General features: G+C 43.9%; 12 protein-coding genes across 14 annotated transcripts; 9 read left to right on the forward strand and 3 right to left on the reverse strand.

Annotated features, from left to right (window-relative positions):
- Positions 1-10,886: 10,886 nt before the first annotated feature.
- On the forward strand, positions 10,887-16,666 carry lpar4 (lysophosphatidic acid receptor 4). 2 transcript variants are annotated; one of them, XM_076739553.1, is made up of 3 exons: positions 10,887-11,193; positions 14,685-15,473; positions 15,596-16,666. In XM_076739553.1, exons 2-3 carry the CDS (start codon positions 14,898-14,900, stop codon positions 16,082-16,084), a joined length of 1,065 nt encoding a protein of 354 aa, XP_076595668.1. In that variant the 5' UTR covers positions 10,887-11,193; positions 14,685-14,897; the 3' UTR covers positions 16,085-16,666. The 2 variants fall into 2 exon arrangements, with proteins under 2 accessions (XP_076595668.1, XP_076595669.1); XM_076739554.1 differs by having other exon boundaries at positions 10,894-11,161; positions 15,596-16,665.
- Positions 16,667-18,761: 2,095 nt separating this feature from the next.
- Positions 18,762-22,492, forward strand: p2ry10 (P2Y receptor family member 10). The gene is made up of 4 exons (XM_076739551.1): positions 18,762-19,047; positions 20,170-20,381; positions 20,766-20,946; positions 21,158-22,492. The coding sequence occupies exons 2-4, from the start codon at positions 20,197-20,199 to the stop codon at positions 22,070-22,072; spliced, it is 1,281 nt and encodes a 426-aa protein (XP_076595666.1). The 5' UTR covers positions 18,762-19,047; positions 20,170-20,196; the 3' UTR covers positions 22,073-22,492.
- Positions 22,493-26,288: 3,796 nt separating this feature from the next.
- On the forward strand, positions 26,289-28,336 carry gpr174 (G protein-coupled receptor 174). The gene is given in 3 exon segments (XM_076739552.1): positions 26,289-26,510; positions 26,513-26,734; positions 27,377-28,336. Coding segments are annotated over 3 exon segments (1,158 nt in total). The 5' UTR covers positions 26,289-26,420; the 3' UTR covers positions 28,223-28,336.
- A 304-nt stretch (positions 28,337-28,640) lies between these two features.
- LOC143325682 (integral membrane protein 2A-like) lies at positions 28,641-36,216 on the reverse strand. The gene is made up of 6 exons (XM_076738938.1): positions 35,814-36,216; positions 35,275-35,412; positions 32,470-32,655; positions 32,242-32,352; positions 30,915-31,059; positions 28,641-30,131 (listed from the first exon to the last, which is right to left on the reverse strand). Exons 1-6 carry the CDS (start codon positions 35,883-35,885, stop codon positions 30,037-30,039), a joined length of 747 nt encoding a protein of 248 aa, XP_076595053.1. The 5' UTR covers positions 35,886-36,216; the 3' UTR covers positions 28,641-30,036.
- Positions 36,217-51,136: 14,920 nt separating this feature from the next.
- Positions 51,137-57,538, forward strand: tbx22 (T-box transcription factor 22). The gene is made up of 8 exons (XM_076739763.1): positions 51,137-51,362; positions 51,796-52,045; positions 53,480-53,581; positions 53,661-53,835; positions 55,647-55,811; positions 56,536-56,600; positions 56,842-56,927; positions 57,012-57,538. The coding sequence occupies exons 1-8, from the start codon at positions 51,137-51,139 to the stop codon at positions 57,536-57,538; spliced, it is 1,596 nt and encodes a 531-aa protein (XP_076595878.1).
- An 8,654-nt stretch (positions 57,539-66,192) lies between these two features.
- Positions 66,193-70,881, reverse strand: LOC143325856 (charged multivesicular body protein 1B2-like). The gene is made up of 8 exons (XM_076739215.1): positions 70,527-70,881; positions 70,082-70,179; positions 69,843-69,989; positions 68,519-68,587; positions 68,330-68,437; positions 68,154-68,197; positions 67,685-67,757; positions 66,193-66,905 (listed from the first exon to the last, which is right to left on the reverse strand). The coding sequence occupies exons 1-8, from the start codon at positions 70,540-70,542 to the stop codon at positions 66,858-66,860; spliced, it is 603 nt and encodes a 200-aa protein (XP_076595330.1). The 5' UTR covers positions 70,543-70,881; the 3' UTR covers positions 66,193-66,857.
- Positions 70,882-72,237: 1,356 nt separating this feature from the next.
- Positions 72,238-79,885, forward strand: LOC143325857 (uncharacterized). The gene is made up of 3 exons (XM_076739216.1): positions 72,238-72,561; positions 75,049-75,363; positions 75,726-79,885. Exons 1-3 carry the CDS (start codon positions 72,547-72,549, stop codon positions 79,140-79,142), a joined length of 3,747 nt encoding a protein of 1,248 aa, XP_076595331.1. The 5' UTR covers positions 72,238-72,546; the 3' UTR covers positions 79,143-79,885.
- A 7,869-nt stretch (positions 79,886-87,754) lies between these two features.
- On the reverse strand, positions 87,755-91,032 carry hmgn7 (high mobility group nucleosomal binding domain 7). 2 transcript variants are annotated; one of them, XM_076739546.1, is made up of 6 exons: positions 90,894-91,032; positions 89,904-89,936; positions 89,712-89,741; positions 88,990-89,037; positions 88,770-88,889; positions 87,755-88,674 (listed from the first exon to the last, which is right to left on the reverse strand). In XM_076739546.1, the coding sequence occupies exons 1-6, from the start codon at positions 90,906-90,908 to the stop codon at positions 88,627-88,629; spliced, it is 294 nt and encodes a 97-aa protein (XP_076595661.1). In that variant the 5' UTR covers positions 90,909-91,032; the 3' UTR covers positions 87,755-88,626. The 2 variants fall into 2 exon arrangements, with proteins under 2 accessions (XP_076595661.1, XP_076595660.1); XM_076739545.1 differs by having other exon boundaries at positions 88,990-89,052.
- Positions 91,033-91,801: 769 nt separating this feature from the next.
- Positions 91,802-102,362, forward strand: sh3bgrl (SH3 domain binding glutamate-rich protein like). Its single transcript, XM_076739676.1, has 4 exons — positions 91,802-92,201; positions 99,016-99,201; positions 100,821-100,901; positions 101,300-102,362. Exons 1-4 carry the CDS (start codon positions 92,157-92,159, stop codon positions 101,333-101,335), a joined length of 348 nt encoding a protein of 115 aa, XP_076595791.1. The 5' UTR covers positions 91,802-92,156; the 3' UTR covers positions 101,336-102,362.
- A 1,181-nt stretch (positions 102,363-103,543) lies between these two features.
- On the forward strand, positions 103,544-105,322 carry LOC143326057 (uncharacterized). The gene is made up of 2 exons (XM_076739527.1): positions 103,544-103,797; positions 104,033-105,322. Exons 1-2 carry the CDS (start codon positions 103,629-103,631, stop codon positions 104,725-104,727), a joined length of 864 nt encoding a protein of 287 aa, XP_076595642.1. The 5' UTR covers positions 103,544-103,628; the 3' UTR covers positions 104,728-105,322.
- Positions 105,323-109,811: 4,489 nt separating this feature from the next.
- LOC143326187 (sodium/hydrogen exchanger 2-like) lies at positions 109,812-116,139 on the forward strand. Its single transcript, XM_076739719.1, has 13 exons — positions 109,812-110,064; positions 110,525-110,747; positions 112,728-112,968; positions 113,061-113,311; positions 113,415-113,632; positions 113,761-113,957; positions 114,073-114,162; positions 114,391-114,461; positions 114,639-114,773; positions 115,053-115,149; positions 115,266-115,394; positions 115,634-115,697; positions 115,958-116,139. Exons 1-13 carry the CDS (start codon positions 109,812-109,814, stop codon positions 116,137-116,139), a joined length of 2,151 nt encoding a protein of 716 aa, XP_076595834.1.
- A 771-nt stretch (positions 116,140-116,910) lies between these two features.
- Positions 116,911-121,504, forward strand: LOC143325344 (transmembrane protein 182-like). Its single transcript, XM_076738328.1, has 5 exons — positions 116,911-117,084; positions 118,830-118,953; positions 119,283-119,381; positions 120,719-120,856; positions 121,179-121,504. The coding sequence occupies exons 1-5, from the start codon at positions 116,911-116,913 to the stop codon at positions 121,397-121,399; spliced, it is 756 nt and encodes a 251-aa protein (XP_076594443.1). The 3' UTR covers positions 121,400-121,504.
- The last annotated feature ends 19,849 nt before the right edge of the window (positions 121,505-141,353 follow it).

The following is a 141,353-nucleotide window of genomic DNA, read 5'->3' on the forward strand; positions in this document are numbered from 1 at the left end:
GACTAGAAATGTGATTTCTCTGAAGCAGCGTTGAAATTGTTCTGTGACAGGAGAAAAAAAACCATCTCAGAAAGACTTTGACCAGAACACATTTGCCTGTTCATCTCTGTTGCCGTCAGTGTTTCGGTGAACTGAAACACGCTGAACGCTCAGTTCAGTTCAGGATAGTCATTGGTGAAGGAGAAGCCAGTGAGGTGAGAATTTAGTCAGACTAAATGTAGATTATGTACAGCACACACAGCTGTATGTAATATTTAATTTGCTCCAAAAGCAAGTCAATCCCCATAGATCCCCACGTTAAAATATCCAGCTTTTCAGCAGATATAAACATGTTTACAGCCCGGTACAAAGAACAGTTTGTCTCGACAGCTAATTTTGTGGTGAGTGGGGTTTGGACCCATGTACAGAACCGCCATCTTTAATCTCAGACTTGGCAGGTCCAGATAATCAGCAACTATACAGAACCTCCATTTACACAGAGTGCATAAAACACCAAGCAGGCAAAGATTCAGGATGTGCTGAATACCAAGTCTTTCAGTCTCTTTTCGTGTTTGGTGCAGCAAACACCAAACAGTCTCAGGCAAATCAAAATCTAAGAAGAGTAAGACGAGACTTGTGGTCAGGGACAAAAGGCTGAAACATTTACTGGGGAACAGAACAGGCGCAGTCAGAAACAGGCAGCCGGAGAGTCTTGCATGAGAACAACGACAGTCTGGCAAAGACTGCGTGTGGCAGAGCAGCTTAAATACTGCACTGATTGCTATGAGCTCCAGGTGTGTGATCAGGTGAGCAGGCAGGTAGGCGTGGCTGAGTGGGTAAAAGTACTGATGGCACAGGTGAGCAGATGAGGAGACAATGGCAACAGGTAAGAGAACCGAATATACTGTGACAAATGTCTCTGTTTATGACAACTGTGCAGGCAGGAGTTTTTATCCAACTCACTTGTTTGAATCATTTTAAGATTTAAAGTTATGCATAATTCTGGGCACGGCTGCTTTGAGTGACAGCTAGCTGATAGGTTTCATTAACCACACATCATTAGGCCCATCTCAGCTCCACCCACGCTCCACCTCTTTGCCCAGTTTTGGATTAGCTGGGAGGTAGGTGGAGTCAGACACTGGAAAGATGATGACAGCCAAAGCCAATGTCAGTGAGCTTCACAGGTGATGTCACAGACACTGCGCCCATGTTTTATACGCTCTATGGTCTCTGTTGTTTCATATTGCCACATCTTCAGTGAATGATACAACAGCACTAACAGAGTCTACCACCACGCCAGAGGCTCGTGTTGAGCTGTGGCACAGTGGTGGTTTGAGCTAAATACTCATCAGCATGCCAATGGCAATCATTGTCAGCACTAGCAGGGTAGTGTTTAGCAGGTTATGTATAATGTTTACCATCTTCAGTATCTTAGTTTGGAGTTTGAGCATGTGAGCATTTGCAGGTCTTTAGTCATAAACCAAAGTTTTGGACAAATCAAAATTTGTGCTGATGGCACTAGAGAGAAAGGTCAATGATTATATAACCAAAGTTGTTCCATGCTGAGGGACATTGACATGACATGAGGGTCATTTATCCAAGAGCTGTCAGACACTTCACTAAAAACCAGTAATGTCAACTTCAGTCGAGGAGAAGTTTCCACTAAACACAAGAAAGAAGCAGAAAATGTTACGGTATGCTGCCAAATGTCATTTCCTGTTTATGTTGAAATTCTTGATATTTGTGAGAAGACGAATGAAGGCAGCAAGCCTTTATTTCCTACTTTGGTTTGGATGTAAATTATATAAAAACAACGTACCAAACAGTTTATCAAATGCACTGTATTAACACACATGCACACCACATGCACGCATATGCATGCAAGCACGTACACACACACACACACACACACACACACACACACACACACACACACACACACACACACACACACACACCCCCTACCTTCATTCACTCTAAACGTATTTCAACACTTCTCATGCTAATTTTGGCGAAGATGTTCATTCCACAGCTCGTACACAAACACTCACATGTAGTGTGACACACTAACACACACCTGGTCTGTTAAGCGCTATCGCGTGCGTTGTGAGCACCAAACTAAAACTACAGCCACCTGTTGCCAGTCAACCATCAGAGAGGTGCAGCAACCGATGAATTAAGCAATGCAAATCATTACGCCAGAGTGACTCGAGTGATTAGTCAGTTTAGAGGAGAGTCACATTGTGTGGCAGCAATAACAAGAGCCAGTGTAATGGTGATCACACCCTCGTTGCTATGGATGCAGTTATGTGTTTCACCCCGCCTGCTCTAAAACAACATCCAACACACTGACACCTACGCTGAAACAACAGCGTACAGTAAATCCTTCAAGCCAGAAACATTTCTTACATTATTTCCTTTTCTTTGGCATCTATAATTGTACTATAGTTTTGCATGAAAGGTTCTTCACCAGTGGTTCCTCGATCCTTTCCTGAATGCATGCAAGGCGTCTTGGCAGCTCACTCCCTGGCACCATCTCCACATACAAAGCCTTTTTTGGCTCTGTGTTGCATGGAAAAACACACAGACATACAGGTTGACACTGATGTCAATGATGCAGGGAACCCCCTCGGGCTCAGATTGTGCACCAACATGAGTCAGACTCAGTCTGGCTCTCCTCCAGACGAGACACAATGACACTTACAGACTGAGACCCAGTTGAGTTGAGGCAACCAGCGTTGATAAAGAGGGTAGAGAGAGAACTCCTCACACACTCTCACTCGGCCTCTTTGAGAAGAGGGCCTGAGAATGAAGAACGAAGCCGTCAGCCCACATCCAGAGTAAACACGACAATGAGTTTCAGTCGCAACTTCCTGCCAATACACAGGTGAGTCCAACACAAACAGCATTCAGTTCTTTGCGTACAGGTAATTACATCTGTTGGCTTGTCAGCTGAATCAGCTGTTGAACATTGGAAGTTTCGGACATGAAGAGCACCTTTAAATATTAACACAGAGGTCAACAGGAGGAGCTGAGGAGGCGCATGCTTGAATTCGAAAGACGTTATAACAGACCGAGTTAAATGTATCAAATTCAGTGAAATATCGGCAGCTTTTTAGACAGCGTTCAGACAGACGGCCTGCTGTGGTTAAAGCACTGCAGTCGGTAAATGTTACACGACGTGTTCGCTGATACAAAATGCACTTTTCTGATTGTTTCTGTTCTGGTTTGTTGCCACCTTACTTTGTTTAATGACTTGAGTGTCACAGTGTACCATATGCCTCTTTTCTCTTCAATGGGAATGCATACCACACAGATGCTGTGTTAGTGGAGTTTGGAGTGGATACAGCCAGGTGAGGTTTGGCCTCAGACATGTCAGATGATATCTGTAAACCTGAATGATTTATTAATGGCTTGTTTGCTTGTCTGGGCCTCTGCCTACTTACACAACACTATGGCATAGTCATAAAAAAGGAGAAAGGTGTAGAGAGAATTATACGGGAAAGATTAATCACCCGTGTGTGTGTGTGTGTGTGTGTGTGTGTGTGTGTGTGTGTGTGTGTGTTTGCACCTATGAATGGGTGAAGCAGAGAGACATGCATGAATGTTAACACTGAAGCGAGACGCTTCCACTGAGCCTCATGTGTTGACCTCTCTGCAGACCACATCGGGTTTTAAAGTCAGTGCGGCGGATGAGCTCCTGGTGCTGGCCCAGCTCAGTGACAGAGGGAGGGCTCTCGGCCTCTAGAGGGTGGCTGCGTCGGTTCTTGCTGCTGAAGCTGGTGACAGTGCTGCTGTTCCCCCACAGTGCTGTCCTCCCCCTGCTGGTGAGCTGTACCTACAGCCTGCGGGTCTTGTTGCTGCTCCGCTCCCCTAACATCTCCACCAAGCCCTCCACTGTGCTGCTGGGCCAGCTGGCTCTCACAGACAGTCTTGTGCTGCTGCACTGGATGCCTGAGCTGGGATCGACTCTTGCCCGGTGCTTGGAAATGGTGGGCTGTGAGATTAAGATGGGCCCCATGAAGGTGGGGGAATCAGTCTGGTGGAAGGAGGCTGTGAACCCACTCTGTCAGCAGCTGCTTGATGCTCACCACCTGGCCTCTCTGCTCCTGCTGGGGCTGCTGGGACTGGAGGCCACGCTGGTGTCACGCTGGCCTCAGCAGACCCGAAGATTCAGGACTTCTCGCTGGGCTCAGCTCAGCTGCAGCCTGGTCTGGATGCTTGTGCTGTTAGAACTGTTGTTCTCGCTCCATGCGCCTCTTATTCCTTATTCTTCAACACTACAAAACTCCCAGCCTTCCTCTCTGGGCCTGGTGCCTCCTCCCTCCCTTCCAGCTTTCTCCTCTTGCTTGAGGAGGACATTGTGGCTGGTGAATTTATGGCTGCATTATGCTGTCCTCTATAGCAAACCACAGAAGAGAAAGAGCTTCTTTCATTAAAAGCTTTGGCTGTAAATTAGCATGAATTCAATCCAAATTACTTGCCAATATATTTAATTCTATTTATATAAAGAATTAATGTTTAATATGTGTAGAAGATATTCTGAGTGACGTGTCTTTATATGGGTCTTAAAGTGAGACTATGAATCTTTATAAGTTATATTTATAAGTTAGCTAACATTAGTCACCATAAGCTACTGGTCATACCAGACCAGCCAAGGCTGGAGTAACAAAAAGCCCTGAGTCTATCAAAAACATAAAGGGTGCATTTCATTACTTTTGCACTTGACTTTTTTGTAAAAGGAAGATTGTGTTGTTTCTCCTTTCAAAAGTTACACCGGCTCCACTTCAAAGAAGAGACAATTCCAGGAAATGAATCATCGGTGTGACAAAAAAACATGAACAACAAGTATGTATTAAAAGCATGTAGTTTGATGAATCTGTGACAGTTGACGTGGAGATGCTGTGATATGTGGCTTTATGTGGTTTCCTCAGGTTACACTGATGAGGTAAGCTGATTTCACGTTTTAGCAGTGAGAGATTATGGCCTGGTTCATGTTGTAAACATGCTCTCACCCTGCAGCCTCTCAGCTGTTCGCTCTGGCAGACAGCCCAGGAAAAGATGTTAAAATAAAATACAGCACAAATATGTTTGCGGCATGTCAACACACACTGATGTCTTAAGTGGAATTTTATTTCATGTTGCTTTTTAATTGCGTTTCTAAAGGTGTGTTCTGTGTATGCATCATGTATTTCCTGCAGACCACAAGCTCACAAATGTTTGCAGTCTGTCATCTGTACATCAAAATGAATTCCTAGCACTAAACACACACTGGGATGGTACAGCAGATTCGTTTCTTCTAACGCTGCTCCAGCATAACTTGCTCAGTGTCTCCCAGTTACTCTGCCAGCTACTGTGCAGATAATACTAACATGTTCTCATTAGCTCATCAAATATGGAGGCTTGCTCAGCGACCCAACACTTCAATCTATGACACTCTGTGTACACACAGTACAGAAGTATGTTCTATGTATATCAGTCAATCGTTGGTCGAGCTGATAAGAGGAGCGCCACAGAGATGGTTTAAGGCTTGAAAAGCAGAACCCAGGGGCACTGTGGCTTGGATATCAGCCATTGCAATCGTGCTTTACACAAATTTGTCTCTGAGGATGTGAAAGATCAAAGACATACATCCTGTGAGCATTTGTGGTGTTTGAAGGGTAACTGTGACTGCATTACATACCACAGTCACTTCTGCGAAACATCTGCTCTGAATCTAATGCAAAAGACAAGACCAAGCAGGAGAAAACCTGCTAATATAGAGTTATCACAGACACACTGTATGGTTTAAGGTGCAGGTGAGTGAAAATGAACAGCTTCATCTCAGTAAGAAGCCATTCAGAGGTTTATTGTTGTAGTGTGGGCTTCGTCCAGCAGAGGGAAGCACAGAGCAGCTGAGACGGCTTTTGAGATGTTCTGTTGACAAAGTGCAAAAGGCTGAAGAGGACGAAGCTTCTACACTAAGCTAATTAACATGGCGCTTCAGTGCATGTTGGTGTGTGTGTGTGTGTGTGTGTGTGTGTGTGTGTGTGTGTGTGTGTGTGTGTGTGTGGCTGCAACTTCTGTGTTCCTGGAACGAATCAATTGAGGCTGAAAACTGAGGAACAACAGGGTGAAGAGGACTGAGGAGCACTGGTGGCAGCTTCCTTCCCATGATGCTCTCTGCTTGGCAGTGGTAGGCCCACACAGTGTACTTTGGCACTGGGGCTGTCAGTCACAAGTAAACAATGTGGGAGGTCAGACATTTGAAATAACAATAGATCCTGTTTGTCCTCTCCACCAAGTCAAGGTTCATTTGTACACTTCAGACTTTCAAAGAGCAGATGAGAGCAGCATGTGTCATGATAATTAGTTAGAGATATACAGGAAGTATTCCTTTATCATGAAATCTGTGTTAAGAAACATGTATGGATTCAGAAATATGTGAGGGGATAGCACAGAACTGTTAAATTCATCACAAACACGTTGTTCCCCATGAATGAAACTCTCCCGCCCATCATTTGGCCAGTCATGAACGTACAGCACTGCATGTTCTCTTGCTTTGACGTGCAGCTCTAGCACCTCCTTGTGGATTGTAGCTGTGTCAGTGTTGGTGAGCAGAAGTGAGATTTTACCTCGTCATTTTCAAAATCACTGTCTCTAGGTGATGGTGAAGGAAAAAAAACGCTTCCTACTGTGTTTACTTCTAATATAGATTCATACCAGATAAACTTTTTTTTTTCCACATTTTTGAGACTTCATAGTCAGAAAAGCACAGTTGTTACTAATAACATGAACAGTGGCTCTACTCTGTCCAGGTGTCCCAGTAAGTCATGGCAGAGTGACAGTGAGCCAGCATGAACAGTACCAGGTCCCTGATGGGATTCATCCATCAGCCATGTCATTATTTAGACAGAAACATTGAATTTATACAAGCTATCACTATCCACAGCACTTGCTGTCATTACGTCTACCACTCAATAATTTCACTGGCATTGTTTCTTTAATAAAAGCAAACAAGAGCAAAATTATGAAATAAGTTTGTCAAATTATCAGAAATACACCCACATCCATCCCAGTGTCCTTTATCGTGATACAGTTCAACGTAGTGAAAAGTGTGCATTATACAAAAAATGTTAATATATTTGTTGTTCTTCTTTGTGACAAGAATTGCCTCTGGTTACTTTTAGGTCGACAAAATAAATTAATAACCAAAAAAAAACAAAAAAAAAAAAAACACCCACAAACAGATTATTGAGTATCTCTGTCTCTCTCAGAACTTTAAGAGGGCCCTTCAGTAAAGTTACTTGGAAATTATTATTCAGTATGGTATTAAGAATATGGAAACAAATCACCTTTCTTTCAGCTTTCTTTAATGTTGTATAAATTAAAAATATTGGGGGGGTAGGGCAGATTTCTATGGTTCATATGCGTCTTGGCGGGGACGTGACCCACCTCATGCACATGCTGTAGTCATGAACTCAGACCTCTTAAACTAATGTGATACCTCCTCCAACTCTCAGCTCTTTTTAATCAAGACTTAGGACTTTTCTGTTTGTCACTGCCTTCATTTATTCATATCTTGCATTGCATTGTAATTTTAAGGTTCATTTTTTTGTCTGCTTTATTAGATTTTAGCTTATTTTTGTTTTACCCTTGTAAGTCCTATTTAAATGTGACTTTTAATCTCCTCATCTTGTGTACAGTGCTTTGAATTGCCTGATTGTTGAAATGTGCTATAAAAATAAAGTTGCCTTGCAAAGAAGACCGTGTTTGGAAATTATCTGATCAAATCTTTAACTGCTGCCTCTATACTGTATGTACCCTGAGGTACATCAGCCCATTGTATCTCTTAGACATAACAGCAGGCTCTGTCTGCACCGGCCGGGGTCAGTCTGCTCAGCCTGTGCCTCGTCTCTCAGTCTGGATAAGGAGTGCTCACCCATGGCTGCTCTTGCTGCACCTATCAGTGCTGTGGGATAAACATTCGCTCGATCCCTGGAGCTGCAGAGTTTCTGTGGTCTCCCTCTGTGGTCTTGGTCGCAGCCGGCAGCATTGATCCGGGCTCCGCTCTGCTGTGGATGAGCTGGCCTCCGATCAGGTCAGAGCTGAGCGCTGGCTCACAGGGGCAAAGGTCAATTGTAGACATATACGCATACACACTTGAGACGCCCCGCTGCAGTCATGTTAATATCAATCCATAAAGCCTATAAAGCTCAAGACTCCTGTGTTGTACTGCCTCGCTGCCTTTGTCCAGCTCTGTTGTCAGGGCAGAGGTATGTATGGCACGACGGGGCTGCCCCTAAACCCTCCTGGAGCCAATGAATGAGAGGATGGACGGAGGCAAGGGGAGGAAAGCAAAGGAAATACACTCATCATCGCATTAAAGGAGAGCGGGGCAGAGGGGTCGAAGAGGAGAGGAGATGGAGGGAAGGAGGGAGGGGGGGTGGAGAGGGGTGCAGTAATGGGGTCTTTGTTCTGGTTGGTGTGACTCACAAAGCCTTCGCCAGGGCAGCACAGCTTAGTTACCGTTACCAAACACAGAGAATAAGGAGGGAGGAGTGTGTGTGTGTAAAGACTGAGGGAAGTTTCTGCAACCCAATCAAACCTCACATGTCCTCTGGTTCATCCAATCATGACTCTGTGCTTTGGCTTTTATGAGTTTGGTTCCTTGGCCCCAGTTTGCTGCCTTGATAGGACATCACAGGCAACCAGCAATACGCCACAGTCATAGGCTACAGTCACCCTGTCAGACTGTGAAAGTTAGCCACACTGACACCATTCTTTTCAACTTTGATTACAATGGAGTCTATTGGCAGAAGTCATCTAAAGAGACAAAACTCATTGGAAAGAGGCAGCCCACAGTGCTTTTTGTGCAAAAACATATCAGTCTGCTCAAAGGAAATGAAAACCTGCGAATCACATGGTTGGAGGGGGTGATGAAGCTGTCTGGCCTAACCAAATTATGTGAACTTGCTCTTCACTAATGAAGCAGTACCATGTTAAAGCAGACATGACGGCCAATATTTGAGTCATGTTACGAAACCTCATAAAGGAAAACATGTTTTTGTCTCAGCGTGTGACTCATACGCGCACACTTTAACGATAACAATAAAGAGGTCAGACTTAGAGACATGATATGTAATGTATTGTGTGTGTGCATGTTAAACGTGTGTGTGTGTGTGTGTGTGTGTGTGTGTGTGTGTGTGTGTGTGTGTGTGTGTGTGTGTGTTCAGCTTATGCAGTAAGCAGGATGTCCTGTCCTCCCTGCTGCTATTGTGGAGTGGTCAGGCTGCCAGATGTAACCCTCAAAGACCACTTCCCCTCTGTCAAGTGCCTCTATCTCTGTTGTTCACACACACACACGCACGCACACACACACACACACACACACACACACACACACACACACACACAGACAGCCCCATGCCAGCCTGAACACAATGGGAACCTGTCCAACACCGCCCTGTCACCTGGCTAAAAATACCTCTTTTAGTGGCCCCAGACATGAAGATTGTATTGGAACAACAATGTGGCAGGACATTGACCAGCCAAAATAGCATTGTGCTGTTATTCTGAGGTATCAAACATCACAGTGTGTTTGGCTGGTGTGAATTTAGCAAAGACTCTGGAGATTCACCCCATTTTGAATTATAGTCCTGTTCTTAAATTGCTCTGCAGGAAGATTGTAGTTTGTTGGTCTCAGTACAGTCTCTCATTGTGGGACGTTCAGTTATTACACAAGCACTTAGATCTCACTTTAAACAATTCAATTTGTCCAGTAGGATTATGAAGAATTCAAGGCTGATACAAGTGTCTTAAAGGTATCTCATGTAAAATAGAAACTGCAGTACAATGTTTCTTTTACAGAACAGACAAACAAAATGAAATCTATTATGAACATATCATATAATGCTGACCTTATGTTTTAAGAAGCTATAAAGTCTAAAGCCAACAGTAAACCAATATATAGTAAACATAAAAGGATTCAAACTGCTTTATAGTTTATTAGACTTCATTACAAAATCTGAAATTGATATTTGAAGATGTGGGTCTTATATACATGTACATGTTTCCATATACATTTCTTTGATTGCTTCACACCCTTTCATTTAAAAAAAAAAAAAAGTGGTCATATCACAATGTAACGCTCTGCTACAAGTCTGCTATTTAATATTACTTCAATAAAAGGGCATATCCTCTTATTAACCTTATTGTATTATTACTGTTAGCCTACAGATGAATTCATGTGTAAGCAGAATTTTAATGTATCTGTTTGAAGTGGAGCTACCACTTTGTACACTGCTTTGTAAATCAATCTATAATAATATCCCATATTTCATTTGTTGATCATTTGATTCTTATTGCCTGCAACTGCAAACTAGTAACCAGTAACTAAAGCTGACAAACAAATGCAGTGGAGTGAAAAGTAGTGGAAGTAGAAATATAACAACAGATTGGAAATGTAGAAGTATACAAGAGGCCCACTTGAGATTTGTACTTTAACACTTGAATACAGTAACTTTCGTCCACTGGTCACTGACTCAGCAGAAAATCTGCTGACAGGTGAATATTATGTCACAGTGAGGTTCATGAAAGCAGCTAATAAAGTGATGTGCCATCCAGGTCATGGTTATCCAGGGACCGTTGAATCAAGGGCCTCTAGACTTGGTTGTACAAGCTTGAAACTTGTTGAAACTTTCAGCCAGGTCCAACATCTCTTGTCCTGTCCCTGTCCTCTGTCCTCCTTGGACAGTTGATAAAGTGTGTTTCTGGCCTTAAAACGCTGTGAGCTCTCCAGCTGATGACACCAGGCCTCCACAATCCTCTATTCACCCCCCTCCTCCTCCTCCTCGCTGCCCAGCCGAGGTGCTATTGTCCCGCTTCCTGTGTCCGCGCGAGCAGCTCTCCGCATCCCCGCGCGCTCATGCACGCGCGCGCTCAAACATCTCGGGGTGGATGTGACGCGGTCCCATTTCAAGCGGACGGACGAAGTGAGTCTGAGACTAACCGAAGAAGTTACACCCGCAGGACTGGTCGTCGCAAACTATCTTCAAAGCGGCTCCATTACTTCTTCGTGATATATAGGTGCAGTTTGAGCTGGAGACTCCAAGCAGGCTGAGCAGCACCGACAGAGAGACGATGGAGTTTTTCCTCTGACAGCTGCGCTGCTGCCGCACTGACAAACCTCAGTGACCAGGAGGTGAGCTGTCACCATCCATTCAGCAGCTGCCAGTAAGCTTTCTCTGCTTTGTCCTCACACAGTAACATGTTTGTGGTTGGCAATAACAAGTTTTGACTGAAGTTGGGGGAAACTTTTGAGTTGCTGCTCTCCGCTTGAGAGAACATGGACTGGTTTAGCCCCAGCATTTGTACTTTTGTACCGTTTGTATTGAGCTGACAGAATGCACCCATAGGCTGAACAGAGCTGAGATTTACTGTGTTTGAGGAGGCCTTGAACTGCTGTGGCCTAGAAATAACACCATTCACTACAGCCTAATGCACTTTGCCACACAAATGGTGTGTTCATTGAATAATTAAGTGTAGTTAGCACCTGCACAACCCCTGCAAAAACTGAACTCATCTTTATAGGAATTGAACATTATATGGGATATTACAGATTTCATGTTCATCACAAAGTTTAACTGATGTGTTTGGGGTCACAAAACAACACATTTCACCAGCAAATTAATGTATTTCACTATAACATCACTACAAACTGCAGTATGGCCTCGAGAATTATGTGTGGATTGAATCTCAGTCCTGCCAGCACTTTTTTCTGTCACAGTCTCAAAAATTGAGCATTTTTGTTTATAAAATTCAAGGCTGCGTGATTATTTCATGATTTTATCTATTTTGTTAGTTTTGTCTGTAAAATGTCAAAAAAGGAGAATAATGTTCATCACATTTTCCCAAGGCTTTTTTTTTTTGTTTGTTTGACCAACAGTCCATCAACAATCCAGTGAATTAAAATGACCTACATGAGTAATCAAGAAGTCAGTTAATCAACTGTTTCAGCCCATTATTACTGAACAGTGTGGAGCTCTTTAAATTAAAAGCATACTCTGTCTTAAATACCCCCGTCCGCTCTCCTAGCTGTAAGCAGTGAAGATGTCCACTGTAAGCCTGGCTGTCCTCCACCTTCAGCTCTCCCTGTCTTCTCCCTCCTTGCGTGTGAGAGAAAGGAACAGCTGGATGTGAGCTGAGCCTGAACTCGATCCGTTCAGACCAGCGGGTCCCAGAGGCCTGTTTCTGTCACTGCCACGGCTGACTGTGGGGGGAAACCCTTTAACTGTGCAGCTGTCCAGGACATGCACATGAAATCCACACACACACACCCACACACACATACTCAGGTTTGAAAACCCTCAGCAGGACTCCTAGAAATCCACAATATGCTTAAATGTGTCTCTGCTACAGGTCTGGAGTAAAGGTGGTTCTTGTTTATTTGAACATAAACTCTATAGTGACCAAATTCAGTGTTCTATAGAGTGGCCTCCCTGCAGAAACAACATCAGCTGAATATGAAGCCGGCACAGTCAGAGGTCCTGGGACAGAGCCACAGTACACAGAATCCCACAGTGTGTGTGTGTGTCAGAGGACTGGCACATTGAAGTATTTGCCTGCTTGTGTATGCACGTGTGGAGACTTGTGCATATGTAAGTGTGTGTTTGGTGCAGGCGGGTACAGTGAGGGCATTGTGAAGGCCGATGGAGACTTTGTGGGAGGCGTGTGAAAACGCAGTAAAGATGTCACTCTGCAGCTGGCACAGGACAGGGCTGATGGACTGCATGCACTCACAGCATTGCCTTTGTGTCTGTGTGTCTGTGTGTGTGTGTGTGTGTGTGTGTGTGTGTGTGTGTGTGTGTGTGTGTGGTGAAAAGACATATATAGAGTGAATCTTATGCAGAGGCACTCAGGATTTTTACAGGCGATGCCAACGGTCGACTTCCTCACTGCTGCTTTAGCTTTGTTTCATAACACAAGATAAGGCCAGTGTAGCTTGTTAAACTGGGGGCTGGAGTGATTTAGAATTGCTCTCCCTTGAAGTTGGAGGACTTGGGAGGGACATTTTAGTAAAGACAGATAAAAGAATGGTCATAATCAATACAGCAGAGACCAAGATGTCCTGAATGTTTTAGTCCATAATACAGGTCAAGTTCCAAAAACTGTGGATCCCACATCCTCTTTCCCCAATAAACAGCCTTCTCTACACTTCAGTTTTTGGAATTTTTTTGAGATTGTGTAGCCTCCAGTCTCCAATCCCAAGGTGAGATAACTCTGATAACATCGCTAAGGTTGTTTCTTTAGAGAGCTCACAGCCACACGACACGTACAGCTGCTTCCACATGCTGTGTAGTACTCCTCATGACTAGCTGACTGAAATTGATGTGTTAAATTGGTGGGAAAATGACCTCTGCTTCTGTTTTGTTATTTAAAATTTTAGTCCAACACTGGGCCATTTGTTTGGCACGTGCATTTGTGGTTTAGAGTTTGTCTAGTATTTGTTTTCCAGGAAAAACCGCAGTGTACTGTGAGCTACAGTGTGTCAGTGTCATAGTTGTTGATGTTTACCTGCACAGAGGGTGCAATGAGGTGATGTGTGGTTTCTACACTGAAACGGAAGTTTGTTGTGCTGCTGAGCGCACCAGTTTGAATACCAAACAAAAAACAAACATCTGTTGCCCTCCGGAAATGGATTTCTGCGAACACTCTTTCTTCTTTCTCCTGGAGTCTGAATCCAAACACGTTTCTGTGAGCAGCAAGTCATTAAATTAGAAAAGTAGTGTACAGATGTGATTATGTGGATCATGAAAAACTGGCTCATCACACATAACATTTTCATGATGGGAGCAAAAACTCTTTGGCAAAACAAATGCAGAATGTGTAGAATATGAAGTGTGCTCATATAACACAGCATACTGTGAGATCACTCAGCACATTCCCAACGATCTCCTCCCCTGACGTCACACTATAGCACAAATATTGCAGTAAATGAAGTCAATGCATTGTCTTTCACAGTGTCACATCATTTTGATTGTTGGTGTTTGACAACAAAACTATTGTGCTGGTTGACCTCGCTGCTCTGCGGTGGTGGGAGCAGCTCTGAGCTGCTTTTGTACCGAGCCAAAATGTTGATGTATTTACTTCCTGCAGTTGCAGCTCAGCCTTGGATGCTTTCTGTACTCTACACTGGTTCATGAATGAATGTAGCTGAAGCGTGTTTTAGCTCCTCATGCTACTCTCACAGTCCTGAAGACAGCCTGAGTGCCTCATGTGAATAAAACTCTGTGCACATTTGAGACTGGCGTCGTACAGACTTTGCTTTACTGTGAAGACACATTGATTAACCTTAATCTTAAAGACTGGTGTACCTTTGTCAACTGGCTGTAATGGATGCAACCTGTGTTGATGTTGGTCCAAATCCAGAGAATAGCGTCAAATGGATGAATGAAATCTAATTTACCTGCAAAAAAAAAAAAAAAAAAAAATCTAACGGGGGTTTGCATGTTGGACACTCAAAATTGACGTTTGTGTGACATAGTGTGAATATCTCTCCATGCACTTAAACACATAAACAAAGTAACTACATTTGTGCTTGGTATATTGGCTAAAGGCGTGCAGGTATGCCACATGCTTCGTCTTACGCACAGAGTTGTTTGCTTCTTGGTCTGTAACTTTTATAGTGAGGAAGTGACCGCATGCTTTTCCTTTTCTCTCCACAGGATGACTGACCAGCCCTGCAGGCGTGTATCCTGACTGTCTCTGCCTCCATTTGTGTCTGAATGTCCACGATGACTAGGACGGGACTTGACTGGTGGATCGCCTGCTGAGACGTCCGATCCCCAGATATCCGCCGTGACTCCCCCCTTTCCTGAGGGCTTTGGTGTACCCGTGTTCTGTGGAGCCCCCCCCCCCTCCTTGTGTAAGCTGTCACCATGGCCAGCCTGGTGCTCAACGAGACTGGAATGGAGGACTGCGGCATTGACGACTCCTTCAAGTACAACTTGTACTCAGTGGTTTACAGTGTGGTCTTTGTCTTGGGCCTGATCACCAACTGTGCTGCCCTCTTTGTATTCTGCTTCCGGATGAAGATGCGCAATGAGACCACAATGTTTATGACTAATTTAGCGTTATCCGATTTAGTATTTGTTTTTACGCTGCCATTCAAGGTCTTCTACAATGTTAACCGCCATTGGCCATTTGGAGATGGCCTGTGTAAGGTATCAGGAACAGCCTTCATCACCAACATCTACGGCAGCATGCTCTTCCTCACCTGCATCAGCGTAGACCGCTTCCTGGCGATAGTCTACCCTTTCCGCTCCCGCTCCATCCGGACGCGCAGGAACGCGGCGCTGGTGTGTGCCGCCGTGTGGCTGACTATCGTGGGCGGAGGAATATCAGTGACCTTTTTCTCCACCATTAACAGCACAAACAGAGCCACCACATGCTTTGAGGGCTTCTCCAAGAGCACCTGGAGGACATACCTGTCCAAAATCACCATCTTCATCGAGGTGAGTGCAGAGAGTCAAACACAGTGCACCCTGTTTATACACATTTTTATGACGCTAACGAGGGACACGGTGATGATGCTCCATTATATGAACTTTAGTTATGTTTCTTCTTCATTTCCCAGATTGTGGGCTTCCTTCTCCCCCTCCTGGCCAACTTGGTATGTTCCTCACTTGTTCTGCGGACGCTGCGGCGTCCAGTGACTGTTGGTCATGGCTGTGACAGCAAGAGACGTGTCCTACGGATGATTTTGGTCCATCTGGGCATCTTCATCATTTGCTTTGTCCCATATAATTCTATCCTCTTTCTGTACGCCCTGGTGCGAACCCAGGCCCTGGCTAACTGTGCTGTGGAGCGCTTTGCCCGAACTCTTTATCCCATCACTCTGTGCCTGGCCAGCCTCAACTGCTGCCTGGACCCCGTGGTCTACTACTTCACTTCAGAGAGCTTTCAGAAAAGCTTGACCATGGGAGGTAAAGGGTCCAGCTCCCGGCCCGAGAGCATCCCTCGCAGCGACACAGAGACCCAGGACACAGCGAACAGTCTTCCCAGAGACACACACACTCTGGCTAGCAATGGAAAAGACTCAAAGATGTCTGAGAGTCAGTTCTGACTCTGCAGGAAGAAGGAAGGTAAAGAAGGACACGGTGGGTTCGACAGGAGCCCTGAATTTGAAAAATTAAGCAATCAGCTGTTTGGTCCTGGAAGTGACCAACGCATAACTCAGCAGATTAGTTCAGTCCTGAGGTAAGTCCTGAGGTATGGCCTGGGCTTTGCGGATTAATCCACCACTGGAGAGCAGAGGAATGTATCTGTGTGTGTTTATTATGAGACACTGCAGGGACCAGAGAGCCAGCCACACTGGGACTAATGTCCGGAGACTCCAACACATCATCACTCAGGCTTAACACACACAAACACTCACAAATGCACTGGATTGTGGTTAAGATGGAGATTTCCGTCCACATTGTTGAAATATGCTGTTTAGTACTTTTGTAACACACCGAGCCCTTAAATTTTATTGTTATAAGGTTCAAGCTTTCACAGTACATTATATCATTGTAGACATTAATGTTATGAAAGTCTTTAGTGTGGTGGGACCTATTGTTATTATAACACAGCAGCGCGCTGACATGCTGAGTCAAACGTGTCTCATGTTGAAGTTTGAGGCCATTAAATGTATGTTTTGAATTGCTGTCGTGGCTGCATTTATTATTTCTGTCCCCCGCCTCGTGCCTGTTGGTTCGGTCAAACATATTCTGAACTGGCCTTTGTCAGCATGACTGTAGGTTTGAACTCACGGAGGAGTTTTTCAACCCTCTCCTCGTTTTCATCAAGCAGCCAGAGCGATCTTGTTCTGGGAGCAGAGGGCAGTTCTGATCCAGTCGAGGACCTTGGCCTGTGTGCTGTGTCACAGGCCAAATGCTTATTACGACTAGAGCAATGGTCCATTGTTTGCTTCTGAATGAGGTCTCTCTGTCTTAATCTGGCCTTAGCCTGCAGATCTGCTCAAAGTCTCTTACACACAGCAATGTGCACACACTCCAAAGTACGAGTGAACACTGTTAACTAAATACCCCAAATCATCGCGTTACACTGCACAAACCGCAAAACAGCAGTGTCAGCAGATACAGGAGTTTTTGCTGAATTTGGGGGCCGTTTGGTGCGTCTCTTATCCAAAAGGCCTCGATTGTACCATCAGGACATGAATTTTTATCATGCATGACCCCAGTGGGACTTAAGGCCCAGTCAAACGGGCATTTCAATAGAGCTTTTATTCCATCTTCAGCTTTTTTACTGAATGAAATTGCTCGTGTGTTAGCCTTCAACAGTGACAGTGCATTGAGATACGATAAGGACCAGCAGCAGGGTTGTCTACATGTTTCTGTGTGGACACTACAGGCTGCTGCTGGAGAGGGGAACCAGTCATGGACAGTGGGTGTGGGACATTATACAAGTTGTTTATCCATTCTTTCATAGAGCCATGCACAGTTAGAGATTAATTTGAGTGATGTGAGCATGCGCATCCAGCAGCAGAGACAATGAAACAGTAGATGGAATCAGGGATTTGGGGTCAAGGGAAGCAGAGGGCAGGACTAATGTACTGGAGAGAAGTGTACAGCAAGAAATGAGAAGAGTGGGAGTGTGGAAAAATATGTAAAAACCAGCATTGATCCCTTGAGTGGTTCATGTAAAGAATGTGCCAAAATTTTGCAACAGATAACACTCAATCCTTCAAATGTCTCCTTTAAAGCAGCCCGTCTCACTGCAGAGGTAAAACAGGGTGCTGTAGCTCAGCAAACTGTGAGCATTGGCCTGTTCTGACCTCTAGTGGCTGTAAATTAGAACAAACATTTTAGTAAAAATAGCAGAAAAGACCACACTGACCATTAACTGTCATGCGTTTTATGTTTGCTGATCGTCAGTCTGTGCTTCAGCTGCATGTGTTGAGGCGAAACTGGGGTGTAGCAGCACAGGAAGCGTCACATGGGCCTGGCACACCCTGGGAACATGTCAGTGAGTCCTTTCTCTGGGTTTGACTTCATAAGCACTCAGAGGTGTGAAGCTGATAGGGTGGATAAAACTGCTGCCCTGTTGCTGAACTGTGGCTTTGCATTAGAGGCACGTGAAAAGTTTTTTTTTGCTTCAAAACTGAAACTCTAACCAAGTTGCAAAACTGAAAAAAAAAGAAAGAAAACCGCCATCAGTAACCACAGACAAAATAGCATCCAACCATAAGAGGCCACAGGACTTCAGTTTCAGAGGACGAGAGGACATTTGAAAAGTCGACATACATCGACGCACAGATGTCCAATACAAAATGAATGCTTTGATTTACAACAGCTTTAAAAAGGGAAGTGTAACATCTGATAAGGGAAGTGGATGGGTGCTTGCATTTTTGTCAGGACTCCAAACATTGCAGGATTACAAATTAAAAATTGAGACATTTACTGTACAGCACTGTGTCGTGTGGATATGTAACTGCATGAAAAGCAGCAGGTGGTCAAAGACTGAGTTGTGTCCACAGACCAGATCACCTGCTTTCAACATGTTCAAACTTTCAACCAACATCTTTTAGATGGATCTTTGCCTCTAAGTGCCTCATTTTGGTTTCTTAACCACACACTCACCCTCTCTGTGTACCCATTACCGTGTGTGTCTTAAAGTTTGTCTGTGTGGTTAGGGACTCTGACGTAGCAAACGGTAAAAAAAAAAAAAAAAAACACTCACATGCATGAGGGCAGCTTCCCCTTCCCCTCATCAAAACACCGAGTGTTAGACCAGCCCACGGCAGACGCCATCACCTCATGTAACTTCACATTCAAACAGAAACCATGTCATTGGCGGGTTAAAGCTGGCTTGTCCGCATGCACGCGAGGACGAGTTTTTCTGTCTGCGGCTGAAGTGCGCCGAGACGGTTTGCTGTTGATCTCATCTGCTTCTGTGCAGCTCAGGGAGGAGAGTGTTTGTGCGGTTTACGGAGGAGTGTGAAGCTGCTGGAGCATGTGGTCGCTGGTGGTCACTCCCGGCTCTGACCTCTCCCCTCCGTGCTGATCATATAGGAAGAAACACAAGGTAATCCGACAGCTTTCATTTGGAGAAATAATGTCTGCGACGCGGTCACACTGCTGCGCTGTGTCTGAACATTTGTGGTCAAAGTCATGCTTTGCATTTTGCTGATGGTAGAGGCTTTGTTATTAAATCCTCTTTCACTTAACATTTCATGTCACATCGAAATGTGTCAGTTGGAGGCATTATTGATGTCCGAATAGGTATGAAATGCTTTTTTTTTGTTTTTTGTTGTTGTTGTGCAGGTTAAATGATTTCTCTGCAGCACTATTTGGGCAGCTGTTTTGAAATGTCATCGACGATTCGATTCTAAACCCGAAACATAAGCCATGGAGTTAGAGAAATTGTTCAAATGTGTTTTCTGTATGTTTTTTAAACAATTCTGAGAAAATGCAAGTCGCCACTTTACTCTCATAACTCCCCCACAAAAGTTGACTGTATGACTTCCTTTAAGTCAAGTCTTGAGACATACTGTTGCGCGACTCTTAACTGTACAGGTACCATGAGGGGATCCGTTGGCTGACTAATATCCCCAACAGCCAATAGGAGTAAGAGACAAAACTGGTCAAAATTACATTAAAGCAGCAAAAAACTGTCGCTGGTTCTCTGCTGCCTCTCCGGGGCTGCCAGAGGAAGGGCGTGGTCTCGTCTTGATGGCAAAAGGAAGGGTGATGCTTCGGTGATAAGCAGAATTAATGGTCTCTCTTTCTCCAGCACATTCCCTGCTGCAATCAAAGGTCACACAGAATCATCTCTGATTTGTGACACTTTTTATTCTGTACTTTTCTCAAACATTTTGAACTAGCATGCGGCAAAGCTATGACTTTGCGGGATGATGCAAATAAGAACTGGGGGAGATATTTTTGTGGCAGGTTGCTGCACATTTCCTGTTGCGCTCATGAATTACAAGTATTTGATATTTCATGTAATATTTGAGCACCGCTTTCTAATCAGGCAAAATGTTGCAAATTAATAATTTTATTGATATTAAGAATAGCTCTGTTTAAAGGCTGCTGTATTATATCAACAGTGGTAACAAAAATGGTAACAAATAAATGATTTTAGAAATGTGTCACACATTGTTCGGAGTGTTAGCTCCATAGTGTTCAACTCTTCTTTGTCTCTCAGGTGTTATGGATGTCTGAGTAAATCCAAATGACTCTGAATACGTCTGGAAGGTGGGAGGAGTCCTTGGTCAACTCCTCCTTACAATGTGGCCACAATATGACCAGCTGGGAACAACGCATGGAGAAGATGTACACCTACTTCTACCTGCTGCTCTTCATCCCCGGGCTGCTGCTCAATACCACTGCTCTCTGGGTCCTCTGCAGACATATTAGGTGCACATTCAAACACACAGACACACATTGTGTTTTTATCACTTGTGGGAACATTACATAGACTTACATTCATTTCCTGGAGCCTTACCCTAACCCTAACCTAACCACTGTTTGCCTATACCTAACCTAACCTTACCTAACCCATGACCCTATCCTCAGTCTTCCTAAAATTTAATTATTTACATTAAGGGGACCTGCATTTTGTCCCCATAAGGCAGGTGAGTCCCCACAATGTGACTGTGTAAACAGATTTTTGTCCCCAATAACGTGATAAATACCTGGTCACACACACGCACGCACGCACGCACGCACGCAGGCACGCACGCACGCAGAGCCTCAGACACACTCTGGACGTTGCTAACTCTTCTGTGTGTTGCTCCACAGTAAGAAGACCAAGGCGGTGATCTTCATGATAAACTTGTCATTAGCAGACCTGGCCCACATCCTGTCTCTGCCCCTCAGGATTTACTATTACTTCACACATGCTTGGCCCTTTGGACGAGGCGTCTGCTTGTTCTGCTTCTACCTCAAATACCTCAACATGTACGCGGCTATCGTGTTCCTGGTAAGCAGGCCGTACACTGGAATACTGTGGAGGAACAGCTCAAACGACAGTTCAGCATTCATTTGTTTAAAACAAGTCACAGCATAACTTTGGAAAGAACAGGAAGCAGTTCTGGTCTAAGCCAGTGACTCCCCTCTCCTCAGTGCTTGGAACAAACACACTTCCAGTGGCTCTAAATCTGGTCGATAACTTTCACCTCACTGTTTTCCAGGTGTGCATCAGCGTGCAGAGGTGTGTCTTCCTGCTCGACCCTTTCGCCGCCCGCCGGTGGAGGCGGCGCTACGACCTGTTGATCAGTATCATAGTGTGGGTGGTGGTTGGCCTGGCCTGCTCACCTTTCATTCTCATGCGGAGCAGCAGCAGCAACCCCGGTATCGGTACGCAGACAGTCTATAACGTATCCCACTCTCTGGATTTGACGTCTACCCAGCATCCCTTAGGTTACAGCAGGCTTTATGCAACAAGCCCCAGTGCAGTCAGCTCAGCCTCCAGTCCCACTCCTCTAAAAGGCAGCTGTTTTAAGGACTTGCCCATGCGTCGTCTGCCCGTCTCTCTGGCAGTCACCATGATGGCTCTCGCTGAGCTGTTTGGTTTCTTGATTCCTTTGGCCTGCATCAGTTACAGCTCCATCCGCATCGCCCGGTCCCTCAACCAAAGACAGACCCAGGACCAACAAAACCCTACTGGGCTCAACTCCTCGGCACGCAGCCGTCTCCAGTCCGTCACCTCCAACTGTCAGACTGATCAAGAAAATCAGACAAACAGTGACAAGCGTCGCGCTCTGCGGATGGTGCTGAGCTGCTCTGCCCTCTTCATGTTCTGCTTTGCCCCCTACCACCTCAATTTCCTGCTCTACCTGATGGTGTCGCAAGGCATAGTGTCCCACTGTGCGACAAAGCTGGCTGTGCGTCAGTTCCACCCTGTGTCTCTGTGTCTGGCGAGCCTGAGCTGCTGCCTCAACCCTCTGCTGTACTACTTTCTGACAGCCGAGTTCAGATTGCATCTCACCAGGCGCACCTCCTCCTTCACCTCCTCGCTCCTCTCCTCCCCGATCAGCTCCCCGACCCAGCGTCCTGCACAGCACAGACTGATGAGCATGGAGAGTAGCTGCTCAGACAGGGACTAGCATTATTGTGTTTTTTTCGTCAGGGAATGACATGAACACGACAAGCAGATGTGTCTCTTGAAAACAGACGAACAAGATCCAAGTTGGACAACGATGCGCATCCAGCATTTCGATTTCGATTTCACGTCACAGCTGTCTTAATACAAACTGACCCGAAGAGCTTTGAACTCAATGTGAAGAACATCCCAGTTGACATCACATGAGAACAAACAAATCTTCAATCCACAGCTGAAAAGATTCCTGTGTTTCATAATGAGGTAGCACACAAGATCAATGTGAATATCATCATAGTTGTACCAAACTTACAGCCTGTTAACTTCAGTGAAAATGCATCAATCTTAAATAAGCTACATTATAAATGTCATGGCTGTACACACATGCATGTGAATGTACTGTAAATAAAGCCTGCGCTTTTTCTCCTACCTGGTGGCATGATGTTTATACTTTCTATCTAACGTGTGTTCATAATGAGGTTTCCTCTGGGTGATAGAAAACGAAAACAGGTGCCAACTCATTTTTGCTGTACTTCCTCTCACAATGCAAAGTGGTGAAGGCAGTTGGGAGCAGTTGCAGCAGCTCTGAAAACCAATAACTGCCATGCTCTGAGGTCGACTTCTAAAATGACAGCCAGCCCACCGCCCACCTCCTCTTGCATCTGCTAAACCCAAGTCTGACTTCCACCCCCAGGCAGATGCAGCCCACCTTAGGAAAAACTGTGATTCACCCACTGAAATGCACCCACTTATTATCTTATTGCTGTCATGCAGCATCAAATTTTATCTGCTGTTTAGTAACTGAAACCATCATGTAGTGAGATGTGAGAGAAAAAACAAAACAAAAACAAAAGCAGTTAAGAAGGCCCCAAAAACTTTTCTGTCTCTGCTTTTAGTATAGATTCCATGAAATTCCTGTGTTTTTATCTGCCCTCGAGAGTCCACACATGTCAGATAGACACTGTCCAGGAGGAAAAAAGTAGCCACAATAGCAGAAGTCATGGTGTCAAAAATTCTTGTAAACCACACCCCCACACTCACAGGAAGCCCTATGTGTGCTAAAACCCCCGGCACAGCAGAAACACAGCGAGAAAAGACCAGAGACATATAGAGACAAGATGTTGAGAAATCAAAACAGGAAATCGAGCAGCGCTTGATAAGAGAAGAAAGAAACGGCAGGAATTGGATACAAACAACGGACAGAAAGAGAGAAGCGAGTGAGAGAGACGGCGGGACAGAGAAAGTGAATAGTATCAGAGGGGGAGGAGGGAGGGGATGGCATGTGTGCTGGCTGATGCTTCACCGTTCTGCTTTTTGATGTGACGCAGCTTCAAGCTTGAAGACAGAGGTGAGCTACTGACCGCCAATCTTACTGATTCTTCTAAAAAACAGCGAGCTCTGTGTGAGAGGCTCTAACAGCTGGATGCTTTCAGTGTGGAGTCATGTCTCATGGGGGATCTCGCATGTTTCTCCTCTGTGAGGAATGTCTGTTATGTTGAGGGTGTGAATGTGTGTCTGTAGGCCAGTGGCAGAGCGTACGCTCCTTTATCCGTCAGTGAGCAGTGGACAGTGTGTATCTGTGGATGGGGATCATGGTGTGTTTTGTGTGTTGGAGCAGCACACGTGGAGGGACCTGGGCGCTCCATACCAACACTTTGGGTGCTGATACACGAGGCCAGATGTCGTGTTTGAGTGGAAACGCTGTAACGCACCAACAACCCACAGAAAGATGAATCACACTGGATGAAATAATGTGTTTCCATTGGCAAGACTGGGGCAATAAAACTGATGAATCTTAAGGTAGGGGTGCAGCTCTTTTTGAGTTCCAGCTCTTTATATTTAACTTGCCCAGTTTTCCTGAGTGGACCCGAAAATCAACAAGATTCAAAGACACACAGGGATGTTTCTGTCACCTTAAGATGACATGTAGCTGCTGTACACCATGTGGGCTGTCTTTGGTAGATCATCACCGTATATATGATGCAACCGCCATAAGCCACAAGGAGGAAAATTGATTGGTCATCACGAAAGTCCTTTGAGATCATATAAACAGTCTCTCACAGAGGTATACTGTACTGTATGTGCGACAGCCATGAGAGATGAATCACACTAAAACAGTCTCACATACAAAGGTCAAAGGTTAGTGAAGCTAAAAGGAAGACTGGGGACGGAGCGTCCACTGGGAGATGTTTCTGAGTGCTGTGAAGTGGGATAAAGGGCAGTCAGAGAGCAGAGGCCAGAGTGCTGTGGAGGAGTTTGTCTCCATTAAGTCCCTGTTTCACTCGTCCGAGAGTCCTTTGCTCGTTAACGTCCTCCCTGGGAGAGGAGAGGACAGAGCTCTACTGTCCTTAGGTACAATCATGAGGAAGTTGAGTATTTGCACTTTATGCTACTTTAGGCTTCGACTCCACAATATTTTAGAGGTAAATATTGTACTTTTCACTCCACTACATGTATTTAACAGATAAAGAGTTGACATTAAAAACATATGATGAGCTTATAAAAAACACTATGTTGTGTCCACGAGTGTCTCCATGGGGCTCCCTGTCATGCCAAAAGTTCAAAAAATGAATATAAATTTGTGGAGCAGAGCTTTTTCTGTCCTGTCCCATTAGTCATCTCCTGGCCCTTCAGATTTGTCTTGTGACCCTATGGAGCGGCCCCTGACCAACAGGTCATGAATCAATCGACTTATGTACCTCAGTGAGGCGGTTAGGTCAGAGCTACAGGAGTTCAGTGCTACTTACATATTGAGGAATCAGTATGAACAGTCTAATAATGTTATATATGATACTGCACCACTGAAGGAAGATATTGAAAGCAGGACTTTTACTTGTAACAGAGTATTTTTACATGGTTGTGTTGATACTTTCCCTGAGGTGAAGGATATGCACACTAATTGCTGCACTGCTGAGAAGTACTCACAATCATCAGGCAGTTTTTATGTTTCATTTCATTGGTTTTTTTGTTGTTCACTATCCTAATATGACCTTGATAAGATCTTCTTCCTGACATTTTATTATTCTGTGTAGTTTAATGCTTGAAACTGGAATTCCCAGAATTATAGTAGTACAAAACTAGTACAAAAGTAAAAAATTGCTTTGTCAAAGTCAGAATTTATCCCCGAACACAAATGCTTTTAGTCTTAGTATCTACTTTTAAGATAACTGTGGGTCTTTCAGACTGGATGTTTACTTGATGTAATAATGTTGTTAAGTGAAATCTTCCTACTCTGTTGGCAGAAAATTTTGCTTGTTTTAAGTAGCATTTACCCCAATTTATTGCTTTATTTCTTGTCTTTGAGAGCTGAGTTTTTGGAGTGCAAGTCATAAGCACGAAGACCGACTTTCCAGTTTAAACACATCATCGATGAAATCATGAATTCAGATGTCTCGTGTAAAAATACTGCATGTGTGAAAATTAAAAAAAAAAACTTCTCCTTTTCTGTTCCATAATTAACTAGGATCAGTTCAGTCCAGGTCAGATCAGAAAATGAAAGAGACAGAGCAGCATGAATCTTCATAGCTCACACTGTGTATTCTTAAACAGTTTACATGGGTTAAAGCAAACAGCAAGGCGACCCCTGCTGAGCCAGCAGACACCTACTGATGTTTACAGCACTGAATGGATCACACCTATGAGCTGAAGTTCAGTTCCTGACATTACTGTGCATTTCCGTTTATTACATTGAAATCGACATCTTGGGGTTTAAAGTTACCTAAAAGTTTCGAAAATCTTCCGCAGTGACTTTCGTTGTGCGCTGCTGGAAATGTGAAACATCATAATGTGTTTTAAATGGGTGCATTCAACAGAGGAACAAATGTTTCTCACCTGGGTGTTCAGACAAGGCTGTTAACCGCACGCTGGTCTCACTGATGCCTAGCTGCGAGGCGTTTCGCACAGGCCTGTTGTAGGCTTAAAGTGCAGCGGAGACGCTCAGTGCTGAGCACCCTGTGGGAGACTGTAGCTTCAACTTCTCTGTGGGTTTGCATATTTACTGTAAACGGCACTGCAAAAGCTGTGATCATGCAGAATAAGCTGAAGCCACGGTTGACGACTGTGAACGTCTTTGCATATTGTGTGTGTGTGTGTGTGATTGAGAACTACAATGTGATATGTGTCTGATCGAGAACATGCAAAACATGCTGCCATCAGAGGTGAATTAACTGTGACACAAATATCCTCCTGTTTTCTACAGACACCTGCTTTCACCATACCCCAGCATGCGCAGGGCAAGAGTTTGGGGACTGGGATTGAGTGTGGCCTGACCAATCAAGAGCTTATCAGCACTGGACACACTCTTCACCTTCACTGAAGGGAGCATGAACTCCTCCTCGCTATAACGGACAGCATGGATGCTCAAACACATCCATCACCAGACTACAAGCAGATTCCCTGATAAAAGCCTCCTGGTGGTTCACAAGGCACCTTGTGTTAACAGTAAACGGACAACAGCTCCTGGCTTAAGATGAGCTACAACCACAGCTGTAAAAGCAGCGAAGACCTCCGCACGTACCAGCACTATGTGTATGCAGTGGTGTACAGTGTGATCCTCGCACCAGGCCTGCTGGGTAATGTGCTGGCGATCTGGGTGTTCAGGGTTTACGTAAGAGAAACCAAGAAGGCTGTGGTGTTCATGATGAACCTGGCTGTGGCCGACCTGCTCCAGGTAAGAGTCCCTCCATGTCTCTCTATTAGGTTTTCATTCATGGAATTCCTCATATATGTATGCCTGTTTATGGATGTATGTAAGTAAATGTAATGACATTTAATGATGGATGAACAAACACACGTGAACAAACTGTGTAGTAAGACATCTATCGGTTGTTCATACACTTGTACAAACCAAGAAATGTTGTGCTTGAACGTTCATTCTTGACCTCACTTTGACAAACAAGGTCTTGACTCGAGGTCCACACGCAGGATTTCTGGCAGTGCTTTCAGTCACGTCTCATGGCCTTCATTAGAGAGTGCAATTTGTTCAGTTGTAATAGAGAGAAAAAAGAGCAACTTATGAACAAATCAATGCTGGATTAATAAATCCATCTAATTATAATAAAGAGTTATACTCACATACATATCAGAGGAGGAATTATAGGTGCTGAAAAACACATGAATAAACACGTGTCCTTAAAATGTTCTTACAAGAGTGTACAACTACAATAAAGTGTGTTAGACTGGAAACAATGTGAACCAATCCTCAGTCAAACTTGTGGTTGATACTTTTTTTGAGGGGTTTGCTTGTTTCTTGGCCACTGTTTGCTTGTAGTTCTTCCTCTACATCTTGACTAAATCTCTTTACCCTCCCCAGGTGCTCTCTCTGCCTCTGCGGATCTACTATTACCTGTACAACAGCTGGCCCTTTGGCCATTCGCTCTGCATGATCTGCTTCTATCTCAAGTATGTCAACATGTACGCGTCCATCTACTTCCTGGTGTGTGTCAGCATGCGTCGCTGTGAGCTCATCATGCATCCGCTGAGGTACAGCTCATCCAGGCGAAAACGAGACCTGTTAATCTGTGCCCTGGGCTGGCTCTTGGTCTTCCTGGGCTGTCTGCCCTTCCCTCTGCTGAGGAACCCCAGCAGTGATCTAAACTCTACCTCCAGTGACAGACGTGTCGGCTCAGAGGCCAGCGCCCACCTCACTGCGCCTGACTCAGTGTGTTTCTCAGAGCTGCCCATGAGGACTGTCAGTATTCCAGCAGCCGGGGTGCTCCTGATCATAGCCGAACTGTTGGGCTTCATCATCCCCCTCATCCTGGTGTTAGCCTGCACCTGTCTGACTGCTGGGAGCCTTCGGCAAAAGACAGCAGGCGCAATTCCTGACCGAGGGGAGAAGAGGAGGGCGTTGAGGATGGTGCTAAGCTGTGCTGTGGTCTTCCTGGTGTGCTTTGTTCCTTACCATGTCACTATGCCCCTGGACTTCCTGGTTAAAGCGAACGTCCTGAGCAGCTGCGCCCTCAGGGACCTGATTCTGCGATGTCACCCCGTCACGCTCTGCCTGGCCAGTCTGAACTGCAGCCTGGACCCACTCATGTACTATTTCACAACTGACGAATTCTGGAGGCGACTGAGCAAGCCGGAGATACCGGAGAGCATAACTTTCAGCAGGCGCCTGTCCTGCATAGCTGGAGGGGAGGATGTCGAGGATGATTAGACTACAGTGAGTCTCTCTAAGGAGCAACAGTTCAACCACTAAACCACACGATAAAGTCTATACTAGACATTCCTAAAGACTAAGGAAATGTGATTTGCATGCAAACCGTATGTGAAAACGTGAGCAAGTTTCAAAATGTTATCTTTTTTCTATTTATATTTAAATAAAAGATGTGTCTGCCCTTTCTAAATTTGCATGGTGAAGAGTGAGCTGTTCCTGTCATAACAGATGCTATCAGCGCCATCATCTCTCACACACGTCAGGAAACACAGAGTACACGCAAGGCCATAGACCCACTATGTGTCTTCTAGATTAAACTTCATGGTGAGCGAACAGCTTGCAAAGGATCATGAAGGGGTTCGTGCTGGCTTTCCAAAGCTTTCATCAGCGCTATAATAATAAGCCACGAGCCAAACTATTCAGTAGGTAAAGAAATGCAACTTTATTCAGCCACAAAGTGAAGTTCATTTCAGTAGCTGCACACAACATTGGTTTTGATCTAATCTAGTATTGTTAAAAAGCTGAGACAGAAACACAGTTTTACAAGCAAATTTCCTGTCTGATTGTCTTTCTGTGCAGGCATTGAGTGGGAAACCACTGAAAACGACTTGAAGTTATTTGGCAAAAGGCCATTTTTTTCATACTGTCAAGCTTTCCCTTGAGGGCTTTCAAAACGCAAGACAAGTGTTTTATGCAGATTCACTGAAAGATTCTTACAAACATATCGTTCCTATGACAAATTTAAACATGTAGTGCTCTGCAAAATGTGTAGCCACTTACAGTAAGCTATTTATCTCAGTCAAAGTCATCTCATGTCAGGGGACGACAAATTCATAAATAAGAATTCAAAAAGTGACAAAGTGTTTTCAAATTTGGTGAAATTTCCCTTTAGCTTATTCATTCCTTTAGCTCATCAACTGTCCCTCAAGTTTATTGTCACAGATGAGGTTTCTACACAAACACAAACACTGGTCATATAGGGTGCTGGACTGCTCGCCATCAGGTTTGACACCACCAATTACACAAAGTCATCACACAGGAGGACAGCAGAGGGCTCCGGGAGCAGCAGGGCACTCTGGGAAATATCTACAAAAATGGTGACAGAGCTCTGGGCTTGTGCCATCTGTGAAAGACACTGACAACCACGTTACATGTGTACTGTAACTGTACTGTACCAAACATCTGCATGGTGACTTGTGCTATATCACACTAAAACACATGGTAGATTTTGTCAAGGCTGCTCTAGTGGGAACAGTAAGCTGACACTCACTCACACTCACTCTCTCACACACACACACACACACACACACACACACACACACACACACACAGGTCTGATATGAATGACTTCTCAGTATCGCTAGGAAATTCAATAGAACGACTAAAAACTCTGGTCTGGAGGTGACTGGCTGTTGTAATACAGTAACAACAATAATCTGCAGGAAGCTACAGCAACAGAACAAAAAACAAGATAACAAATGGAAATGTAATATAAATCCTTAGTAAGCAGGCTGACGCTGGTAATCAGTACAAGACTAACTAGTGAATATTTGAGCAAGAGAGCTATGACTTACACAGGTTCAGGGGAATACAGCAGAGGAGGGGGTTAGGTTTTATAACACCGTAACTTAAATTCACTTATCACTGGGGTTAAAGCAGGGGAGGCAAAAACTGGAGTTAGAGTTTTATACAAAAGTAACGTTCTGCTAGAAGTTGTTCCCTCCTTCGCCTACTCCCTCCTACTCTCTCTCTCTCTCTGGCTCTCTATATCACTCTCTCTCACTCACTTTCTGACCTATGCTCATGCTTTCCCATCAAGCCTTGCAAATCGTGGTCTCCGTCACAAACTTGTTCTCAAAGTGGCGGATGGTGAAACATTCGTCTGCAGAGCGCTTCTGGATGCCTCGACCTGAGGGGCACAAAGACACACACAAACCACGACTGCAGTTAAAATCCATTTGCTTAGTGTTTGCTTTGACTTGTGTACTTTTGAGTCAAAACTGGACCGTAATTAAAAAAGTTTTGTTTCTTGCTAAGCTGTTGATACAAGTAATTTAATGAGTGAGTAACTTGTGACTGAATAACAGGCTGATGTGCAGAGTGCTGAGGTCTGCTCCTTGCTGTGAGTTCTGACCTTCTGGTCACTTACCCTCACCAGAACTGAGTGCATGCATGACTAACTAGCCCTCCCTCCTTTCTGTAATGTGGGACAAACCCAACACTGAGAGTGCAGGAGCGGCCAATGACCCAGCAAGTGCTGAAAAAACATGAGTCTGCTAACTGAAGGAAGCTGAGCAAAGTAACTTGTACTTTCAAAGGAAACTACAAAATGAACAGCACAGTGGGTCCTCTTTAATGTTGAATGTCAGAAAGGGACAGACATATTTAATGATATACCAAATGCTACTGGGAGTGTTCACGGTGTGGTGTTACATAGTAGGAGCAGTGTTCTAACATGTGAAAGCATGTCAGTATTTAGCTTATTTCAAATTGGCTAAATTGAGGGTAGTTGAGTTAATGATGTATTTTATTTAGATGTAACACAAATGTCCAAAAATGGTCTTAAAGAGTGAGGAGAAGTCCCACATTTGAAAAACGCATCAGCCAGTAGAAAATGATGAAAGGCTACAATGGAAATGCATGCTGGTACTTTCAAAACGTGAACAGTGGCAGCTGGACAGTGAATGCACACCTGGCAGGCTGGAGCGGCGCTGCATTCTGTATGTTTCCTTTCCATCACACAGCCGGCGGATGTAGAAGCCCAGAGGCTTGATATCATCGATGCGCTCCGTCACCACCAGGTCCTCATGCACCAAGTAGCTGCGGTAAGAGCCAGACTGGGACAAAAAGGAGGAACATGGAGGAATCATAATACATTTTAAACCACTTCAAAACATCGTCCTAAAAAGAAAAGCAGCTCAGTGAACACGACTGAAGCTGAGTGTGAAAACAAAGAAGAAAGTTGTCTAATTAATGAATCATCTCTGAACTTCTGCAGTTTGTGAAACACCTTCAGAACAGATAATGAAATTCACTGACTGCACCACCATCACCCTCCACCCACCAAACACCAAATGCTGTACAAACTGTCATGGAGGAGAACTCAGCGAAGCCAAATCAACTCTGGGTGCCTACATACAGGAGGACTGACTGTTCTCAGACCGGGTCTCGCTGACCACGTTCCACTCTCACTAAAATCTAGTTTTTTTTTAACAGGATCCTACTTTCAGATATTTTATCATCAAAACAACACCAGTTGCATTTTGAATGAAATAACTCTCATCAAACGTGATCATCTGTAGCCACACTAACATCAAGGCACCAAGAACAGCAATGACTGATCCTTCAACTTCACATCTGGCGCCATCATCAGGTCAAAATTTTCATTTGCACACAAATACTTAGATTAATGACTAAAAAGCTGCCAAACTAATCACACTCCCATTGGCCTCAGCTGTGTTTAGTGCTAATGAGCAAATGTCATTGTAAGCATGTTAGCATACTGGTGTTAGCATTTAGCTCAAAGCACAGCTGTGGACTGCCTTTGCCTTGTTCACTTAAAGATTGAGAGGCGAAAACTTTGTGCACGTAACACATTTAAAGCTTTCCACTATGGCGTTCATGCTGTTCCACTGACACCTTTCATCAGCCCACAAATCTGGAGACACTGAGAGAGGAAAAAACACACAAGCTCTAAATTCTGGTGAAGATTACTCAGCCTGATTCATGCAGAGTTACTAATATCCCAGACTGCCTGGACTAGAGGAAGGTGAATTGTGCTGGAAATTATTGCTCTACAAATGACACAAATGTCAGATTTGGACAGGATTAAAGCACAGACAATGTCTGGAATTATTTTAAATCCCTGGATTTCCCCAGGTAATATTTAGTCCGTAATATTAGGGCTTATGTGGGAGCTTGAGTGAGAGTGCTGTGTCAGTACATTGTGTTTCCTCTAGGCCTCGTCTACTGGCAGCTGCATCCTGCGATGCCGAGGACACACACTGATGACCACTCACCATCAGCTGTGAGAAGAGGTCGATGAGGTCCTGAGGGGGGAGCACCACCGAGGTGTTCAGAGGAATCACAAAGCAGGTCCTCAGAGTCAGGTCCAGATATGCTGTCAGCTTCTACTCACACATACACATACACACACACGTGCACACAAACACAAAGTAATCAGAGTGTAATTTAATCCACATTAACAGGAGCATGAGTATGTGGGCTATTCAGTATGTTCACATTACCCTGTTGAAGTCATGGAGGATGTAGGCAGGGTCTCCAGGTCTGAAGCGGGGTGGTGGGACGCTGATGACGGCCATGCTGTCAGAGATCTCCATCTCCTCCTCCACCTGCGGCAGGTAGTATGGCTGGCTCTCTCCTCCAGGTCCGGCTGACACATCACTGAACTGCATTGCTCCATGATACAGCCTCTGGGGGCCGGAGTAAGAGACAAATAAAGAGACAAAAAAATGCATTTGGTGCCCAAATATAGTCGTTTCTAGACACCAGGAGTTTGTGCTTAACAAATGCATCCTGTTCACTTGTGATGAAATACTATAACTGACTTCTTTAAAGCTGCAGTAGGTAAGATGGAGAAGAGAGCAGACTTAGCCTGAAAATTTGAACCAACACAAGTTCCACGTCACTCCCCCTCCCTCTCCGCTGCACTCATGCCCTGTCTCCAAGCCCCTCCTCCCTGCGGCGTCTGCACAGCTGCCGTGACAACCAGTAACGTTAGCCTTAGCATAAGAAACAAGCTAACTCTGCCCAGCCGCTACATCAGTCGCTAACATACCGTACGCGCTGCAGAGTGATACTGTAACAATCACCACATTAGCTTTCTGGTTATTTGTTATCTAGGTTATTTTAGTTGTATATGCTGTTGTTGGCAGCGGCGGTATGGGCAGTTTCTCCTTTGCGGGTGGCTGTTGCTCCGCCATAGCTTTCACTAGCCTCCTGATGCCGCTCACAGAGTTGTTTGACTGAGCGGCAGCCGTAGCATGAGGGGAGGGAGGGGGCGGTTCGCAGCGTGTGTGAGTAGTGATTGACAGATGTCAGACACTCCCTCAGACACTCCTCTGGCTCTGATTGGTTGTTTTGTGTCGGGCGCGGTGGATTTTTGCAAATCGCAAAGGAGGAGTAGGTGGGACCAATGGAGCCGGTATTTTTCACAGATTACATGTTTCATGTACTGCTGTCTGGGCATAGGGACAGTTTTAGCAAATATGACAAAAAATTACTTTTATACAAGTTACCTACTGCAGCTTTAATGTACTTGTATTTCAAATTTCAGACAATCAGCATGAACCAGCTACACTGAATATTTCAGAGTCACACTGCAACATTTGGTCATTTAAAACACGCATCCCTTGTATATTGCTATTTTTAACAAGTGATGAATTGCCTCTGCAACCCCAAGTCCCTCAACCGGTGTTAGATCTCTGCAGCCAGTGTCTACCTGTTTACTCTGCTCTCAGGTTGGGTACACTACAGTACAGTTGGCTCATGAGTGGGAACAGCTCAGTGTATCTTTAAGAGTCATTAAAACATCACACAGACAGGATTTGGTCCGAAAAGAAGGGAGGATGAAGCTTAAAGCTGCAGTAAATGATTTTCAACCACTAGAGGGCAGGATACTCAATACTCCACTGACTTTTGTACTCTTTTTTCGGATATCTGTAGTTTTATTATTGTGTATCTGTTTGCAAGTATATGCGGTTCTCTGAAAAAAAAAAAAAAGAAAAAAAAAAAGTGTAACTCAGGTATCCTGTTGTTCTGATCTTTCTCACTACCTGCCAGGATGTATTCCACAAAGCCCTGAGAAAAACACCGTTGAGCCACGTCAGAGAAACATGTGGATCAATCTAGCTCGCTAGATGTTCAATTCAACCAGCCACTCGTTCACATTGTCTCTCTGCCACTTGGGTCTGTCGAGTGTTATCCGCCAGTGTGAGCTTGTGAGGCAAACAAAAGCAAAATAATGAGCTGAGAGCGACTGGAAGGTGCATAAAGCAGTGGGCTGGAGTGTTTTTTCTCAGCACAATGTGTGGAATCTGTATCAAATTAGAGGAATAAACCAGAATACAATTTTTGAGTCTTTCATATTGCAGTTGGTAAGTGGGATGAGTCTCCTGAACAAAGCTGGATTTCATACGAACTAAGAAGTGTTTACAGATGGTGTTGAGAGTTTTAACGAGACTTTTAGTCTTTGCTTCATTTGCATAACAGAAGAACTCCTGCAGGCACAGAGACGCTTTATTAAGTGTGAGACTCTCCCACTGACAATGCAGCAAAATTCAAAAACATCAAAGTCTGCACTTTCTCTGAGGGCGGAAGTGAGCGAGAGTCAGCGTTCTAGTTCCCTACCAAGGAAAGAGTGTCCCATCAGCAGCCAAGAGCGGGGTTAATAATTCTTCCTGAACTCAAATAACACTCCCCTTATCTCCCCTTGTCTCCCCTGCACATCTCTGGTCACAGAGACAAAGAATTAAAAGATCTGACACTGTTTCACTCCGGCCATGAAAAACACACTTACTACACACAGATCCTGTAGATATAAAAGTCTTCAGTGGCCACAAATTGGTACAGCACTTCTTACACTGTACACTTCTTCATATTTCATAAATTCCCGATGTTATAACTCTCACATTTTATGTAATGCACTATATGTTTGCACCTTGTTCTGTTTGCATGTCTCGTCTGAATGTTTGCTTCACTTCCACTGAATGTTGCATCAGTCCTTCTTTTTGTTTTGCAGCAGGCACCACGAGAAACACAAAGTCTCTCTTATTTCTGATCTTGTAAGAAAAAGCTAGTTGTGGAAGCGTTAATTATTATTACTATTTTATAATTACTACCTAAAATACAATTTTGGGTATTTTGCCTTTATTAGCCAGATACAGGCATGAATCCTCATCACTACAACACCCAATGCATAAACAGTACAATTCTAACAATAAAACACGGATAAAAACATGAAAAAACTCTAATAACTACGGTTATATTAACGATATGCAGAACCACACACGGGCACAGACACACACATTTACCTTTGGGGTGAAATATCGATAGAGACACGCTCCCCCCACGATGAGCCCACTGAGGATGAAGGCGATGCCCAGCAGGGTGAGCAAACAGCGACCTGTGGAGCCCTCATTGCCCGCTGGAGCAGAGGCCAGCTCAGGATCCTAAACACACACACACACACACACACACACACACGTAAGCAATACTGTACACTGCATGCAATTCCACAGTGAATCATAATATTGTACATAGTGAATATCCACATTCACTGCACACAGCTTCGTCTCGGCCATCTATGACCACTGACTGTTTGGCCTCTGCAGAACAGCTGTTTAGAAGATGGGCGGTCCCACTGTGTGCAGCACAGGTGCAATATGCCTCTCTGAGCATTTTGCAGAAACCACTGCAAACCTCTTAATATTGCAAAATGCAGGGTAATACACGAGATTACATATGTACAGATGCAGTCCACGGTCACAGCTGACTGGCTGCGGCCGGCGCAGGCCTGCCACCAGACCGAAAACAGACACCGGGCTCAGACACCGAAGCCCCGTTCGCTCACCATCACTGCAGCTGGCACCTCTTTGCCCAGCGCCTTTTGCGCCAGGGCCGAGTTAAAAGCGATCTTCACCATGCTGGAGAGGAAACGTCGGCTCGAGTTTCTTGTGCAAACAGAAGAGGGAAGACTGTGCTGGACTGCAGGCTCCGTTTACTCTCAGCAGCTCCGCGCTGTGACGCACTTTGCAACCTCGGCTTTATCTAGCGCTTCCGGTGGCTGGAGGGGATTAAGATGAGATCCGAAACGGAAGCTAGAGAAACGCCTTTAAATTCAAGCCACAGAACATATGTAAACACCTGACGCCTGGGATCATTTAGACAATTGTTACTGCTGGTTTGACAGTGACTACAGAAAGCGTATTGTCTCTTTTATTGCCACCGGTATCCTTTCTGGAGAGTTCATTTGTGTCGCTTTGGCACCACCTAGTGGCTGCAGGTGGAAACTGTCCCATTTTCACTCCAATGAAAATGCTCCCCACCAGTGAAAGTCAGCTTCCATTCATTAGACTGAACCTAAAAGCACAAGACTTGAACTATTTACACTTTCAGTTAAACTAGTCTCCCGTTACCTGCTACATTTTGTACAGTACATGACACAAAAATGACTCCATTTTGTAATGTAATGAAAGTCATATTCTGAGTGCATGAAGTAGCCTATTCATCTCTGTGAATATTCCACTCTGTAAACTGACTCTGTAAATATATTCCCTCCTACAGACTGGGCACTACCTGCCAGCGTGTCTGCCCACTCACACTGACACGCTCAGTACACAGCCTTCACTGCACTGTGTGGAAACACAGGCCAGTGCCAAGGCTATACTGTACGTCTGACACATATCCCCAGTCCTCTGGTCTGTGGTGGTCCTGTGCTTCCTCTGCTTTCACTCTCCTGACTCAGTTAAGGTTGACCGTATGAGTAAATAAACACTTACTGCTGCACCAGCGCTCTAATTCCACGCAACTCCGTGCCATCTCTCCAGCCCTCTGCACTGCAACTGTACCATATGCATCTCCCAGTCTCACAAACACACACATAAGCACACACGCACTCTGCGAGGCTATGATACTTCCTCTGTTAAACAGACAGATTGGACCGGTAATCACCACTGAAAGGTACATAAACAGAGCAGCTGATTTCTGTACCTAACTCTCCCTCCACGTAACCCCCTAAACTGACTCTCCCTAAAAATCCTAAGTGGTCCTGAAGGCTTGTTTATGGGCTCGTCTTACGCTGTGTTTGATCTGAGAGCTTGCCCACACATGCATGCGTGGACACACACACACACACATACACAGCAAGAAAGAGGGAGAGCCAGCATTAGCAGTAATAGCAGAGATGATAAACAAAAGACTTAGATTTAATCCTGAGGGCTTCTCAGCATCACACACAACAGAGGAAGGGAAAAAAGCAGAGGAGGGAGCGAGGAGGCGACCGCGCTCTCCTTCCAGACGAGGGATGATTTGGAGGGAGAAGCGTGGGGGCAGATGGGGGTGAAGTGGAGTGATTCCGGGGGAGAGGAAAGTGATGACTGGGAAAAACACAGAGAGGGAGTTACAGGGAGAGGCAGAGCAATCTGCAGTGTCTGATGCTTGAGTGAGTTTTCCGAGGAGCTGATTAACGGCAGATTAAACTTGCCGTCCATGTAGTTTACATCTCAAACTTTCTAACACGCCTGTTAGGTACAATTTCTGTGCCTCTCAGATTGAAAAGAGCAAAACGTACACAAATGGACACCCATGTTTTTGTGCACAGGCACACAGAGGCAGCGGGCGTCATAATGGGGGATGGCAGGCATGTATGATGGAGTTTGAATGCCAGTGTTTCCCTGTGGTCTGCAGCAGACGTCCAATAAAAGCAATAAAAAGCGTACACTATACGCATGCACATGTATACACAAACACACAACTCCTTGCCTACAATGTCAGCAAACTGTGAAAGTCTGCAGGGGCATAGCTGGCTTCATAAAGTGTGAGAAAAAGAAGCTCTCATGCATGACATCACCCACATGCAAGCCAACAAATATGAACTCACACACACACACACAGACAGACACGCACACCTCGTAGATTTGTCATCAATTTCAATACCAGACATGCAAAGCCGCAAGTGACAAATGACTTTGTCCCTCTCGCTGCTCCCAAGCCATACATCCAACGCGCGCGCGCGCGCGCGCACACACACACACACACACACACACACACACACACACACACAAACTCCAAAACAGCTGGCCACAGAGTTGCCTTGAACCAAAAAGTTAGACAGTGCTCAGTGCCTCATAACGTCACTGACATGTGTTCATGTGGACCCACCATAATCACCATGTGCCTCAAGTGGGAGAACATTTAGTGGTCAAACAGACAGAAAGAGAGAGAGAGAGAGAGAGAGAGAGAGAGAGAGAGAGAGAGAGAGAGAGAGAGAAGAGCAGATCTCATGGGTAGACATGTGGTGAAGAGCGGTGATGCTGCTTCAAAGCGCCCCTCAGATTCCCCCCTCCCCAAAATCAGCGTGCATCACAGTCTCATGATCCTTGGACCACCACACACACACTTTTGGCAATCACATGTGGCTTTGAGACAAGGGTGACAAATGAGTCTTTCCTGTGAGTATCAGCTTCTAAAGCTACCTTCTCTCTCCCATAGCACTGCCTGTCTTCATCCTCTCAGCTTGGCTCACCTCAGGGAAATGTAATAATTTCATGCTGAGGGAGCTCTGGTGGTGGTGGTGGTGGTGGTTGGGAGGGGGTGGGGGCTGGACTGCAAAATAAAGATCAGGACCAGCTATTTGTGTTTTTTTTCTTTTTGTCTGAAGCCTTACCTAAGTTCATAGTTATCACTTGGCTAGTTTTTAGCTAGCTACTGTGTGCCGCACCATTAAAACCCATGGAAAGTCATAGCAATGAATGACTTCTTTAGCTAAGAAACATTCGTAGTGCAGTCCAAAAAAAGCAGTCAATGATGTAAACAGAAAGTCACTTTAGTGTTAGTAGGCTTTCACAACATGACAGTGTAAAGACATATTAAACTCAAAAGTCTGTAGAAAGACGTGTGTTGCTGTTTAATGTGTGTTAGCAATTATGCTAACCTAGCTAACATTAGTTGGTCACTTAGCAAAATGTTACTGGCATGGCTTTTTGCAATTTCAGGTATGTTGTGTTATTTTTGTGAATGGTAATTTCAAATCTTACAGTTTACAATATCTTTAAACCTTATTTTATGAAGTGTTGGTTCCCATTCATCAACCACGGTATTTCATATCAGTTCATCAACTAAAAGGGTCATAGATCAGCAAGCTAACGTTAGCTTTATCCTTTAGCTTCAATTATCCACCTAGATAACAGTTACTTATGGCTCTTTAATAATTATTAATCTCTACAGAATAAATTTGTGTGGTGCAAACTGATTTAATTTTGTGATAACCGTGATAAGTTAGAATTTATGAAAAGCTGGTGCAACCAGTCAACAATGAACAATGAAGTAAATCTTGATGAAAATTACTCTTTGGTACTCATCACTGTTCATCACACCAACACGTTGAATTTGAATACATGTTTGTTAGAGCTGTTGGAGTCATTTATTGAGGCTAAAATAATATATGATGTAACATGGACTACAAGCTTTAAATTATGGTTTTCAGGAGGAATGGGTGTTTTTCTGTAAACATGTGACCTAATGTTGCTGTCCGTCTGTTTGGTGACAAAAAAGAAGAAAGAATGAAAGGATTTATACAGCAGAGGAGTGAAAGAAAGGAAAGAAAACGTCTGACTGTAAGAAGGGAAGAGTGTAGGTCACACATGTATGTGATGAAATACAACTCAAGGTAAGAAACTGGCACAGGTAGAAAGGGAAAAGTGGAGGAATTAAAGAGGATGAAAAAGAATGAAATGTCCGAGAAGAGTGGAGCGATGGAAATGGACACATGTCTGTTATGTTCCCGAGGGTTAAACTCTGGGGAAATTACCTCATCATCATGAGACTGCTCCAGAGCGCTACATGCACACTTCAGCCATGTTGACTTTGTGGAGCACACACACACACACACACACACACACACACACACACACACACCACTTCTGGGGACATTACATAGACTTAAATTCATTTTATGGAGACTTACCCTAACCATAGACATAACCACTACCTGCCTAACTCTAACCCTTAACCTAACCTGAGCCTTAACCTTAACCTTAACTTAAACCTAACCTTAACTTCACCCTAAAATTTAATGATTTACATTATGGAGACTTGCGTTTTGTCCCCATAAGAAAGGCGAATCCCCATAATGTGACTGTGTACACAGATTTATGTCCCCACAACATGAGTAATACATATCCATACACACACACACACACACACACACACACACACACACACACACACCCTCTTCTGAATCATGGCCAATAGCATCATACTCTGGTCGAATCACTTCCAGATTCAGTGACGTCACCTCTGTCAGGTTCACAGGAGGAGCAGCAAGCACACACACACACACATACACACACACACACACACACACACACACACACACACACACACACACACACTCACGCACATTGCGCACACACACAAGCAACACCTTTCCACAGGAGGACGATACTCTCATCAGTATTTTTCTCCAGTTATGACACTGAGGTCGTTTCAAAACTTTTTCTCCAGCTTCTTCACTGAACTGGAGAGAAACTCTCCTCACATCATACTGTGGGTACAGCAGAGAACTGACAAACTGAAACGCTTATGGCTGAAGGCCATGATGCTACAGTCCCACCTGGACTCTGAAAAGCCCATAATAAGGTTTTAGTAGATGGCAGAGATTAGGGAAGAGGCCTTTGTGAGGCTGTTGGGTCAAATCCCAGGCTGAGATAATACAGGAGAACTGACACTCTTTCTTTCATCAGATACTGCTGACATAACGATGAGCAACACACTTTACCATCAACTACTCCAAGAGACCAAGAAGACTGAGAGTGTAGTGGACAGCTCCCAGGTGAGAACGTGGGTGAAGCAGTGAAATACGGCAAGAACACTGAGTCAGTGGCTTAAAGTGAAAAGTCTATAAGGAAAGCAGAGAGGCAACATCTGTTAATGCAGAACAAATTTTCATTCCTCACTTCAACTTGATTGCTCTACCAAAATTTGACAAAAACACTTAAAGGATCCATTGGTTTTATTCATGGTTAATAAGTCATTTATCAAGGCTTTAGTAATTAACCATTAAAAACTTGCAAATAATGATTGATGAGAACATACACCAGCCAAAGGGAATTTTTCATCAAACCTGTGCTCAACTTGAAATTATTAAATCTAAAAAAACAACAATAAATGATTTATCAACCATTATCAGAGATATTAGTTCCAATTTTAACTCTGTGCAAAGGATGCCCTATTAGAAAATTGTAGCTCTACAACTATATATTTTATCTACAGTGTAATAACATTTTTTCCTTTTTTGTGACTTGATCTTGTGTGGTCCTTTATGGGGCTGGGTGATTTCATATGACCCATACTATCTAAAAGCATCATTGTGTAATGGTATGTGCGTGCACATCTCTCTCTCTCTCTCTCTCTCTCTCTCTCTCTCTCTCTCTCTGTGTGTGTGTGTGTGTGTGTGTGAGCTTGTCAGAGGGGGAGGGTTGGAGGACATAAGAGTAAGCTGCTAAAATTGATGACATCCCCAACACCACCCCCGTTTCTCACCATGTCAAAGTTCACCATGCTAGAAAGAAGGCAAATGTGATGTGATATACTGTGGACGAAAGTGATAGCGTGTGTGTGTGTGTGTGTGTGTGTGTGTGTGTGCGTGTGTGTGTGTGTGTGTCTGATTGTCTGGAAGGATTTTTCTGCGCTTCAAAAGTCTAAGCCCTGGTCAGGATGTAGTTATGGAGCGCTAATTTGAGAGTCGTCTGATTGCGGGCTTTCTGTGGGCCCCTACCAAACACACACACACAGACACACACACACACACACACACACACACACACACACACACGCTCTTTATCAGTCATTAATCTATCAGGTGTCATTAACGGGGGAGGATGGGTTGATTGGAACCAGAGGCAGACAGAATGATGTCACACAAACACACTTCACTGCCAGAGTGCTCATGTGTCTCCATGTCTCCGTTTCATCCTCATCACACACACACTCATAATGTGAGTGACATATAGACAGATAAAAGTGCAAAAGCCTACAAGGGAAACACTTATTCGTGCTGCCTCGCTCTCCTCCAACATCTGAGCCGCAGCAAACGAGCAATGATTACTGCCAACGCCGGCTTCTATAAAAACAGACCGGTGCAGAGCCTGAAGACGACTGACTGAAAAGCTTCGACTTGGACTGTTTGAATACTTAACAGGAAAGTTATTTTGTGTGAGGACAAATGTGTGTCTTTAATGAATGGACCTGTGTTAAGAAGGCCGCGGGATTGATTCTCCTGCTGCAGCCGGTCGCTATTTTAACCTCCCTCCCACAGCACACATGAATATACTTTTACACGCTGCTCAGCGTACACGCTGCAGGCTATCTTTGGAGGAGCAGCTATTGTTTAGCACTGACAGAAATCTCTTAAGGAGGTGCTGTGTTTCCAGGCTGAGAATGGATCTCTTTATTAACACTGACGGAGCTGCATTATCTATAAATACAGGCGGGAGCCACTAATAAATCATTTCTCATGGCCCTGATAGAGCGCTGACCACAAGGCATTAAGGCATCGTGAATGCAAACCACACGCTGGCAGGCGAGCTCTCTGCGCGCGCGTGTTTGTGTGTGTGAGTTACACCACGCTTTGGCAGACAGGATGATGGGGCTCGAGCTGGGCTTTTGATTGAAATAGCATGTTGTCTTTTGAGTTCCCATTTCGGCAGCCTTTAAATTATAGTGTCTCTACGGGGCTGCAGAAAATCTCTAGGGGTGGGAATGAAGTCAGAGAAGAGAAAAGGCTTTTCTATAGGCTGCATGAGACGACAATCTGAGTATGGCTAAAGAGATGTGGAATGACTTGGATTTTTCTTCTGACATCAGTGGTGCGGTAGCAGGATTAATTAGTTTCTCCTGTTTCATTGTCAAAATCATTAACCTGTATGTGGATTTTGTCCACAGGTGTTGTGTCACAGTGGATCAGTGGTGACGGCGTTCAGGGGAATTGCAAGGGGCCCAGTGTGTAAACTTCTTCTTAGTAACTGTTAGCCTGCTAGCTAGTTTCTAACAAGAGTTTTACTAAAGAGATCTGCACCACTAAAACTGGTTAAGACTTCAGTAGCAACATCAGGCTTCCAAAATTATAGTTTCAAGCAGAAAACGATGCATCAAACCTTACTGCCAATCCTTTAATAATGTAGGTCTGTTACTATGACTTATTTCTGAATGGACAGATGGAGAAATATATGTGATTCAGAGTTTATAGTATTCAAGCTTATTCACAAGTTTAGAATATTGTGGAAAATATCTGATTATGCTCATCTAGTTGGCATTATTAGCCATGTCTTTCAGTAAAACGTGGCATATGAAGGAGCTGGGGTGGATGCATGGGTCAAACAAACACAACACTTTAAATGCCGACTTATTTTAACTCAAAACTTTTCCTAAACCTAACCAAGTGCTTTTGTGGCCTAAACCTCACCAAACTGTGGCTGTCTCACAACGTTAACCACGTGACGACAAAGGTCCGGTTTGTCGCTGCTACTTTCCAACGGTCACATTTGTTGTTCTGGCAGTCACTGGCAATCATGTTCAGTCATTAAGGTACAATGACGTGATGACAAGTAAAGATGGTGATTCCTCACCACCAGAGCACCGATGGCCTGATTTTTACACTTTCAAATGTGTGCTCTGTTTACTGTGCACAAACTTAATCACAGCCTGAAATTCATCCTCCAGCTGGAGAAAGAATGTCGAGAAATATAAGTGTAAAGATTTTAAATGAAATTGTCTGTGCATGTAGGTGCAGTTTCATGCTATAGTTGGTCTTATCAAATGACTTCTTGTGGGTTTTTATGGATTTGTCTGGTGGTACTGGGTCCTGTGTGAATCTTCTACAGACATTCTAATCCTTAACTAGTGAAAATGCCAAGTTAATGTGACTGAATAAAGTCTAATCACAAATACCTGCTTTAATCTTGTCAAATAACACAGTGCTATTAGCAGGGATGGGTACTGAAACCTGCTATTAAACAGTTAAATTGTTAAAGTATTGATAAACTCAGATGTAAGAACTGGTTGTATGGGTATGTGTAACCAGTTATGGTTGTACTCTGCAATTAAAAGCATCCAGTAAAAAAACACAAAGTCGTTGTATTGTCACAAGCTGTAACATAACTTCTAAATGTAGACATTTAGGGGGTCAAACAATATTTGAAACTTCTCTGATAATCCTTTGTGGTAAATGTAGGTGGTACTTCAACACTTTGTATTGTCTTTGTCTTTTCTTCTTTATAAATGCACAAATAGAATTCAGAATAATTAAATCCTTTAATACTACACTGATAATCTAGAAAACATTTCTGGCATAACTTCTTGTAATTTTGGGTATGTTGTGTTATTGTGTGAATATATGCTCAGAGGTGTTAGCCTTAAGCTACATGACCACTTTCACTCCTCACACCAAACAGGTCAGTCCAATCTGGAATAGGTCTAATGCAAAATCCACAGTTCTTATTCAAACCACAGCATTTCCAGTGAATACACAGTCTTTGTCTGAAAACTCATTGCCCAATCTACGCACATACAGTATTACCAACTGTTTCTCAGCCTAAATGACACGTTTGGCTTAAAAATGCAGACTTCGTTTGATTAACACTGTTTCCTCCATTCTCATTCCTCACTCGGTTCATCCTGGCTAACTCGAGCCAGGACAGACTGGCTAAAATCTGACAGTTTAACCCTCCTCAGGGGTCACTCCTGTTCTTACAGCAGCCAGTCCAGCACAGCCTCCTGCTTCAGTTCAGCACAGCCCTGTATAACCAGTCATACCGCTATCCAGGCCCATTTTGCAGAGATGAGGGATGAAAGGTCCGATTAGGCCCTGCTGGAAGTATTCAGCGTGTAGCCCCCACCCCGCCCGGCCCATCACCCCAGTCGGCGGCCCCTTCTAACCAGCCCCTCTCCCCTCAGCCCTGCACTGCTCTGTGCTGTGATTGACATGTGAATTACAGTGTGTGGTGATGATAATAAGACGCTACCCAGGCCAGGCCTGCGCCTTCCAGCCAGCAGCCAATCCCAGCTGGCACTGCCTGAAAGACAACCGCTGCCACCATCTGAAGAGGCAAATAAAAATGACAAGCTAACTGTTAAAGAACTGCAGATTTTTTCGCATGTTGTTTTAAAAGCTTTTGTGACTCTGCCAGATTTTTTTCAACTCCCTTTTCTCCGACATTTTCACTCCTACCCCCCCCCCCCCCACACACACACACGACCACATCCAGATATATGAAACCCCTCATTTATCAGGGCAATCTAAAAATAATTCCCCTCCACTGCGGCGAGGCTTTGATAAAAAATATTTGTGTTCAGAATGATTGCGCTCAGTGGGATAAAAACAGATAAAGACATGTGTGACTGTGGGGTCCCTCAACAACCTCCCACCATATTCACGCAAAAAGCGATGGTTATCCCCTGAATAATTACTACTTCCCCTCACCCTGCATGTTAACAACACCAAGAGGAGCCCTCAACCGACTTCAAACTCTCGCTTAAGTCAGCTAACAGTCTGAAAGTGTGTTTTTGTTTGAGTGCTGGCATCGCTCAGGTTTATGCATTATTTTATCCATACCGTCCAACATAATGTGCTAGTTACACATTATGGTATTAGGAAATAATACTCTAACACCCTGTGGATTAGTTTTCCATCCCTTGACATCCTTCTGGGAAGAGTCCTGCTTGGCACAGCTGCCCGTCTGAGCCGTCACTCCGAGGAGCTGATGAGATGGAGAGGAGAGAAAAGGCGCTCGACTGAGATCCTCACATGCAGAGTCTGACTCTCATTACCAATTACGCCTGTTTTTGTTTCTTTTTACCGCAGCCATTAACCACACAGTTACTGGCAGTCAAGGAGAGAGAGAATGGAAGAGAGAGAGAGGAGAAAAGGCCATTTTCATCAAAAAGAATTAGCTATCCAAACAAGTGAGATGAATGTGCCATGGAGCCAGACTCACAGCAGGCCTCATGAAAGCGTTGTGGACAGATGAAGATCTATATGTGTTTAATAGGAAGAGGGTGAGTAGCTAGGGATAACTAAAGGCTTAAGGAGAGAAAGGGAGAAAGAAGGGGGGGAGAGAGAGAAGATAATTCACAACACACTTGTGGTGAGAGGAGGAGGCTGCGTCTTGGCAGAGATGTCTCCCCTCCTCTTTTCCTCTTGCCCTCATCCCTCGTTACCCACCCGGCCTGGCTGAGGCTGAGGGAGCCAGTAAAGGCTGGATGCCGTGGCACATGAGCCATTAAATCTTCCTACACTGTGGGCAGGAGGAAGGCGGTAGTACCAGGCCTCATGCCCAGGCTGCTCACATGCTGCCAGGCCAGAGAGCAGAGTGCATAGGTGCCGCACGGGAGGAAAGGAAAGGCGCTGGACAGCAATGAAGAAAAACATTTTTATCTGTCAACCTTGCCTACTGTAATGTTCATCAAGTTAGCCACTGCCTGCAAATAATCAGAAATGTGCTGGCTATAGGACCGGAGGGAGATCACACGCTACACTAATTCACACAGGAACAGCCTGCCTGAGGATCTGAGAGCAGCTGAGTGTTGATATCTTTAAAGGGTAACAGTGGTAGTATTATTCGAGTCGAGTCCTTCTATGTCTCTCGCTGTCTGTGCAACTCCAAACCCAACGGCTCCTACAGAAGATGCAAAATGCAGTTTTTTAAGCCAGTATGACTCAAAAGTGGTTTTGTTGGGGCTGATTTTCAGCCGCTGGTTTGCTGCTCTGTTCTGGCAGCAGGACAGCGTGTGTGGGATTGAATCAAAAAGAACAACAATGACCATGTGAGGAATATGTCAGCCAGTGTGACTCACTGATAGATTTTTACAAGTTGTTGGACAGTACAGAGGAATAGATCACATGCAGGCACACAATAAGCCTGTGAGTGGCATCAATGTAATGTTGGCTTTAGGTGTGTAAAAACTATCTTGGCTCTTTTTTTTTTTTTTTTTTTTTTTTTTTAGAATAGTTTAATTTTTGCATTTTTAAAACTATTTTATTTTTGTTGTTAAAATGTGTTCTTACTCATATGTTGATCTCATACCTATCTATTCTTATTGTTTTAGTGGTGGTGGGTGGTGATAAAGCACAATATATTGGTGAAACTGATCATTGCATAAGAACACCGCAGCAGCCAGCTGAACCACTTGTCTCTCATGTTGTTCACAAACTGAGATTTTGTCATCAGGAGCTGAACCAGATTAAACATACATTTCTCTCAGTAAAAGTTGACTGGATGAGAGAATTCGGATACTTTTAAATAGCAAATCAATGAGCAAGATGAAAGTGTGTTGGCAGACACAAACAGTTAGCAGATCGACGTCACTGACTCTTCCACAGAAGCCATGAGGAGACTCTGTGCACAGAGAGGATCCCTGCAGGGACCCGACAGTCTGAGAGACACTCTGGACCTCAGACGACTTTACCCCCCAAGTAAGGAACAAGAAAGAGGTTATGAGTAGCAGATGTGACACTACACAAACACACATATCCACACACATACACACCATGGAGCTGATGACATGTCAGGGTCGAAAGAATTTGTCACTCTGTAATCGTTCATGTTGTAAAGCTTTGACTGGATGCCTTCGTTCTGTTCCTGCTCTCGTCTTCATTTTGTTCTTCGTCTCTCTTTCACAGCAGCTCGGGAGGTTTTGGCACTGTCTATTTCAAGTAGAAATGGCAGAAGCAGCCAGTAATAACTTGTGTAAATAACAAACAGCCCATATGCTACTTGAAATCCTCACTGAAGATGAGGTTTTCAACATCAACTTTATGTAACCGGTGTTGGAAACAATTAGCACATCATTGTCTCCGCGGAGAGTGTGTTTTCCAGGTGAGCCTTCACTCGTGGCTGAGAGCTCACATCCCATTAGTGCCACAACACACTAAGTGTGTACAGCATTCTATATTCAAACACTCCACGTATGTCACAGAGAACGAGTGGTGGAAGTTTGACATTTGGCAGTGTGTGGGCATCCGCTCCAGCAGCCCATGCTCAGAATAACCCTCACACACACACACACACACACACACACACACACACACACACACACACAGAGTCATGTTTCCATCATTTTTGGGGACATTACATCGACTTACATTCATTCATCTTATCATTCAACTTATCACCCTAAAATTTAATGACTTACCTTATGGGGAATTTTGTCCCCATGAAGTAGATGAGTCCCCACAATGTGACTGTAAACAGATTTATGTCCATACAACATGAGTAATACAAGTACACACACATGCACACGCACACACACACACACACACACACACACACACACACACACACACACACTCACTCACTAACTGCTCAGCATCAGGATCCAACTTAAAACAAACCATCAGGGGGCCCTGTCACATCCACTCAGCACTGAGCAACAGACAGACAGGCCTGTTTATAAACACACACACACACACACACACACACACACACACACACACACACACGCATTGAGCATGTGCACATATACAGTTCAGACAGATGCCTACCATGAGTGTAAGGCTGGTCATGATTACTCTTTGGGCAACAGCCCCTCAGCTACAGCACATGCATGAGCGTGCGCACACACACACACACACACACACACACACACACACACAAAAATGTACACATATACAGTACAGACAGATGCCTACCGTGAGTCGAAGGCTGGTCATGATTACTCTTTGGGCACCAGGCCCTCAGCTACAGCACACACGACTTCACACACACACTTCAGCCTACGTGTCAGTCATCAGGTCATGGTGAAAACATGACACGGTGAATGTCATGAAACAAAGCATTTGTACCGAAATAGAGAAAAAACAATTCAGTAAAGTCAGATTTTATAAACAGCAAAATTTTCCCTTAAGTCAGTGATTAATGTGTTGCACGAGAGCCGGTGAGGCCTGCCACAAGTTTCAATTGCAAACCAATTACTCACCAATGAGTATTAATTAAGCCGTGGACACGCAAATCAACAGCATGCGAGCGGGCCTGAAGGCGCAAAATGATCGGAAAGCCTAATTGCAGTTGGTCATCAAACTTCCGCATTAATGGAAACCCGAGGCCCACGCTAAATTGGATTTGAGTCTCTTGTTTCCGCCAAGCGTGCGTATTGTGCTTAATAAGAGGAAACACGTGTGCCAAACATCCCTGAATGGCGCAAACGCAGATTTGCACTGGATTAAGAATCATAAAACATCGAGAAGCAGCTTCCTGTTGTGCTCTGCAGAGCCAGGCATCACTTGCCTGCACGCCCCGTCATCACTCGGCTGACATCCCATAATCCCATGACGAAGATTTATGAGCTGACTTCTGAAGACAACATGGAAAAATAATCTCTCAGACTTGAGTGGAAGGAAACTGCACAGGCTATTTCTATCGCTTCCCTGCGTCTTTCATTTCAGTGAGCGGCAGCAGCAGCAGACCTGTGCGCGCAGGAACAGACAGCCGGCGGTTATTTGTGCTGCACGTCCTCCTCCAGGCCGCCTGCTTGGGATGTACTTTTGATACAGTATTGAAAGAAAACGACAAGTTGGGAAAGAATAAACATAAATCCAGGCCGCAGTCCTGAAAAAGGTTACGATGACAGAGAGCATGTGATTCCGGTTGGTCATAGTTCTCCATTTCCCGGCTGTTGTCAGAGATTTCCATCACCAACCAAACCAACCGTGCCGTAAACACAGCCCTCATTTGTTTTCTCCTCACAGCAATTATATCATGTGATTAAAAAACATTTTAAATAGAGCCTCGGTTGACTTTTATTTGTGTAAAGCGGATCTATTTCATGTCGAGCAGTAATGTAATAATCCCGAGCTGTCATTACGGCCCAGTTTTCCCCAGTGCGCCGAACTCAATCTGATCTCCGCACTTATGAGAACCAGACTGACGCACACCCTCACCGGGCACCGCAAAGACGGGAGAAGAAAAAAAAAAAAAACCCACTTCTACACCGGAGGGACGGGAGACAAGAGCCCGCTTTAAGGAGAGCCTTCAAATTAATATGGGAAATGTTAGCTTCAACAGAAATGCCGCGAGTTTCATGGAGATATTTTACCTTCCAGATGGTCTGAATTAAAAAACTTAAATATTTGTGCCTGGACTCCCCCTCCAGTGCTCTAAAATGTTCATTCTATTTATCCATCGGATGTCTAAATGGGGGAAGCAACATGGAAAACACGCTGGTCAATCAAAAAGCTTGATTGTGCGCAAAAAAAGGAGAAAATGTGTTTCGCAAATTTGAAGTTAATCACATTGGAGACTTGAATACCTTCATTACTTTATCAGCTTTACGTTGCATCGATTAGTGGACCTTTACATTTCATTTTTGAATCCAATGAACCTGCATCATATTACAGAATACCACAAACCTGAAATAAGAAATAAATAAATATGTCCACTTTTTTACCGTTCAGCCTAAACGGTTATCATCATGCTTGCAACACGCGCAAAGATGCTGCTGCTGCTTGTCCTGGAGGCTCAAAGGCCACTGAGATCAAGCGAACACTGTAAAAAAAATGTTACTGACGGAGTTTAATTAGTTCCCTTCAACTAGTGGAAAAATGGCAATTGATCGAATAATTAAACCAATTTCCTTACAATTAAACTGAACTCAAGATCTGTCTTGAATGTAATCACACCTGTAGATACTGAGAAAGGAATCTGCCTCATTGTGCATCGTTTCAAAGTCCTGAGACTCCCAAAAGGAAATAAAGTAATTGCTTTCGACAGAAAAGTTTTGCAGTAACATATTTCTCATTTGTGTCAGGAAGTTAAGGTTTAAGGCCAGGATAAGTATTAGTGTGGATATTTTTTGCAGCGCAGGGCCATGTGGAGGAATGCACGCTGCGCTCTTCCCTCCCTCTCTGTGACGCGCAGAGGGTAACCAGAGGTACAAGCCTTCTGCGGGACAGAAAGGGAAGGGGAGACGCTGAAACGGATAAAGGGGGAGAGGGGAATTATTGTAGTGGGGAGGAGAGGCGTGCCAATAATCAAGGATTTTGGATGAGGGCGCGCGTGTCGGAGAGCACATGGGAACGCACTGGATCAATTACGCAGCGTCACGGAGCCGCCGTGAGAGAAGAGGGGCTCCCTGAGGTGCTGCTGCTGCTGCTGCTGCCTGTTTTGCGCCGTCCTGTCCTGAATGAGCTCGGACACTGAACCTTGTGCGGGACAAAGTCAAAGTTCAGACGGATATACGAGTCGCAGGAGGACGGGATCTTTCGCTAAGATGCAGGGTCTGAGTTCTCGGGCTCACGCGTTTTCGGTGGAAGCGCTGGTCGGGAAACCATGTAAGAGAATGAAAGTGTCGGAGGGACACGAGTCAAGTTCAGCTGCAGACACCGGCAGCGATACGAGCATCTTCACCGGTGAGGCAGAAGGATCGATGGATTTTCGAGAACAGCTCATTGTTTATACATGCGTTTTACGCACAAGATGGAACAGCAAAACCCGTTACCCAAGTGGCAGTTTGCAAGTTATTTTGCTACATCAGACCTGTATTTCATCTATTTATGACATTTTCACAATTTAACTTGCCTTTATATTACAGCACTTAACAAACAAATCGATAACATAAAACTAATCTCCAGGGGAAAAAGTTTTGCAAATATTCTCCATGTCAGTTGGCAAACTGGAGCAACTTTCTGAGTGTTCCTTTTTGTAAAATTATACACTGATAGCATCCAGCTTCTTTAAGCCAAAAAGTTACATTTGCATCTAACTTGTTAATGATTTTGGAAAACAAAATGTTGCACATATTACTGGGCTTCTTTTCTCATCCCCGTCTTTGCCCCTCTATAGGCCTGAACGAATATCCAGTCAGCCAGATGAAGAAAGCAGGTTCAACACCTCGGAGGACAGAGGACACTTCCTGTGACCCGGAGAGTGTCAGAGCGAGCGCGGAGGAGGCTGACCCCAGCGGAGAGGAGAGCAAGCCGAAGGAGAGCAGCTGCCGTCCGGACAGAGAGGTCCGAGTAGAGCTGCAGGGCTCGGAGCTGTGGAGGAGATTCTACGAGATCGGCACCGAGATGATCATCACTAAAGCTGGCAGGTACAAAATGAGGATGGACCGAGTTTACAGTGATTTGTAGTAAATATAAAAAGGGCTTACACCGCTGCAAAGCCAGGCCTTTAGGTGCCTTGTTTGTGGTTTGTCTCTATCCTGCAAAACTTTGAAACTCCTTTGGACTATACCCTGTGATAAGAGGAGCAATACGCACTTGACAGACAGTAACTAGATTTATTCAGAAAAATATTCATTAATTGGTCTGTATGCGCTTAATTATTAAGTGTTAAACCAGACACATCAGCTGAAACGAAATAAGAGTCCTGTAGAAATTCGTGAGATTTAGGACTGGACCCTGCCTTTACTCTTTTTAAAAACCCCGATACTCTCTCTCAATATGAGGGACTAAATAAAAACTTCACACTAGTCATTTTAATCCCACAGAAATAAGAGCAGGCCTCACACTCTGCAGCCCGGCCTGCAGAGTGTGAGGAGTGTATGAGCCTTTTCATTCAAATTAGGAGTCCAAGCAGTCTTTGGTTTTCAGTCCATTACAGTTACATGTTAGTTTCCGCGTTAGAGTGTCTGTTCTACATAAAAATGCAAGCCGCAGTGGTCATTATCAAAGATGTGATGCATGACATGCTGTATTTACATAAACCGTTGCACGGTCACAGGTGCGCGTTTATCAGGTGTAAACCGGCTCTGCGCGCGCTGCAGCTGAGCATACGTCAGCAGCAGAACTCAGTTTTACCCTTTTCTAAACAAATGAGATGAACTCGGGAGTTAATAGTTAATATACAAACTATTCACTGAAACTATTCGTTTTTAGCGTTATTTACTCATGCTTATATTTATGGTTAACATGTAGAAATGTAATTTGAATTTCAGATTTTTGTAACGTGTGAGGCAGATTTATAGGTTTTGTTTAAATTCAGTGAAGTTTAGGAAAATATCAAATTCTGTCAAGCTGAATTTAATTTTTTTTTTTTTTTAAATATAATCCAGGACTATCAATAAGATAATGGCATACAGTAAAATGAAATATAGATATTCTTTGTCGATTAAATTCAAACTTTATTTTTCAGTTTCAAAGAAATCAGGTTATGGCAGCCATGTGTGTCTTCTTCCTCTTCCTCTTCTTCTTCTTCTTTATCTTTTTTTTTTTTCTTTCCAAAAATGAGTTATTGGGACATAACTACTTGTTGAAATCTAAGTTCCGTTCACTCAATTACGGAGAAGACACGCTATAAATCTCTGTAGTGAAGATGCCCTCGTGGCCCCCCGCGGCTCCTGAACTTTCCTCTGAACTTGGCCGTTGCAGGCAGTAAAGTTTCTGCCTCAAGTTGTTGTTCCTGATATCTTTCTGCCAAACACACTTTCACTTGTTTTAGAGAGGTTTAAACTATGTCAGAATGAAAAGGGATAAAACTCATGTCCTATTGAATGTGCTGCGCCTCTTCTCTCTCCCCTCGTTAGGAGGATGTTTCCTTCCGTGCGCGTCAAAGTGCGCAACCTGGACCCGTGCCAGCAGTATTACATCGCAATGGACGTCATGCCCGTGGACTCAAAACGCTACAGGTGTGTGCGCGCGCGTGTTAAATTGATGAACCTCAATACACATATTGGTTTATTTACTTCCGTGCGCACACCCCCGCAGGTACGTGTACCACAGCTCGCAGTGGATGGTGGCTGGGAACACGGACCACTCCTGCATCTCCCCGCGGCTCTACGTGCACCCGGACTCGCCGAGCGCAGGAGAGACGTGGATGCGTCAGGTCATCAGCTTTGATCGGGTCAAACTCACCAACAACGAGATGGACGATAAGGGACATGTAGGTAACCCATCTGTTGCCTGCTGTTGCTTCTTACTCACATTCATTATTTTGATGTATACTGAATGTCTCAGAAAGAAACCTCATTGTTTCCATATATGTGTTATTGTGACTGCAATTTGAGAGGCTCACATCAGCCTTTAGAGGAGCAGCAGAGTCAGCCTTTAACTGCTTTGGCAGCTTCAGTCTTGGACTGCTGTCACACACACACACACACACACACACACACACACACACACACACACACACACACACACACACATATTGAACCATATCTGCTGGGAGGAAAGTCTGTTTGACTTTTCGGGATAGAGGAAGAGGAAATCCTTCTCAGCTCCAGAGCTTCCTTTAAAAAGGTTCAGTGATGTACAGATGTGACAGATGTGGTGACTATAGAGGCTACAGGAGGCTTTTCACTTGATCCTTGTGTTTAGCAAAGCACTGCAGAGTTTGTGTGTTTGGAGGATTCATTATGTGTGCTGAAGGAATGTAGAGACTGTGTTTGCTCTGTGAAGCAGCCTGATAAGCCCTGATGTTGCTGTGGTCAGTTTATCACTTTAAATGGCCTCTCTGCAGCTCTGCTGCAGTGCCAATGAGGAAGTGTTGTTGTCTTATCTTTTTGAAGCTGAGATCTAAAATTAGCATATTTAACGCCATATTTGGCGTTAAATATGGCAGTCAAGATGCTTTGTGTAGTTTCGAAAAATATTTGCTTTCTACTGTGAATTCTTCTAGATATTTTCATTTGGCTTCTGCCTTAACGGCAAAAAACATCAAACTGTTTATTTTAATATTCTATGTTACTTTTGATGTTTATCTGTATAATAATAACACAAAAGTTACACCATAAACTTTTGGGATATCAGTTGCCCTCTTTTAGCAGTGTTAAGCCCCCTCAAGCAAACATAACTGCACTTGAAACACAATTGTTTATTTTATTTTTTTTTTAGAGATATCAAATTCAAATCATGTCAAGTTCTATGATAGTTAATTCAAATTTCACTCCGATTGAATGATTTTTGAGGTCTTGTTAGTTTTATCAGCTGAAAAGCATATTGGATCTAAATCTGTATTAGTTTTAATGTTAGTAACTGTTAGTAATTAGTTTTAATGTGAAAGCAATACTATTTTATAATGTGTTCTTGTGTTTTCTTAGATTATGAAGCCTCTGCCTGTGACATTGTTATAAAATTATATTTTGCTCTTTTAGTGGATGATGTTCAATTATCACCAAATATCATTTAATTTGTGTGGCTGGAATAATTTGCCTTCAGAACATGTTTTTAAATATTCATATCTTTAAAACGATTTGAAGCTTTCAGTTTCAGCAACAGCCGCAAACTGTGGACTGAAGAAGTGAAACAACTAGCCGATGAATCAGTTAGTTAGCCGACAAAAAAAAATTAACTGCAGCCGTTAGGTCATTTCCTTTTTATAGAGTTTATGAGTTATAAATATGGCTTAATTTTTCAAGCAGAAATGCACAACACTGTCTGATTCCAGCTGTGAGGGTTTGTTTCTTCTCTTTGTCTTGTGTGGCAGTAAATTTGGTATCTTTGTGTTTTGGACAAAATAAGCAATTTGATGACACCTTGAGCTTTAGGAAAAATATTGGATATTTTTCAGAACTTGTCTGCCATTTCATATACGAAACAATTTATCAATTAATGGAAAAAATGACCTTCGGATTAATGGATAATGTTAATAATGTTGCAGCCCCATGTTTGTCTCTGCAGTTCAGTTCATAGATAATGATATAAGTGAGGTTCAGCTCAGAAAATTTAAAAGATCCTCTTCATCTCTTCATCCAGATTATCCTTCAGTCCATGCATAAATACAAGCCTCGTGTGCACATCATCCGGCACGACCCTCGGATGGACTTGTCACAGATCCAGTCTCTGCCTGCTGAAGGAGTGCACAGCTTCTCCTTCTCAGAGACGGAGTTCACCACCGTCACAGCCTATCAGAACCAGCAGGTAAAAACCTTTAACTGATCCTACAGAACAGGAAAATACTCTGGAAAATAAACACCAAAGTGGGTTTTATTATTTTGCTTTAAACAATTGAATGTGTGCTTCTGTTCAAAATGCTGTGTATTTATGTTATAGATCCTTTATGTACCATAAATAGCCTTTTCAATGGTTGTGCACAAGTAATAATATTCTTCAATGCTCTAATCAACAGCTCAAATCTGCTTGACTATACAATAATTCTTTAATCTGAACGTCATGAATGTGACGACGCACACTTCCCCGTAGTCTCGGTAAAGTCATGCAGCGTCCTGATTTTCTGCCGGGCCACTTGCTCAGAGATGGTGTGTGTGTTCCCGTGCAGGGGAGCTGACCCCGCTGCTGGCTACCATTCATCCAGTAACAGAGCCGTCCACGGGGGCTGCCAGCTCTTTTCATCAGGGCTCATTTTACGATCAGCCAACGTATTATTACAGAAACTCAATAACGAGCTGTGACTGGGCCCACTGCTGGAGTCCACAGCCCATTAATGCACCAAATAAAACTATACAACCTCCAAGAACCCTGTTTGACATGGCTGATCGCCCTGGGTGCTGCTGGGAGATGCAGTCCCTGAGGGAGGGCTGTGCCCCTCTCTGCGCTGTTGTAAAGCTGAGCTCATTGTTAGCTTAACACATCAGCGGTTGACACGTCCACTCTAACCCATGTCTATTCCTCTCTCCTGGGCAAGATCACAAAACTAAAGATCGACAGGAACCCGTTCGCCAAGGGCTTCAGAGATCCAGGACGGAATAGGTACAGAAAACCTCCCCAAACATCGACACTTGTTTTAGCTCGGAGAGAAATCCGCGAAAGGACCCAAGAGGGATTTAAGCTTCAGCCACTCACATTTGACACCACATAAAACCTTCACATGAAGTTGAACTGCGTAGTGCAGAATTTCACACCTCTCAGAAACAATATTCAAATACCCAGAATAACACTTTTCAGTGCTCTCACAGCGCGTGTGTGTGTGTGCATGTGTGTGTGTTTGTAGGGGAGTGTTGGATGGCTTGTTGGAGTCGTATCCCTGGAGAGGCCCTCTCAGCTTAGACTTCAAGCCTTTCGCCATACAGCTCCAAGGTACTGTGCCGCGGCTCTTATTACCTCTCTGCTCCGTGCCGTCTTTGTCTTTGTGATTCAAGTTTCTTGCGTCCTTTTTGACAGGGGGCTCAGGGTCTCCGACCGGCAGTGTGAAGAGTCTCCTCCCTCTCTCCTCATCTTCATCCCTTCACCCGCTGTCCATCTCCTCCTGCCAGGACGCCGCTCTCCACACCCTTGCTCTTCCTCTCTATGGCAAGGCCTCCAACCCCTCGCTCAGCTCCCCGCTGCCCAGCAGAGCCTTCTCCTCCCTGGGAGCAGACAGACTGGGAGGCCTGTCCCCACTGACAGACCTCCCGCTCCTCTCAGCACTACAGGCAAAGAAACCTCCCCACTCTAGGGACCCATGTCTTCACGGGTCTCCGGGGAGCTCCCCCTGCCTCTTCCCCTTCCACAGCCCCCTCAGCCCTCAGGGGCCCTCTCTCCTCCCTCATCTCTCTGACACTGCGGGCCCCTACTGTCTTTACCGCTACAGCTTCCCCCTGAACCCCCAACTCACAGCTATTTCCCGGCATGCCAAACTAGCCGAAGACACCACAGACTGTCTGCTGCGCCAGTCTCCGTGGCACCCGACCACCAACCACTGCCTCTGACAGCTGGACCGCACTTTTAAGCTCCGGCCCATTGAGTGTAACAAGCCAAAGCTTATTGCAACAAAACAGAGAGGGTTGATTCTCTGTTTGAGCAAGACTCAAAGGGGCAATAAAAACAGAACTGTGGCTGTGGGGACTTTTTTTTTGTATTTAAAAACTCTTTTGTACGCTGTGTTGGACTTCCCAGCGAAAAAACTGATCCTGAAGCAGATCACGAGCTGCTGCTCCTTCTTACTGTGCATGCTCAACAAGAGCCAAAAAGCCCAACATTGGAGTGAAAAGAAACGTAGACAGAAAGTTAGAGTTTTATTTGGGACAGAAAGTGCAGTTTCTTTACCGCAGGGCAGAACATGTTTTCCCCCTTAAATACTTCACACGCTGTAACAGTGTTACCAAAGAGCGTCAGCAATACGACCTGAGGTATGTAATATAAATATTAATGGACATGAGAATGACTGTTAAACTGACCATAAGTGCCCATTAAAATATTTTTCATATTTTTTGTTCAGATCATACACCAGCATTCAAAATGTACACATGCACAGTGTGTATAAATGAAGAGTTTTGCAGTGTATCCCATGAATATACAGTGTATTTCACAGGAAAACGTATACGAGCTGTTGTGCAACTGGAAGTTGTTTTGAATAAGAAATTCTGCAAAAATTTCCTTTGAGCTATACTTCAGTGTTTCTTGCAATGGGGCAGACGTTATGTTGTACTTATATGACACTGAACAAAAGGTTGTTTTGTGTTTTTCGATCTTTAAACTCAGCTGAATCTTAGTGTCAAGCTTGGCCACCCCTGACTAATAACATGAGCTCATCAGGTCTTTCTGTGATTTTAGAGGAAGAACAACAGCTGCCAGGATTCAGGCGGCCAGTTTCCATTCCTGTACTTTATTACCAATAACAGGACTAATCAGAGCCGCATGGGGGTGAAAGGGTTATTCTATAGAGGCCTTTATGTGCCCGGTCTATAACAAGATTGGAAATAAGGCTTGTTGCCCTCTGAAATGTGCTAAAGCAGCCCTGTCATCATTCTCGTAGTCCGTCATTGTTCCAGGACCAACAGTAAATCAATACTGCTGTGTTAAGACTTGCTTTCGGAAACTTGCAGAAGGTTCGCAAAAGTGAATTTTAGTGTGCTGAATGAAAACCTCTCACTACTGTGGGCCAACATAATGCTGTGTTTTTTTGTCCCTACCAAAGGGGGCACGCCCGTTCAGCCGCTGATGTGATAATTCCTGCTTTCAGCTCAGACTCAAAGCCCCGCACCATCCCTCCCTCCCTCCCTCTCAGCAGAGCTAGGAACAGCGGTTTAGGCAAAGCGGGGGAAATGGCCTGTTTCCCGACAAACGGTCATAACCAAACAGCAATTTTCTTGTCACGGCCAAGCATGGCAGTGAGCTAATGCGCGCTGGACGTGGAAATAGCAGGAAGGAGTTAATTGAGGAACTCGGGCAGGGGATGGCCCGTGTTTCAGCGTGCGCTGCTATCAAACAGCCTGCCCTTTGTCTGCAGACAGACATAATCTGTGCCGGTTATTTGATACTGTCTGTCATTTCCATGTTTGGCTATGTAGGACAATCATTTCAAACTCCCAACTAATTCCTGATCTTTCAATTAGACAAATTGCTTTCATACCAGGAGAGCTGAACTCTGCACCTGCTGCTCTCTGATAGAGTAAGGCAAAAACACACATTACATAGAAGAAGACGCGAGCACCTGTCAGTTATTAGTGTCATCAAACTACTATGCTATTGCAAGCAGAAAATAAAATAAAGTTTGGATAATTAGCTTTTGATTAGGGTGTCTGTGCATATGCATACACTTTATAACAGTAAAAATGGTGTTTGATGAAAGTAACATTCAATTTACAGCAGCCTTTGTGGTAAAAGAAATACTTTGATGTTATGGGAAATACTTTTTCATTTCTGTGTTAAATGAGAAGATTGACAGCACTCACATGTCTGTATGCTAAATGTTAGCATAATTAAAGCTAGCCCACGGCCATCAGCCAGTTAGCAGTTAGCAGCCGTGACCTTAACTTAGCATAAAGACTGGAAACAGGGCTCCATGCACTATAGCTCATGTTTAATTAATCTAAAACGAAACTTAAAAAAGGCATCTTACATTGCTTTTGAATGGACGCGATATAACGTGAATTAGTGGGCTTTATAGGTCGCCTACTGTTGGGCACCTTGTGGGTTTGTTGGACAAAGTTAGGCCAGTTTTTCACATTTTTATGCTAGGCTAAGCTAACCGGCTAATGGTTGTAGATTCATATTTCAATATCAATCTTCTCATCTAACTCTCTCCAAGTATGCGAATAAGCATATTTCCCAAACTATGCCTTTAAACGAGTTTTACTTTGTGAATTCAGAAAAATTCGGTTTGAGAAATTTATCTATGAGCTTACATTTACTCTACCTATTAACCTATATTACAAGCTTCTATATTCTTCACACTGGTCTTTCTTGTTTTTATCGAACCTCAGTCTTGTTTAGGAACTTGTCAGACCTAGAGTTGGTTGAAAATCACTGTTGAGTTCACCTTTTCTCAGCCTGTCGATGATTAACCACCCTGTCCATCCCTCACTTTGTTAATTTGCTTGATAATGCGTCAACATAATCCTCTTGAAGCTGGTGGCTGAAATAACATGGAAACTGTGCTGATTCGACATTGTAACAACACAACGGGGGAAGTTTCTGGGCCGTTCCAGAGTGATTGACAGGCAGTAAAGGCAGAGAAATTTGACCCTGAAGTCATTTGTTTCCAATCATGTGAAATGGCATCCTGAAACAGGAGAGACGCTCGGCAGAGAGTCTGGATGTGAAAATATACTCTGCCTTCATTAGATTAAAACACACACGGCACACACACCACACATACACACATGCATCAGTTATCTCCTAATAATAGCTGCCATACACTCAGATGTGCGCACACCCACACATACACTCAGTCCTTTGCCCAGTCAGCTTCGTGCCCTCCAGCCTTCACTCGTGTTTGGCTCTGTGGGTCTCCTGTGAAGGTTTATACTGGACGCTATTTTCTCTGCAAACTCAATAAAAGCTGGTTATTTATCAGGTCAGATTATGGGACGTGACTGAACTCAGCTGTAAAGTTGAAAGTGAAACCAGCTGTGGCTGAAATTGAATTACACTGAGTGAGTAATGTGAAAAGCAAGGGCAGTTTAACAGTTATTAAGCGCTCTTCTACTGCCCCATGAAGCAGGAATACACTGCTCAAACTATATTTGCCTCGAGGATAGAGAAGTTGCTCTGCTCTGCTCTCTTCTCCTGTCATCCCGTCACTGTCTCCTGTGCATCCTCTGTTGCTGGAAACATCGACAAGTTCATTTCAAACTCTGAGGTCTCACAGCTTTAGATCACAGGAGCTGACAGAACCTGCAGTCTCTAAGGGTTTGCCTGTTGCTTTGTATGTGTGTATTCTGTGTGCATACTGCTTGCAAGTGTGTAGACACGTGTGTGTGTGTAGACACGGGTCACTGGGGCATTGCATAGGCATGCTTCCCTGAAAGGCCTCAGGAGCAGAGGTTAGCTGAGTGGAGGACAAACTACTTTAACATGTGGCCTGGCACCTGGCCTGCATGTTCGTGTGTGTGTGTGTTTTGGGGTTTCCTCTGGGCCTCACACTCATGCCATTATCATGGAAAGTGTTAATGACCCAAACAGCTCTTGCACTTTCCCTCACACCTCCCTTGTTCTTCTTCACCTTCCCTCCCTCATTTTTGTGAACACTCCGTTAGGCTGCGTGTTCATTAATTACAGACATGTGACTGATTTGTTGAAAGGATTCACAACAAAACGCTGCTGTACTACACTAACTGTGTATATTTACTCAATTAGGGTACTGTCTACCTTCTGCATCACTACATGTCAGAGGGAAACAGCTTAAGTTACTAGTTGCTTTTCAGATGAAGATTTTACATATAAAACATATGATTGGTTTATAATGCACTCATTTAAGATTAAACTATCCAAATTATAGAGATCAGTTACAGTATTGCTTATGTGTTAAAGCACATTGACAGGGGGCCCTCTGCAGAATGGGTACTTCTTTTTTGTCAGTGTCCTGTGAAACACCCTTGTTTTCATTTGTGTGACATTTGTTGATTATCCAATGGGTTTTTTAATTGTTTTATTTATCAAGAAGTAGGCGAAGGTTCTAAATCCACAAAGGGACATTTAATCATTCAGTTGCCTGAAAAATACTAGATCACCAAATTCCTTTTAGCAGCAACATTTTGATCATTGAAGTACACTTTGTTCCGTCTATCCATGTACTTTTACTTCAGTTACACTTAGTGCAGGACTTTTACTTGTGGTGGAGTATTTCTTGTGGTATTGTAGTATAAAAATCTGCTGCATTGTTAAACAGTAAATAAACCTACCCAGCATTATAGAAAATGAGCTCCACTTCCACCAGCTACAGCATTAAAATACTATTTACATGTCACTATAGCTGCAGTAATAATCTGATCCTATAATACACAAAGCAATGACTGAGGCCATTGTGCCTGCATAGTTTTACTTTTGATGAGTACACTTTTGCTGATAATACTTACATACTGTCTCATATTTTACACAGTGTTGTTGCTACTTCTACCTGATTAAAGGATCTGATTACTTCCTCCATCACCACCACACTAACTAGAGCGTTTAGTGCTGCATGTGTGTTCCTGTATAAGCTGTAAGTTTAACTTATGAATAATTACATTTTACCATGGACTCTTATTATGTTCACTTTCTTGTTCAGCTTTCGTCATCAATGGAGCTGTGTGTTTTAGAGCAGGGTGGCTGGAAGAGGCCTGTCAGCACTCAGCTCATGACCAACAAACAGAACGCACACTCTGACCCTGGCTGTCCATCATGCAGGGCCACCCCTCCCCCTAAAAGAGAGCGTGTGTGCTAATTCCTTCCTCTGTCTGATGGACCTAAGGGGGATTCTACAGGTGCATGTGTGTGTGTGTGTGTGTGTGTGTGTGTGTGTGTGTGTGAGAGAGAGAGAGAGAGAGAGAGAGAGAGAGAGAGAGAGAGAGAGAGGCACTCTTTGGCATTGGTTTTATTTAAAACAGACCTATAAATCAACCCTTTTGGAACAAGAGATGTGAGATATTCTTTTTCTCTTTGCCCCGATCTCTGACAGAGGGATAGATCGTTCTTACCTCTTTTCGCTTCCTGTGTATGACAGGTTATCACTCCTGAGACAGATACAGCTAAGAGAGGGGGAAATAAGGAAAGAGACGGAGAGTGATTGAGTGAGAATGATGCTCCGTGGCTGACGTATCGGATGGCAGATGAGGGGCTGGGGTGAGGGTATGGGGTGGGGAGAAAAGAGTGATTTAAGGCTGGCCTGTACTCTCCTCTCCTCTTATCCCTGCCCTGCTTCTTTCATGTCTCAACTCAGGGTCGACCCGCCTGCTGCCCCAGATGGTGCTGTCTGTCTGCGTTGCCCTCTACAGGATGTGCCCCCCTCAAACCCCCGACGACAAACCTATACTCGCTTAATTGATTTCAGGGAGGGAAGGCCCTCTTTCTCTTCTGTTTCACACACACACACACACACACACACACACACACACAAAGACAGCTTGCCAACAGCTAGTGCCCCCAGTGCACACACACATACACGCGGCTGGCGCTGTGCGCTGTCAACGCTAATTCAATTTGAGACGCGGGAGTGTGACTAACAGCAGACCTGCAGAGTGTTTTACCATATGCACCACACACACACACACACACACACACACACACACACACACACACACACACACACACTCACATCCACTGGTATAATAATAATGTAATTCCAGAGGTACAAATCCTATTAATAGATTTCTTCTCTTCCTGTTTCTCTTAATATTATCAAGAGACAGTCATGTTGTCAGCAACTACAGAGCAACACCTTATTAACTCCTTCAACTTCACTGCTAATCCACAGCCAAGTGAGACACACAGTTACAGTCGTAGTTAGCATGCTAAATCTGAAACAAGCAGGTAAAAGTTTGCAGGTTAGAAGAGCAAACACAACCACAAGTGATTTACTGTGATTACTGCTCATTTAAAATGCATTTGAACATACTGTGTACTCTTTACAAGAAAAATAAATGAAGATGTCACATGTTAAAGATTCAATTTATCAAATATTTCATAATTTTGAAGTAGAAAAGTCCACAGCCAAGCTAACAGTTCTGGGAGACTCTACTTAGACACAGCAGTGCTTTGTAGTGCATGCTAACGTCAGCATGCTACCATGCACACAACAACACTGGCAGCATTCTGACGTCGACCCTGTGTGTTTACCATGTTCACCATTTAATTTCATCTGAGGCCACAGTTGCTGATGTGCGGTGATGAACTATAATGTAATAATGCAACGTGGCACATACTCCATAATACATTCATGTGTAGACACAAAGACCGGCAGACAGCCTCAATAAAGAGTAAAAGACAAGGCTACATGTGCATGTTCACGGGTTGTTTGGCTGTAAGAGATATCGGGTGGGTGATGGGGTGAGGTGAAATCTTAATGAAGCGTGCTCTGCAGAGCAGGGATGGATAGGGCCAGCTGTATCAACGCGTGTGTGTATGTGTGTGCACGAGACAGTAAAACTGATTAAAAGCAGCGTTAACACATCTGACAGGAAGCAATGGTCAAGAGGTGAGTGGAAACTGTGGAGAGCCTTGGGCTGGAACGATTAGACACACACTTATCAGCAGCAGCAGCAGATGGAGGCTGGGGAGAGCCCTGGGCAGCAGTGATTGGTCACACATGCCCATCGATATCCGAGTAGAACCAATCAGCTCAGCTTCCTGTGTTTGACCTGACCCTTCACGCATAGTAATAGAATATTTCAAATAGGAGTCTAAGGAGGAGGAGGAAGACAAGGAGAGGAAAAGAGGAAAAGAGCCTGTGCTGCCTCATCCTATGAAACGTTTCCATCTCAAAGTCCACCTTAAATAGATGTTGAGTCTCTTTACTGTCTACACTCACTCAACTGACGAAACACTGGATGAAACACTGTAACAAACAGGGTTGAACTGGAACCATAAAACAAGTTTAAACAGTGTCACAAAGAATATAAACAACAATAAGAGCTATATACACACATTGTGATTCAAGTTCATATAAGTACATCTTCTAATGCTATATTTTGGTATGAGTAATTTTCTAAAAATATCTTCATAATTTTAGTAAATTTACTGGGAAGAACTATGTAATTTGGTACTAATTTTAGGGAAAATGGGAATTTTCATATCAAATTGTTTTAATAATCGATTAATCCTTTAGCCTATGAATGTCAAGAAATAATTTTAAAAAAATGTCCATCAGAACCTGACAGCTTAATTTGTCTGACCAGAAGTCAAACAAAATTCCATCTAGAATCACATATAACAAATAAAGGCAAATCATTGTTGTTACATTAAATTTCATTCTTGTGATGAAACACTGGACCGCAGCAGCATGAACGTTTTCCTGCTGAATCCCAGCTTGTGACGAACTGTCTGGACGGTTTCACATCCTGTGTGTGAATCATGTAAAAGTCTAACCAATCTCTCTTTTTGTAATTAGAGCTATTTCATCGAGCCAGTGTGTGTGTGTGTGTGTATGTGTGTGTGTGTGTGTGTGTGTGTGTGTGTGGCTCTGAGCAGCTCCCCCCTCCTCAGAGCAGAGGCAGACAAGTCGGCCATGGGGACAGGACCACCGGCCTACCGGATCCCTGCCTGTCAGCAAGTAACACTCCTGTGGAAGAACGCCACTAGGTATCAACACCTGACTCCCCCACACACACACACATACATATATATATATATATATACAAACACAGGTTTCTGCCACAGGGCAATGCTCACACAGGAGCTGTCTCCAGCACATCTGGAAGAAGCATCCTTGCACATGTTGAGATGCAGAAAGCGGAGAGAAAAACCGGCCATGAAAGACTCCCCTGACTTTAATCATACTTAAAGAGATGGCCGCTGAAGGTTAAAAATAGATTTAAAACAAAACTTACCAAATAGATTTTGTGGCTCTGACAGCAGAGAGACATGGAATTTTAATTCCAGGTGATCTAACTCCTGGCAGAAATGACTGACAGCTGCTGGATCACTGGGGTCAGTGTATTTTGGTCCACTATAACGTCTGAGGACTTGAAAAACCATGTACGTAATAGGCAAAATAGAGACTTGTGTCAGTCTGGGGCCACTGATGATGATTGTGAATGTAGTTAAGTGTGTGCTGATGATGATTAGGAAGGACGCAAAAAGGGTCAGAGGTGGCTGAGTGTCACTCTGGAAGACTCCCATCAGCTACAGGGCTGTGCTCATGTATAGATATTTGTGTGTGCTTGGACAGCACCTGTAATGGCTCCCAGCTGAGTCTCGCCTCCCCCATGGGATATGGTGAATTTTGTGTGTGTGTGTGTGTGTGTGTGTGTAATGAGGTACTGGCATGCGAGCGGCAGAGGGCCGCTTCCTTTACAGGTGACACCTTTGACCTCTCATCTGTTCTCCGTTGGGGGAGCGGGAGAGGAGGGGTGAGATGGAAAAAGGAGGGACAGAGAGGTATGCAGGAATGCATTCTTTGCCCAAAATACAGCACTAAACTGACCGAAGAAATGTGACAAGTGAAAATGTGTTAAAAACTCTTTTAATGACTCTTTCTTTGCATATAAGTGCACGGTGAGCCGCTGGAGCGGTCACTGCTACATGCAGAAAATCAAAAATATTCCAGCAAACATTTACAATTTGCCCTCTTTTTTGGTTAAATATAAAAAAGTAAAATAAGTTTAAGTTTCAGCACAAAACAGCCAAAACAGAAGTGGACAAGGCGACGACACCAGAGGTCCACACATCCTCAGCCATGCGTAACAGCTACAACACAAGCATGCTCTTAACAACACCCCATCAGTCAGTGAGTAAATAAATACATCCACAATAAATAAATATATTGCTCTTTGCATTTTATACATAGTATATATTGAAATGAGGTATCAGCTTTTAAACAACATACAATTGTTTTTTTTTTCCAAGGTGTTCCACCTGAAAATAAACATACCAGCACAGTGGTGTCCTATCTCTCAGCCAATAAATAATCAGAACATGTTAAATATGAGGGTGCAAATGAACATTAATAGGAATATATGTTTTCCTCTCCTTCACTTCTCAGAAAAGAACAAACCTGGAGCACAGGGGAGGGCGCAGAGCTTGCAGGCACATGGCACCTTATTTGTTTACTTTGCACTTTTCTCTCCCTGTTTCGTCTCCCTCCTCCTGACTGCGTCATTGACTGCATCATTATGACACCTGGCCTCGCAGCCTGGACAGCCTCTGGGAGAGCTCATCCTGGTAACAACACAGAACGGGTATGACGTTAAAAGGAAGCTCCAGCCAAAGATGAACTTTTACTGCTCTTACAAATGCTAGCCGTCCAATGTGTTAAGACAAATATTCTACTCAAAGTGAGTCAGTTTTACATCCCAAAACATCAAAACATAGAAGCCTCTTTTCGGTTTAGATGGTGCCTCAAGTCAGAAAAAAGGCGGCGAAGCTTGAGAAATTGGACTATCATTCAACCCTTGTAGGCTTGAGAGGCCATAAAGTTTGTATTTATTTCCTTCACAAATAGCAGCTGTGGCCCGCTTGAATTATGCTTGTAACAATGGATTCCACTGGTGAGTGGATGGAAAATGTATTAAACATTTTCAGGAACGACTCAAACATTTCCCGCCACAGAATCCGCCTTTCCGCTGTCGATGTGTATGATCACGATGTTCCACGCAGTCATTGTTTAGGTGAAAGAGGCGAAATATACTGCGTCGATGTCACGCTATCACCCTCCATTATGTTCCTAAACTCCACCAAAGGCTGCGTACATGGTGAGAATACAGATTGGCAGAGGAAAAATATATTGAGCTGCAAATTTTCTCAAGTTTCTGTGGATATTTTAATTTTTTTTTTTTCATGCTGAAGAGCCACCTGTCACTTGTACGGGAGGTGAATATGTCAGAGGAGTTTCCACTTGGGTGACACTCGCTCATGAGACTGCCGAAGATAATGTGTGAGTTGTTTCTGGTACGTAAAAACATCAAAAATAACGACAGAATTATGAGTGGACGTGTTACCTGCTCTGTTGACGCTACAGATGCTGCCAGTGAGGAAGTGTGGCCTGGAGGCAGCTCCAAGTTAAGATCCAACCTAAAAAAAAAACAAAAAGGTAAAAATAACAGAAAACATTTTGCCATGCTTTCTGCTCGGCTGCTTCGCTCTTAAAGAAAATCAAGGAAATGGGGGATAATTAAGTCTCTCTGAATTCACAACACAGCTTCTTTAAAACTGTTCCATTAATCTTAACAGGCTTTTTGTATAACAAGGAAGCCTTGTAAACAGTGAAAGAGGTTTGTTTTGAAAGTGACAGTCAATTAAATAAAGCTTTTAGCAGAATTTATTTAGTGAGTCTTGTTTTTTTTTTTAAGGTTAGTCTATTTATTAAAATATACACCTTTTTTTTAAATTCCCTGCATTTATTATTATCCTTTATCAGAGCTTCATCATTACTATTTTTGATGGTTTGATGATAGGGGCCATACTCACCCTGCTTCATCGGCCATCTCATGCAACAGCATATCCACTTCATTCTAGAGACCAATCAAATACACGAGCATTTTTCAAAAATTCACTGTTTGAAGTAGGACCGGGGTTAAGACCGCCTTCAGAAGCCGCCACAGGAGCGTCGCCTCCCCTGGTTGTTGGAGGACAGTGCTTATTACCTGAGGTGTTGTCAGAGTGGTGGTGTTGCCCATTGCATCTTCCATCTGAGCTGTCTGCACGTCAAGAGTTTCAAATTGGCTTTCAAACTTGTCCATTAACGCTGAGATCTGTAGAGACACAGGAAACAACATTATGGAAAACTTTACTGATAGATTTTGTTTCGATTTGTTTGTGTCTGTCTACGCTACCTTTTCCAAGTTCATGCTTTTGAGTGTAGCATCCATAGACTTGACCACTCCTGACATGGATTTAGACACCTGGACAAAAAAACACATAAAGTAAAGCGTTGACGTCTCTGCAGTCCTCTCACTTTTTACTGGTCTAACTTGTTGTGACTGAAAACAGGATGAGGGCATTGCAAGTCAGACAGGGAGATGGCGAGGCTGAAAGTGCTGTATCCCTATATCTCCACTAGGTGTCACTTTTACCTTTTTAACCAGATACTTTGCCATGACTACCTCTCATCCGAAAAGCATCCCTAATATTTCAAGGATGCCACTGATTGAGGACGAAGCTCATCAAAAACAACCACATAACAGTTGACCAAATTCGCATAAAGGTGTTTATTATGAATGTAATATTGATTTAATGTTTCATGAGGCAGGCAGCAGTGTTGCCACAAAATACAGAGGCTCTGAGGTGTTTCTCAGCAACATCATCTCACACCGCGCTTCCATTTCTGTACACATTATTAAGTCTATTCTATGAAATAATTCCTGTCCTACAGCAAACCTGAATTAAAGCAATTTAAAGAGGCTGCTGCTCTCACAAGAGCAAGAAGCTGAAAGCCTAAAGTCTGAAGCACATCTAATGACATTGCATAATTAACGGCTTTTAGTTTGCATGTGTGCTGGCCTTTTTTGCTCACCCTCACTCCCTGTGTCTCCTTTATGTACGACTCTTGACTAAGTGAATCTTAAGGAAAGACTGCTTTGGACTTCTTAGCCTAAAATAGTTACACTCTGCAGCTCTTCGCCTTCCAAAATAAGATGTTTTCAAAGTGTTCAAAACATACACTTTGAAAAATACTTTCACAGTGTAAATATCCGGTAAACTACTGACTACTGGGTCTGCTGTGTCTCAGGAAGTTACAAGGCTGGGTTGCCCTATGGCTTCGGGGGTAAGATGCTGTCCATTGACCACAACGTCCCTGATTCAAAGCCAGCTGATGGCAGAAAATGCTCCAATAATAATAATAATAATAATAATAATAATAATAATAATAATAACAACACTAAGAACAGAAGTTGCAGTGCTGAGCAAACATGCTGTGTGACACAACGGACTTATCGTTTGTAGTGGAGTTGATTTTTAACTATCGCAGACACCTCTGCACATTTTCTCTAATTGAATGATTGGGTAATTCTCTGAATGAGAGGTTATCTTGAAAAATGGACTTGTGCCTGCAGTACGTACGTTAGGTACGTTTATCACAGGCTGTCATTTACCTGCTATGCAAAGCATCAGAAAGCAAGGCAAGTCTTCTACAAACCATCGACCTGCAGCCCTGACCTGGTTCATTGTGACAGCAGTCTGGACCCGAGAAGCCACAGCATCCACGCGTGCGCTCATCCTCAAGAAGTTTATGGACTGATGCTTCTGACGGATGGCATTCTCTGCATGGATCCTCGCCGCCTCCATGTTGCCCTTCTGGATAGCCTGAGAAACAACGGAAAGAGGAGTACATACACAAACATTACCCAGTCCAGACTTTCTTTGGATCCTGGCCTCTGGTAAATTCACAAGCCCACCTGCTTCACTTTTGCCTTTTCTGCCTTTTCCTCTTTGTCACATTTCTTGGAGTTTCGCTGTAGATCCTTGGCAGCAAACTTGAGGTTGAACAAGTATTCTGTATGGCTAGTCAGGGGATGGTTTATTTTAGTGATGGTAATACATTGGAATTGTAAAATATATACTGGATGTAAACTGGGACACCAAAGGCATTATGCTAACTCAATCCAGCTGGGTGTAAGCAAGACAAATTGTTTTTCCTTAACAAGTGAATGTTGAACCAAAGCATGACCAAATTAGCTAGGCGAGCTAGCAAGGGGATCATTCCTTTCCTTCATTATTGAATGACTGTGCAGAAGTTACAAGCTAGTGCACACCATGATTAGCTACTAAACCCACGTTACATTTCATCAGCTGCTGCTACAATCTACCGTTATGTCTGCTAGACTACACAGGAAAGGATACTCTCCATATTCGACATGGTGGTCTCTTTCTGAGGTAACTACTCAGTCTGGTGATGCACAGCTACAGAGTAGCATCCAGCCACTCACAATTGTTTGTTTTGATTTTTTCAAGCTAGCGCACATTCGTCACTGCAGCGAGGCGAGAGGCTTCACGTCTATTTACTTCCGCATTTGTTTAACGCCAGTTAAGAAGAAGAGCAGTTCGCATTTGCTTTGAGGTCAAATCGACAGTCTCGTAATTGTTGAATGTTTTTTCCCTTAGGAAGAGTTTCTGTAATATTCGGGTGATAAAAACGTTGTAAACCGCTTCTAAAACGCTGAATTTAGGTGCTCAAGTGACGCATGCGCAGCACAGTGACGTTAAGCAGTACAAACCACGATTTTTCCTTCATATTTTTTGCTGTTCTCTATGAAAATAAATATAAATAGCCTAATATTAGACGGGTGGATCCATGTACGATATGGTTTGTCGTCCCTTCTGGACAAATACATAAATTCGCTTGAACCATTGCAGGACTCACAAATACGTGTCTAGACTATGACAAGTGAACTATCTTGACTTATCTTTATCTTTGAACACAACAGCCCCTTCAGTCTACCTTTCACCGTCGTCACACGGTCACGATTTTGCATGACGTGCTCGCGCCTCCTACGTCACAGCTGCTGGAGAAGTGGACGGGCGCGCGTGTCCAAAGCAGACAAGTTCCATCCAGGCTAAAAATAGTTTGTACCCGGTATCGGTAGGTTGTGGTACACGTCTAGTGACGTCATTTGTGCTTTTTTAGTGAAGGAGTAAATTGACCTTTTCTACTGAGCCGCTCACTGCTTGGCTTAACGCTCTCAGTCATTTATTTCACTTGATTTCTGATGCATCAACGAGAATATAACATCTGTACCCGTGTTTTGTAGGGTTGTGCATGGAGAGACTGGAAGGGTGTGTAACCTGACGGGAACATACGGGGATTTAGGCTAGTTGGTGATGAAGAGATGGAACATAGGGCTTGAAAATGCAGCACGAGGAATAACAGGGTCATCGTTTGTTCCGAGAGAAAAAAGATTTCCGGTGTGTGCGTGCACCGGCCAGCCGAAGGGGGGCTGGGGTTGTGGGGATTAACGGCTGGGTCAGGGGGAGGGAGCAGCACGGATGACTCATGCTGTATCTGCTGATAGTCTGTATGGACACAGCACCAAATGTAATGATGGGTGCCTGAGACGAAAGAATGAGAAGTGTTTAAAAATGTTCCCCAAAATTAGCCCACAGTTAAACACTCGAGGTTGTCTGCCTGAGGTTTGAGAGTCCTGGCCTCAACACCAGCACAGCCATGGGGTAACATTTCGGGATGTTTGCCCATTTTATTTGCCATTTATACGACAAACACACCAGAGCAGGCTCACTATAAAGTGTGTCCTCATCCAGCATGCTTAATAACCCTATGAGTTTGTACAGTCATTCATTCAGGCAGTACCATGTACAGACTTTAATTAAGGGTTCCTCCTCAAAATGTCGCTCGTGAACTTCTATTTTTAAACAGGCACATATTAGAACTATATTACACCTGTTAACGCCCCCCGTGCCACTACCACCACCACCACCACCACCACCACAACACACTACTCCACCATCATTGTTGTGACCGTACACTGCTGTACACACACACACACACACACACACACACACACACACACTCCCCAGTCATAACTGAATGACGGCAGGTCGCTATGGAAACTGCGTTACGCTCCGGGCGGCCGGAGGAGAAAACAAGAGCGCGAGGACTCATTTCAGTCCTCATTTCAGCACCACGCGAGCTCCTGGACAGCGCCCGAATGAACTCGCGCACACATTCTAGCCGCGTATGCCTTGTGAGGGACAGAGCAGCATCAGCACCGAGCATCACGGGAGTAGGCAGGGACTTTAAAAGAAAAACAAACCCACGGACAAGAGACACGAGACTCTCCGGACCCGAAGCTCGGTGGACACTCAAGGTTTAATTCTGCTGTCAAGGAGCCAGTCGCTCCCTCAAATGCCACAGCAACAGGTAAGAACCCTCAGCTCTGTCACTTTTTATGTGACTGCATGGCGCGCGCACACCGCTGTCTAATGTGTTTTTAATCCTGGCACAGAGAAGTGCATCTGCCCTTTATCCTGCCAGGCACTTAATTGCGGCTAATTACCCACACCTGGTATCTCAGGAGTAAGTAAGTGCGTGATTAGGTGATTAGAGTGAAGACCAGCAGGGCAGAGTGGGATTGGACAGGGCTCTGGATCAGTTCCAGGGAATCTGAAGTAGTGATGGGCAGTGAGACAGTGCAGAAGGTAAACTATCACCTTTAGTTGGTGGTTATTTTATGAGGAAATAGTATGAAAAGTAGTGTCAGGGCAACTTTTAGATATTCTATATAGAATATCTGGTCAGTAGACACTGAAAATACATTTTGTAGGGTCATTTAACAAACACTGAGTTTAACCATAATTTGCAGAATCATGATTGTTTAAGTGAATGGAAAATAAAGAGGATATTTAGATTTATAAATACCAGACCTCTGCAGAATTAGATTCAATTCCTGGACATATCATGCTGCGGCTGCTTTTATCAGGACTTTTCTACCCACAGGACAGAATTCATTTTCTCTTTTATGTGTTTTACTGGAGTGGAAACCTAAGTTTGCAGAGCATTCTTGTTTGTGTTTGGTTTAGATTTTGTCCGGTGTATATGAGACCCTGTGGTTTGTTGGGTTTTCAATGGCCATAGATTATGTGTGAGCTGAGCCGATACGCCTGGATGAGTCACTCAGGCTGCAAGTTTGCAGAAGAGCGCGAAAAGGGAGGGGAGGGGGGGATACAGGGGCTCACTGGAAAACAGTCCCGCAGTGCTGCTCTGCCTCCTCAACACAGTGTTTCATTGTCTATATGATCTGTATCCACATCTGGAACTGTATTTACCGCCTCTGGATCTATGATTGCTATTTTTTTGGCAACTTGAAGTTCACCTTGTTCAGGTGGGCTCAGACAGATGTCTCATTCAGAGCAGTTTTTTCTGAGCATTGTGTTCTCAGACTCAACTTGTTTGTCTTCTGGTAAGCAAACTCAGTTCTTTTTGAATGAGCAACGAGGTTATCTTTTGTAGCTTTACAGACGCTATGGAGTGAAGCACTGCTCTTTAGATTTCGTTGAAATGTGTGCAACTTGAATTAGAAGATTTCTAAACACCCCCTATAATAGATTGTTTGTGGTTGTTGCAAACTATAGCCCTCTGATGTCTGACAAACTGCTCACAGAAAGCATCCCATTACTGCTCATTAGTATCCCAATGTTTACCCTGCTAGTATTGACAAATCATAGCAATCAGCAGCATTCAGCTGTAGCACTGAGTGACATCTATTGATTAAAGCAAACAATGGTTCATAATGGGCTGCTATGAACCACAGCTACACACTCAAACATGAGCACTCACTCCCTGAAACACTTTTATATGCACCCACAATCACACACTCAATCACATAACAGAGACTCTTCTGACAGACTTGGTTAGGCAAATGCTGTTTGGTTTATTGAAAAATATGTCTAGTTTGTAGACATTGATTGATGGAATCTGGATGCAGAGGCTGCGTGCGTAGCTGCCAAGAGGATAACACATGTGAAAGCCAAACAAAAATAATTGGCTGATATTAAATCCCACTTTGTTCCAATTTGTGTTACAGTTTGCAAAAGTGTTATATAAAAGCATGCGTATACTCACATGAACGTGTCCGGGAGTCATTGTTTGTAATGTACACACATCATGCGCTGCACACACGGACACAAAAACAGATGTGTGTCTTTAATTAGTGACGTTGGTGTGATTAATGCAGTCTGCTGGTGATGACTCATTCAGCTTAACCCTTGCTCCTCTGGTGGAAACAATCAATAAACAAAGATTAAGTCTGCCTTTACATGTTATTATTATAGTTATTATAATTGCTAATATTAATATTATTGTTATTATTATTAAGATGATTGTTGTTGTTGATATTATTAATATAGAAATGACACATCATATGTTTACACAATAATTGAGTACAAGTATTTTTTGTTTGTTTTTAAAAGACCTGAACCAGATATTGTGTCTCACTGAGGTTGGAGTATGAATAAAGGGACTAATTGATGTCCTAAAAGTTTGGGTAGTGAATGTGATTCAGATTTTGTGATTCCAGTCAAACACATCCTCTTAATTTGTTGTGATCTGGTTGAGCAGTGGAAGAATATTTATGCAAAGCACATCTATGTGGATCGCTCCATGTGTCAGCTTGTCAACACAGCAGTTACATTAGCATTGTGGAAAATCTGTCAGCCAAGCTGTGACTTGCAGACAGCAGACCGGCAGGGAGTGTGCATATGAGTGTGAGTGAGTGCTAAGTGGGTGTGTGTGTGTGTGTGTGAGAGAGAGAGAGAGAGAGAGAGAGAGAGAGAGAGAGTGAACCACATAGCACATATTGTTCGGAAGATTTAATGAACTCTCGCTGTTGTCCTCCATCCCTCCCTTCAGGGCAGCAGCATGACTGAAACCAAATCTAGTCAGCGGTTCCACAGCCTGAACACTGAGCAGGTGGAGGTTCTCCATCAGGTTTTGTCAGAGGTGGTTCCAATCCACGGCCGTGGGAACTTTCCCACGCTGGAGCTGCGTCCTCGAGACATCATCATAGCTGTGCGGGCCAGGCTGCAGAAGCAGGGGATCACAGTAAGAGATGTTCGCCTGAACGGTTCCACAGCCAGCCACGTCCTCGTCCGAGACAACGGAACAAGCTACAAGGACCTGGACATCATCTTTGGAGTGGAGTTGCCCAGCCAGGAGGAGTTTCAGGTATGATTACTGTACTGTCTTGGTTAGGAAAAGGAAGCAGATCTGAAAGAAGGTTTCAGTCCTCTCTGTGTCTTATCGTTGACTGTGACACTAAATCTCCACTATCTCTAGGCTGTTGTAGTATTTTTTTTGAGACGCTATATTAATTATAATGTTATTGTAACTCTACCCATAATTTAATTTCAGAACATTTTACCATCAGGCGTAATCAATAGTACTGGTTTTAATGTTTTAAATTGCATTAGAGTGAAAACTAAACCACAAGAGCATCGCAATATTCGGTTCAAAGATACAAGCAAAATTGCACTGAGATTCCAGTCATTAGTTGTAGCTGTCATGTTGTTGACCTCTTCTCCTCCCAGGTGATCAAGGAGTCAGTGCTGGGCTGCTTGCTGGACTGCCTGCCTGCTGGGGTCAACAGGGAGCGGATCAGCAGTGCTACAATGAAGGAGGCCTACGTCCAGAAAATGGTCAAGGTGTTTAATGAGCATGACCGCTGGAGCCTCATCTCACTCTCAAACAACAGTGGCAAAAACCTGGAGCTCAAATTTGTGAGTGTACTAAGGCGGCAGTTTGAGTTCAGCGTCGACTCCTTCCAGATCATTTTGGATCGTCTCTTGGAGTCCTACATGCAGCAGGAATCACAGCACAAAAATAAGACTGTTGATCTTAAGGACCAGGCTGCAGAGAATCAGAATAAAGACCCTCCCTCTCTGCTCAAACAGGCCAATGCCACAGAAACTGAGGAGAGTGCTGCTAGAGATTTATCCAGCGAAGAGGGGGCCCAGATCAGCCAGACACAACAGAGAGATGAGGTGCATGGGAAGGAGTCCCAGACAGAACTCTCACAGCAAACTGAACATTCAAACCAGACAAAACAATCCAAGGTTGAGAAAGACGACAAAGAGAAAACACCTGCAGAGTTGAAAGAAGTGTCAGAACACAGAGAAAACTTCAATGAGACACGCTTGTCTGACCAGGCGCCTCTAAACCTCTTGTCAGAAAAGAAACAAACCTCTGAGGAAGCCAAACCACCAACTCAGATTGAACTCAGACATGAGCCAGAGCTCTTGGACGAAACCAACTGCTCAACGAAGGTAGAACAGTCAGAGCAAACCCAGCCCTGTGATAGCCAACAACCAGTACATCCAAATCACAAGGAATCCTCTCCCCAGAGAGAACAATCTGACCACACTAACCCCCCCGATGAACAGAACGAACTCACAGAGCAGATGGGACAGTCCGAGCCGCCAAAAACCTCAAACAAAACCCAGACAGAGTCTCTAAACCTGGCAGAAGAACGGCAAAGTACACACATTTCTAAGTGTTTCAGTGAGGATCAGAGAAGCGATGAGGAGGATAAAACACAACATGTGTCTGCTCCAGACTCCAGCACATCTTCACATGCACAGATAGAGACACAGTTAGCAAGTGAAAGAGAAGTAGAAAAAGAGACAGGGGAGCAAGCAGGGAGGGAAAATGACACGGAAATAAGTGAAGTAACAGAAGAGATTTTAGCATCAGAAGCAAAAAACATAGACGACACACAGGGTATTGATTGTTCCTGCTCCAACTCTTCCATATCTCTTACACTTCACAACACACAGCCTGCTGGCACACAGGATACACCGGAGATTCACAGCACACTACACAAAGATAACTCAGATAAAACACTGAACACACTTGATACCATCAGCCCTCCGGATTCTCAGGATATTTTACCTGCACCACCCAGCCTTGTTTCTGACAAAAAGACCTCTTCTCCCTCTTGTAAGGTCTCAGATAGACTATCTCACATGGTGGTGCTCAAACACTCCTCCCCCAAACCCCCCCGGAGGATGTGTAAGAAGGTTACCCCCAATCATTACCCCAGTCCAGTCTCTGAAAGCGAAGGTGTCGTAGCACCCTGTCTAGATCCAAACCCCTGCCTCAGCAATGAACATGAGACAGCCTTTGACCCAAAGCCAACAGTTCCCAGTTCAGACCCTAGCACTACCCCAACAAGCAGTGTCCTTACTAAAACAAACCCTGGGCCTGAACCCAACCCTTTCAGTGACCTAGCTTCAAACCTAGACCTTACCTCAGCTCCTGATCTAGCCCCTGATATAATCTCCACCTCTGCTGCAGATTCCGTGTCTGTTATACCTCAAGAGCCATCATCCCTTCAGCTCGCCACAGAGAATTCATGTGAGACAAGCATTCAGACCCTAAGAGAGACACCATCTACACCTGTGGCTATTGATGAGCAAAGCCAGTCCTCCACCAGAGAAACTGTCCCCGCACCCAAACAATCAGAGCATCTTGACTCAGTGGATGTGTTAGTTTCACTCACTGATGTGTCCAGCTCACACATCCAAGAACCTGTACATACCTCAAAAGTTGAGCTCAGTGATGAAGATGAAAACAGAGAACTGGGAACCAAAAAGACAGATCTGAATCAGCCAAACAGCAGCCCACAAGAGACCACACTTTGTTCACCCTCCCCTTCCCATTGTGTCACCCCTCCTGTTTCCTGTCTCACCCCTCCCGTACTCAGTCTTTCCCCTCCCTGCTTCACTCCCTCGCCACCCAGCTTCAGTCCTCCCCCGTGTCTGACCCCTCCGTCTCACTGCCTCCCATCTCCAATGCTCAGCACCGTCAGCCCTACCACCAGCTTTAGCTCTCCACCCCTGAGTTTCAGCCCTACCTCATCTTACCTCAGCTCATCTCCTTACCTGACGCCTCCTATGCTTAGCCTCAGCCCTCCTCCGCTCTGTCTTACCCCCCCTTCCCCCTGCCTCAGCCCTCCCCTCCTCTGCCTCACTCCGCCGGTGGAGTCAGAGGACCTTGTACCTCAGGTATCTTCAGACATGGAGCCTTTGATACTGAACACAGACAGCGAGGAACAGATTAAAGAGTCCTCCCCTCAGCCAGGAATTCCTCTCCTACAGTTGGAGGATAAAAAAGAACAAGATTATATCTCATCGTTGCCTCGGGTTGCAGAGTCTGTTTCTTTTCCAATCACAATCCCAAGCTCCACCTCCCATGTGCTGCCTCCATCTCAGTCTGCAGGCCCAGGAGATTCTGCCCCTCCAAAAGCCGATGAGGCATCCAGTTCTGTGCCTGAGAACAAAGAGGTCCCCAAGGCAAACACAGACATGCCTGAAAAGACCAGCGGTCCTATGGCATGTGGCTCAGTCCCTGCTGTCGAGGTCCTGGCAGAGAGCATGTATGGCGACTTTGAGGCAGCCATGGACCACCTGCGCTACCGCCTAATTGCTACCAGGAACCCTGAGGAGATTCGAGGTGGTGGCTTGTTGAAATACAGCAATCTGTTGGTCAGGGACTACCGACCGGCCAGCGAGACTCAGATAAAGACACTAGAGCGCTACATGTGCTCGCGCTTTTTCATCGATTTTCCTGACGTGCAGGAGCAGCAGAGGAAGATCCTGTCCTACTTGAAGAACCACTTTATCGGCGAGGAGAGAAGCAAGTACCAGTACCTGATGACGCTGCGTCGTGTGGTAGACGACAGCACGGTGTGTCTGATGGGACATGAGAGGCGTCAGACACTGAACATGATCACAGTGCTGGCACTGAAGGTTCTAGGAGAGCAGAACATTATCCCCAACACAGACCATGTGACCTGCTTCTACCAGCCTGCCCCATACCTTGCTGAGCACAGTGCCCCCTATTTAGCAGAACCCAGCTACTGCAGCTACTACATACCCCAAGGGGGATCAACTCTGCTGTACCAACCGTACCCCTTACACCTCCACACACAGACCGGACTAGTCTAGAACACACACAAACACGTATGTAATTACACAAAACACACAGTTGAGCAAGGGTGAGGTGCTTGCCATGAAGAAAGAGCTGGAGAATGGAAATATAATCCAGGGATAAACTGTTTGGTCTATAATAGACCTATGGGGGTGGGATTGAGTGGGTTTTTACAGTAAACTCCCAGAGTACTCTGTAATGTTCCAACATGATTATATTTAATTATCTGGGCTTTGTGGAGAAAATAATAATTCTTCCGATATTGTTAAAATTCCAGAAAATGCTGTATGCACTGCATGAGTCATAGCCCTTTGGTCTCCCTAGGAAACCAACTGTGCTGTTGACATTCACACACACACACACACACACACACACACACACACACACACACACACACACACAAAACACTTCCAGGTTCTTGAATTCTTGTACACTCTTTTCATGTTCTTACTGTGTTGTTCTTAATGGGTTTGTTCAGAACGTGGACCTTGCCTGTGGTTGATATTGTGCATGGATAAATTAGGACTGTTCTCTCACTGCCAAATACTGTGTGACTACTATGCTTCTTAAACAGTTAAATGTAACTCTGTTAATCAGTTGCTGAAGGGGTGTTTTCTTAAAAAATGGACACAAGTCTACAGAGGGACAAGTCTACCAGTGAGTACAGTGCATTCATCAGAACACACACATGCATGCACAACAGATACTCACAAATACACACACACACACACACACACACACACACACACAAAAACAAACATACAGTATGCTGTATGCACACAAAGTTAGACATGCATGAGTATCTTAATATACAGTATATCACATTCTGAAGTTAAAGCAAAGGCTTTTAATTTAATAAAAATTGATCTATTTTTGCAAGACTTTCCAAGATAATACTCAGTGGTAAACAGACTGGTTAGTTCTTACAGAAAAATGCCAACAACAATGCCTTTGCAATAGACTGTACAGCGTATTGATTACAGTATATCGTGTGCAGATACACTGCATTGTTTTCAGGTAAATTGTGTTAAAATGTAGTGCTTGATTCCTTTCCCTTGTGGAGTCCTTTCTGTAATCATGTGAAGTACTGTACCATCTAGTGTTGATTTATTTACTGCTAAAGTTTACTCTATGGAGGTGGCCAGGTTATAACCATCTTTGGATCATCTCTGAACATGGCAGGCGCAGATCTGTCGAAACAGAAGGAATTACATAGAAACCCGTGTGATTCCTCTCAGCATGAATCAGCATCCTCTAATTCATGCAGTCCAAATCAACATGAAACAATTTCAAAACCACCTCAAACCTGTTTGAATCTAAGTTCAAAGCTGTGCAACAGCAACTATGACCAAAGATGGTTCGGTAGGGAAAATCAAGTGCCTAAATGTGAGACATCATTGGCATGTCTTTATCTCACTGCACTGGGGGTGTTAACGGGGTGGGCCTGGGGCTGGGTTGGGTGTGTGTTCAGTTGTTGACCCCCGTTATTGCTGCCCATTTTGATGTCTTCTTTAATGTAGTCCTTTGTTGTAGTTTATTCATGTACATTTTGATAAAAAAAATAAAGGGGGAAAAAAGAGAAAATGAATTCCAACATCACTTTTCTTGTCTTTTTGCTCCACTCTCATTCACACCCCTTCCACTTTTCCCCAAAAGGACATGCTGCACAGCTTACGTATCCTCCCCATGATTGCGCTCTGCGATGATCCACTTAAGCGCGACCGTCAAATCACGATGGTGCCCAGGAGAGCGACCCAAAGCTGTGAAATTCTGTCTGTGTAAGGCCTCTTATCACAAATCACCTGTCCTTCAGATGTGTTTGGACCCGAATGACGCACGGTCTACGCAACACAGCAGGCTCAACAATGTGTAAATGTGAGGAGAATATGGTTCGTGAGGTGTGAGACTGAAAGGGGAGGCAGGAGAGGAGGGGGCGAGAGAGGAGTGTGTGTGTACATGTGTGTGGGTGTTCAGATGGGAATATACTATGTACAGAGGCAGCATCAGGTGGTCCCCTTCTCCAGCCAGTAATTGAAGAGACCTACAGTATAATGAAACAAAAGGGCGGCCTCCTTACTCCCTCATTGCCTCCAGTCTTTCCTCCCACTTCACACCACTCATAAGTTGTGGGCACAGGGGGAGATGGGGCATCTCTTTCCACTGGGGGAGGGGTTCATGTGTGATGGCAGGTAGTGACACTGTCACACACACCTATTTACACACAGCGTAGGCCTGCGCTTGTGTGCACACGGTTACAAGCATGTGGCTCTCTGGGAGAGAGAGCGAGTGTGCAATCTAATATGGTCTGTATCAGCGTCTCACAGACCTCTGAGCCACTCATGTCCACTCGGGGTTTCCATAGAGACAGAGACAGGCAGCACGGTGGGCGCAGAGAGCATGACGAAAGACAGGGAAGACCCACACACCAAACGAGGGGGCGAGTGATGAAAACAAGCAAAAAGAAGAAAGGAGGTGGGTGAAGGGAAAGAGAAAGATAGTGGACAGAGAGATGGATGGATGAGAAAATAGAGTTGAGGGGGAGACAGAGAGCAAAGGACGGCGAGAGAGGGGAGGGGGCTGAGGTTATAGATAAAGCGAGGCAAGAGGAGCAGGAGCAAGGGAGTTTATGGGGACAGCGTGGGAGGTTGTCAGGCCTTTCAGTCACAGGGGAGTCACTGTGAGGTGGCTGTGGTGACGACAGCAGTGATGTTAGAGCGGGAGCGTACACACACACATGCAGGAGCGCGCACACACATGCACACAGCTGCGCGCACATCAATTCTCCTAATGGCCTGCCCACCCGTCCACCTTCAACAAGCAGATCCAAACTCACTGAGACAAAAGGAGAGCATCACCCACACATCTGTCTCTCTGTGGCTAATACATTCGATTTGACTGTCTCCTCGCTATCATTTCTTTAATCACTTATACAGCTTTGACAGCTTGAACAAACAAGTAAAAGGCTTTTTATTTGCTCTGATTTCCAAATCTTTTCATACCTCAGAGTTAAAATAGGAATGCTTTGTGGGCTCTGCACTACACATGAAAACAAAAGCATCAACTTGGGGCTAGCAGAGGCTCAAGGCATGAAACACGTTGCTCTGTCTAAAGTGTGAATCGAGATAATTATGGCTGCCGGCCAACTGATTCAAATCTCCCATCATCTTGTAGGCCAAATGAATTCCTCTGTAACTGTCTGTTGATTGCCAGCCCCTTTAAAGTCTCATGTGAGAACAGTGTTTATTGAATGCCACCATAGTCACCAGTGAACCTGCTATTATAAAACACTTAGTGGAACACAGCTGATGGAAACCATAATCATTTGTCAGGGTTTTATGCAGCTTCGCAGACTGAATTGCTGTTGCTGTGACTGATGAACACCAGGTAATAAAATGAATCCATAGTATTCACCATTCATAATTCTGTTTCATTCACTACAACCTCCCCCTCGGCTCCCCTTAGCCCGTACCACCCACGTCCTCCATCTCCCTCCTCGCCCCCCCTCCCTACCCACTGTGTGCCTCCCACCCACCTGCTTCCTTGACTGCTATGACTCAGTCCTCTTCCAGCTGAGGGTACAAGAGGATAAAAACCTTGATGAAAAACAGCCAAGAAAACCATTTTACTCGAAGAAATAGAGCAACTGGCAAAGCAAGTGGCTGCTGCATCTTTAGTTCTAATGCCACACACACAAGCACACACCTTCAACCCCCTCCCTCCATCAGAAATGCACACACACATACTAACTGCCCCCACAATGAAATTGATGCACTCTCACTTTATCCGCTAATTCATCCTTAACAGCAAAAATGGGAGGGCACTGAGGAGTGTTTCAAAAATAGTTTTTCATTTCTCTAGATAGAAGTCTGTGTCATCACGACTCTGTGACATGGATGGATGATTTCTTAAAGGCGAACTTGCCAAATACATGCTATACACAGAGCCTGAATCAGAAAACCTTGAGGAATTGAACCTGTCGATCATATTACTTTGTTATTCCACTTGCAGCTTCAACCCATCTGTGCTATTTTCTGGCTCAAATTGTACCGTCATTACTTTAACTCCTCTTCCATCCATCCAAATTGTGCAGTGATGCAGAATATAGTGGGAGACGATTATGTTTCCTGAATGGTGTCTGTGCCTCCTGTCTGCTTGTCTCTTATGTATCAGATCCATTCAGAAACCTGTGGGTCACTGAGACCTTACTTTATTAATTATGCAAACTAAATGCACTATGATGAATCACAATGTTAGCCATGTGACAAAGAGGTCTGCTTGCATAACATGTGATCAACCAGGTGGACAGAAAGGCAGATTTTCAGCACAGTGAGGGGTGCAATTTACTGAGAAAGGCAGCACAGCTGTACATTTATCCATTATTTTACCTGCCACAGCAGCCCATGTGACACTGTGTAATATATATTCTGTATTCTACAGACATAAATCGTATGTAGCTTTAAATTTACCTGACTGTCTTAAATGGGCATTCCACTCATTTTGCATGATGAGAAATGTAGGCTCCAGTGTTACAGGTGTTTGAGCCATACTAGACCCTATAAAAGTCATTTTTTCTTTAAAATCTGCCTTTCTGGGGTTAACAGCAGTGGAAAGTAACTACATACATTCACCGCAAGCAAAGACAATTTTGAGGCACTTCATTTCAGCCATTTTCATGCAGCTGTATACTTTTAAGAGGAAAATGTACTATTTACTCCTCTGCATTTATCACTTTTATCTAAATCATCATTTATCAGTTACTTTTAAAATTAAGCCTTGACATGAAAAACACGATAAGATTATAAAATTCCTCTTTCCCCTCCTATTAGTCTCAGAACTCCCCAAATTTATGCTGACAAAAGATTTTGATCCATCTTTAACAACTGGAGGTTATAGATTCCTCTATTCTATTCTATTCTATTCTATTCTATTCTATTCTATGTTAGCCTTTTTGTGAAAACTTTTAAGTTCTGTCATCCGTCATTCTGTTCCCTGATTACTTCCACTATTTCTTCTGCCTATGAATTGGTTTTCTATATTGTCTTTTGGTCCCCCTTTTTTTATGTATGAATGACAGAAATGAGAGCTTGACATCATCCACAGGTCAGAGATGAGACTCAGATCTGCGTGTCTCTGTGTGTTCCTGTGCTCGTGTTTGTTTTTGGTTGGGGTGGGGGCTGTTTGTGTGTGCTGATGTTTATGCCTGTGATCCGTGGCACTGCTGCTGTTTGCAGTGAGGCATATATTAGCATGGGACTGGAAGAGGAGGGGAGTGTCTCACTGTGTGTGTGTTCGCGTGTATGTGTGTGTGTCTACACTGATTGACGTCACAGACGCCCACTCATTTCCATCTTGTCTGCGTGCGCGCGGAGAGAATAGATCCACATCTGCATCCAGCCCTTCTCCCCCTGCACGTCTCCTCCCCCCTCTCCTCACCTCCCGGTACTTTCTCTTCCTCACCCTGCCTCTTTTCATTCACTCGCTCTTGCACATCCCACCCCCGTCGAGTGCAGCCAGCCCCGCAGATTGCGACACATGACAGCCGAGCACACACACACACACACACACACACACACACACACACACACACACACACACACCAGACAGCACCATCCTCTCAGAGCAGCATATCAGAGAACCTTGCCTTGTCACTAAACATCTGTTCATTTCAAGCATCACTAAGGTCCGGTCTGCAGGGAGGACACTGACTCTTTTTCACACAAAATGCCAATGTGTAGGCTACCTGTTGAGAACTTGTCCTCTATGTGTGTGTTCGTGCGCGCGTCTCTGTGTGTAAGCAAGTGCAAAAGCGTGACGTTCTTTCCACAACAAATGCTCATCCACATCCACTCACTGGTATCCCTAGTGACGACAGGACATCATTTAAATCACTTCCTCGTAAAAGGTCATCCTCATCCTTTACGCAGAGAATTTCCTCCCACTCCCCCCCTTCTTTATAGGCTACTACACACGCCAACGCAGACGGGGGCGCGCGCGCGCACACACACAACCACACACACACACACACACACACACACACACACCCTGTGCGAGACCTTGACCAGAGTGATGTGGACAGCGGCTGTGAATGGATGAGTGTGTGGAGGAGACAGCGGCGGGGAACGCGTGGGATGACAGAATAGGAAATGCACATGTTTAAAAATGGAAATTGGGCTATTTTAGCCAACATATCATAACCCATCAGAGAGTTAGAGAGGACGTTATGGGAGTGCGCACTGGGCAGGAGGCTGGGGGCACTTTGTGGTTACTAGACAGTGAGAAGAGACAGAAGAGGATGAAGTGCAGACAAGCAGGCAGACTGGCAGATGGTCAGACAGACAGTTAAGCAGGCAGACAAACATTGGGCTCATGCAGGCCAGGCAGCGAGGATGCACAGACGAAAGCTAAAATAATATTGGAGTAATTAGCTCTTTGATGTCAGAACGCCTCAGGAGAGGGTGCGTGTGTTTGTTTGTGCGCATCTTAGTATCAAAGCCGTTAACAAGTCAGAGGGCTGATCACAGGAGACAGGATGAATAGACGGATCAATGGAGGTGTGGAAGCCGAGGAATATCACAAGGACTGCACAGATGAAAGAAGGTGGCGCGACAAAGAGACCACCGTGACTGAGATCAGAAACTTTCTGTCTGATCAATGTGTGTGTATAATGTATCTCCTTTAGTTTTCCCCTCACATCACTGCACTCCATCAGCAGATCTCATGCGGAGGATGCTGAAACCACAAGTCGGGTTTGAGGATTCGCTCTTAACTGAATCGTGCGGTTGAAAACAGGTTAAACAGAAAAGCCAACGTATCAAACAGATAATGCTGACAGAGGATTAAAAGGATGGATGATGGGAGTGAAAGGGGAAATGGGAGATCTTTTTGAAAGCCTGGGGGGGATCAGGTTTGAAAGTGTTTTGAAGTGCTCTGTCTCCTTTTATTAAATGATTTCTCGAAATATACCCGAGGAAGAAATAATAACGCTTTAAACGCAGCAGTTAATAAATTGTAGGGTTCATCAGGGCTCGCCAGGATGTCGCGAGCAAAGCGCCTGTGTGTTTGCAGGAATATAGATAATGCAAGGCTGTCATCTAGTGGTGGTGTGGTGCAACAACGCTGTGCACGCAACAAAAAAATCGACAAAATGGAGCCCGGTGCTCGGCCATGACAATGCAGGTCAGAGGGGCTGCAAGTGCTGCACAACACAGCGGAGGGAACACAACACGGCGCCGCATTCTGCGGGAGGTGCAGGCAGGGAGTCATGGTGAAATGAACACTCACGAGCGCTGTGTTGTTTGGGAAGGAAGGCCCGCTGCAGCCAGTCAAATCTCATTTAAGCTCCTTTTATGGAGGGCATTGCAAATCCATGCAGCCAGTCATCAAACAGCGTTCTCTGGCGTATTCTTACCGCACGTATGAGCTTGAATGAACGCGGCAAACATGTATGCACACACACATTAAAGCACTGTCAGTGCTGGAGGCCAGTGCGCACACAGACACACGGAAAGCTCAGGGAAAAGTAGCCTATTCATACTGAATCCGCTTAATGGCCTAAATGCATTTTGTCATCCCTGCTGCTGCCAGGCTTCTACCATGAAGCAAGGCCCGTATGCATAATCTAAACATGGAGCTCTCCTTATATGATGCTGCTAAATAAATCGGTGATATTTTGTTTGGGGGGTTGGTGGGTGAATGTGGGTCACAGTCACTCATGCTTGAGTTCACGGAGAGTTAAAACTGACTGTGAAGCCTGAAGGGGAAAAAAGATACAGGGGTGGATAGACACTGTCTGCTCCCTAAGTGGATCAGGCCTCTGTAGGCCAACACACACACACACACACACACACACACACCCCACTAACTTCCTCTACCTGCTGATGGCTACAGGACAGGGTACTAGCCTCAGTCGAGGCCTTTAGTCAGTGCAATGTCCTTTAATATTTTAGCGCTTTACAACAAGGGTGAATCATTCTGTGAGTATGAGGAACGAAGGAGCAGATGTCTCCCTATCAGAGAATCCTAGAATAGTGTCCCAACCATGTCTGACCTTTTGCTGACCTGAGCTCCCTGTGGATCCTCAGCAACAGATCTGCAGGATGAACCATGCTCAACTAAGTACCAACCTACAGCAAGCTTGGAGAGTCGACAAAACTTCCACAGCTTCATCAGACGGAGGATGAACTGCCTCTGTTCAGGGTCTGTATCCTGCAGCAGCAGACTAAGAAGAAATGTTGCATTTGTCTGCACTGAAATTACATTACAGGCACCATTTCCTTTAGTCTGAGGTTGTGTCAGACCCCTGACCCCTGCTTCACATCCTGCATCTGGTGCATTAAAGGTCTGGTTTTATACTCCCCATACAGACGAACACAGAAAAGCTCTCATATCTAAAGACTGGAGAGTTTATTAGAGCTAGAATAGAGCTATAAACTATCATTTCCATCACATTGTTGCATTCACTTACAAAATTAAACTGGGATTTAAGGGTGTGCATTCAACCGGTTAGTAAAGTTGACTCCAGATGTAGATGCATGCTAATAGGGTTCACAGAAAAGCTTTCATGGACTCTCATGGCGTTAATACAGAAGCTCCAACTTCATCTCTGCAAGAAACAAACACGAGACACTGATTCGAGGAAAATTCCCAGGACTTCTTTTTATTAAGAGAATTTCAGAACATAAGAGAGGGACCAGACACCTGCATTTGTCAGAGAAGTTTTCCAAATTCAATTGTTTTAAAAAAACCAGAGTGTTTAGAAAAGCCGACATGACAGCGTGGATGGAGCAGGAGCTGTTGTACACGCAGGGTCGTCGAGGAGACAGGTCGGAGGCAATCGCTGTTCCCGGAATGTTTCACATGTTCATCTTCCTCTTTCTTATGTGGACAACACACTTCAACACGCTTTTTTTTTTTTTAAAACACGATTTCAATGGAAAAAAAAAAAAAAAAAACAAGAGACAGAAGCAAAGGGAACTCACTGCACATTTAGAGGTCTAAAAGAATCACCCACATTAACATGGCTGAACCGTTAATAAAACATGGATAAAGGTTGAACTGTAGGGGGGAGGAAGGTCTAATCTGTGGAGGAAGAAGAGGGGAGGAGGAGGGAGAAGAGCAGGGAAGGAGGGAAAAACACAGGAGTACACAACTCACAACATAGCCAATCCGGCAGGGACGCACTTTCTACACCACACAAGCCTTCAACAATCATGAAATGCCATTTAAAAAAGATTTTAGTGTGTTCATCTTGCTTGCAGACACTTGATATGACCACTGCAAATCTGCAAGGCGCTCCATAATCAGCTTTGCTTTTTGTGCTAAAAATCTGTACGGATACTTATAAAATCATTGATAAAAATATTCCTCTGTTAACAATACGCCTTGGAGGGAAACCATGTGAGAGACTTGGGGGGGCTGGCTGGCTGGCTGGGGGTTCGGGGGGGGTGGGGGGGGGGGGTTGGGAGAGGGATTGTAGAGGAGGAGGAAGCTTGGGCAGTGGTGCTACTCGGACTTGGCCTCCTCCTTGGCCTCCTCGGGGGCTGCCTCCACCTGCGGGACAAAGCAGACAGGCCAAGGTCAAGACCCCTGAGCCATTTTCAAGCTGATACATGAAGGCTAAAGTGCTGCTTTTCCAGTCCACCCACCTCGTTGGTCTTGGCCTCTCCGTTCTCAGAGTGGTTTTCCTCATTTGCCTCTGCCTCTGCGTTCTCCTTCGCCTTCTTGGTCTTCTTGTCCTCCTTCTTGTCATTCACAGCCTTTTCTTTCTGCGGGGGCCACAAAACAGGTGGTCAGCAAGCTGAATGTTCGCTCCCGGCCTGCGCCTCCTGCTTTGTGATGCAAGCTCATGGAGAGCCGGTGTCTTACCTTTGCTGCCTTCTTGACCTTTGGTTCCGGCTTGGGCTGGGCCGGTTTCTGCGAAAGGAAAGACTGCCACATTTGAATATAACATGACTTTTTTGCGAACATGTCACCTTTCTTGTTTTTCTGGATGCACTGGAAGACTTTGGCTCCTATAAGACGCATTTTAATGGACAACCAAGAGTCACAGTCTAAAATGTCCCCTGGGAAGGCTCTTTTAATGCAGACATCGCCTGAGGGTGCATAACATTAACATGTCTGCCCCTAACTAGCTTATTTTAAGAGTATTAAGATAGTACAGTACATTAACCACTCTGAGAGCCTCTATAAAGCCTGCTATTGATATTTAGCGTGTATTGTACCAGCACTGCTCTTTCTACTCTCTGAATGATGCTTTAGTAATGTCAGAAGACATTATGTCAGCTTTAAGCCATTTTCTGTCAACTCCATTACTACCTTATTCACTACTTGAATGATCTTAACTCATTCTTAAGCTGAATAATGTAAAAATGACTGAAAATGAATGAATTTTGAAGTTAACTATCACCAGGAATCAAACTTAAGTACTTTATAAAAACTAAAACTACTTCTCTGCCTGTTTTTGCTCGTGTTTGTGGTTTGTTGCATGTGTGGGACTACTTCTAAGCAATCTGTCAAGCTTTACGTGTGTTTTATCTAAATCAGTTGATGTGAATGAATTGCATGACTTCGTATGTGTGTCTTCTTACCGCTGATAACCGGGCCGATCTCCTCTGAGGCTGAAACAGAACAAAGACCGTTATCACGGGGCTTTCAGTTTTTCCAAAAACACACCTTTGAATTCAACACTTTAAGCACTTTCCTCCCCACATATCCCACTCCTGATTAAAACGTCATTTTAACCCCATGGATGAGGCGTCACTTCCCGCGCCCCCTCTTACCTCCTCCTTTTCTCCTCCTTCTGTTCCTTGAGACTGAAAAACACAAATACAACAAGTTAAAACAGGGGAAAAAATAACTACAACACCACTAAAAGTTTAGATAGTGTTTATATTAACAGGAAACAGTGGCTAAATGCTTCAGGGCCATATTACAAATAATTACACACCTGCTGAAAAAACTTTTCAGTTTCGTGTGGAAACAAAATTTCATTTCAAATACAGGCCATTTTAAAGGACTACAGGCCAGAAATGTGGGGGTAATGCATGGTTTCCGTAATAGGCTGTGAGAGCTCAGCCATGTGGGCCTCTGGAGCCATGTTTTGAGGGCCCGGGCCCTGCTTTTCCCTTTCACTCCCCCATCTCTTTCTCTCATTCAGTGCATGAAGCTGAGATTTGAAAGCTGGCGCGGGAGTCTTTGAGAAGGGGGAGGGACCTGCCGCGGCTCGCGCGCGCCACCGAGCGGCACAGCCACGCCATCGCAGCCATTTGGGACTATGAACAAAGAGAGAAAATATACATTTTTATCGAAACGCCACTGCGAATGTCCGCTTTTGCGGCCAAAATGCAAAGTAAAGGCACTAAAGCATTTTCTAGTGGCGTTTTCGGCCGGTTTGGCGGCGAAATGGCGATAAGTGAAGCGTTTGTTCTCGGTAGGTCGGCGACGAAGGTGGACAAGAGCTGCAAAGCATGGCTGCTGCTTGTGCTTTAACTGCATGGAGACCGAAAGAGACTTCTGACTGTCCAAAGGACAGCGGCTCTCGGAAGAAAACGCATTTTAAAGGCCATGTCCGAGCCGGAAAATATTCATTCTAACACATAAAAAATGTACATTATATCTAGAAAATAGGCAAAAATTACCAGCGATGAATAACGGTCATACATAGCGTTATAATTAAGTAATGTCTCAGAGGGATGTCTTCACAATCGTTTGCATTGCATTAATAGCTGATATCCCCTTCAAACTATTTTTGTTTTGTCCAGAATACGTACCTTTCTCTTGGGCATGTTGAGCTCTTGGAGGTTTTCTTACAAATACAACTAAAAACTGTTTTTCTTAGTGGGTTCAGTGCATGTGAAGACGAGTGTCTCCCTTATGCTCGGCAGTGTAGTAAACACACTGGAACAGAGAGGCGAGTGGTTGAATGGGGGGAGGGGTGCGGCTAAAGGCATGATTGATAGGCCCTCGGCCAATCAGGTGACGCCATTCGGGGCTGCAGAACACTTGGAATTTTGGAGCCGGTGATGATCTGGGGTCTGCGCGAATGGCTTCTTGTCGGGAGATGGGAGGAAGCCTGCAAGAATGGAAGGGTTGCATTCGAGGACGTGTTGCCCTGATACAAGTGTGTTTAATTACAGTGAGCCAGAGGCCGCACGGCCACCCTGAACGCACCAACGTGCGGGCCCCGGCGGCAGGGAACATGCTCCCGTGTAAAGCCGTGCATCCTCGCTGGCTCGTCTAGAACCCAGCGCTCACATCTGCAGCGGGCAGCAAGGAGAGATTTCACCATAAATTCACTTCGTCTTTGAGTCCAATATGGCGCCCACTCCTCTCCGACACATTTTTTTTTTTTGTTTGTCAGTCGGCTTTCCTAAATTCGTTTCAGGGGAAAATGCCTTGCGTCGTCTGCCCCAGACGCCTGCAGGGGGCCCACGATGCCCGTGTAATGTTCAGGCTGCACAAGACGGCGCTTCTCTGCCTGTGCTGTTGCACAAAAGCGCCAAAGTGTTCAAAATCACAGCAGATTTTATTTATTTTTTATTCCACCCCCCTCAACCACTCGCTTACCATACCCGCATGTACTGACACACCAGCAGCGGTGCACATCAGCAGTGTTAAAGAACAGCAGCTCATGTCTGGCTTGCAGACAATGGGGTCGATGCTGAAATATTCAGACAGTATAACCCTGTTGTCTTGCCGTCCTGATAGGCCTGTAGCCTCTCTGTGCGTGCGTGTACGTGTCTGCGAGCGAGAGCTCCCTCTCTACAGGGAGAGAGAGGGGGGGGGGAGGGGGGGCGAGGAGAAAGACGAGGAGGGGCGGGGAGGCGGAGGAGGAATGCAAAGCTCCATCCAGTGCTGAGAACAAGAGCATTTGCGCAGATAGCCTGCGCTGCCTCCACCAGACACGCAGCGTTTCAGCCGGGGAACTTTGTTGCAGTTGTGTTTTGTCTCGCAGTCCGCCTGCAAAGTGTCTGCGAGGAGCAGGGCGACCGACCGCTGCTTACCGGACCCGAGTCAGCGTCAGGGATTTCATCATGGTGATCAAAGTGTACATAGCATCGTCCTCTGGATCCACTTCGGTAAGAGATAAAAGAACGACATGGCTTTTGTGTGTGAGGTTTGAGCTGGATTCATTTGCAGCATCCGACGCTTGTCAGGCAACAGAAAGGCGGCTGAACTTTTATTGAACTCTCAAAGTGATGTCCAGTCATCCTCTCAGTCTGGAGTGGTCTGACTCATCATCAGCATGCTGCTCTGGCCTCCTCGAGACTTTGGACCCAGATGGGGACCCTCGGCGTCTCGTCCTCTTTCTCTTTGTCGTCTTTAACTGCGTGAGAAAGGAGGAGACGGAGAGGAAGTTTGAGGCCGGTAACTGAGCAGGGCACACTTCTCTATCAGCTGTGGTTTGTCACAGTGTTTCCTGATGTGACACTTCAGTGTCTTTGCAGCTTAACAACCAGAAAGGCATGCAGCAGCAATCCATAAATGCTCTGAAAACGCTCAGTTCTGTCACCTGACACCAGCACAGGGTGGTTCACAGTCTGTGTGTGTGATAGGGGGACAGATCTGACTAGCTCTGTCAACAAAGTAGAGTCTTGAGTGTTGCCTTCACTGCCCTGCAGCCAAGAGGACCTTCAGCTTTCCTCTTGCCAGTTTCTTCCAGAATGGAGAGGAATGATGGTGATGCAATTCTCCAGGGCCCCTTTTTAGACCTGCAGCTGCAGCCCAGGAACACTTAAACTCTGTTCAGGGCTTGTTGAAGGTCTAGATTTGCAGGCCCTAAAGCTTGAATTTAGGCTATAATGCACTATTCTTACAATCAAATCTATTTAGCTTTCAAACACTGCAAGACTTTCAGCGAGATCAGTGATGTGAAATAGTGGGCATGGTCCAGATTGTTACTCAAATGTTCAAAGTGGCGCAGAAACAGCACTGTAGAAATTAAAGGGCCGCGTCATTCTGTGACATTTAGAAGGCCTCGAGGTTGATTTACCCTCATCGAGCAGCTTGTTATCACAGGTTACACACAAAGGAAGTGATCGCATCCATAGTCCCTTTCCAGTGCCCAGTGACTTTATTGCCCTGACAGTAAATGACATTTGCAAAAGCTCGGCAGCAGTCTTACAGGATGGGAGCTTCCTGCTCAGTCAGAGCGGCCGTAGTTCAGAGCCAGTGATGCCATCGCTGTGCTGGGAAAAGGCATTACTTCTCATTGATCTGTCTTCAGTAGAGTCTGCTACAAATGGACATGCTTATGTCCTCTTAAACGTTGCATAGACACACTTATGCTCACATTATCATCTCCATTGTGCATCTGCATTAGAGTTGGAAGAAAAGCAGCAGTGTTACTGAGTAAAGAGCCATAAACACATTATTTCTGCTTTATCTGGATTTATTCTGCTATGGTAACTGATTTCATCGGATTGATTAAAATATAGAATATGCAGTCACACTACAGCGTTTATAGGACTTACTCCATGTCTGATTGATACAGTAGTTATGTTAGAATCTCTCTTTATGTCATGTCTGCCTTTAATGTAATATCAGTGAATCAGACCATCAGTGAAATGCTGCCAACTGGCAATTTGTGGTCAAAACCCTCTGCCCTCACCAGGCTTGCAGTTCGATTGCATCAGTGACTACAAAACAATGCGATTGCATTCCACTCTCCAGCAGTGTCTGCTGCTCCATTAATCACTCCAATCGAGTTCAGCATGTGAATGGAGCAACAGCCAAAACAGGGAGACAAGTAGGAGTATTTCGAAAACAATGTTTGAAAGCGTTTGCTCCATAGAACAAAAAAAATTGCAGGTCAATGAGAGAGACAGTGTAAAATTAGCCAGAGGGATGTATCGCGTTCAGCACTTGACAAGCTACAATAGTCAGCGTTATTCAGGCGGATGTATTTTCTAAAGACACAAAGATCCGTTCTCATGTCAGAGCACATTTTTAGCCTTTAATGCCCGCTGGTTTTGTGCAGAATCTGATCTGAACGGTATCAGAAATGGTTCCATGTAGGACCAAGGCTGGTAAACATCTCAACAAGCATATGGTTTAATGGACCGAACTGTTCGTTTTCTAACATAAGACAACCACAGCAGATGGACAAACAATGTGTAACAGTGCAGAAAGAAGAGTTATATTGAAGTGACAGATAATGAAGAAGTGAGGTGAGTTTTGTCAGCGTGATTGTTCCCCTCTGCATGAATGGTGAATGGATTAGGTTGGGTGTGTGTGTGCCCACTGGCTCTTCCTCTATATGTACAAGTGTATATTCATTGATGATACTGTAGTATTAAGAGCATATTATTGTGTGGAATCAACAACTTTAAGTTTGAAAAAAAGGCTTATTTCAGGTCTGCTTCCTGTCACAGTTAGTGTGGCTTAGGGTTCCTGAGCAGTGCACTGATTGCCAGCTGAGCTCCCCCCCGTGACCCCCGACCTGTGCTCGTCCTGACTGAGAGCTGACATCATCATATTACCATGCAGTAATGAGAAGCAGAGTGTTTGAGTCACCTGAAGTACTGCTGTTGTGACTGGCTGTGAATGCTCCAGAGAGACTTCTAGAGTCAACGTCAATAGCTTTGCAAAGATTAGGTCATGCTACAAAACCATGTCCTTGTATTAATCCGAACAGGAGCAACAACAACAAAAAAAATAGAGTAAATACATTGTGATGCTTGCAAATACAGTGTTTTTAAAAGAACAGGACCACCTGCTCTTGATTTACCTGGTTCTCAGGTTACACAAAGGCCAAAATTTGAATACCAAGCTAGGATTTTCCTTTTTAGATGAACACATGCAAATGCAAACGCACACCTGTAGCAATGTACGTAGACTGTGCAGCACCAAGCCAGCTGAAGTCTGTGGAAAGAGCCAGACACATTGGCCAGCACCACAGCACTTTTACTGCCTCATTTCCCTTTATGCGCTGCAGCCACACTATTGTACAACTTCCTCACTGCCACAATAAATGTACTGAGAGTCTTAATATTCTGGGAGTGTTTTTCGGTGTGTGCAGAATATTGCAGAGTGTACGTGCAAATCTTCTGCTATCTGCATCAGATTGACTGCAGGTTTGACTCTAGGGTCTGTAGGTCAGGTTTGAGTTGGATGGCTGTTACAGTGAGTCAGTGAGATTGTACAACAGGTCTTCTTTTTTTGCCCATTTGCTGTTGTTTCACCTTCAGACACCAGTGAGGGCACACTGCCAGAGCAGCAGCGTAAGGCTCTTTTGTAACAATGTTGTAATGCTGACTGAGCTCAGGATTGGGTGGAGGCTACTGTTGCTGCTAAAATGCCAGTGAGCGTCTGTTTTCAGCACAAATCAGACCTGACCTATTCAAGACAAAACCCTTATCCCTTACAAACACGCAGTGCTGGGGCTGATTCATGCTTCCTCCTGTCCAGGCTCGAGTTTCCCACATTCAAACGTAGGACCCCTGAGTCATCACAGAGGTCATTTAGTCTTATCTATGAAGATCTTTGGACAAATTCACTTTAAATGTCTTTTCCTCTTCATCCGAGTGAATTGAACATGAGTTGACCTCAACCCCGAGTTGACACAACTGATTGAATCAGCCTCCGCCATATTGATCCAAGCCTGTGCTGTGGATACAGTTCACCCAATCAATGCCTGCCATTGTCTGGCAGCTATTGCCAGACTTCTGCCCTTTCCCAGGGATTGATCAGGTCTGGATCTGACCTCATTGCCCTGCCACAGCTCTCACATAATGATGATGACGATAATGATGGTGTTTAATTGAAACCGAAGAGCATCAAAAGAAGAATCCATACAGCATTAGATGTGTTTCACTTCATTGTGCTGTATAAACCTCAGATCTCTTCCTTTATTGCCTCTTACTGTCTATAGTGAATATGCTGGAAATGAAAGGTTCAAAATTGAATCTAAAAATAAATTAGATGAAGTTTTTAGTGAGATGATGACCTCTCATATTGTCATTTCAGACTCGCGTTTGTGCTCACACTGAATCGTCTTATGATTGCTGTAGTTCCTGTGTACATGCAGTGTCTTGGGAATATGCTGACACATAAGTAGAGTACCAGGTCAGTCTGATAACATTGGTGTCAGTGTGCAGTAAAAAAAAAACAGACTAGTGTCAAATAGTGCCTGTAGGTGTTTGTTTCGTGCTGTTATCAGTGTACTAAAATCAGAAGCAAACATTTGAAATCAGTTGAGTAAACTTTCATACGAGTAGCAATTTATGTGGCAACATTTTTATGGTCCTTGTTCATTACTTGAGACTGAGTATACATCCATGCTAGCAGTTCTGCCAGGGCCGTGCAGTGGTGCTTTGAGCTAAGAGCTAACATGTTCACAGTGGCAATGCTAACATGTTGGTATTTAGCAGGTATAAAGTATACCATGTTAACCATCTTAGTTTTGCACTTTAGTGTGCTAGAACTTGCTTACTGGTCATACACCAAACTTGACCGGATGACGGCGCTAGACAAGTTAGTCTGAGGATCACCAAATTTATTACATTTCACTCTGAGGGAGACATGAACATTTGTCCCAAATGTAATGTCAATCCATCATGTCAGCCTCATGGTGGTGCTACAGGAAAGGTCACTAAATTCATCAGGGTACATCTTCTGAGAACCATGAATGTCTGCACTACGTTTGGTGCCATTCCATCCAGTAGAGCTTGAGATATTTCACAGGATAAGTCAAAACTTTGATGTACTGGTGGCACCATAGAAAAAGTCAGGGCAGCCATGTTGATAGCATGGATAAAACCACCTGTGAGTCACTGCCTGATCCATGTCTAGATAAAAAACAAACTGACAGTGACCCTCCTGCTTTTGCATGTAGTTAAAGTCAGTGTTAGTCTATATTTGCATACCACAGCAAGTTATTAAGGTGTTGTAAAAGAAATTAAAAGTGGAGGCCTGCAGGCCGGACACTGGCCTCACTCTCTTGTCTTTCTGCAAAGGACCGAGGAGTAATTTTCCAGCATTCCAGAGACATAGATAAGGAGTGAATAATACAAGGCATCAGGAGAAGAGTAGTTGTTTGTTACCACACCCAAAACCAGGGTCAGCCTGTTTTCCTCCATATTAAAATGACCAGGAGCTCCACTCCAGACACCAGGGAGCAATGCAAAGGGCTAAAAGAGGAAAAGCTGGGAACTGTCACTGTGCAATTAGAGTTAGGGGCAGATGGCATGTGACCAGTGTGCCCTACAAATTAATTGTGCTTGGCAGCAGTACAATGCAGCCTTGAATGGCCAGAGTGCACCAAAAGAAAGAGAAAAGAAGGAAGTGGATCATTGTGTTTCACTTGCCATTTTGGCAGTTTAGAATAAAGTTAGTTTATTGTAGTTTTGGGAGGGAGTACCAGCTTAATGTGCGCTATGCTAATGTCAGTCAGACAGGAGAGCGAGTGGGCAGACAGAGGACTGTCTGTGTTTGGAGACAGAGTGAGTTTAAGTGAGTCTGAGCTCATGGTGTTCCACTCCGTTGCTTCGTCCTGCGCTGGTTTCCAGAGCAGGTGGGGTTTGAGGACTTTGGCCTCAGGCGTGCAACTGCCATTAAATGATTCAAACTGTACCACAGCTAATCTGCCAGCTTTGTTAGCTCCCTCATCTCCATGCCTCAGTGTTGTTCCAGCAGATGGCTGTTAAATAATCCACCTGTCCCATCGGCACATGGTAAAGCTGGGAGGAGCCCTCGCACAGAGGTGTCCGCACTGACAGGGAGACAGTAAATTGATAATCATCCGTAGAACCATGTAGTGGTTTTACCATGAAGTTGGCTCAGTTTGATTTTAGGTGTGTGAATGTGTGTGTGTGTGCAGTTGACGCTGGATGTGTGTGTGTGTGTGTCTCCTTGCTGCAGGCCTTATTTGGCTCGTGTTTGACCAGTTACCTCCTCTCGAGTCCCAGAGGAGCTTTTGTTTCCGTCTGGCCTTATAGGGCCATCCTCCCTCTTACACACACCCACTGAGACCTCATTGGACCACAGTTTCGTGCACTTAATCACATACACACACACATCCTTCTAGATAGAGGCAGAAACAGGAAGAACAGATCCAGACTAGCACACATTTCTGTCCTTTCTGTAGCTTTATCATTCTCTTGCTGTGTGCGACTGTAGACAGAACAATGTAAGGACACTCCTGATGGTTCGCTCCTATAGGATGTCGCCGCGTCATTCTTCATACACCTTTTCTCCCTGCTGAGTTGCGCACTTGGTTTTTGCCTCGTCTTGGATGAAAAGCTTGTGGTTGTGAATCAAGCATGGTGGAAAAGTGTCACAAACGAGACAAGTGTTAAATATGGTTTTGTGCCAATGCAACAGAACGGCCTTTTGTGGGAACAGGGCGCCGCTCAAAATTAATCACATCTGCATGAAATTCCCAGATAGCGAGAAAGACAGCAACTCTCACGTGGGCATTGCCAACACTGTCCTTCTTTGCTCATATTCTTGTCTAATTTGACAGTTTGTCAAATTAACAGTGTGCAACACCTCACAAATACCTTTGAAATGGTCCCATTTTACACATAGTGAATTGTCCTGTTGAAATGTTAGGACGCTGAGAGTCCAGTCTTGGGAGTCCTCTTCACTATCTGGCATCTTTCAAGCTGATAACACAAAATCCGTCCCTGCAGCCTTGCCCAAGTTCACCCTCTTCAGCTCTCTTGTATCACTTCATTCACTTGTCAGCAAACGAGTGGTAACTTAGTAACAGAGCAGCCAGAGATCTCTGTGGTGTAATTTCTCACAGCAGAGAAAGAGTGTCCTTATTCTTGGAGCAGACTGATGACAGTATGGTGAACCGAGGCCCTTATGCTTCCTCATAAGGCTGAAGTTAACACGTCTAACTGACAACTTCCCCTCTGTCATCCTCTCTCACGTCCCCGCACGCAGATTAAAAAGCAGCAGCAGGATGTGATGGGCTTCCTGGCGGCCAATAAGATCGAATTCGAGGAGTGTGACATCGCGGCCAACGAGGCCAACAGGAAGTGGATGAGAGAGAATGTTCCGGAGGAGTCCAGGCCGGCTACGGGGAACCCTCTCCCCCCACAGATATTCAACGAAAGCAAATACTGCGGGGTGAGGCACACACGCACGGAGAGGAGTTATTGTCATATGATTGTGCAGTTACTGTGTTCATTCACAAAGCTGTAGCTACCAGTTTTTAGACTGAATGTGGATAAAGCTGCACTAATCAACTTTTTTATATGAACACTAGATCAAATGACTGTGCTTAATGTGAAACTCATGGTGACAAAGCCACTGCCCTCGGCTCTTTGTTTTTTTGTGTGTTTATTTATTTATTATTGTTTTGTTTTGGTTCACTCTTAGAGCTGACAACAGCCTCATTTTAATCAGCAGAAGGCAAAAAAAAAACTATTACTGGTTACTTTAATTTGCAAATAATGTTACGGTATTACTGTATTGTCACCTGATTACACTATTTTTGTATTACTTTCACCAAAATAACCACAGAAATATAACGAACATCATATATTCTGCTTATATTCTGTTTGTAGCAATAACGCTATCTACTATAGCCTCAACATAACCTGGTCTCTGTGGCAATGCCAGCTTACTTAATGATTGTGTAATGGTATGGTTAGCTTAGCTTAGCATAAAGACTGGAACCAGAGGGAAAGAGCTAGCCTGGCTCAGTCCAAAGGTAACAAAATCCAACTAAAGCTCACATTGCATCTCGCTTGGCTCACCTGTACAGAAACCAAAGTCCACAGGAGGCACACAGCCCCTGGTCACACTGCAACCTGTCGAGCTTTCACTTTCACAGATTAAGCAAACATGATATAAAGTGTTAGGTAGTGAGCTTTTCAGGTGCTGGTGGGCATTTTTTATCACCTTTGATCAGAGGCAGGTTAGCTGTCCCCCCTGCTTCCAATCTTTATGTTTAACTTTGTGTTTAACTTAGCGTAAGTTAACCGTCACCTTGTCCTGGCTTAATGTTTAACAGACAAATATAAGACTGGTATTAATCTTCTTATGTAACTCTTGACAGAAAGTCATTGTGGAGATACAATTTACAGGATTGAACCATTTAAGGAATTGAAAAAATTTTGGGGGCAGCTATTCAAAAATGTGTTTGAGGGGTGGAGTTGCAGTATTTTTCATATCTTGCATTGCAGCCCTGCTCAGATGTGCTCTAGCATTTACCCGAGCCCTCCGCCTGGTGTTAGCAGACGCTAATTTACTTCCATTAGAAAGACCTTTAGCCCTGGTCCACTGAGGTGTCGTGCTGAGCAGCTAATGGATGGCTGGAAGTGAAGCTGCACATGCAGGATGGGCTGTATTGAATGTCACAGACAAAGAGAGCAGCATTTCCCAGGACACTGGCAGCTGTTTGTGTGTTCACCGGTATGTGTGTGTGGGAGAGAAATGAGGGAAAACAAAGGAACGAGAAGGAGTGAGGGATGAAGAATAGGGGAGACTGCAGTAAATGGATGAACGTGTTAGCTTGTTTACTCAGGGTTACATTCCTAAAGACAATGCCCTCCTCTCAGATTGACTACCGAGGCTTGTCCCTGGACGAATAACACAACCTCGACTGTTTCTCACAAAGAGGTCGCCCTCAGGCGCTGATCCGAAACCTGTTTCAAATTCTCATTCCTCGCCTCAGATTTAGACGAGCTCGTCCTCTGGTTGATCTGCATCTGAAGTTCTCCCTGTGTCCCCCTCTTCCTCAGAACTATGAGGCCTTCTTCGATGCCAGAGAGGACAACGCTGTTTATGCATTTCTGGGTCTGACTGCTCCCCCAGGCTCTAAGGTAGGCTTATGAACACAAACACACACTGATTACTGTCCTGTCTTTGAACTGCGTTCCAGCAGTGCAGCCATTTTCCCCGTATCACCGGCTTATGTGCCTAAATACATATTTATCCTCACAGCGTGATTTCCATACAGAAAACACACATATTACATAATACATCTGTTCATCATATCCTCACACCCAAACAGGCCTCATCTCCTTTTTCCTCTCGCTCCAACACGCTGGCGCCTCCTCTCTGCCACAACAGGAACCGCAGGGAGGTGTGCCAGTTACCATAGAAACAGAGGGGTTTTCCTCTCTGCTGTGGCAGAGGATATATAAACCAATATCCTCCATTTTAATATAACACACTCTCCCTCTCCTCCCCCCCCCCCTCTGTCTCTGTCTCTCTCCAGGAGGCCGAGGCTCTAGCGAAGAATGCACAGCAGTAGCAGCTTTACGCCGTTTCTACCTGAGACCTCAGGCCTAGTCCTAAACCCAGACCTGGACCCAGACTGACCTGGAACTGATCCAGGAAAAAACAAAGCAACATTTCACTCTGCTTAAAAGTTTGTTTTTCAGTGTGTTTGTGTGTGTGTGTGTGTGTGTTTCCTTTTTATTATTAATCTGTGTTCAGCTGTGCCTTGTCAGCTGCAGTGAAGGGAGGTACTAAAGCAAAGCATTATGGGTATCTACAAACAGCTCTGCTTCCTCCCATTAACTTCAGCCTGCTAAGCCCATTGGCCTAATGACACGTCAGTCAAACCATAAGCATGAACGTGTAGCTTCCTTTCTGAGAACACATCATCAGACACAGCAAAATGTCTTTATAAACTGTAACACAGATTCATCCTTTGGCCAACAGAACGTCATCAATATTAACATGAGACAATGAAACATTATCGTGACTTCCTTAACTCGACAAGTTGAATCAGTGCAAGTCTTACCTGTTGAATCCTGGAAACATCGAGTCAAATGTTGTGCTCCTGCCAATCATGTCATCACCAAACCTGCAGCACCTTCCGTAAAAGTCCCATTCTCTCTGTTTTTACTTCCTTTATATTGTCTTAATGCTGTTTTAATAGCAAACTTTTTTCTACGAGATGATGTATGTTTGAAATGATAATACATGCCAAAATTCCAAATCTGTAAACACAGAAGGATGTGAAATTTAGTTTGAATTTTTTTTTTTTTTTTATATTTGTTGTTTTCGTTTTTAGGGGAGTCAGACAGCTGCTTCGTTTGGCTGTGAGCATCCTGTTTCACATTGTGTTGGTAATCCCTGTCTTACATGAATTGATATCTTCCCTAAAATAAAATAAGATAAAAAAAATAAGACCAAATAAAACTGCAAGCTTGACTCTCAGTGGTCTTTGGTGGTTTTAATAATGACACAGTCAAGCTCATCTGAAATAAATTCTGCCTTCTTATAACATGCTTTTATTGTTATGCACAATAAATGACTTTACATTTATAGAATATGACTAATCTTTCATTGAACAAGGCTTGACCACGTGCGTTTTCAAGGAATTGAATCATGTGGAGTGGCTGATCTCATTGGTTCTGAAACATAAACCCTATGAATGAAACAATAGATAGTCTTGAACAAGTCATCACTCCTCCTTGAATTACTGTTATTTCTGATCTGGAACGTTCTACAGATACTCCCCAGAAAGTTGTCCAACCACGACACATTTCATCATCCCCGCACTGGACTCACATCTCTATTCAATCCAGCACCAATCCCACAGAGTTATTTGTTGATGGGCACAACTACTCAGACTCCTCCTGCTCCTTCAGCACCGACACTCTGGCAGACAATAACTCGTCTACTTTGAGCAGACTTTTGAATACAGTGAAGAAGGTTATTCTCACATAACGCTGAGAGAGGGAGACCTTTTGCTAATGAAATTAACAGGAGCTATGAGTTTGATCCAGTTCCTCCGTGGACACGCACACAGCTGCTGTACCTGAAGGGTAGTGGTTCCCAGTGCTTTTCCTCATGACCGTCTATAAAGAGCAGTTTATGTTTGGGGCCTCTTGTCATGTGTCAGATGTATGAGTTGGTAGCAGCTGCGCCAAAGACTGATTTCCTGTCTAAACTTCTCAGATGGTTTTATTTCAGTAACTTTTTTAGGCCCAAATAGATAAATCCAAAAGTTAAAAAAAAGAAACAAGGATGTGCTTTTCTGTGCAGCAGAACTCTTTAATTCTTTGTTCCCTGCCCCATATTGTGACCCCTCAGATGTATCTTTGAGGGGCCTGACCTTTTAATTGGAAACCACTGAAATAACTGTACAACCAGCTTACAACTGTAAAATGCAACTCACACATTAATGCATCAGCATAAACGAATCATGTAATTTGTCGCAGGGGCCATTTTTCTACTACGACTACTTTCACTTTTGATACTTTGAATATGTTTTGCTGTTAATACTTCTGTACTTTGAATACTTGAAGCAGGAATGAAGTATTTGTGCTTTCACTTCAGTAAAGGATCTGAATACTTCTGCCTCTCAGTTTACCATTGTGAGTCTTCTCAGCTGGTGTGTAAATGGTGCGGACTAATTAAGGAAGTGTGTGATGGGGGTGGAGGGCCCTGTTCTTAGTTGCAGAAGTGAAACAGGCTGCTTGAACTTCCCAGTCACACAGTCACACTGTAACATTTGCCTCTAAGACTGACAATCATAAGAAGCAAACCGTGGTAAGAAGACGCAGAAAAGAAGAGGACGGTCATTCTAAGTCATGTTGGCGGAGGGTTTTCTCAGAGTGCTGCGTTACAGGGAGGAGAGAAAATTTGCCTCTGCTTCCAAGCTGAAGAGATCGCAGACACGCACTCATTATGTGGATCCGTTCAGCTGTATTCCCCCTGACTCGCACTCTTCAGACATACAGACAGATTCAGCCGAAGCAGGTGAGCAGCTTTATGAAATATTAGAACAAACAAGCAGTCTGATGTGGTGTTAGGTTTAATATTCCATGTGCATGAAGAGTGGAAATGGGTTTCATGTACGAATGCTAACTTTACACGGTGCAGTTCTCTTGCTTTCCCTTCACCAACATGTTCTTCCTTCGTCAGATATTATCTTGCTATTGATTTCATGCCGCATAGCAAACATCTAAATAACCAGTTCATTGACTCTAATCAGGTCAAAACCAGGAAGAACTAGACCCCACCCAATTCCAGGGACTGAAAGAGATGCCCCATGGTTCTGCAGGCCTCTCAATCCCTGGGGCCTCACCTGTCCTCACCTTGGACCCTGACTATGCAGGTTGCTTGGACGACTGCAGCCTTCTGGAGCAGTACCCAGACCTGCAGGTGGCTGACTCAGGCCGCATCTCGCACAACCCACTGAGAGCCATCATCGCCCAGCAAGGTTTGGTCTCTGAAGTCGGCCGTCGGACAGAGTGGGCAGCTCAACTGGAGCCACAAGACGAGACTGCTTCATTGGTACCAGACCAGGGCTATCTGGTTATGGGGCCCAGTGTGAGCATCAGCTTGGATCTGCCCGGATCAGGGTTGGAGCCTATGTCTAACTCGGTGCTGAATGGGCTGCTGGAGAAACAACTGGAGGAGGTGTACATGCAGCATCTGACTGACAACTTGGCTCGATGTAACTCCCACCTGGGGAACAGCCTCCTGCATGGCCTGGTGCCTCCGCCGCAGCCCAGCAGCCAGCTGCAGGGGCTCGACTCACTGGAGGCAAGCCCGGAAGAAGGATCAGGAGGAGACAGTGTCAAGAAAATTAGTTATCTGAACACCCACAACTTGGTCCCCTGCTCATCCAACTTCAGCTCCCCTGTGCTGAGGATTTCAGAGGCTGACAATAATCATCTGCAATGAATGCAATCATGCATACATCCTGCAAAAGTATTACATGCGATGCTCAACAAGTCTATTATGCTATGCCTGCACCTCTCCACTTCCAGGTTTAAATAGAGCAACATGCAGATATGAAAGCAAATGTAATTCAGTAAATCAGAGCATGCTTTTATTTTTCTTCACCTATATTTACATAATGTCTTTGTTTACTTGTTTGATGAAATTATGTCTCAAATTTACTGGCTCTCATGTACCATCTGCTGTCAGATTTCAGTACTGCACCATCTTGACTTAACCTGACACACATACAAATTTATTTTACTGACCTTATAACTGTGTGTGTGTGAGTGTGTGTATTTGTGTTTCCAATCTTACACTGCACACTGACATTTCCTTGTAAACAGAGACCTTTTGTAAATGAATCCATCTGGTCATGAGTTTGAAGGTGCATGAATTTAATTCCGCTGCTGGTAAGTGTAATATTTGGTCTTGTGTTCTGTTTGGCAAGAGAAGAAAAGTAAAGATTCAAAACTGTGAATCATTTTTATTTGTCAGTATTTCTCAAATGTGTAGAGAAATACATGAAACATATTGAATAGTAAAGTGGATTGACTGCATAATTTGTATGGTTACTTTAATATGAGGTAATAGCAGTGCTTATATTTACTGTGTATGACATTTACTGACTTGAAATGAATTCCCAGAGGACTTGAAGTCGACCCTTTTTTCTATTTTATGTCCTAAAATCAGTCAGTAATACACAACATAACAACATTAGGCTTTTGTTGAGGCTGTCAGGGTGTAATTTTTTTTTTTCAGGATGTAGTTTTGTTGTTGTGCTTTATGGTGTTTCAGTCAATATTATATCAGGGCTGCGGAGAGCAAAGGCAAATGTACTTTACCACTCAAGATTCTGTGTGATTATATACTCCATGTACAACATAATGACACAACCAGCCTTATTTAGGCTGTTAAATTAACTATAGAGAACACAGATGACACTTTGACAAGAAGACGAGTCCACTTGGAGCTACTACAGCCGAAATAACTGATAAAACTTGAGCTTAAAGCACAAAATGTAAATTATGTTCAATGTGATGCATTTAACCAAAGTATCTCACTTTAAGTCTGGAAACTGAAATCACTCTCAAATCAACATACATATCTTTTAACACGCTAGTTCTCAATATATCTGAAGTCTGGGACCTGTCCAAGGGTCCAAAGTGTCTACGTCACTGTAATGCTGCAAGTAGATTATAATGATGAATAATGAGTGGACAGGTCTTAATAAATATCCAAGGATGCATGATCATGGCACCTTAATAAGGCGCTGTGCATCACAACCTGGCAGGCTCTTTGGCTGGGCATGGTGTCATCACAGTGAGATTTACACTGCATTTGCCTGCTTCAGGTTGATTTGTAACCTGTGAAGGACAAATCCTCACAGCTGCACCGTTAAGGTTATGGTGCACCATTAACATGCACTAGTATCATGGGCTTTTTAGAAACATACGTTGATTCAGTGGCCTGTGCAAAAATAAATAAATACATTAAAAGCAGGACATTTATTTGCTAATTTCCAGGTAATTTCCAGGTGCTAAAATAAAAGTTGAATACAAACATTAAAGGAGGGAAAGGAGACATTACTCTTTGGAGATGTGAACCCTGTAGGAGCTATTGCAAAACTGTAGTCTTGTATTTTTCATGCAGAGCAACTGTATAACTGTAGGGTTGTTTTTTTTCTTCTAATGCAGCTGTAGTATGATTAATACTCAATGTACACTTATTAAAGGCCTGCACTGTGTGCTCACAGTAGTGCTTTCAGTTGGCTGATTAGACGTGTGCTCAGGCTGACGTTGGGTGGAGCTATGCAAGGAACTGGCGCACCCAAACTCATGTAGCCTACTGGGGCAATAAGAAAGGCAAAGGTGGACGTTGTCCCACCCTAAAAGTTGCCATGTCACAGCAGGAAAAGCACAGGTGTAAATAAGAAAAAGAATGACGGCTGAATCCCATTTAGCTGCCTCGAATTGAGAGTCCTCCTGGGGCTCATGTCGGCTCACTGTCACACTGTCATGGCTTACTGGGATATCTGACTGGAAGAGAGCCACCCTTAATGTTATTAGTAACGCTTGTGCTTTTGATACAGTGACAAGTCAAAATGTCTGCTGTGAAAAAGGCCCATGAAGCACACCCTGCACCTGCCCACACAGTCCTGAGCAGAGGTTAAATTAGGCAACAGAAGGGAAAACATCTCTGTGGGTGGAGTAATGAGTGTGTGAAAGCAAAATTAAAAGACATGTAGAATTTGATGGTGAAACTAAAAGAGATTCAGTTCATCTAAGAGCTGTCCTGCCACTTGCAGTGAACTTAAACACACACCTCTACCACACACCGGGCTGAAGGAAAGCAGGAAGTGCTTCCACCTGAGCCAAAGTTATCAATGCTAGACACTGCACAACTTCAAATTTCAGTGTGCAGAAGTGTAGAGTTATTATCAACACAGGTTAGTTCATATTACTGTCTGTTCATGCACTGCAAGTTTCCACTGTAAATACATAGGCAGACAACACCTTATGACAAGATAACAAGAAAAAACACAGGTGTTTGAAATACTAGCAATGCTCTGTTTAATTAAGTGTCCCAGTAAGACCTCCCAGCTGTCGTTTTCAATTACATCTGTGCTGTTTCTTCTATGCCAAAATGTATGAGAGTCAATATTCTGTGGGCACCACTCATTACTTTTATTTGTTAATCAGCTTGCAAAGAGATGAGGAGAATATCATACTGTCCTTAAAGCCTATTCTGTCACAAGAGAAAACACCACTTTCTAAAAAGACATACTTGATAATAAAGAGTTCATCGTCTCCATAATGTTTACATCTCCACTGGATGAAAGCAAAGCAAGTCATGCTAGAGAAGGATAAATGGACTTTTCACATGATTAAGATGCTCACATCTATTTAACACTGAGAGAGTTACTTAAAAGAAAGAACATAAACAATAAAGTGTCATCATTTTTGAGTTCTAGTTTTTCTTACTCCGCTCTCCTTTTTATTTTACTATATTCAAAACAAACTTTCCAATTAAGCTTTCAAATGAGCCAGGTGGTGAATCACTGCCAGCGGTTATCTGAGAGCACTGCGGTGCTCAGGCAAATCAGTTAAGCAGGTTATTGTTTCTTGATTCATAATTGACCAGATTTAGAAAAAAGCAAACCCAGGTTCAATCTGCTCTCTTGGACTGGAGAAGAACAACTTTTTAAAGGCAGCTCCAGATTTTAAAGCAGAGAACAAATCTTCACATGCCATCTGTTTGAAGTTTTGGAAAAGGGAAAGAGTCACACACGATGGCAGTGCAACATATTGTCAGTACTAACAGCATATTCTCTGTGTGAGTGATCAGCAACACGTATAGGCCATTATTCTATTGAGTTATACAGTGGAAGCCTTATTCTGATACCAGTACTGGCCACAAAACTGACTATGCTGCATGCATATTGAAATGAAATGATGAGCGAAGACGCTAAGCTCTGAATTTAATAATAAGACACTGGAAGGGAAAGATATTGTCTTGGCTGCAAATTAAAATCCTTTTGTTGCCACGAGACAATGTACTTCGTTTCAGAAGAATGACCAAGTATTACAAGTATTTATTTATTTAAATGAACATTTCTGTTCATTCAAATCTATCACTCAAAGCCCGTAACACCAGACTTTTACCAGAACAAACTGTTCAGTCCCAAAAAGCTCCCCTGACCAGCACAGGATTTCAATCCACTCATATTCTCAATCTACTCACATAGGAATGCAACTTGTTTGTTAATGCATATAACTGAAAAAAGGGTCCAGACTTTGATTGTACAGAGTGACAGCAGACCCCTGTTTGGGAGAATATAATGACACAAGTTCCCTCTTAAACAGCATGGAGCAATACTCACTCTCCAGCAAAAGAAATGAAAAAGGGATTCACTCTCACAAGGAAATAATCATTAATCTACATCTGCAATCATTACAACTGTGTATTTAAAAAGGCCTCAAGGGCACAACAAAGTATTGTCTAATCCAGATTTAATGCAAAGCTTGCGATGAGATGAGTCGGCTGATGTGACATAATGTTCATTACCTGGATGGTTGTTAATGGACCTATGAAGCTTCAAACTAGTATAACCGCTGAAAAACTGCTGAAGTGGTTTTAAATCTCAGTAAAGTGGCCCCAGCAGAGTTGACGCTGTTGCCAATAGTCAGTAAAGCAGCTGTTTTGTGTGAGGTGTTTTATTTGAACTGATGTCATCTCTCATTTTTCTCATTTCTCATTTTGTCCTTGTTGTTAAACTTGACAATTTAATTTAATTACTATACCAGATATACATAAATGCTAATTTTCTATGCCCTTCATGTACCTATATTGTTTTATATGTACTGTAATTTTGTTCTTATTGCTTTATATGTATTAAAATTTTCAGATATATCGTATTTTGTCTGTGTTGTTATCAGGCTGTCATTGCAAAAGACAGCTTACTGTCATTGTAAAGCACTAATTAATGTTCTTAATGCACAGCGACTTCCTGACTTCTTATCTATATGCAGTAATTAGGAGGTTATTGAGGGAGACCTCTTGTTAACGGCCTAGTAGTTGCTGAATATGGTCATTCAGAAAAATACAACACTCAGTGCTTTATAATGTCTCAGAAAAACCTAGTATGCTACTAAAATGCATCCAAACAAGAAACTAGTTAATGGTGAGTATGTGTACCTCGATATATAGTTTTACTAAAAGGACTTGAAATAGTGGTCTGCACTTGGGTGGTGTTGGATATGAGTCCACTGCTGGTAATGTAGGAATGTATTTGTTTGTTGTGCGTGTGTGTGTGTGTGTGTGTGTGTGCGTGTGTGTGTTGAGCACTGTACTGCTGGTTGGATATCAATGCTAGCTCAGGGATTCCTGTGCACATTAGTGGCTGCATGAGTTGTTAGCAGGTTGTGTGTGTGTGTGTGTGTGTGTGTGTGTGTGTGTGTGTGTTGCCCGCCTCCCCCCTCTCTCCATAACCCCCTGTCCTATTCTCTGCCTGTCTCTCTCTCCTGTTGTTCCAGCATGGCTGCAGGATGGCTGCTCTGTGGACGCTCTCTCTGCTGCTCTCTGCCTGCCTGTTTTGGCCTCTGTGTTTGGCCCTGACCCCACCTGCTGAGCTCCCTCAGCCCCACAACCTGCCCCCCTTGCTGGGCTTCAACAGCAGCGATGGCAGCCTGTCTGTGGATCTGCCCATGGCTCTGAGGGTTTTCAGCGTGGACTATCACCATGTGCAGGCTCCCTTTGAGATCGTGCTGTGGATCATGCTGGCCTCACTGGCCAAGCTGGGTAAGCTTCAGCTGGTTTCCTGTTCATGCATGGAAAGCCAGCATTAGATGAGATGTTATTAAAGGTGGTTAGACGTTGTTAGAGGGTTCAAATCCAAGTGGTTTACCAAACTCATTATCATTTGTATTTTCAGATTTCTTATTTAGATATTTATAATATAAAGGCACAGAGGGAAAAAAAACTTTCTGATTTTAAAAACAATTGGAACACATGCCACTATCCGTGGCTTTATGAAATTCTGATTTTAAAAAGCATTCCCATTCAAAACACATGTGATTCCTCCCAAGATATAATAACGGATTGAAATTGTCTTTAAAAGCCAATACACACTTCCCATCACTACACCAACATTGCTATTCAATGTTGGTGTACCACCATGTTTGAGTGATGGAGTAAAAATCATCATCACTAAATCCAATCAGCATGATGTCCTTTTATCTTCTCTGTCTCCAACTTCCAGGTTTCCACTGGTCAGGTCGAGTCCCGGCAGTTGTCCCAGAGAGCTGTCTCCTCATCATGGTGGGCCTCCTGGTTGGAGGGGTGATCTATGGCGTCCGCCACTCTGCTCCCCCGACTCTAAGTGCTGATGCTTTCTTCCTTTTTCTGCTCCCGCCCATCGTGTTGGACGCAGGATATTTCCTGCCGGGGAGGCTTTTCTTTGAAAACCTCGGCACCATTCTCTGGTTGGTATACGATCAAAGTTTTAATTTGTTTGTGTGAGTGTGTTCTGTCCATTTTATGTAGCATCAATTAATCCATGAAACAAGCACATGAACATAAATATTCTTGTCAATCAAAGGAAAAATGTAATTTATCTGTTTAAAAATGTGTCTAATACTTTGATTTCTGACCTAGTGGAATTCCCTCAGCTGTACTTTTTGTTAAGAGCTAATTAACAAATGTTAGCATGCTAACACACCACGATGGTGAACATGGTTCACATTATGCTTGCAAAACATCAGCATTAAAAAGCTAACACCCTGAAATTTCACCATGCAGATTGGTTTGAGGGTGGTGGATGTGTGGATGATTGTGTTTGTACTTTTTTGACTACCTTTTTAGCACTTTGTGCTCTTTTAATATCTGATTCTATCACTATTATACATCTCTCCTTGTTAGGACAGTGGCTTTAAATGTTGACATTGAAAACAAAACCTGAACTGAAAGAAGAAACACTGACATTGAAACACTTGTATTAGAATAAAGTTGTATTGGCACTGAAACAAGTTCCACTGAAAAACAAATCACAGATATGAAAAATTATTTCATTATGCTTTAATAGTTTTTGTATTCTGTCGTTGTCAATGTCAATCTTCAGATTTTTTCAATGTTTTTTTTTTCAGTATTCAGTCAGTATTTTTGTAGTTTTTAGTATTTTCTTTAGTATCATTGATTTTCAGTTTCAATTCTGTGTCACCATTTTGGTGTGGAGAGGAGGAGTTTGAGAGGAGGTGAGGAGAGTCTGTAAATCTGCATTCTGTTACGTTTCCCCTCAAAACAAACCTAATGGCGGTCACTGGTAGGGGAAACTAACAAAAAAACAAACTGCACATAACACAAAATGGGCCTCTTGGGGTCTAAAAGGTGATGGGGAATAGCTTATCCACAAACACCCACTAATTCTATCAAAATGATAGAAGAACAAAAGAAATGAGCCCAAAAACAAAAATTGAGAGTCACTAAAAAGGAGGGAGTGAAGTTCTGGAAAAGAAAGAAACACTACAGTTTAAGAACATTCACACACTCATTCATCAATGCCACACACAAAACCAGGAGAGCCAACTGAAGGTGTTAACTCTCCGGTATCACACACCCAACTAAAGCAGAGCCACAAGCCTCCTTTTATAGAGCAGCCCGGCTGATTTGTTCCAGCTGCGCTAATGAGTGCAGGTGCCATCAATAGGTGCACATCATTGAAGGGGTGGAGCTTACTGCCTACCTTCCACCGGAACAATTCTAAGGAGAAAACGCAACTCCTCTGGACCCGCCTCTGACCACACACCTACCACACAGCAATGGCCTCCACGAGTTCACCTGAAACTAAATTTTGTTCAGTCTGTTTCTTTCTTGTTTTTCCACAAGGAACTGGGTTAAAGTTAACTTTTAATTGATGTTGTTTTCAGTGCCAATAACTTTCTCCAGGAGAAGTGTTTCAATGCCAATGTTTCCTTTTTCAGTGCAGGTTTTATTTTCAGTGACAAAATTTAAAGTCCCTGTTTTGGCTCCGTAGACCAGCACCAAATGGCAGATGGACAAACTCACAAACTAGCTGGTGAACATATTGCAGCTTTAGCAGCTAAACAGCCAGAGAACTCTCTGGCTCTCCAGTTAGTGAAGAGCTAAACCGAGCTAAAAAGAGAGCATTGCAGTAACATTGATCAGGTAGCCAAAAAAAAAAAAAGAAAAAAACAGGACTCCACACAAATGCCTTGTTGTTTTCATATCTGCTGGATGTACAAATAAGCAACTGTTTGCTACCTTTTATACCACTGGTGATAATAAATCTGTGTTGTGTTTACAGCTTGTTGTGCTGTGACCTCCCAAAAAACATTTTGTAGTTTGGAGACATGTGGCTTGAAGTGGCAGTAGTAGTAATTAGTGGGTAACTTTCCTTTGATGTATTCACAGCACCTTGCCAAGCAGTATTCTGTATGTATGTCCAGGTATGCAGTGCTGGGAACCTTGTGGAATGTGTTGGGCATCGGCCTGTCTCTGTACGGTGTGTGTCTGCTGGCTCACAGCTCTCTGGGGGACGTCTCTCTGCTCCACTGCCTGCTGTTCGGCTCCCTGATCGCCGCTGTCGACCCCGTGGCCGTGCTCTCCGTCTTCCAGGAGATGCATGTTAACGAGCAGCTTCACATCTTGGTGTTTGGAGAGTCGCTGCTCAATGACGCCGTTACTGTGGTGAGGGGAGAGGTGGTCTCCGGAGGTCTCAAAATAAAATAAAATGAAATATCTTATTCCGTGCAGAATGCTCTAAATGCTCTTCCTCCCAGGTGCTCTACAAGCTGTTTGAGTCCTTCCTCCGTCTGCCGTCAGTGTCGGGGCTGGACGTGCTGCTGGGGGGCTGCAGGGTGGTGGTGGTGGGCCTCGGTGGCCTGTTTGTGGGCCTCTTCTTTGGCCTGGTGGCGGCTCTCACCTCACGGTTCACCTCCAGAGCTCAGGTCATTGCCCCACTCTTTGTCTTCCTCTACTCCTACTTGTCGTACCTGACCTCAGAGATGCTTCACCTCTCTGGTATCATGGCGTGAGTATTAACTTTGTCTCAAAGACCTCCTTTTGTAAATGTTTAACTTGGTAAAATTTGATTATGTTTTATGTTTTGGGGTTTTTTTTCTCCACTTTTGCAGCATTGTGACCTGTGCTGTGACCATGAAGCAGTATGTTGAGGCTAACGTGTCGGAGCGCAGCAACACGAGCATCCAGTACTTCCTGAAGATGTGGAGCAGCGTGAGTGAAACCCTCATCTTCATCTTCCTGGGGGTGTCCACAATACAGGATGTCCATATGTGGAGCTGGCCCTTCGTCTGCTCCACCCTGCTGCTCTGTCTCATCTGGAGGGCCACAGGTAGCTTTTCTAATCTCTCCCGCATTTTCAAAAAGTTCCCTTTGCACATGATTACCAATGCACCAACGGTGCTTGAAAAACAGTTCTCAAAATGGAAGAATCCCTTTCATATTTCCCCTCGTCTAAAGGTGTTCTCCTGCTGACTGCTGTGGTGAACAAACTCCGGAGAAACGCTGTCACCTTTCGAGATCAGTTCATCATTGCCTACGGAGGCCTGAGAGGGGCAATCTGTTTCTCCCTGGTCTTCCTGATTGATGACTTCCCAAAGAAAAGACTCTTCATCACAACTACCATTGTGGTCATCCTCTTCACGGTCTTTGTACAGGTGGGAGAATAGTAAGAATTTAAATGAAAGACCAGTCCAGGTACTTTCAGATAGTTTGTTTCTCTTCATGGAGTACATTGTGGATATATTGAGTTTGGTTTTGTCCTGCTCCCAGGGGATGACCATCAAGCCTTTAGTAGAGCTGCTGGATGTGAAGAGGAAGAAGAGAGCTCTGCCTACTGTCAGTGAGGAGATCCACAGCAGGGTGAGAAAGAACGACACATACAGCCTGGTGCTGCAATGGTCCTTAAAGAATGCAGTATATGTGTAGTATATATAGTATATTAGTAGTATATGGTATAGTATATAGCATATTTTCTTCAAAGATATGCAGCACACAGGGATGGACACCCGCACAAACCATGACAAATGCTCACAATGATCTATGGAAAATGATGTAGAGATCTTTACTTATTGTCATGTCTCCTCTTAGCTCATTGATCACCTGCTGGCAGGAATAGAGGATGTGGTTGGCTACTGGGGCCAGCACTACTGGAAAGACAAGTTAGTTCCTCTGCTTTTACTTTTCCTTCCTCCCATTATAAGTCTTTGGACCAAAAAATAGGACCAACATGACCAGTAGGTGGCAGCAAATACTAGAAGCAAAGGTTCCTGATCATTTTCCACGGTGAGGAATGATGTCAACTGGTTACTGTAATGCATTTTATTTGTGTGTGAGAGGTTTGAACAGTTCAACAGGAAGTACCTTCGCCGTTTCCTGATCCGTGAAGATCACCAGGCTCGCTCCAGCATCCTCAGAGTTTACCAGGAGCTGGAGAGAAGGGAGCAGAGGGGAGACGAGGAGGCGCCACCACTGTGAGAAAACACTTCTTTACTTTGTGTCAGTGTCTCTAAAAACTGAGGAAAGTTTCTTGACCATCATAGTTAACTGTGCTATTTCAAATCTTGTTTCTCACTGGTTGATCCTGGTTCAACACAACAAGTTTGAGGGGATCCCTTACAGCATCATTTACATCAGTTTGAAGATCAAAGTCACAGAATATCTCCTACTGTCAATTCCCAATCATGCCTCTGAAAACTGACACATCGCAGTCTTTGGCTAAATGCATGTGAATGTCCACACTTCACTTTTAGAGTGGACCCTCGCTCCCACAGCCGTCCCCTCTTACCAGAGGAGATGGACAGCATCAGGCGCATTCTCTCCAGAAACCTTCAAAACTTCAACAGCAAGGTAAATTCACAGCTTTGGTTTGTGTGCCTCTGTTCTGTGAAGGAGTCACTGAACGTGCTCTGCAGGTATGTCCTATTCGTCTGCTCTTTGGGTTCATGTCCGTGCTGTCACTGCAGCAGACACCAGCCTACAGCAGACACACTTTGCACCCGGACGCCATCACGGACAAAACAAGGAAGCCTCTTCACAGATACCACAGTCTGGGAGAGAGATACACGTATAATACAATCACACACTGGCCACAGGTACTGTATGCATGTAAACTCACAACGTAGTCTCATTTTCTCTAATTCTGAGTGTAAAACACTGTCTGAAATTCATCAGACAATTGAAAAACCTATTTATTTTATCCTTTAAAACAGTTTTTATGGGCAAATGTTTTGAGACATAATATGTTTATAGAATTTTAAACTTTTTGGCTCCACACAGTGGAGATTGTCCTCCAGCCTGCTGCGTGTTTCACTGTGTGTTTCCACTGTGACAGGGGGAGGATGGAGAGTTCAGTGGCTCACGGAGAGTAAGAGCAGGCCTCAGCAGGTCTCACACAGGTAAAGTGACAGACGATTCAAGTCAAACAAATACACACACACACACACACACACACACACACACACACACACACAAAAACACATAGTGGGCAAAATATGCAGTTTTTCCTTCAAGTTTCCAGCCTCTGTCACTCTTCTACTTTCTCTCAAGCTTTCCGTGCTCACTATAAAAACATGGTGATGTATCATCACATTGTCCCTCATGTCTCTCTTCCTCCTGAGCTTTGACCTTGAAAGCTAAGGTGTGACTTTCTTGGCAGTGTGCTCTATAAGCCCGAGGCCCGTCCTTCAGGACTCATCAGCCTCAGCTCAGACAGGCCCAGCGGACCCAAAGTCTTCCGATGCCAGAGAGGACCAGATTTCTCCACAACACCAGGCACCTGTGGGAAGAGCCCCAAAGAAACAACTCAGCTTTGTTTTGGAGAATGAGAAGCAGCAATGAAGACAGACTCTGAGAAAGACAAAGAGACAGAGAGAGAATGAATTCAGTGTGTTCAGTCATTTGAAAATGGCTCCATAAAGTGATAAGTACCTCATGTTTATTTAGCCATAGAGTTGTGGGTTTCAAGACTGGGTTGATGAAAGCTTTTTAGCAATATCATGGATATCTTCCAATTAAAACTGTTAAAATTGGTTAAAAAATTCAGTAAGTATTAAGTAAATATTCTGGTTTTCATCATTTTGAGTGTTTGCCAGCTACAATAAAGCTTTCCTTAGCGCCATGTTTTAGCTCCGTAGCTCCATGTTTCACCTCGTGAACAGCTTTGGTGGAGGGTTGAGGATCATTTGCATGTTGAGTCTAATTTATTTTCAAAGTGGCTCTCCAAGTGTATCACCTACCTTAGAAATGCCTTGCAGTCATAAATGCTGATACTCGCTGTCCACATTATAAGCTCACACACAAACCAATCGTGCCTCTCCTTGTTTCCTTTCTAAATGCACAGCACACCCACTGGTAATTTGATGAGGACAAGCTCACTGCTTCCTAAAATAACTCCTGTCCCCCTGCCTGACCTCCTCAGTTACTGAAGCCTCTTTCCTTCCCCACAGCTCCCAGCATGCCAGGGAGTGGCTGGGAGAGACTGTTTTCTTTAGGACTGGGGCTGGGCAGAGGGGTGCAGAGTGGACACTGGCGAGGAGCTGAGGAGTAACTGGGGCGAGGACTGAAAGCTGAGGAGAAAGAGCACAGTGAGGGAGGTTATAGGCTGGAGTTATGAGGGTGCTTCGCGTGGCCTTGGTTGGGGGGGTTTTGGGGGCATTAGGGACTCTGTGTTTCTTCCTAGCTTTTGGTACAGACTACTGGCTGGTGGCCAGGGACAACTGTGGGCCGTATACATGGCCGACGCAAACAACAGTGTCAGGCGAAAAAGATGCCAATGGGACAGAGGTAGGACAGACACATCTGTGCACATAATTGTCCATATTCACTTACACAAATACATACAGTGAGTGCAAACCTTAGTGCTTGCTGTCAGAACTGGTCAGTGGTCTCCAACTAAACAAATGTATTTAATAATAGTCACAGCAGTACATTATTTTTATCACTGAAACATCACATGTGAAAACCACAAGAAGACCAATATGGAACATGAACAGATGCTGTGTAGACAGTGGTTTGCGCGCTATGCCACTATAAGATATTTAAAGAGGAAGCAAAATAGTTCAGTCTTGCTCTGTTATGAAGCTGGGGGACTGAGGAGAAACAGATTTAAAAGAGAATGGATCAAATCAGTGTGGCAGATGTCAACACATCCTGACTTGTAGCTTGATTTTAGTGACTTTTAGTATGGGCCAAGCTCCAAAGACACTGAATCCTACACTTCCTATAATGCAGATAATAGCCTCTTTTTGTCAGACCTTCTGTGTGGTCAGCGCCCACATCTTGGTTTTAACCTTCATGACTCTCAGTTTGTAACGCAGGCTTTTGTTAACAAGACCAGCCATGTTGATGGCTCCATGAGGCTTTATAGTGCTTTGAGTGAAATGCTGTTGTCAGCATGCTAACGTGCCAAAAATAAAAATACGAACATGCTGATGTCGCGAAGGTATAATATTTACCTTTTTCAATGTCTTAGCTCAGTGTGTTAGCATGCTAACACTTGCTAAATAGCAGTAAACACAAAGTACAGCTGAGGCTGATGGGAATGCCATGAACTCAAAGCATAGGATATTTCATGGCTTTATGTTAGTCTCTGAGTGCCCAGGTGGTCTAGTGTGTAAGGTGGATGTCCAACCCTTTATGTACAACAAATTTTCAACAAAAAATACATTTTGCAGGAAGCATAAATGTGTTCACCAAAGTAATTCATTTGCTTTCTGCCAAATTATGTGATCTTGTAATTCAGTTTCCGCTTGCAGTGACAGCCACGTTATTAAACTGTTTCATGGTTATGTTTAGGTACTGGCTGGTAAAGGTTGTCATCTGGTTTTATACAGAAAAAGTGGGCAGGGACTTAAGACACAAGGTATACATCAACATTTAACCACAATCTTTCAAAGTGCTTTTCTTACATAACCCAGCCAGTGATTCAACAGGGTTGGCAGTCCATATAACTGCAAAAAAAAAACAAAACAAAACAAAAAAAAAACAACCCTGGTGACATCATCAGGGTTACTTTCTCAGACATTGGCAAAGCTCCTGCAGAGCCATCATACGTTCCATTTCCACACTGTTACACTCAGTAAACCGATCTGCATGTATAAACTCAGTGGAGCGCCCTTTTTATTTTCCAGTTTATTCTTCCATGCCACATTTGTGAGAAAGTTCACAAAAAGCTAATCCCCCGGTGAACTCCTCCCTAACATCACAGCACAGCGTCCTTCATTTGAAATAAAAGCCGATGATTAAAGATGCTGTGTGTTATTCTGCCCCATCAATCATATTTTTGACAAGCAAATGGAGAATATCACTCATGCGTGTTTCAGAAGTTCGCCTTGAAAACCCCACAGACGAGCAGGCCATAATCAGAACCACATTTGGTGCTGTGGCACCACTGAAGTGCAGAATCACACGGAGCAGCCCTCAGAGAGGTGTTGACAAAGCAGACAGAAACAAAGGTTCAGTCATCGTCAGACATGTCCATCTCTCTGCTTGTCTGCTGATGTCAGTCTGTCTGTTCTGTTCTCATTCAGATCCGGGTCGTGAAAGCCGCCACTGCTTCCCCTTCATCTTTCACTCTGCACCACGAGGGCTTCTTCTGGCGATGTGTGTTTCAGGTGGAGCCCACAGCACATGCAGTCCTGGCCACCCTCTTCAGTATGTAGGCCTTGAGGTGGCACGAAGTTTGTGTTGGGGCTTGTCCAATGTGGTTGCATGTCTCGTACTCTGCAGTGCGGTCTGCTTGACATGCTAACAAGTGCAGGAAGGAAAAACGTCTATAATTTGAATATTTGACAGAAAATATACGAGAGGAGAGCAAGAAGCTATGCTGGCATTTCCTTCAGTTCATCGAGTGCTTTTGGCTTCTGTCTGAATTTTACTCTTGTGTGTTGTTTCCTATATTTCCTGACATTTTCTAACATACAGCAGGTAGATTATTTTAAGTTTTAAATTGTTTTTACTTAGACATTTTTTTTTTCATGTAGCAAACCAGCCAGAATCCAAGGTCTGTGTCCATGGTTACCTCTTCCCTCTGCCTGTCGCACTCGGACAGGTGCCTCATCCAAATTATGATACGACAGCAGGTAACACGCCCACTCACATACTTACAGGCAGGGGACAAACTCAAGGAAAAAAAATTAACAAATAAATGAAATAATGAGGTAATCAAGCGGTTCCACAGTCATGTCATGTCACAGTCAAAGCACTGAAGCTGTCATGGAGGCCCGTGATGGCTTAACACCTACCAAGACACTCTTAATAAGGTGTAAATTCTTTGTCACATATCTGTATACACACACAGACACACAAGCCACATGTACTTTTTACAATCACTCCCTCACACACATAAACCCACAGTTTGCATTCAGCCAATGAGAATAACAGTAAAATAAGAAATTCCCAAATCACCATTAAACAGCAGCTAAGAGACGTGAGAAGCTGAAGGGTCATGGGTTCATCTGAAGGAGAATACAAATGACTGGAAAAGGAATAAGTGCCAAGATGGTGTTCATATCTCGTCTTCATTATACATGCAAACCAGGGTCAGAGCTAGAATTTTAGAAATACTGAGGTCACAGGTCAAAAAATTCCCAAAGTCACACACACACATGCGCACACACACACACACACACACACACACACACACACACACACACACACACGTATATCCACAAATATGAATATAAATGTGGTGGAGAAGTACTCACAATCCTTTTTACTTAATTCTTTATTACTGGCACAGAAGTTGTCAAATTAGTCTCAAAATACTGAAAACAAAACTAACAGTAAAGTTTTTCAGTAATAGTTTGACATGTTTGGAAATACACTTGTTCACTTTCGTGCCAAGAGTTTGATGACAAGACTTATGTCACTATCATATCTGTCTTTTAGATATGAAGCTAGGTGGTGGTTAGCTAGCATGAAGACTGCGAGCGAGGGGAATCAGCTCACCCGTTCCCTCTAAAGCTCACTGATTAATGTGTTGTACCTCATCTGTTTTGGTCGCTGCACCAATTAAGAAATAGTCCAGCCCCCCTGAAACCAACAAATCATTGTTTAAGGATTAAGCAAATGAGATATATATGAGTGAGCTTTAGAGGTGTTGGTAGGCAAATCTTTTCATCCTTAGACAGAGCCAGCTTCATACAGTGTTTAATGGACAGATATGAAAAGTCAGGCTATCAACCACTCATCAAACTCCCATCAAAGAAGCTAAGAAGCATATCTCACAAAAGGTCAAACCACATTTTAAATTGTATAATATCACCCCCCCCAGGTTGCTAAAAAGCCCATATTTGCAGAGAGCTCAATGAGAACATGACCACAGTGTCCTCAATGATAGCTCTAGCCCTCTCACTTGCCATGCTACATACACAGTCTGGTAACTGCTCTAATGGTGGCCCGTGTGTATTTCTTGCAGTGTTTCGGGGTTTCTGGACCGTGCTGATAATCCTTGGCCTGGTCGCAGCTCTAACTGGAGGCTTCCTCTTGGTCTGTGGTGTCCCCTTCATCAGCCACAGACTCTACAAGCTGGGCGGTGCTTTCCTCATCACAGCTGGTAAAATACAGTTTCTGTGCCTGTGTGGAGCTCATAGCTATATTTACGTGCAATGTGAAATATGCTACCAAGGGAGAAGGTGAATGTACACAAACACACGCTGCAGCCATTGCTGCTGCTGCTGTCAGCTGTTCATACCTGTCACATGACAGTATGCCCAGCAGCGGATGTCACTCTGCAGTACTGTTGCTATAACAACAGCAGCTTTAAACACTGATGCTGTGGTAACAGTAGAGATGAGCAGGAGCTGCATTCCTCTGGTGTTACTCTGATAGCCTGTATCTGTCTCCCCCTGTCTGATACTCTTTATATCACTCCACAGCCTGCCTGTTCCTGTTCATGCTGCTGCTCTACGTACTGTGGATGGAGGTGGTAGAGGTGAAGCGCTACGTGCTGCAGGAGAGAGGAGAGGTGTGTCCACACGCAGAGGTTTCAGTGCTCTACGGCCTGTCGTTCATGGTGGCAGCTGCTGGCGTGCCCCTGGAGCTCATCTCTGGGTTGGTCTTCATGCTGGTGGGCCGTGCCTTGAGTGCCAGCAAGTGAGCCGGCCTGTAGGCGAAGAAAGGACTGACCTTTTTGTGTCCTGCAGCTGGGACTCAGCAGCACACTTGTGGGATATAAATACCGGCTGGAGGGACATGATCAATATTACAGCACCACCCTTTGGATCTCGAGTGGCATGCAGTCAGAGACACTGATTTGGTGTGTCAGTTTTCTATTACTTACTTTGCTTTATTTCTATTAAAAAAAAAAAAACACTAATTATTATAGAATAATAATGCCACGGTAAATCTGTATTACATTTTATGGAATTAATGTGGTGTGATATAGATGTGATAGTGGCATTAAGGAGCAATATGCTTTATGATGTGCCATGACTGTATAAATCTTATTTCCATTCAGATACATTTTGCTGTCATTCTACAGATTGTTGTTATTATTAATGCTGTAAACGATGAGTCCGTAGAGCGGAAGGTGAGAAACGTATGGGTGAACCAGCTGTGTCGCCTGTCCTGCTTTTGGCACATGATCAAAGGTGGAGCAGAGTGAGGAGGGAGGAATGGCTGGATGGACTTGAGACAGAAACGGTAGGTTTTGGATGGAGGGTGGGGGTAGGGCTGGAGCAGCAGAGGGATGGATACGGGGCATAGAGGGAGAATTGATGCTTGGAGGGGGGCACAAGGGGGCTTTGAGAAATGAACAGCTGTTTGTGGGTTCGGTTGGTGTACAGCAGGCCGGCCACCTGCCTCCTTCACCCCAATCACATTTCACTCCCTCATTGAAATCCTCATGCTTACCTCATACTATTATGTGTCTCTGCCCCACAGAAACTTTGAATTCAGACCCCCCCCCCCCCCCCATAGATAGCCACACATCCATTACACACACACTAAATTCTCCAAACAGGAAGCACAGACTTGTGATTCTATCATAACTGCCACAATATTAGATCATCCTCCTTTCTCATTGGTCTGAATGGGAAACGTGTGGAAACAAGCGGGGGGACTCTCAATCACAGATATCAGCTTTCATCTGCTCCTCAGTGGAGCAGGAGCGGTGGAGGGGGGGGGCATGTTTGCTTCAAAGAACCCACTGATCAAACACATACAAACACACGCTCAAAGACACACACACAGACACACACGCTGTGATCAAACTGTCCAGAACACACCAGTGTTAATTATTGAATATGTGACACAGACACCGCTGATCCTCGATCTGACTTATGTAAGACTGTGTACTTCAGAGAGTTATGCTGTAATATAGACTCATAAGCTACAGGTTTACTGTGATGTCAGAGGTTGTTCTTTTTCATGATTGTTATTGCTAATTTATCATGTGATTTCATTTGAATATTGATGATATTTTGTGAAAATATGGTACATGTTTGACATATAAACTATGTTGTGTCATTTGTCTGCAACAGCATGATCGCTATGGCTTGGCAAGGAAACTCTGGAGGCACAGTTTTAATCTCAATGAAGTTTTCATTTACTTGTTTGTGTTTCAATAAAAGCGTTTCAGTAAAATGAGACCAAAAGTCTGTAAACCTTCATCTCCAGCAGCAGGAAGAATAACGCCGCAGCTCTCAAACTATGACACTGTTGGGTAAGTTCACACTTCACAAGATCAAGCTCACAGTTCAGTTCCCACAGATTAAAATGAACTAGTTCATGTTCGTACTTCACAACTTTTAAATTTAAACAGTCCCAAAGTTCACAGTCTGATAAAGGGAACCAGTCTCTCTATTTGTTGGGAGATGAATATAACCAGTCCTTTACAGAACACTGTGAGTCTGACTTGGGTGGAAGAGCTTTGCAGCTGTTGTCTTACCCTTTGTAGATGATTTCTTGTGATCATCATTCACTCGCACATATTTCCCAGGACTGGTCGAATGCTTCAACCCAATGTGTCGTTTCAAATTTGTTGCCAACGTGGTTGATGCTAAAGTTGTTCTTTCAGACCCAGCGAGCACAATTTACATAAAAATGTGAGGCTTTTTACTTTATAATCTGTACTGACTTCATAAAACTCCTTCAAATATTCATAGCTACGTCTGAATTACCAGTTGCCTTAGTCATGCTGGTGTTCTGTCAATACATACTACCCATAAAGATATGCTAGTTACTGTGTCTCGATTGATATGTAGGTTCGGGTTACAGAGAGGACGGCAAAGTCATAACCCACCTTTGTCTTCCTCTGATTGTCTCGTATTCATTGCCTCTGTTGGTTTGGTTGGCTAGGTTTAGGCGTGAGGAGTGAGTGGGTGTTCAATCAATGTGCTCTTTTAGTGCATTGATGCACAACACTGAGCTGAACTATCATACTATGAGGGAATTCTTGTATCTGAGTTCAGATTTGATCTGATAGCATTTCAGCCATAATAAAACACTCCTGATATGAAGAATCCTCAAGACAGTAAGACAGATAGACAGGAGGAAAGAGAAAATAAAGACAGAAAAAGAAGAAAACACATAACTCCACCTGAAACTGAGGTGTGATATTTGAAATACTAGCAAAGCAAAGTAAAGTAAAGACATGAATGTGCACAATTTAAAGATCCAAATGAACTTAATTGGGGAAAAATCAACACCATGCAGAGCAGGGAGGGTTTTTTTTTTTTTTTTTTTTTTCATATCTGTCACTGAGATTTCTTCCACTGTCCCCAAATAATGGAGGTAAATGAAATGTAGTCAGTTTTCATTGGAACTATTGTTTTACAGAATTACAGTAATATTGAACGCATCTGGATTATTCTGAGTAACCAGAACATTGTTTTTGGGCAGACACATCACAGTTTTTGATATTGTTCAGTTTTTTTAACACAACAAACAGAGTTCCTTTAACCTCTATGGTTTTGAGGAGTCTTTTTGTATTTGGGCAAACTGATCCTTTAAAGCTGTGTTTCTACTCCAGGAACTATCCCCAGGGACTAGGAACCTTTGGGAAACCTTTGGAGAAATTCAGGGTCTAAGTTAAGTACTGGGGACATCATTTTACTCCACCAGAGTCTCTGCTCAGGTGGGAGTAGTGTACTTTCCAAAAGCACAGAAACCTTGGGGGTGGGGCTTACAGTGCTGAAAATTTCTGATTGGTTGAGTACTCACAGCATTTTATTTCAGCCGCCATTTTTAAAAATCTGCAGCTGCAAACCAGCTTGTTTTTTGTTCACTGTGCTTTAGCGCATCAACATGGAGTGAGAGAAGGATTTATAAATACAAATAATGATGCATGTCCATGGCTTTATCATCATTACTGTATATTCATGCACTAAAATGATGTGTAAGAACAGCTGTCGTCAACGTCAACAGACTTCACAGGCTGAAGAAACCTTAAAGTTTCTTTAAAAGTAGGTCCAGGGACTAAAGGCTCCAGGTACAGGTGAAAATGTGGCTTAAGTTGTTATCAGTAGCTTCTGCCTGACCAGTAAAAAAATCACATCATATTATACAAAAAGGTTCGAGATGGTGCAACAACAGCTAGAAAAAGCTACATTTTCTGTCTGAAGTGTATGTAAGCTTTGTAATTGAAAGCCTGAATACTATTATTGGTACACAGGAGTAACATTTATATTGGAAGCACTAAAAGGACTTGAGATTGTCAGTTGAACTGTCAACACTAAAAGGAGTTGAAGTGGCAGGTGCAGTTGAGACACCAAAAAACGAGCTGGGCATTTCAGTCGAGTCTGAAAACATTTGAAGCAGCGGAGGAAGTGTAACATTGAGAAAAGAAAACGTGTCAGTGACGAACTGCAGGTGGTGTTATTAGGTGCAACATAAAATGGCCGCATCAGTGGCTCAGCGGTTTGCATCATTGCCTCACAGCAGAGGTGTTGTAGGAGCTTTGGTCTTTTCTGTGTCGTGTTTGCTTTTTGTCTGCATGAACTCATACAGCTGCCAAAACAGGACTTCTGGCAGCAGCTGGCAGCAGCTACATTTAAACCTATGGACACTGATGGTAAATGAGGTGCCGGTGGTGTGTTGTCAATGGCATTCCTATCAACTCGCTAGCTTCGTTTCGGGCTATCGTATCCGCTGCATGGCATACAGTACTGGATTCTTCTCATTGCAGAGTTTGAGCAAGCAGCTGTCCATGCTCTTGGATATGCAGAGAACCACAAAGTTATGAATTTTCCTATTCTTAGAACTTTACCAGTAATAGGATAGCAATGTAAAGTTTGTACTGAGGGAGGCACTGGATGAAAAGTCATGGGGTCTAAAGGGTTAATTCTTCATGTGCTTGACAAACATCATGAAAATCGGCCATTTAGGTTTAGATTTCTTTATTTACCAGTGGAAATATTGGCTTGTGGGTGGGGAGGTTGGGGTTTGACCACGCACAACAAATTTAACAGAAATCTGGCAAGCAGTTGTTGACATATCTTTCTTTGGAACGACGACGGACAGATTTGAACGTCGACTTCCTTAACTCGCACCTCTTGTGGGGTGAGAAGTCAAATATTATGGGGCAACAGGATGACACTCAATATATAATATGTATTATTTTAACAGGGGAAGGTCTTGACATTCAAAGTACAAAGATAAATGACTTGTTGTGTTTTTTAATCGGTGGAAATTGTACTTTTACAAGCATTCAGCTGTCCCAAAAACTACTACTGAGCTATTATTCACAACCTTTACAAATAGCTGGTCCATGTCCTCGCTTAATTGATTTCTGTGGTTGAATTAGCACAGTCAGCCAGCAGAGGGCTCTCCAGCTCTCCTCTTCAAAAAGGAAAATCTCCTACGCATGGATGGACAGCAGAGAAAAATATGAGGGGGCACTGAACAGAAAGGAAAGGAGGGGAAAGTGAAGGAAAGGAAAGGAAGCAATTACTGAGCAGAGTACTGAGCTAGAACCCTGGCTTGTTCAGTGACTGTAGCTCTTCCTAATCATAGTTAATTAACTCTTATGTCTCCTCCCCTGTCATCCACAACAATGGAAACACACTATCACTTCATTTAAGGAAGAAATAATCTTGCACTTGAAGTGTCAGCAATTATGGCGTTATAATATTATGCATATGGCATAGCGAGCGTCACGTGAATAAAGACATGACATGATAATAAAGTAATAAATGGTTTGCAAATTAACCCCAACAGACCCAAGGAACCCAAAGAGCATACATCTTGTTGATTAGGCGTAATGAGTGTGTATTATATGTATGTGTATGTGTGGATGTATAATGTGTTTTCAGGCATGGCAACATTATTCACCGTTAATGCTCCACTGTTTGCTAAAGGTCCCATATATGTGATGTGTCAGACAGCAAACAGCAGGATGTGGTCTCACACTAGGTAGGGAAAATTAACCCTAGACGGACCCCTCACCCCTGTGTCCTCCGGAGCACCTGGACTGAATACTGGTGGGCTCTAATCCAGTCAAAGAGGGGGATACACTTAGTGAGAGCGCTTTCCTTCCTTTCTCTAACCCCCTAACTTTGCAAGTGAGCCGATTACCTGCTCTGTGTGTGTGAGCCCCAGCCCACAAGGCCCCGAGCATGGCTCCTTTTGTGTGTGTGTGTGTGTGTGTGTGTGTGTGTGTGTGTGTGTGCTCATGCGCAGGACCAGACGGACACAGTTTCTCCGAGATAAAGGTTTTTCTCCTGTCAAAAATGACCGATAATAAGAGCTGATATGAGAGAATAGCAAGCCTTATGGCATCACTCTTGCTTTTTGTTTCTTTTGTACACCCCAAATCCCCAGGAATGGCCCCACCAGCCCCCAACACACACACACACACACACACACACACACACACACACACACACATACTGCTAATCTGTATTGTGGAGTAGCTGAGGTAGACAGGGGACAGGTGGGGGCATAAAGAATAGTTGCTGTGCGTTTCTTTTTCTATTTTTGTATAAATAACTAGTGTGGCGTTATTAAAGACACCCTTCAACACACACACACACAAACACACACACACACACACACACACACACACACACACACACACACACTGTTCATGCAGACAGATTATGTCTCAGACAGTCAGAGCTCCTGCCTTCAATTAACCTCACAAAGACAGGATCACTTACACACACGTCTGATGATGATAGCAGGAGGGAAACAGTAAAGAGGTGTGTGTGTGTGTGTGTGTGTGTGTGTGTGTCTGTGTGAATGGCTGCTATCAATACAACAGGCAGGCTCGGCTACATAGTGAGGCATATTACAAAAGTCAACTTAAAGGACGTCATGTCATATATGCTGTCTGCTGTGTGTCGCCCACCTTCTTCAAACCACTGAAAATAATGTTTTCAAATGTTGCAGCACATTCACCAGATGCTGTTTTTGCTGCTAATTTTTCAGAACAGGAATTAAACAATCAAGGTGGAATGCACTGCTGTGTATAGTCTCAAGAAAATAGATACTACATGTAAAGTAAATGGAAGCATTTGGCAGGAAATGGTATAGTCTGGTGAGGTGAGGTTCAGACAGCAGCAATGCCAAAGGGCTAAAGCACTGGCAAGGTTTCGCTCTGTATTTGAATTCATTGGCACTCACCACACTGAGAGGAAGGGCTGCTATTTGAGTACTTGTTGAGAACCAGAATAATGGAAAGCAGCATTTAGTTTTGCCTCTATCTTTGTTTATTTTTTAGGAAATGTGAACTCGGAACAAAACTGATGTTTCACAAAGCTAAAATGGTTTCTGTCTGTTAGGTTTTAGTCAAAGTGTAGGCATCAGCATGCTGCAAATGAAGGTTTTCACATCATGATATAGGACCTTCTTTCCCAATGATCAAGGGATCGAGGAGCATCTTGTAACTTTCTGAAGCACACAGTACCACAGGCATTCCCACTATGCTGTGAGTGGTTTCATCTGTGCAAGCAAGTACAACAGCATGAACGCATTTAACAATCTTTACCTTTGGACATGGTTGGATGACACAGTGTACAACCTAGTTTGTGTGAAGCAATCAGAACCCTCTGTCACTTCTGAGGACAAACAAACACGAACAACCAACTGATTTATAACTAATGAACTGAACTAATTTATAAGCAATATGCTACTGATGGAAGCGTATTGCTTCAGGGATCCTGGTGGGGCTCAGGTTTCAGACGCTGACCTTGTGGTCACTGAGTCCATGACTAAAGTCTAAATCTTAGTTGCGTGCCGTCTCTCATGTGTCCCCTCATCTCCTGCCAGCTCTCAACTAACACTATATAATAAAGGCAAACAAGAGTATTTTGCCCTCCATAGTGCTGTGTTTGCCTATTATTGAGCAAAAAGCGCAGTGTGGGACCACCCTCAACAATTCAAGGTCTTAGAATGACAGTTGGTCCAAACCTGGCACAGGTACAAACATTATGTAAACCAGGCCATGTGTCAGCTAAGTTAGGCTAAATGTCCCCCAAATGCCCCGAGCCAACACAGAGTGCATGTGTGCGTGTTTGTGCTGGGGTTCAGAGGTCGGCTGCTGTGACAGAGCTGCCAGATTAAGAGACAAACTCTCCAACAAAGACAGCTGTGTGGTTGATACAACACAATATTGCTGCCTTCTTCATTCATCTGCTGATGTAAAGCTGGTTTTGCTCCAGTCTGTGAGTTTGTGTTCTGGCCAACACACTACTGGGGTAGGACACACACAAACACACACATACACACACACACACACACACTCAAATCACTGTGTACATGGACCGTTCACTCTTGTAGGTGTGTGCAGACACAGTACAATTAATTTGAATAATAGATAAATAAATACAATAAAATAAAAAAGCAAAGGTCAAAGCATAGACAAGAGCTCCATGAGGACATGGACACACAGAAGAGAGGAGACACTGCTTTGGGTTTGTGTCCCAACCATCCCCTTTCTTCCTCTCTACTGTGTGTCTTTATTTTCCTTAAACACCCCCCCACCAACTTCTTTCATTTCTGCTGAAGGAGAGGAAGAGGAGACAGAGGGCAGAAGAGGGGGGTTGCGATTAGTTTCAGGGTTCCAGCCCACTTGATTGGCAGCTGGCAGCATATGGAGCTGTGAGGAAGGTTTGCCCACGCTCACTTCTGAGGAAACAAATATTTGCCTGAAGGGGAGAGAGAGAGAGAGTGCGAGAAAAAAAATATTAATTAGTTTGCAGACGCGCCAAGAGATAAAAGTCGGCAAGACGTATCCATCAAAAGGCTGCAGAGTTAGCTGCAAAATGGAAATTTTCCCCAAGTTGACAGATCCAGTAGGCTGCCGGCAGAGCTGAGGGGAAGAACACATGTGTGCAGGGAAGGCACTGAGGTGCACAACACAAGAGCCCATCGTGGAGTCTACATTAACATCTGCGCATACGTTAACATATTCCGAGTGGAATTAACAGTTAGGCATGCATCTTCCACGCTTGAGAAACATTTCTCTGGCCCCTCCAATTATTTCTTAATTAACCACATCCAAACAGAGTTGTGTGGAGATAAAATCGACACATATGCAACACATCAGACGCACCCAAGGTAAACATACAGAGAGATGCCAGTGGAGAAGTGTTTGCAGTCACCCAGTGATTACATATTACATGTCTGCTTGGAATTTGCTCACATATCGTCTCAATACAGATGTACACACCTACAAGGACTGCCCTGCTCTCTGGGCCCTTTTGTTCCCAAATTTAATGGACACACTGTTTAGTTTTGCTGATCCAAAGTGAATTTCCAGACTGTTAAAGTTCTCTATTTTGGGAAAGGTGTTTTCTTTCCAAGACTAAGAGATTGAGTACAGAGCAGAGGTGAGGAAGGGTTAACCGGATTCACATAAAACCTGGAAGCAAGGACCCATCCTGGCTCATTTTGAAAATTAAACTTTCAACTTTAACTCTAACTTTTCAAGTTAAATTTAAAAAGAAAAAAACACAGCAGTAATGTATACTGTATCTTTGTTTAAACCATACACACAAAGAAATGTGAAAGCAACCATTTGTGTTGTTGAGGGAAGCTTAATGTGGTAACTATTTCTTTGCTGGTAACATCTTCTCTGCATCTTGTCGTCATTGTGAGGTTGCTGGCTTTTGTGCATGGTGCCTGTACAGAGATAAATACCAAAGGCTGTACAGACCGGCCGTACAGTATCTGGCAATCCGTGCAAGAGCCAGAGATGCTGCGCTGAAGTACTGGGTGGGAAACTGTTCATTAAGAAAAAGCCTCAACAGGAAACCCTACGTAATACTGCAACTTGTCGTCTTTACATTTCTGTTTGGAGCTGCTGAATTCACTAATCAGGACCAAAAAACCCACATGAAAGAGACTCGCATTGCTTTGATACATGCCGTTCAGACACTGACCATGGGATTATGCAGCACTGATAAGGTAATTAACAGACTATGATAGTGTAATTAAGCAACATCTGAGAAGAAAGGCTGTTGGTGTAGCGTGTTGGTGTGGGCGCACATCAAAGCCTGTGGCTCTGTTCTAAAGGCAGATTGGCTGTGCAGAACATTTGGTTAACACTAAGGTATCGAAACGGGCTGTAAGAAAGCTTGGTATGCTATTGAGAATTAGCTGACAACACCAGACGGCATCATTGTGATGGAAATAAAATACTTTTTTCCCAGCATTCAGTTGTATAAAACGGACGGAGATCATATCGAGGGAACACAGAGGCAGTAACTGATAGCACCATTGTTAGAGAGCCAAACGGTGTCTCTTCTCTATCAGTGCACAGTCTCAACAGATTTCACTGAATAAATGGAACTTGCATGAATTCACTTAGGTATTTACCTTGCTTTGCTTTATTGAGAATGCATCTTTGTGGGGTTCGTCGTAAGGCCTTGTAGAGTGCACTCCCTCCATTTCCCTCTCCCCCCTCTCCCGCTGTGTGCACTGAACCAGCACAAATTCGGTTTTATTGTATTTGTTTGTTTATTTACTCTTATCTCTTTTCCATTTCAGAGGCTTCCTATCAGAGACCTGCAAACCTCAGAAGCCGAGTGGCAGGGGAGCTGTGGGTTTACATTTGTGCGTGTGTGCGGCTGTGTGTAGGTGCATGAGTCCTTGTGTGTGTGTGTGTGTGTGTGTGTGTGTGTGTGTGTGTGTGTGTGTGTTTCAGGGGACTGGTATAAAATTAAAATACAAATAGGAAGGAAACATTGGAATCATCACTTTTGTTATCGCCAGCTATACGGTTTTTAGCTCCCACTGTTAACAAACTCCTCCAGGGTGATGAAACAGAAAGCACTGAAATGTACTCACTCCATGACTCAGAGAATATCTTTTAAGTAACATTATAAACACTTGGCAAGGCTGCAATGGGTGTGAAACTCGTTTTAGGCATTAGATGAGAAAAACATTATTGCATCCAACAATAAAGCGCTCAGCCTCCGATGAGTTCTTGCTTATTTCTGAGCCAAGTCTGTAGGAATTTCCAGGGATAACATTTGATGTTATAGACCAACACCTATACACTTTATACATAAAGCTGTTCAGCCTGGAATCTCTTCTAACATCTATATTAGATTGCTAAACATCTTTCCCTAACCTGCCACATTGTACCTGCCATTTGCAAATATTGTAATAAGCAAGATTTTTTTTTAAAATGTTGGCATTGGACGGTTAGATATACATATATGTTATGATACATACTTTAATAATATAATAAATGAAACAAGGCAACGGTTGAGTTGCAGACACTGATATTGCACATGAATGAATTAGTCAGTTTCCATGTGTGGTCCATTGGGAGCAGTGTTGATTGTAAAGGCTGACAGCAGCAGGAAGGAAGGACCTGTGGTGTCTCTCCTTCACACACCGCAGGTGAAGCAGCCTGTCACTGAAGGAGCTGCCCAGTGCTGTCAGTGTGTCCTGCATGGGGTGGGACATGTCCACCTTTACTCCACCACCTCCACTGTGTCGATGGGGCATCCGAGGACAGAGCAGACCTTCTCAACCAGTTTGTTAAGTCTTTTCCTGTCAGCAGTCGATATGCTGCTGCCCCAGCAGATCACGCCATCAAGGATGGCTGGTGCCACCACAAACTCAAAAAAGGTCCCCAGGAGAGCTCCCTGTACTCCCTGGATGTTCACAGGGGTGGGAGGAGAGTGTTTCTCGGGTCAGTTCTCTGTACTCCCTGTCTTCCCCATTTGTGATGAGGACGTTGGTTGCTGAGTTGTCAGTGAACTTTTACAGGTGGCAGCTGAATTGCATTGAGATAACATGCAAGATATCCCTTGGTAAAAAATGAGGCATCATAATAGTGGCTAACAGCTCAAAGTCCTTACTGCAGAGCTGTTCGTTAACAGTGAAAAGCTGAGAGTTACGCCATCTTTCATTGACAAATCCTGCCTGGCCTTTTCCCTTCATCCTGTCCAACTGCATCAACTGGAAACTGTTCAATGCAACTTTTGCATCCATAGTTAACACTGTTAGCCATGTCTCTGTTAACAGCATAATGCTACACTCCCAGTATTACATTTGGTGACGAGTCAGCACTGCTAACTCATTCATTTAATGAGACAGGATCTGTTCCGTTCCACCTAACCCGACCTAGCCTGACACTCAGCCCCAGCACGGCTCTCCTCCTCCTCAGCTCATGAGGAACATTACGTCTCTTCCCAGGTAGCACTGCCATGTTATGGATAGCTGATGAAACTACCTAGTTTTGTTACCAGAGACAGAGCTGGAAAATTTCCCAGCTTGTCGTTAAAAAATATGTGTTTTGTTGCCATAAACACAGCTGAAACAGTGGTCTGCTCTCTCACCTAGCTGTCACGCCACCACCACACCATCCCCTCCCCTCCATTGATCAGTAGTTCAGCTCCTATACACATAGTGGAAACCTGTAACAAACCTATACCAGGTATACTGTAGAAACTTTGATATGCTAGGTATGAAACAAACAAAGTTAATATGCAGAAACATAGAGTTGCAACATTTTTCTCTGGTGACTTGGCTGTTGCTGGTGTTTTGATTGCCGATGTTGGGCTGATAACATGCTCTGCATCTTAGACCACTAGCCCGAAGGGACATTCCCATTTTTATGGCATTCTTTTAAGAGTGGAGTGCACTAGAATGTCAGGTTTCTCAAAGATGGATCATCTCTGTTCATCACTTTCCCCATAGACATCACAACGTGAGACCAGAATTTGTTTTCATTTTGGAGAGCACTTTCAAAACTATCTGTTTCTGGTGAATGAATAACCAGCTTGGTGTGGGAGGAGGGCCAAAGCAAAGAAAAGGATGCTTTCACAAATCTATCCACATTAGCCTTATGGTTATGGCCTAAAGCCAACGGTATACTCCAGGTGTGTTTGTTTTATGGTGTCCATGCCAAAAGAAGAAGCTGTGTGAGTCACAGTGGGAGCACAAAGGAGAACAAAGAGTCTTCAAGCAAAATGGTAACTTTTAAACTAGTCTAACTCTGTGGCCGTGAACCTCAAATTCAACCCTTGAAGGAAATCACATAATATTGTTGGTAGAAGCCAAATGTGAGTCTTCTTTTAAGCAGTCATTTCTCTTCTGCACACAGATTTGATTTTATTTGGAGTGCGCTCATATACTGGTGGTTTAAGACAGTGCAGTAAAGAAGCATAAAGTCCCGTCAATCACCACCTCATTACCGCCGCCACCACCGATGTCCTCGCCAGGCAGCCCAAGAACTTAAGTGCGTGTGTGTGTGTGTGTGTGTGCGTGTGTGTGTGTGAGAGAGAGAGAGAGAGAGAGAGAGAGAGAGAGAGAGAGAGTCTCTGGTCCACTCAGAAGGAGACAGCGAACGATCTCGCCAGGATCTGAACTGCCTCTTTGATCTCCCAAAGCCAAACAGAGGGAGAGAGACGCTCACCCCTCACAGAGAGGATTAAATATCCCTGAGTCGGGACATCACAACTCCCTCTCACCCCCCCCCTCCTCCCCCTCCACCCCTCTTTCCTCCGCTCCCTTCCTCCCCCCGTCTACCCTGGTTATCACTGAGTCTCCAGAGGGGCTGGAGGGAAAGGAGAGCGAGTGAGGGAGAGGAGAGGAAAAAAAGAAAGTAAAGGAGAGACTGTGCAGTTTTAAAAGCCAAGAGGACATCTGGGTCCACAAGGACTTTGACTGTTTCACCCACACAGGTCAGAGTCTGGATAGGTCACAGATCTGCCCCGGGGCTCTTTGTGGTGAGTGTGTGCGTGTGTGTGTATTACTTTGTCAGAAAGTACAGGATTTGTTTAAGAGAGTGCAGTGGAAAGGGTGGAGGGGATGGAGGGCTGTTGAAACAGCCAGATGAAAGAGTGCAGGAGGTCTGAGCTGTTGTGCTAACCCCCGTCCACTCCGAGGTGCCCCGTGTGACATCCGCCCCACACTCATCTCTGAGAAAATCTTTTATTAAAAGCTTTCCTTTCTGGAAATCTCAATAAGTTTGTACAGAATACATGTGATTTCTACTGTATTTCAACAGCAGCAACATGCAGTGTGTTTCCTCTTATGCTGTAACAGCTCATGTACATTTCTAAGGAGGACTCACTCTTAATGTTTTTCTGCTGTCCTTTTTTCTTTTTAGTTTAAAGAACTATAGATCTCTGTGTGAAGGTGTCGGGGGTTAATGTGGGTGATATTTTTCTACACATGGATCGGGACTCACTGGTGATAGATACTCTAATCTCCTGTCAGCCTGGCAATGAAAATAAACCCACTAAGGATGTAACTCTCAGGAGAATTGAGATGAAACAGTTTTTATCGTCTCGAAATTCATTCCTCAGGATATAAATGATAAGAAAATACTGAAAATAATGCAAACATGTTGCTCTTTTTAAGTTAGCCAACAGTGCTGGTGATCCTGGCTCTGGTATATTAGCACTGAAACTGCAGTAAAAGCTCTCTTTTAAGCTCTGGTGTAGCGTGGGAAAAATTGTGAGGAAGCCAAGTGAGATGGTCCTCTGAGAAAATGAGGCCTGAAGTGGAACACGGTGGTGGTATGAAATAGCACTGCTGGTGTTATTTTAGAGGCAAGTGTAACACACTTAGGGAGGTAAATTATGAATTGCTTTACTGATTCAAATAATCTGTTTCTCTTTTTTTTTTTTTTTTAAGCTAAGTGGTCACACCACTGGTCAAACACACTTTAAATGGTACATCAGTACTGAACACCTCTGGTTCACATGTTAAATACTGTTCCACCTTGAGATACAACAAGTCAACAAACCTTTTTTCGTAACATACGTTCACATATCCAGCACTGCAACGCTTCTGCTCAGATACAAAGTACACAACAGTCGTGTACAACTAACCACTCAGCATTCATTCACAGATAATTAAATGTTCAGATCATTATCCCGCCTGTATCAATACGTGACTTACACACCACTCTTATCTGTGTCATACAAAAACAGCCCACATAAGCCTACGATAGTCCTTATCTAGCTAATGAGTTATTATACAGAGGAGCTTAAAAGCAAAACCAGGCCAAAAAAACTATAACCAGCAACGCGAGGATCATCGGCACGGGCTGCCATTACAGCTCGCACATGCCAGTGGTGATTTGAACATAAGTGCAGAACTGGGAAAACTCAAAGTTGTCCACTGCATGGTGCCTCCTGCGTCTGTGTGTGGGCAACACGCAGCCAACAGTGTCAGTGTCCAGACATATAAGACACAAGTTATATAAGCTCCATATACTACACAGGAGGTTAAGACACTCAGCCATGGTGAGCTGTTTGGTAATCAGCAAAGGTACAAGCGAGCAGAGAAAGAGAGAGCCTAATTGAATGAGAAAGAGAAACAGAAAGAGAAGGCAGCACTCATGTTGTATAATTTCCTGATGCACCTGCTGCTACAGTAATGTACAGTTTGTTTTTTGAAGCAAATGCACATTTGTTTATGTTCAAACTGTAGGAATTACGCATCCATCAGGGGAAAAAGGGAGCTGGCTGACATTGTTATAGACTGTTGTTTTATTTGAATGACGTTGCTAACTTCATAAAATTTGATTACTGGCAGGCCAGAGTGTGACTCGCTTTTTCCCCAGACTCCCAACCATCCACAGTTTCACAATGCCATGATAAATGCCGCATGGCTCCCTTTGACAGGCTTGACATGATTGCCTCTTGCCCTAACAGTGAAACACAGTCTTTGCACAACACTGAGTACATTCAGCACGTTATAACCCTGCACACTGTCTAATTTGAAGAAAGTCAATCAGAAATTCAGAGGACTTATCCATCCCCTTTCATTTATTACTAGCACACGCCCCCAAATTCTTCAACCCTGAATCCTGTAGTGTGAGCATGCCCACATTCAAACACATGTCTGTGTGTGTTCCCAGACTATTACCTCCAGTTGAACAGAAGCGAAGGTCAATGTGCTCTACAAGGGGTTAATACAATCACCATTACTGCTTCCTGCTGCTGTGCCGGGGCAGAGGAGGCAGGGCGTGGAAGGTGGCGGGGGTGGGGGTGGGGGTGGGGGGGTAGGGTGGGAGAGATCCAGTGAGGGCAGGCAGGGAAAGGGGCAGCTCTGACATGACAGTGACAAATTGCCTTGTATTTATTCAAATTGTGTAATGTGATCTTTTGGCTGTGTTGTAATGTGTGTTTTCAGGGTTTGACCCTGCTGATGAGTTAACACTAACGAGCACATAAAGAGGAGAAGCCAAGGTGAGGTGCAGACAATGAAGATAGCGGATGCTCAACTGACAAGAACAATATTCAAATAGACTCACATATAAATGAAAAACATGTCTATCAGGTGATTACTGTCATGGTCAGTATTTTTATTTTGTTTAACGAACTTTTTGAATATTAGCATTTTGCTCAGAATTCAGGATAACTTTTACCTTTTAATTAGAAAAAGCATATTAGATATACATTTTTAGATATTTGTTCGAGGCTACTTTTGTTTACACATATGAGCTCTATCACTCAAATGCAACATCCTGCAATATTTTTGATTTGAAAGTAAATTTCATTCTTTAGCGCTAAAGGAGCCCTAGAGAGGCCAAAACTTAAATTAGGCATCAGTGTTGGTCAGTAATGCATTACTTAGTGAGCTTGATTTATAATGAATAAAAGGGATAAACAGGAATCTCGCTATGGGTGCAGGTGTAGGTTTAGATTTTTAGATAATTGATTTCACCCGCTGATATCACCACTGCAACAGTATACTGGTGTATCATACATAATCAGGCCACATCATGTTTAAATATATTCCCCACACTAACTGTGTTTACAGTCCTTTATTGACTTTGTGATGTAAGTGACAGTGGGAAGCTCCACCTCACTTCAGTGAGGTGTATTTACATTGTTTCATTCACTGACGGAAAGCAGAGCAGCTGAGCAGAAGACTTACAGTGCAAACTGCTGATGTGGCTGAAAAGGGGTCGATTATGGCGCATCCCTCTCAGCAATCTCTCTATCGGCATCAGAAAGTTGTAGGTGAAAACACAACCAGCCAGTCACATGTGGTGCTGCAGCTTTGTTGGTGCGTCAGCCACGACGTGTCGTTACTGTACATTCTTGGGACATGTCAGCTACTGGCTGTATTACATAGCAAGCCTACACACAAAGCCAGTTTAGCTTTGGCAAAACCAATGAACAGAGAAATATACAACTGGCTGTACAAGCAGTGGTGGTAGGACAACTCTGGAGTCACAGTATAGATGCTCCTGATCAAATGTTACTCCAATACAAAGGAATGCTTTTCAGTCAAGTTTTGCTTGAGTATTTGTTTTTTAGGTATTCAGAAGTATTTTTTAATGTTTAATGTTCTTTTAATGTCAATGCATTGTTGTATTGTTGCCACAATGCCATCACAGAACCTAATGACTCAAACAACATACTGAATGCACTGAGTTGCAGACAGAAACTGTAGAATAAAAAGCTTGTAGAATCTGCTGTTCACTGACTTCATACCGTGTGTTTGTGTGTGTGTGTGTGTGTGTGTGTGTGTGTGTGTGTGTGTGTGTGTGTGTGTGTGTGTACGTGTGTACGTGTGACAGCAAGCAGGGAAGAGGCTGCAAAAAGGTGCCATGGAAAGGCATCTTTGACAAAGCTAGGAGTAATCTATCTATTTTCATTTTTATGCTATAATAAGTGATGAGTAATTGACATTTTTCAAGTAGCAAAACAAGTGTTTTTATTAAGAAAAGAGGTGGTCAAACTACACTTTTTCTTGTTTCATTCCACTGAATAAAACATAATTAATGCATGCAGATGTATGGCTTTAACTGATAACTGATATAACTGAACAGAAAGTGTCTCATATATAAAAAAGAGTAAGAGGACAGACAACTCGCCAAACTCTGCGTCAAAACATTCAGACAGGCCCAATCTCAGCGTACAGACTAAACAGCTACAAAGCTGAACAGCGGACGTTGCCTCCGCTGGTTCTCTTCGCTCTGCCCTCTGGATTATTGATACAGACACCTGCGGGGATCCGGGAAGGCGACACACACTGATGAACACAGCCAACACACACACTGACACACGGAGCCAACACGCTGCAGGATGAGTCATGGATAGCTGAGGTCAGCGCAGAGATCGGGAGACATTAGTGAGGAGAGACGGGAAGCACCTGCTCGAGCCTCAGGGAAAGAGATGGAGATGAAGTAGTGGTGATGTAGATCATCACCCTCTCATGGCAAACTTACCCCAAACTATATGGTACATATGTATATCAGTGCAACACAGTGAATGCCTCAGAGGACAGACTCTTTGTAAGATTCATTGTGTTGACACTAAAAAGAAAGAAAGAGAAGAAGAAGAAGAAGAAGAAGAAAGAAGAAGAAAGAGAATTCTTCCAGCCAGGAGGACATTCTACTGTTGAGTGTGGTCCTTTACAATAAGTATTAGCACATTTGCCTTTAGATGACATGCTGAACAAGCCAGTTAGTTTGAAGCATGCTGAGACCTTTATTCAGGTACATGTTAGCCTCTTAGCTTCGCATAATTAACCATTGGTTCCCTACTTATTCCCCAGTAACTACTCAGGAAATTCTGTACATGAAGTGTTTCGTCCCTCTCAGTTTAACAAAATGTCTCCTCTTCTTTCCTCGGTGTCCTTCTCCTCCTTGTCCTCTCTTTTTCCCTCTCCTCTCTCTTCGTGGTGAAGCCTTATCAGTGCTCCAGGGACTAACTGACATTCACACAGACGCTAATGACACCACAGGATTGGAGGCGCTTCGCTCTCCGCTCTCCCCTCTCGCCTCCCTCTCCCTATCTGTTTCTCCCTTTCTCATTCTTGCTACTTTTTCTCTTGTTCTCTCTTCCTGGGCAATTAGACAGAGGGAGAAGTCCCAGTTGGCTCGCGGTGGTAATCAAACATCTTTTTCTTGTCCATTTAACACTGGGATTAATTTCCTACAAGGTTAATTAAAGAGGCCCATCAGACAGAACTGATTATTGCAAAGGTTACTGTAGCACTGCTGCTCACTGTTTCCTTGCCTGAGTCTGTACACACACAAGCAGTGTGTGCGCACACACACTCAGGCACTTTCAGTGTGCAGGCATTCTTGGACATACATGTACATCCACTTGTAAGCAAGGTGATGACACACTGAGGGGTCGCTGACCATAAAACGAGTGAACTAATCCTTACTCTAGTATCCACAGGGTTGAGGGGTTGGTTGTGTTTTCTAGCCTGGTGAAATGAGACGTATTTCTTTTAAGCTGCTGAATGTGCGCTTCCTACCTTTTGCCTTTTGGATTCTGGATAATGAAATTATGGTTTTGGTTCAACACCACTAACAAAAGTGCAAGGAAGTCCCATCATGCCAGCGTTTATCTCTCGGGTATGGCTAAATATAGAGACCATGTTTCCTTTAAACCCCTTTGCTACCAGTTAACAAAAAAAAAAAAAAAAGAACTATGCTTTTACATGTCCTGCCTCCTTCCTGTGTTTCTATTTTTCACTTTAATTGTGAGGATGAACATGTTCAAAGTTATTTCTCACCAGGCCTTTCATGTATCATACCATACCAACAATTCCTTAATTATGAACGCCTCAAAAGTAAAGGTCCAGTGTGTCGAATTTACAGGGATCTATTGAAATTGACTATAATATTCCTGATTATGTTATTAATCAACAGAAAATAAAAATCATGCTTTTGTTACTTTAGAGTGAGCTCTTTGTATCTACAGAGGGAGCAAGTTCTTCTCTATGGAGTCCATGTTGCACCATCATGTTTCTACGTAACCCAGAATGGACAAACCAAAGAGTGACTCGAGAGAGTGCCTTTCTCTTTATTATGTTACCTGAAGGCTGCTGTAGTTTCTCCCATAAGGCGAGGGGTATTCACCAAATCCTCCACACTGGACCGTTAATGCACTAATGACATATTCATGCTAAACCCCTAATCCTCACTATCCTGCCGGTGGGTTCCACATTACAAATGCAGAGTGTGCAGCCAAAGGTTTTTTTTTTTCAAATGTATTTTCTATTTGTGGAAACACATTAAAATTATGCTCAGGATGTTTACATTGGATGGAAGGGTGCAGCCAGTAAAAACATGGGAGTCCCTTATATATTTTATGACATTAATAGTGTAAATTAGTTATGTCACATTTTTCAAAAAGTCAAGTTTGAACTCAGACATAATTTGTTTGAATTAACTGGACCTGTACAGCTTAATGCAGGAGTCTTAGATACAGAAACTGTGTGTTCATCGTGTGTTTACAGCCTCTGTATATGTGCGTCTGCCTCCTGTCATGGGGGGATCTGTAAATCATGCTACCCATGGAGAGTGAACTGTGACTGGTCATGTCCACCTCTCAGCAATCACGGAGAACAAAGGTCACCATGACAGGTAGAACTAGGCAGAGAAAACATTCCTTTCCAACGATTACCATAACAGCAGCGAGCAAGACGAGGGTCGCACGCACCCACACACACACACACATGCACACACAGTCTCAATTAGCCGAGCGGCAGCCATTCCTCTGAATGCCAGCCTGTGTCTGTTTATGCCTCACAGTGAGAAAAGGCCCTCAGGTGATACACACACACTGACATACACACACTCACACACACGGTCACACATGTGCGGGTTCATTAGCATGCTAATTGGAGGTGAGGACAGTGTGGTGTGGAGGTGGTGCAGAGCAGCCCCA

The sequence above is a fragment of the Chaetodon auriga genome, chromosome 9 (assembly GCF_051107435.1).
Source record: "Chaetodon auriga isolate fChaAug3 chromosome 9, fChaAug3.hap1, whole genome shotgun sequence".
In the NCBI taxonomy this organism is placed as follows: Eukaryota; Metazoa; Chordata; class Actinopteri; order Chaetodontiformes; family Chaetodontidae; genus Chaetodon; species Chaetodon auriga.

What these genes read in the sequence shown, in the direction of transcription:
- hmgn7 (XM_076739545.1), bottom strand. An exon ending in AAGGAGGAGAAAAGGAGGAG is followed by an intron (nt 89,742 to 89,903) that starts GTAAGAGGGGGC and finishes GTTCTGTTTCAG; the next exon opens with CCTCAGAGGAGATCGGCCCG. An exon ending in AGGTCAAGAAGGCAGCAAAG is followed by an intron (nt 88,890 to 88,989) that starts GTAAGACACCGG and finishes TGGCCCCCGCAG; the next exon opens with AAAGAAAAGGCTGTGAATGA.
- LOC143325344 (XM_076738328.1), top strand. Translation starts at nt 116,911, where the DNA reads ATGAGGGTGCTTCGCGTGGCCTTGGTTGGGGGGGTTTTGGGGGCATTA. An exon ending in AGTCCTGGCCACCCTCTTCA is followed by an intron (nt 118,954 to 119,282) that starts GTATGTAGGCCT and finishes TTTTTCATGTAG; the next exon opens with CAAACCAGCCAGAATCCAAG. An exon ending in AAATTATGATACGACAGCAG is followed by an intron (nt 119,382 to 120,718) that starts GTAACACGCCCA and finishes TATTTCTTGCAG; the next exon opens with TGTTTCGGGGTTTCTGGACC.
- tbx22 (XM_076739763.1), top strand. Translation starts at nt 51,137, where the DNA reads ATGAGCTCGGACACTGAACCTTGTGCGGGACAAAGTCAAAGTTCAGAC. An exon ending in AGAGATCCAGGACGGAATAG is followed by an intron (nt 56,601 to 56,841) that starts GTACAGAAAACC and finishes GTGTGTTTGTAG; the next exon opens with GGGAGTGTTGGATGGCTTGT. An exon ending in TTTCGCCATACAGCTCCAAG is followed by an intron (nt 56,928 to 57,011) that starts GTACTGTGCCGC and finishes CCTTTTTGACAG; the next exon opens with GGGGCTCAGGGTCTCCGACC.
- p2ry10 (XM_076739551.1), top strand. Translation starts at nt 20,197, where the DNA reads ATGACTCTGAATACGTCTGGAAGGTGGGAGGAGTCCTTGGTCAACTCC. An exon ending in GTCCTCTGCAGACATATTAG is followed by an intron (nt 20,382 to 20,765) that starts GTGCACATTCAA and finishes GTTGCTCCACAG; the next exon opens with TAAGAAGACCAAGGCGGTGA. An exon ending in ACGCGGCTATCGTGTTCCTG is followed by an intron (nt 20,947 to 21,157) that starts GTAAGCAGGCCG and finishes ACTGTTTTCCAG; the next exon opens with GTGTGCATCAGCGTGCAGAG.
- lpar4 (XM_076739553.1), top strand. Translation starts at nt 14,898, where the DNA reads ATGGCCAGCCTGGTGCTCAACGAGACTGGAATGGAGGACTGCGGCATT. An exon ending in AAATCACCATCTTCATCGAG is followed by an intron (nt 15,474 to 15,595) that starts GTGAGTGCAGAG and finishes TTCATTTCCCAG; the next exon opens with ATTGTGGGCTTCCTTCTCCC.
- LOC143325682 (XM_076738938.1), bottom strand. Translation starts at nt 35,885, where the DNA reads ATGGTGAAGATCGCTTTTAACTCGGCCCTGGCGCAAAAGGCGCTGGGC. An exon ending in TCCTCCATGACTTCAACAGG is followed by an intron (nt 32,353 to 32,469) that starts GTAATGTGAACA and finishes ATGTGTGAGTAG; the next exon opens with AAGCTGACAGCATATCTGGA. An exon ending in ACCTCTTCTCACAGCTGATG is followed by an intron (nt 31,060 to 32,241) that starts GTGAGTGGTCAT and finishes TTTTTGTCCCAG; the next exon opens with TCTGGCTCTTACCGCAGCTA.
- LOC143326187 (XM_076739719.1), top strand. Translation starts at nt 109,812, where the DNA reads ATGGCTGCTCTGTGGACGCTCTCTCTGCTGCTCTCTGCCTGCCTGTTT. An exon ending in TCTCATCTGGAGGGCCACAG is followed by an intron (nt 113,633 to 113,760) that starts GTAGCTTTTCTA and finishes CCTCGTCTAAAG; the next exon opens with GTGTTCTCCTGCTGACTGCT. An exon ending in TCTTCACGGTCTTTGTACAG is followed by an intron (nt 113,958 to 114,072) that starts GTGGGAGAATAG and finishes TCCTGCTCCCAG; the next exon opens with GGGATGACCATCAAGCCTTT.
- LOC143326057 (XM_076739527.1), top strand. Translation starts at nt 103,629, where the DNA reads ATGTTGGCGGAGGGTTTTCTCAGAGTGCTGCGTTACAGGGAGGAGAGA. An exon ending in GACAGATTCAGCCGAAGCAG is followed by an intron (nt 103,798 to 104,032) that starts GTGAGCAGCTTT and finishes GACTCTAATCAG; the next exon opens with GTCAAAACCAGGAAGAACTA.
- LOC143325857 (XM_076739216.1), top strand. An exon ending in CCAGCCAGGAGGAGTTTCAG is followed by an intron (nt 75,364 to 75,725) that starts GTATGATTACTG and finishes TTCTCCTCCCAG; the next exon opens with GTGATCAAGGAGTCAGTGCT.
- sh3bgrl (XM_076739676.1), top strand. Translation starts at nt 92,157, where the DNA reads ATGGTGATCAAAGTGTACATAGCATCGTCCTCTGGATCCACTTCG. An exon ending in CGTCCTCTGGATCCACTTCG is followed by an intron (nt 92,202 to 99,015) that starts GTAAGAGATAAA and finishes CCCCGCACGCAG; the next exon opens with ATTAAAAAGCAGCAGCAGGA. An exon ending in CTGCTCCCCCAGGCTCTAAG is followed by an intron (nt 100,902 to 101,299) that starts GTAGGCTTATGA and finishes GTCTCTCTCCAG; the next exon opens with GAGGCCGAGGCTCTAGCGAA.
- LOC143325856 (XM_076739215.1), bottom strand. An exon ending in CTGCTGTCACAATGAACCAG is followed by an intron (nt 68,588 to 69,842) that starts GTCAGGGCTGCA and finishes TTTTTTGTCCAG; the next exon opens with GTGTCTAAATCCATGTCAGG. An exon ending in CCACTCTGACAACACCTCAG is followed by an intron (nt 68,198 to 68,329) that starts GTAATAAGCACT and finishes ATTGGTCTCTAG; the next exon opens with AATGAAGTGGATATGCTGTT.